General features: G+C 35.1%; 3 protein-coding genes across 6 annotated transcripts; 2 read left to right on the top strand and 1 right to left on the bottom strand.

The window, feature by feature from the left end:
- Positions 1 to 17,328: 17,328 nt before the first annotated feature.
- Positions 17,329 to 18,075, bottom strand: LOC116173545 (dexamethasone-induced Ras-related protein 1-like). Its single transcript, XM_031491066.1, has 2 exons — positions 17,609 to 18,075; positions 17,329 to 17,558 (listed from the first exon to the last, which is right to left on the bottom strand). The coding sequence occupies exons 1-2, from the start codon at positions 17,790 to 17,792 to the stop codon at positions 17,329 to 17,331; spliced, it is 414 nt and encodes a 137-aa protein (XP_031346926.1). The 5' UTR covers positions 17,793 to 18,075.
- A 22,135-nt stretch (positions 18,076 to 40,210) lies between these two features.
- Positions 40,211 to 47,138, top strand: LOC116172989 (3-phosphoinositide-dependent protein kinase 1). The gene is made up of 4 exons (XM_031490273.1): positions 40,211 to 40,534; positions 40,609 to 40,762; positions 43,120 to 44,318; positions 46,861 to 47,138. Exons 2-4 carry the CDS (start codon positions 40,624 to 40,626, stop codon positions 46,966 to 46,968), a joined length of 1,446 nt encoding a protein of 481 aa, XP_031346133.1. The 5' UTR covers positions 40,211 to 40,534; positions 40,609 to 40,623; the 3' UTR covers positions 46,969 to 47,138.
- Positions 47,139 to 47,180: 42 nt separating this feature from the next.
- On the top strand, positions 47,181 to 102,863 carry LOC116172987 (myocardin-related transcription factor B). Of its 4 annotated transcripts, none has more exons than XM_031490270.1 (5): positions 47,181 to 47,323; positions 59,713 to 59,842; positions 99,469 to 99,678; positions 99,830 to 99,895; positions 99,946 to 102,863. In XM_031490270.1, the coding sequence occupies exons 2-5, from the start codon at positions 59,788 to 59,790 to the stop codon at positions 102,396 to 102,398; spliced, it is 2,784 nt and encodes a 927-aa protein (XP_031346130.1). In that variant the 5' UTR covers positions 47,181 to 47,323; positions 59,713 to 59,787; the 3' UTR covers positions 102,399 to 102,863. The 4 variants fall into 4 exon arrangements, with proteins under 4 accessions (XP_031346130.1, XP_031346132.1, XP_031346129.1 ...); XM_031490271.1 differs by lacking the exon at positions 47,181 to 47,323 and adding an exon at positions 53,566 to 53,696; XM_031490272.1 differs by lacking the exon at positions 59,713 to 59,842 and having other exon boundaries at positions 47,196 to 47,323.
- Positions 102,864 to 144,179: the final 41,316 nt, after the last annotated feature.

The raw sequence follows: 144,179 nt of genomic DNA, 5'->3' as shown, positions 1-144,179 counted from the left end.
CTTGTGTTTTTCCAATAACGCTTTCCCTTTTGTTTTGGATTAGGTGTAACGGGTTTTTCCGCCGATACGCTCATTGACTATAAATAAATCAAATATTGAGGTTAACGGTCTTTCAATTTTTAACTGTTTATGTAGATAATAAATTACAGGATCTGAGTAGCCCTTCGGTATCTATAACGATGATTTATATTACCTATATTTCCAATGTTATATATCCGCCATTCATTTTCAGCGACTGTACACTTTCCTGATTCGTCACAAATAGAATTACTGTATACAGGGCCGTCAAACTTCAATCGGCCCTTTTTTTATGCTGATTACAATAGTGAAAACAGAAAAGCAATAAATTATTGACAGTCTCATTCTCAAATATCGACAAAAACGTACTTTTCGCCATTGCAATCAGGTTAAAAAACACACTATAGTTCTCCAATAATAATAACGAAGTTAGTAATGGAGGTCTATGGCATATTGGACAGTGAACGAACGTCTTCAACCCGAATTGGCGTTGCCTTAAAATAAAAAAAATAATTAAATTGGAAATGTAATACAATATAACACCAATTTACAAAACAATTCAATCTATCATCCCCGTCTGCGACCTTTTCATGGTCACAAATCCCACAAGATTTATGTACGGGATTAGAATTCTATGTCTGTGAAGTGTACGTACTCTACATTTAGTTTCTAAAAGCGTCGCGTTTTAATGCTCTTTACTGCTACCGTCAAGTTAAATCGTGTTCGAATTTGTAATTAACGTTTTTCATAGTCAAATATCAAAAATATCGAATTACAATATTGTGCTGCAGATAACTCGTTATATATAATAATTCATTACCTAAAGCAATTTATAATTGCCGGTTGCAGCAGAATTGAGAGTTAATAGTTTTTGCGCAAAGCACAACGTTATCGCACCTGCTTTAATTAGCAATTAGGTTCTATGTTCGTATCTCCTTTCTAGTCCTAGATCTTTTGTAATGTAAATGGAAATAAATGTGCAAAATTTTCACGAATCAAATTCTTTATTTGCTATTTCTGTCAATCTCGTAAGTCGTAGTGCCAACACTTTTGAAGGAAGCCATAAGTGAGTTTGCGTTCCAAGTATAGATACTGTTTTAATGAAGACTTGGAACTTTAGTAAATTCTTTTATTTCATAATCGAATATTACATTAAGTGGTTTCCCAACAAGAAAGTCTTTCGAATAGTTTAATAGAAATTTTGCGTTGCTATTTGAAAAATAAAGTTCGTGGCTATTACGTCGCTCCAAAAATTTTTTTTCAAAATCCGGTACGTTGCTTTGCGTTTCCGTATGCACAGATCCAAAATTTGAACAAATCCGTCGAACCGTTATCTCAAAACAAAAATTTTGTTCTTTAAAATTTGCTTAAAATGAACGTCGACATTTGATAAAATTTTGACATGTCCTAAAAATGGTAATCGTAATAGCCACCCAACTAAAGCTAGGAAGCTCACCCTGTATAAATAAAGAAAACGCGAGTTTCCAAAAATTATCAAAAATGTCAATATTTTGGTACTGTACTGCAGTATACACGTCTGTATATGAAAAATTGCGCGATCCGATATTATTATATTGTTAGAATTAATGTAAATAAAATTTCGAACTAGGGTACCGAATTTCAGTCAGTCAGTAGGGGTGGAAAAATGGAATAGCCTACTGGCGAAAAATTTGCAAATCCGCCACTGATTTTAAGGAAAATTTGAAGTTTCTAGCTATTTCTTTTTCATAAATGCGCTAATAATAAAGTTGTTATACTAGCAGCGCTATCTAACGGTAAAGCCAGCCATCCAGCCATAACGAATATAATAACTTATTTTTTTCAAAAATGCCCTAAAAATGTGAAAACTTAATCCAAAAATAAATTAGCCCCTCCCCCCTAATTCTGGTCCAAAAATTATGAATACTAGCACAAATCTACCACAATTCTTACATTACAAGGATTTCACCCTGTTATGGGAATCTTAAATCAAATCAGCAGTTTTTATTGTTATATTTTGACAAACACATTAAGCTGTTGGAAATTCGACTTTTTCCAAGGACGAACACAACAGTCATCAGGTACCTATGGTGTAGTACAACACATCACAGCAATTGAGCAAAATATTATCCAGCAAATACTGTCACGAATATTAAATCACGACAGCCAAAGGGAATAATAAATGCATCTTACTTTAACCCTTTAACTTAAGTTCTCAAATTAACAAAATTAAGTTAAATAGATTTTCCGTCAAGCATTTCCCAAGAAAAGCGATTAAATCGCAACAATTATCGCGGTAACTTAATTTACTTTATGCCTAAATAATTAAATTCTCGCATTAATTGAAATTCAACCCCTAAATAGGTAATAGAAATAATAGCTGAGGCAGTGACGAAAACCATCAACAAGATGTCAATTTAAAGTCCGTGTTTAGATAAATTCTCTAGCAGGGATCTACGTGTATTAGTTACTTCTAAAGCCCCTAAGCTACTCCAGATTATATTGACTAATCTAACTGATGAAATTACATGTAAATTTGTGCATAACCAATTTCGGGTCGTCATCTCGCGCTTCATCTTTTCTAGAAGAATTTTTGCAGCGCAAACGATAGTGTCCCAGATTTAAACTAATTTAAATTAATGACCCCGTTTGGTTTAGCACGAATAGTGGAGTAAAATATGAATGGCGCGCTTTAATTAAGAGTAACCGCAGTTCGTCCTTTCGCAATTAAAACTTTCTGAATAAATATAAATTTCGCGTAAATTTTGTATTCAATTTTAACCTTAGTTTTGTATGCCATGGGGGATTTAAGCTGTTTGTCCGAGCGTTCGTTGAAATTCCTTGCGCAAACTGTGTCAGTTTTGGCGTGAAACTTCGATGAGAGGGTCCTTCACTATTCAGCACAAATTAAACATTACTCGTACGGCAGTTTCAGCGGAAAAAACGTTTCGTACTTTAGTCATCTAACGGTACTCTATATTTATTATTTTATTGCTTTCATCACCTACTTGCAGGAATGGGATGGGATTAAATTATTAAAACTAGGTATACGAATTTACAATTAAATGAACCCAAAGATAACAGGAAAAAAGCTTGCTTGCTGAGTCTAAAGTTAAGAGCACATTTTAGTTAAAGCTCATATTTCACCTCAGCTACCTTAGGGGTTGTAACATTTCCAGGCCTCTAACCCGTTGTACGCTATCGTAAACGCCTGCCGGGAAAAAGTCCTAAGTTTTTCCACATTCAGTTGCTCCATTTTTCACAAAAGTTTTTCCAGAACAAGTCTCGCGAACACAAGTCTTGTCACGGTCGCCAAATGTCATGCTCCTTTAAGCTCGTTTGTTTGTTTGTACCGGTTACACACACGTTTTAAATTAGTGGAAATAAAGCCAATTTTCTCACATGAGCACATCTGTCTTTTAAACAATGTACAATTGCTATATAATATAATAATGTATAGTGCGATATGAAAGATACCTATCACAACTAAAAATATACTATCAAAACCTTAATGAACAATTAAGGTGATCGTTTTTATATTTAAATAGCTGTAATGTTTATAAAACCCCCCAAACGCCACATTCCAATTCCAAATATGAAACTTGTGCATACCGTCAAAGTAAATTTAGAAATAAGCAATACGGTTTATATTCACATCAAAAGCCACCTTTCCCAAATGAAAGCTGACGCAGTATTGAATTAGTAATGAACTTTTAACTGCCACCAACCACACAAAGATCAATTTGCTTTAAAATCGTAGCCACCACCGTCTGAAAGATTAAAGAAACCCAGATTCAGCAAAACGGAGATTTGATAAAGTAATCAAGTTTAAAGTTAATGCTATTTCGCAATTACCGATTTATTGGTTACTACTTCCGGATCAATACTCTGTAAGCTTCTCATTAATAAATTTCCAGCAAGATTCCCTATATCCCAATTGATTATGAAAGTGTACCACGTCAAATTTCCCTATTTTTATCATTCGTGCGTGGGAAGAGTTAAATAGTCAATCTTATTTATAATTTCATGCTGTATGCTATCGGTGTATTCGATTGGAATTGTGGAATGTTACTGATTATGGAAAATAAAAGTTAACAATTCAAGTATATAGACTGATAAAAGTGTAAGAATATTGAATTTTTTAAATATCGGGCGACACGAATCAAATTTCTTACTACCCGCAATACATCGAACTATTCTTTTTTGTACAAGAAAAACATTTTTTGCCGCGCTTGACGAACCCCAAACAATTATTCCATACGACAATCTGGATTGAATTTGAGTATAGTAATAATTTAAAATATGGAAAAAATTCTGTATCTGGTAGCAATAAGCCTGGCAATAAGTGTTTAGTCTTTTAATAAGATTTTCGCAGTGACATTTCCAATTTAAGTTTTGATCTAAATAGATCCCCAGAAACTTCCCAGTGCCTAGAATATTAATATTTTTGTTGCTTGAGTCAGAAAAATAGTTATTTCCAAAAGTTGTAAACGGTAGGAAAAACGTTTTATCGTGATTTAAGAATAATTTGTTAAAATTAAACCAATTACTTAGCTTATTTAGAATTTCGATAGCTTTTGGATATATATTTTCTTGCTTTTTTCCGGATATTAATGCCGTCGTACCATCCGCATATAAAACCAAGCAATTTAAAAACGTAACAATATCATTAATAAATAATAAAAAAAATAAAATAGGTCCTAAAACAGATCCTTGTGGAACCCCCATATTAACAGGCAAAGCTGTGGATAACAATTTTGCAATAGTGGAACCGGTTTTAAATTTCATTTCTACTTGTTGACACCTTCCAGAGAGATATGAGTAAAACCAATTGGCAACAACGCCTCTGATACCGTAAGTATTTAATTTGTGCAACAGTAACAAGTGATCAACAGTATCAAAAGCCCTGCTGAGGTCACAAAATATAGCAAGGACAATCTGTTTTTTATCAAGAAGTGAAATGATGTCGTTAACAAATGAGTTAATGGCAGTAATTGTCGATTTCCCATTGCAGAACCCGTGTTGTTTATTACTTACAATGTTATATTTAACAAGGTGACTATTTACCCTCTCTAACATGGCGTATTCAAAGACTTTTGACAGCGCCGAGCTAACAGAAATTGGTCTGTAATTCGAGCAATCTCGAGAGCAACCTTTTTTGTGAGCGGGATGCACGGTTGACAGCTTCAGTTCTTTCGGGAAGACACCGTTTGAAAAAGACATTGACTAAATGTGTGACAGGTTTTATTATAATATGCAAACTTGACCTTAGCAAAGAATTAGGTATATCATCGGGGCCCGAGGAATGTTTATTTTTTATACTTTTTTTTAAACAATTTAATAATTCCGTTTCACTAAAAGGCAGTGCACACATACTTTCGTGAATAGTCATATTAGACTCAAAGTTGCTAGTCGAATAAATGTTTCTTTTTATAGAACGTTGAATATTTTGAGGGCCATTAATAAAATTCTCATTAAAAGTATTTGCAATTGTTTGAGAATCGTCAATGATTGTTTCTGAATTTTTAAGAGTAATATTTTTGTGCGACTTTTCATTATTGTTAAGTATAGATATAAGGCTCCATACTGTTTTATTTTTATTATCGGAGGATTTTATTAAGTCACCATAAAAGGATTTCTTACAATTCATAATGTATTGCCAGTATTTACATTTGTGTATTATATAAAGTTTTTTAAGGGTGGGATACATTTTTTGGAGGTGGTAATAGTATATTAAGATACAAGTGTATAATCAAGTCTTTAAAGCACGCGCAACGAGTTTAAGGGCACGACGCAAAGCGGAGTGCCTTTAACGTTGCAAGTGCTTTAAAGACCAATTATACACGTGTATCTTATAGTATTTTTTATTATACCTGCAGTATAATTTAAAAATAGGAAATACAATGAAATCATATTGACGTTATACTCGAATACATGTCTAATTAAGTGGGCTGGTGTTCGTAATTTCACGATTGCCATGGAAATGTCACTTGACGTTTGCTTATAAAAATCATCGTCTTTGTGAATTAAACGATTTCCGTTGAAAAAGATAATACACCGTCCATTAAATCGATTGTTGTAAAATCTAAACATCTGGTAGGTGTAAAATCCAAATCCAGTAAAGCCAATTATAAAGAATATGAAAAGTTTTTTCCATGGATGGAATAGGAAGTTACGTCTTACGAATAAAGTCTTAAATGCATCCATAATGCTGGCATATATGAAGGAAATGTCAAAGGTATTTAAATCTTCTATATTTTGGTGCATTCATTCAAAACTTTAAAGCAATGCTGCGATTAAAAGTGGAACAGATTTGGAAGCATACCCTAAATTACGCGCGTTTGTGAAAGCTTCAACCAAAGGATAGGTACAAAAGCCAAAGAAATGTTCTGCACTTACAGAAAGCGACCTAAGAGGATTTTTTATTTCATCCAGTTGACAGTTTCAGAAGTCATACTTGAAGTATCGTTACTTAGCAACTTTAAAGCACGTGTGTTTTAAAGGCCCTTTTTCGCACGCATTTGAGTGTTTAAAACGGAGATTGTGATTCAGGTATAATAAAAAAGTTTTTAAGATCTTGGCTAAGCTTTTTAACGGTGCTGTTTACCCATTCTTTTTTACATATGAGGTATTACGTTTTAAAATTTTGGTCTCTGGGAACGATTAATTGAAATGGGAGACAAAAGTATTGTAAAATACAGTAAACGCATCATCGAATGTAGTAGCAGAATTTAAAGTTAACCAGTTCTGATTCTCCAATAACTCATGAAAACGAGAGATAGAAGCTGGCGTAAATTGTCTTAAGTACAACGTATTTATCCTTCATGGTACTCTAATGAATAGACTCAATGAAGGGAATTACCTTTTACCTATCATATAGTCTTCCTCCTCGACCCATTATCGTAATCGCTTATATACTTATATCTCAAGAGCGGATTGCATGGAAAGGGTACTCACAAAAGGCGATTGAGACGTCTGAAAGAAATATATCTTTTGCCAATATGGCGGCTCGAACGCAACAGATTTTGACGGAGACTTTTAGTATGTCCAATGGGAAACACCAATAAACGTGTAGATATACAAAAATTCAGATCTTTATTTTTTCTTATTTGACTGGACTGCTTATAATTATTTTCGCCTGTTATCCTCTCCGTTACTGAGGTATCCTGACGCGTTGCTTCTTTTGTTCTGTTCGTTATTGGTATAAGAGGGAGGAGCAGTATACTTTTAATTGGGGCAGTACACAAGCACCTAATTATACACCATTGTCAATAGTAATTGTTCTGCTAGCACCAGGGATATATTTATTTGTATCAATATTTTAACTCGGTACAGCAAACAGAACGAAACGAAAGCAGTTTGTATTTCTACACAATTTTAAAATTCATGATACAATCACAAACAATGCCACGCACGTCATGTTCTTGTCAAAATTTGAAATGCGATCAGGTACATTTTACACGCGATCTTAACACAGTGTTGTGAAAATGTATTTTATACATAAAGTTTTTAAGTCTCTAATTCAATTCCGCTCCACCTGATCCTTTGTAACCCCCTTGCTTAACATTTGTTTTACTTCTTCCCAAATTTTACAACATCAATTTGCCTCACCAAAGTTTTAGGTAGGTATATGGAAATAAAGCATTTTTATGAAGGGATTCTTTGAATTTTTCAAGTAGGCTTGAAAAGATTTATACATTCCAAAACTTTATATTGGTGGGATTGAAATACAAGAATGTGTCACTTTTACTCATGAAAATCTTAATTTAAAGATCAACTTGAACGGCAACGACGCCGGAAAAAATAAAGTAGCACAAATGACGACGCAGCGATTCATAGTGAAGAGGTTATTGTAAGTTAATTCGAGAACAACGCTTTGTCCGATAAAATCCAAGAGTTACTAATGTGCTTTGCAATTCTACTGTGCTCTTGCCCCAATGAAATTGTTTCGCTCGGAATTTTACTTAATAATATGATGAAGCCTTCTCACTACATACGGTAATCATTCGGTCGGCGATAATTTATGTGGAAATACAAAAGTTACATCCTATTCCCATTGCATATGAAAATAAACCAGCTACCAATAAGACCGAATTTTAGAAGCAATTTCATTTCAAAACAGCAAAGGTCGACAGTATTATGTGCAGTTGGAGGGTCTACAAAAGACAAAATCAATCAATTAAACAGAAATATTTGCTGCGCTACACACACAAAAGCATATCTTCTTCACAAGAATTGTTAAGCTGATCTTAACATTCCACTTCCCGCCTAGTCCATGGGCCAATCCCAATGAAAACAAAAAATACATTGGAAAATTGTACGTCAAAATCAAAGAGATGCTATTGCGGAAGGCCGTGTGCGGACAATTCGCGCCCGGACAATTCGCACCCGGACATTTCTCTCCCAGGATATTTCGCACCCTGGACATTTCGCACCCGGATAATTCGCCACCGGACATTTCGCTCCCAGGATATTTCGCACCCTGAACGCGGACCATTCGCACTCGAAAAATTCGATCATTTAATATTTTTAAGAGGCTACTAGACCATTGCCTTTACAGAATGTATGTAGTAGTGCATCATCTTGGTAAACATCTACTTCATGGAAACATGTTTCAAATAATAGTTATTTGGTCTTTCATTTTCGACACATCGCGATTCTTTAAGTATTTCCATTTCTTAAATATAATCACGCTGGTTTTTTTTTGGAGTTGTATGTAGAGTCTGATATAGTTAAATCCTGTAATTTAAGAACACATAATTTTTATCTATACTTTGTTTCAAGGGTGCTGAACCTTTCGTCACACTATCTGACGTCATAGCAAAATTAAGGCAGGTCGTAAATTAGTAGTTGGTTTACATATTGTCACATTGACGTTTCAACTTATTTATTAAGGTGTCACTATCGTTCATCATTATTAGACCGCCCAAGTTGACAATCACTTGTAAGGCATCTGGTTCTGATAGGTTTTTTCCTGTTCTTAGGTTTTATAATGGCTAAATGGTCATGTATTTTATGTAGAGGAAGTCCGTTGGTATGAATTAAACCTTTTCAACCGTTTGTAATCACCTCATGTAACCGATTCTTTGCACATCCAAATGGATACTGCCAGAGCATCCGAAACTCTTTGAGATGAAGTGTATGATGGTTACAGAAAACGCATAGGAACATTTGTAACTTAAAGTTTGTTTAGGCAGTTCGTAAATTAATATTTTGTTTACATAATGTTGATGTGAAATTAAGTATGCTACCAATGTGAAGAATACGCGTTAAGTTGCGCGAATTTTAATGACCCTTAACTAGCCATTGCAGCATTTGCAGAAGTAGAATAGGCCATGGTAAGCCCTTCGCATTTATACATCTTACAAATTTGAGATAAAGCGTAGTCATTATACCACTGGCTCATTGAAATAACAACGCATACATACAGTTTCTGTTCTTTTGCCACACAGTCGAGATATTCGCATAAGGATCTTGAATATCTTCTGATCCGATTTATTTAAAAAAAAACGCAATTGTGAAAGAAAACAGGTAGTGAAGAAAAAACTCTCAAATGTTCATATTCAAATCGTATGTACAAAAGACAAAAAGCGACACTACACCACAAATCCATCTTCTGATCCTGCATGGAGTATTAGGTATATACCGGACCCCTTCACTACTTCTTTTTCTAACTGTTTTGAGAGTACCATCTTGCCAGCTTCTTCTAAAAGACCCTTTACTGTATATCCAGGTTTCGTCTAAAACCACAGGTCGTAATGGAAAGAGTGAAGTTTCGTTGTGTTTAAAGTCTCTCAAAAATTGTAGTCTTCTTTGAACTGCATAGGGCTGTTCCATTAAAAATAATCTATTGGAGACGGTCCATCTCCGCCACGTGAATTTCAGTTTCTTCAAACTGCGGGACAAAGAGGTACCAGATATTTCTACGCCATCAAGTCGTTGAAGATTACTGTGTAAGGAACGGAGTGTAACATTCTCACCTATAAAATCAATTCAATACCTAAGTGTTCTGGCGAACATCTTCATTCTGTGTATCGGTTCGTCATATTTACCTAATGGTAACGGGAATGACCTAAATTCATGATATGAGCGAATCGAACCATTATGTGGTAAAATTTTTAAAATACTTGTCTATTAACGGCGTTGCTGCACTGTCGACTTGCCTAAGCGTTTTTAACTTTGATGATATTTACTTCACTTTTAACACAAACTACCTAATCAACACTGGAAATCTGTCTATAACGAAACGTTTGACGGATTGATATTATGACAGATCAATTGGTTTATTTGTCACGACTTACGTTAATGACGTAATTTTTTTGTCTCAATCGATTTAAATGTAATGAAGAGAGAATCACATTTATGACGTCAGGTTCAGCACCAGTGAAACAAAGTATACTGCGCTTTCGTTTTGAGAAAATAAGAATAGGTAACTGAAACGTCTTTTGTGGAGTAATTAAATGCCAAATAGTTATACCTAGTTATAGTATATCTACAATATTATGTGTAATATTCGCTACTTTTGAGACGCTCTTAATATTAAACAGAATCAACATACAGGGTGAATCAGAGCACCCGTCCCAGGCTTTTATCTTGGAATAGAGACGCCTTAGAGTTTTAGGAAAAAAATTTTCATTACCAAAGCCTACCTGAAGAATTTAATGGTAGTAGTCTCTATTTCCGGAATTAACCGGAAGTAGGCGTAACAGCACTCAACTTCAGAATTTCAAATGGAACCCTAGGTCTTGTGTGGTATCGTTGGATAGGTATTTTGAAAACAAACAACTTTTGTAGGAAACATTTTTTTTTGTAAAAAGTGTTATTTACGAAATAAAATTAATAAATATGTTATTTACGAAATAAAAATAAATAAATAAAAAAGCTGACTTAAAACCAAATGATTCCTGCTGTTCCCGGCTACTGCGATTTAATTCAAGTGTTTTTGTTTGAAAAGGTAAGACAGATATTGTTTTGTGTAAATAGCAACGTAGTTTTTTGTCATTATTACGACAGGTAATAGTAACTTTACACCTGCATTTTAATGTTAAATTTACATTATTTGTTTAAATTTTTCTTCCATACACACATGTGCAAAGGGTTTTTTATTGTAACAACATGGTATTTTCAAACCGCGAAGGTTTCGATATGCTGATGGTGTTGGGTGAGTGTCGTCAAAATTATAGAGCAGCTGAGAGATTATACGCTGAGCGATACCCTCAGCGACCCGTTCAGTCGAGGAAAGTGTTTCAACGCCTCGCTGATCGAGTTAAGATGACTGGTGAGGTACAACCGAAACACAATAAGAATCGGCGCATCGGACGGTATGTACAGGATGAAAGAGCGCCTGATATCCTTGCCGCTGTTGCTCTGGACCCACACGTTTCAACCAGGAGACTTGCAATCGACGCTGGGATGAGTCAAATGACAGCTTGGAGGATTTTAAATGGCAACAAATTATATCCATATCATGTTAATTTACATCAGGCACTTGGAGGACAAGATTTTCAGAGACGGTTAGATTTTTGCGAATGGTTATTGAACCAAAACCAAAACTTCCATCACAAAATTCTCTGGACCGATGAAGCAACGTTTAAAAGCAGTGGCGATGTTAATATTCACAACGCTCACTATTGGTCTCGTGAAAACCCGCATTGGCTACGTGAAGTGGATAACCAGAATGTTTGGAGTCTTAATACCTGGTGCGGCATTTTAGGAGGCCGAATTATTGGTCCGCATTTCTTTGACGGCCATTTAAACGGGGCCGTGTACAACGATTTTCTGGAGAACATCCTCTATGACCTTCTAGACAACGTCCCAATTGCAATACGTGCAGAGATGTGGCTGCAACAAGACGGTTGCCCAGCACATTTTTCGAGAGTATCTCGCCAAACTGCCAATCGTCTCTTTCCTAATCGCTGGATGGGAAGAGGAGGTCCGTTTCCTTGGCCAGCTCGTTCCCCTGACCTGACACCACTTGACTTCTTCCTCTGGGGACGAGTCAAAGATATTGTTTATCAACAGCGCCCAACCACGAGGGAGAATATGAAGGAAAGAATTCGAAACGCATGCCGTTTGCTCAATGAAAATGAGGTGCTTAGGGCAGTCGACAACGTCCGACTTCGGCTACAAAACTGCATCAATCAAAATGGAAGACATTTTGAACATATTAATTAATATTTATTTCGTAAATAACACGTTTTACAAAAAAAAAATGTTTCCTACAAAAGTTGTTTGTTTTCAAAATACCTATCCAACGATACCACACAAGACCTAGGGTTCCATTTGAAATTCTGAAGTTGAGTGCTGTTACGCCTACTTCCGGTTAATTCCGGAAATAGAGACTACTACCATTAAATTCTTCAGGTAGGCTTTGGTAATGAAAATTTTTTTCCTAAAACTCTAAGGCGTCTCTATTCCAAGATAAAAGCCTGGGACGGGTGCTCTGATTCACCCTGTATAATACCGTACACAAACAAAGTGATAAGTCTAAAGTTAAAAATATTTACATTATAAGATCAAGATGAAAATAGAAAAAGGAAGTAATTTTAACGCTCCCTTACATAAAGATTTCTTAATGAAGACACATAAAAAATTGTTCTTTATTTCTTTAGTTGAAAAGGGTGACAAAGGAAATGAATTAAATTTATTTTAGACAAAACGAGTATGTATAAATGACAATAGAACAATGCATTTCATAGATGGCACTAAATTTGGATAAGTAATTAAGATAATATTATAATTAAAGGTAAATTTGAAAAGACCCCGATAACAAAAATTGCACAGAGTGGTATTTTAAAATTTATCTGAGCACGGGTTTTGATTTTGTGTAGGTATACTTTTTTTTTAATATTAAAAAATTTTATTTCTGGTGGTAGTGTTGTGGTGGTGTTCAGAAAAGGTAAGTTTCCAGTTTTCTTAGAACTAGTTTTACGTTTCTTTGACCACATATGGCTATATGTTGATTATTGGTGACTGAGTAAAATTACACTAACTGCTTATTTTTTTGGGTTATCTTTGCTACAACTATGGTAGTGAATGACTTTTAAAGTTTCTTTTTGATTTTCTTACTGTTATTTATTTTATAGTTTGAAGAGATACATGGAAAAATTCTGGCATTTTTTAAGAGATTGTTAATAATCAAAACAGTAAGGGTTTTGAAAATCTTGAAACGTTTTAGGAACAGGTCGATATTGATGATTTTTTCTGTTAAATGTTTGTAATTTTTAAGTACCTATATACTTCCTTTTTAATTTTTGTATGGCATACCATAGTACTAAAGCAAAACCCTTAGCATTGGTAATTGCGCAACAAGGAAGATAGGACATCATTGGAAAGGCTTTCCTTCTCTGAATTTGGTGAGACTATAATTTTTAGATTTGATATTTTCGAAATATTTTAAAAGTAAGTTGAGGGCGCGCTGTTGTTTATGTCATTGGAAGGATGTCGGGCCGATCACTATGTAATAGAAGCTAATGCGATCGTGCGTCAAAATTATGCAGTTGCAAGTGGTATAGAAAAGAGAAAACTTGTACCTGCAACGTCGAATGCGCTGGAAATGAAACAACTAAACCAAAAAAATTACATATCCGAATTCAGAGATGGGCAACCTTACCAACGATGCATCAACTAAGATTTTAAGGGTTGCACTGTCAGCGATGCGAGACAAAGACATTAGTGAGCAAGTTTTATTTTACTGTTTCCTTCCATGATCAATTTGACGTTCCAAAGCGTTTTTTGAAAATTATTTTAATTTACAGAAATAGCTATGTATGGTTTCTAATGCACCACCGTATATTATTTAGCTTCGGAGAAATAACACCAAAATCTCCCCATAAAAATTGTTATATTAATAAATGGGTAGATTTTGGTGTTATTTCTCCGAAGCTTCTTAAGCACCCCATTGAAAGTCATGAATCTTCACAATTTCAGTATATTATTTAAATAATAGCCATATAATTTATAGCAAGATCAATTTTTTTTCACGATATTTATCAACATTTTTTGCTTTTTTCGTTACTTTACAGTTCATATCTCTTTAATTTTACGGAAACTCTCAAGAATCTATTTGTTTTACGTTCAACTATGATTATAATTTACTTGAGACTCTTTTAAGACAATACATACGTATTTCGTTATGTGTCCTTTAAATGGACGACATCGAAGGTTAGAGAACTAGGAAACTTAACTTGCAGCTATTAACAAATAATAATTGTTAAAATTTTATTTAGACTTTTATATTCCTATTGCAATATTATTTGTACGTGCTTAAAAGGTTTCCAAATGAAAAAAACCTTGATTGTGAATTGGTACAATAAAACTGGGTAAATAGGTTTAAGAAATGTCAGGTGACAGTTTTGCTGATAGACCGATAGCAGCGTTTACCAGCATCCCTCTACTTGTGAACATGAGTGCATGGACAATTTACATCACGGATGAGTGTCTTTTTATCTTTTTTTTTGTTTTTTTTTAAAATAAATTTTCATTCATGGCACCTTTAGCAAGTGTTCTCATGTTTAATACGGAGATTACAATAAAATAAGTACTAAATTCCAGATTTTGAGTGATATGGATACTATTAAAGTGACCTAAAACCTCTACTGCTTTGATATGGTCCGTTCCATTTAAAAAGGTACATAGGATTGTACGTATGAATTCTTGCCTCATAAATACTATTAAAAAAAATTATTCCTCTACAAATTGTATGGCTATTGTTTAACCAACATAAATATTTAAGTGCCACATTAAAATGCCAAAATCAAGGAAAATATCATCAAAAATGGACTTGTCCCTGAGGTTAAAAGTTGAAATTTGATTTGTTACAAAAAGTTGATAATGGATATGAGATTTAGGCGGTGCAAACTATACGGGCGCGTAACAATGGAGTTCGGTACAACGAAAAGGGGAAAGAGATACATAATCTAAAAAGGATACATGTACCTCTTTGCTAAGAACCTTAAACTCCAAAACTGCTCATCATGGCTGTGTCGAGCGTGAAGAGCAAAGAAGGATCCATCGGCTCTTAGTTTAACATGCAATGCCAGGATCTGGGTTAACGATGACAAGGTAAGATTACCTAAACCAAGCTCTGATTTTGGAAGTGCAGATGGTTTCCAGTTTCAAAGCCCTTAATTGGGTATTTTATTAGTTAGGATATCGTCTTTTGACCTTTTGACTTTTTTATACGTAAGTCTAATGTTAGTTTTTAGGTTCGGCTCTCCCTTGCAAAAAATTTAGTTTATCAACCTCCTTAAATTTCAATTTTACTCTGGAACCAACCACGGATATGGTCGTTGGCCTTTCCAGTTTTACTGCCCTTTTGGGTTTTTAATTGTTTTCCATCTATTGTAAGTTTTATAGCTATAGTCTCTTCTCAATGATCTCTACCATCTTGTAGATCACCTGAAGATGACCGTTGGTCGAAACATGTAGTGTATCACTTCGTTTTATTAAATTATATGGGAACGGTTTAGAGAACTTTTATTCAATATTAATAAATTATCCCATTTAGAGTTTGAACACAAAATGGACGTCACGATTCCAAATTATACCTTAATATTGAAAGTATCCAAATTTTAAATGTAGATATACGTCTATTACATGCACAAAGTAATAAAACGTGATATTGGTGAGTAATATTGGAGATTTCAAGCTCTGAGTTAATTTAATACTTCACAGCCGACTTTCTATGTTAAAAGTCAACCGTACACAAAATACCCTCTCAGGGGAGCGAAATTCTGGTGCGAATTATTCCGGTGCGAATTATCCGGGTGCGAATTGTCCGGTAGCGAAACGTCCGGGTGCGAAATATCTTTGCCGCGAATTTTCCTTGGGGCGAAATGTCCGGGTGCGAATTGTCCGGGTGCGAAATGTCCGAGAGCGAATTGTCCTACAACCATCGATTGGTTACTTTCTCTAAAAAACATAAAATGTCAAGTCATACAATACCAGTTTCATATTCATATTCCTTAGAATAAGTAGGCAAGTAGTTCTACAATGGTTCAATTAAGAACCAACGCGGGACCAAACCCCGGAAGAATATAAACTATACATTCAACATCCGCGGATGCTTGAAAATCAATATTCCTTAGTATATGCCAAATTCTTCTGCATTTTGTGGCAGTAGGATTGAATTGATGGTGCAGAAGATTTTGTTTGTTAAATTCCCGAACGTCAAAAGAATAGTTACGCGTTTAGGAATTTTGTCTGAATAAATTCCAGTGTACATTATGGTATTAGGTATACCTCTATTGTGTTTAAAACCAGCTTGCTTGCTCATGTAGCATTGTTGCTTTTATTTGAAATTTACAAGCTGAAGCTTCGTAAAACATCCGAATACCTTTCACATTTTTTTATAGAAAAGTAATAACCTTGAATAGCCTCATAATAACAAAGATAAAGCTCACAGACTATGGGTGGAAGATAATGAAATATCAGATATAAAAGTTAATTTTGGATTGGTTGTAAATTTTGAAGTTATGGCACTATAACTACGATGACATTTTTAATTATGTGCCTTTTCAACTATATAAAATTAATAATAAACAGCATAAAATAGAATTCTTTATTCTTTATTATAAGTAAATGTTGTCCGTTTAAAAACAAAAGAATATTTGGTTGGCATGTCAGTACGTTCAGCAACACAATTAATTAGAAAGGAAGCACATTTCAAAATAAATTAGGAGATTACACGCAATAACCGCGCGTTGTGAGTTAGCTCGAGACTAATTCCGCTATGAAAATAAAAGAGCTTTAGGGTCGGCTAATAAAATTAAAAATAGGCGAGCATGTACGCACTGTTATTATGTAAATAACAATAAAAGCAAGCCGGCAATAAAATAAAATAGGTATACGATGCTCAATAAAAGAAGAAAATCCTTGCAAAATGTGTAGATACCTACATGAGAAGGAAAAATCGAAGGGAAAATGTATAAAGCAATAAAACTTTAATAAAACATGTACAGCTTGTAGAAATGTATAAGCTGGAATTGATATTGATTATTGATTTTAGTTTTTTTTATTATTAAATATTGTCTCAAAGCACTACGGTATATAGCATACTTGAAATTTCTGCTTAATTTATTCGGAAAACTTCCCGCATTAATATTGCGCGCGGAAACGCGGTACATCTCCAAACCGCCGAATTTATTTGCTTTGATATGCAAAACTGCATCTAAATGTAAACAAGTAAGGTTTCTTTAACGGTATCGTAAAGCATAATTTCATATAATTTTCAGCAAAGCTGTTGCTGATTTAATCACAGCGTCCGTTAATTAAAAGTTATCTTGTTAAGTTAATTGTACGCAAATGACAATGGCAACTTTTAATTGGGGCTTAAACTAATTTTTCCTGTACAACAATCAACTCACCGGTCAGAAATGACAGCCTTCTCATAGCGGGAAAGGGATGGTTTCCTGAAGTGTCCAGTATGTCTAGTTGAAATATCTCCCCGCGTATTCTATACAATTTTCTGTGAAAGTCCTCGATTGTAGGGGTGTAGTTATCTTGAAACTTCCCACCCAGAAATCTTTGGACAAGGCAAGTCTTGCCCACCTTAGCCGATCCTACAAGTAAGGGATGTTAACCGAACCAAAGCGAGCGTCTTTTAGTATACCTAGCATGACTAATCTGAAACAATTTTTCGACGGCGGCAAAACATCATCACAAGAACTTGAACTTCCAGGACTCGGACCTGGCCCCGTTGTTAGAACCGGAGGCGAAAAGTCTGTTGGTGGACTTGCGACTTCTTTGGAATTGTTTTTCATACACAGCCAATTTGTACAAGAGCTTAAATTCATTGCCGCGCTTTTTCATCGGTATATTCTTCATCATCAAATTTACGCAGCTTGTTCATTAGTTAAGTGGTAAAATATAAAAGTTATACCTACCATTTAAACTAATACACGAAAACTATCCCCGATTAAAAAATTAATAAAAGTTAATTGGAAAAGGCCTCGTTCATTGTTTATTTATTTCCCTACTGTAAAACGAACAACTACTGTCCCTAACAACTATTTTATATATCGCGATTTCACCTACATTTATCCAATGATTTACCCAACCAACGTACAATTCCGACGCCAAGCGTCAACTCAAATGCTTCTCGCGAATGCATCGTTCGCAGGCGCTGTATTTACCTACAGTGTTACCAAATGTAAGGAGGTCAATACACATGATGCGTACTTATACGTTCAACAACTGGGCTTGTTGCATATCGAGGATTAGATAAATAGTTTTTTTAATAGAATTGAAAAAATTTGGAAAACGCTGTGGAAATTTAGATCGGAACTGATTAGCCGCTTGGTGGAAAATTAATTATACCACGAGACAAAAGCCTGACTTATTATTGGCGTTGTGTCGAAGTGATAAGGGGCAAAGCCCTACAAGTTTGGTGGTCGAAATGTAGGTAGTAATGCATTTTTTATTTGGGGTGTTTTAGATATAACCGCATCGGACACGCAAACGCAACATGTCGTTGGGTCTATTAAATTAGCTTTGCGCTAATAAATTGGGCTTGTCCGTTGAGTTGTTTGAGTGTGTCAGTTTTTGTGCGTGCGCTATAATTATAGATTCAATTTGTCTATGTACCTACCCCCCAAATAGTTACGGATTTAATTGTAGAATTTTTTTTTTCATCTGTACGTAAAGAACAACCCACAACTTAAAAATGCTTAAAAGGAAATTCATTTCACAGAACTTTTTGCTCTACTGTGTTGCGAATTTAGTCACGTGTTTACGAGCTTGAGCTACAGTTTTACATCCACAAGTGTATAGTGTATTTTCCAGCGCAAATACAAACGAGTGCAATCAACCACTATTAGATGCTTGGGTCCAAAGCAAAAACTTCCTGAAACAAAATAACGATAACAAAAGAATCGCATACGATTTTCAGTAGGGGAATTTTTTGCCACTCAGGTCGCATTCGGAAACCAGACTTTTAATCCGGCTCATATTTAATAGCACACTGATCTTGAACTCGTAGAAGTCGATTGGCGAAAGTTTAACATCGCTATCTCTTTTCGTTCTCGAGTTAGACGAGGAACAAGCGGACGGACAAGACAGACGGACAAATCGCATACAGGAAATTTTTTTTCATTCGAAAAATTCCCCTAAAAATCCATTTTTCGTGCACTCATTAACGACTTACCACGGTTTTCGGATGCGCCCTTCCTCGTTCTGTCAAAAAACTCATGATCCCAGGAATCAAATTCTTGACGGAACAGCTTGCATTGCTATTTGAAAACAAAAAATTCGATGCCGTTGCGGCGCTCCAAATTTTTTTCAAAAATCCGGCCCGTTATTTCCGTGTCTTTATGCCTAATATAATATATTGCTATGTCCAATGGCGACCGGAGTAATTCGCAGGGGAGTACTTGTGGGAAAATTAAAAATTGTTATTTAAAGCAAAAAACATAAGTAACTCAAAAATATTGTTTAAATACCTATTTTTCCTTAGCTCAATGAGTGCCTCAACTTTGCTACCGCAAGATAAGCAATTTCAGCATCAGCACCCCTTGCCTAATTTTATTTGTACATGGTCCAATATTGACTTCCCCAATCGTCTTTGAAATGTTAAAAAAAATTTCTAATTTTTTAAATTTTGGGTTATTTGCGTTATGCCCCTAATAAAGGCACTTCGTTCCAAATTGCTTGTTTTCGACGTTTTTGAGAAATCTTTTGAACACACTTTGGTGCTGTATCTTAAAAACAAAGCAGGCTATGGAAAATTCAAATCTCAAATTTCTATAATTTTCTCTCATTAAATTTTGTGTTCATCTATTTACTTGTCTTTGCACTTCTCGTGTCTTTGTCGGTCTCCTGTTTTCTAAAGATGAAGCCTTTCTTTTCTCTTCTGGAACTTAATTTAAATTTTCTCCTCGGGGTATGATATTGATTTCTCTGCCTTTTTTGTTTTAACAATAAGTGTACGTGAGACTATATTTTGTCTATGTGACTCTTCCTTACTATAATGATTGTTATATTATAACATTTTAACCAAAGTTCATCAAATGTGTTGTAAAATTGTCTGCGTTTTGTTAACATTATTTTATTTTGACTTGGGGGGTTGATAATATGGTTTTAACCAATTTCTATGAATTCCTAATTCTTCTGTTTTATTTACTAGTTTGGCTCCAATTTACATCGCTTAAAACTTCCATAACTCTATAATATGGTCCTGTTCAAAGTAATTTCACATTCGTATTAGTTTCCGTATAACACTATACTCAAGGTTCCGGATAAAATGATCTTCGGAACCTTGGTTGCACTTACCAAGGTTTAGCGCTACTCAATTTCTAGCTTACCTCTCCCCGTATGAAATTGACGAGTGCAAGCCAATTTAACTACCTAAATATATACTGGTTTATTTACGTAGTTCAAATCAAACTACACAAAAATATTCAAATAAGTATCAAACTTCTTAATCAAAAGTTACGGACTAGAAACCAATTTCGAAAGAAAATTCAACTTTTGAAGTATTAGCCCAACCTTGGAACTGTTTGAAATTATGGATTCTACAGGCCACATTCTAAAAGAAAATTTTTTTTCCGGGTCGATTTGAGACAATTTTTCTTCGGGCCTCAAAAAAAGGCAGTGTATAACCTTCCTTTTTTGCGACTACACAAAAATTTCTCGGGAAAACACTTTTTCTTATTAATTTTGGTGCGTAGAATCCAAAACAATTCGTACTTTTTCGATCAGACTTCTCAATCAAAAGTTATAGACTAGAAAACCAATTTCGAAAAAAAATTCAAAGGGCTGTAACTTTTGAACTAGTAGCCCAATCTTGGAACTGTTTGAAATTATGGATTCTACAGGCCACATTCTATAAGAAAAATTCTTTTCCGGGTCGATCGGATACAATTTTTTCTTCGGGCCTCAAAAAAAGGCAGTGTACAACCTTCCTTTTTTACCAAAAATCGACTGCACCAAAATTTCTCGGGAAAACACTTTTTCTTATTAATTTTGGTGCGTAGGATCCAAAACAATTCGTACTTTTTCGATCGGACTTCTCAATCAAAAGTTATGGACTAGAAACCAATTTCGAAAGAAAATTCAAAGGGCTGTAACTTTTGAACTAGTAGCCCAATCTTGGAACTGATTGAAATTATGGATTCTACAGGCCACATTCTATAAGAAAATTTTTTTTCCGGGTCGATCTGAGACAATTTTTTTTCGGGACTCAAAAAAAGGCAGAGTATAACCTTCCTTTTTTACCAAAAATCGACTGCACCAAAATTTCTCGGGAAAACACTTTTTCTTATTAATTTTGGTGCGTAGAATCCAAAACAATCCGTACTTTTTCGATCAGACCTCTCAATCAAAAGTTACAGACTAGAAACCAATTTCGAAAGAAAATTCAAAGGGCTGTAACTTTTGAACTAGTAGCCCAATCTTGGAACTGTTTAAAATTATGGATTCTACAGGCCACATTCTAAAAGAAAATTTTTTTTCCGGGTCGATCTGGGACAATTTTTTTTTCGGACCTCAAAAAAAGGCAGTGTATAACCTTCCTTTTTTACCAAAAAACGACTACACCAAAATTTCTCGGGAAAACACTTTTTCTTATTAATTTTGGTGCGTATTTGAGTGACAAGTACTTGAATACTTTTTACTGTATTCGAATACTTTTCAAAGTATTCAAATACTTTTTATAGCATTGGAATACCTTTGATAGTATTAGAATACTTGCATAAGTATTCGAATACATTCTAAAGTATTTGAATAATTATTTTTTAAAGTATTTGAATACTTTTCAATGTATCTGTATCTAGTATTCGCTTGTGCTGGACGTAAAAGTATTTAGTATTCAAATACCTTTGATTTGTGTAAAGTATTTACTATTTAGTATTCAAATACTTTTTGAAAGTATTCTGCCCAGCTCTGAATGCAAATAACTGAATAATGCCTGAAAGGCCTCTCCTTACTCGTAGTAAGCTTCTATAAGATACGGTTACTTAGCCAACGCTTCGGGAGGAATTGGCAGTCTACAATAACATGAGAAAACTCGATCATAAGTTTACAGAGGTCGCAAGATAATAAATACAAATACCGAAGGTAACAAGTTAATTAAAAGTGAGAGGGGAAAAAATAGTTGTTCTTGTTGTTATCAAATCTGGTGCATTATCCAGTTTCAGCAAATGGCAGCTACCTTATTAAAATAAATGGAAAGGCTTCAACATTCCTTCCTTCAACACAGCATCGAACAATTTTTTGTTCTTACCTGCTGCAAATAAATAAATAAAATAACGAGGCCTAGAACGGCAGATTTCTGAACAATTTTCAAAATGCTCTAAGTCCTTCAAGAAATGAACAATTAGTTTCACTCACCGATTTTATGGTATTAAGCGAATGACCGATTGGAAAACATTATCATTGATCGCCTTTCCCTTGGATGTACTTATAAGTGAATATAATTTACACTTACCTTTACGCCATTACCCAGTTCAAACATCGTTTACATGCCATGGGTTTCTTTGTCTAATTCATGAGGTCACACTAATAATTGATGAGACCATTCATCATACCTGCTTCAAAATTATACAGAGAAAAATTAGAATTATTGACATGAAAGGGCGGCTGGAAATTTTGTATATATCCACTAACGCCCCTTACTGTTTTACCCTTTAATTTGTATAAAAAATGAGGGAATTTGGGATACGATAAAATAGTCACTAATTTACGTCTTGCATTATCCGATTGCTTTATTATTCCGTACGAAATCCGTTAGTGACCGCGTATTTCCAAATGGTAAACTGATTCTCCCTTCAAACTTTCAAAATAGTGAGGCAGAGTAATTTTGGTTCATCATTAAGACTTCCCAGCTACATTATTCTCTCATGAAATTTTGAATACTTGAGAACTACCAAACAAAACAGGTAAAAAATATAAAATTCAACAGCGCAGCATTAATTATTCGACTACAAAAAGCCTTCTGATTGGACTTATAAATAAGGGATGAAAAGTTCTTCTCAACTTTCTACGTCGCTGTATATTTTATACTAACCTCATTATGTTGGGTAAACATTAATAGTACTGTAAATTCAGTTTAGTTTAGTTAGGTGGGTGGGCTTTCGCGTAAATACGGTTTTGGGTTAGTATATTCCTTTCGCTTTCTTTTCACATTTCACGAGACCCCGACGATTCTTAAATGCCTGGAAAGGATTTCCTTTGAACCCATTTTCTGCAGGTGCCGCAGAACCCCACAGTTTTACATTTCAATGAAAAATTCAACTACTCCAGAAGAGGAACTAACGCATTTCCGCCATTACAATAATCGCCAGCAATAAATTAACAATAAATTTCATTAGACAGAAGCAATTTACGGGAATACGACACTACATCCTTTTCACCCAACAAAGTTCGTTTGTACGTCAAATATTAATATTTACCAGATGTTTCCTAGAGAACCAGTCAATGGCGGCTCGAAGCCAATGCCAGTAAGCACCCATCAAATTTAAGGGATTTAACGCTGCATGGGCCAAGGTAACATCCCAGGGTGACGTTGGGCTTTTGATTTATTGTAGCATTCCCCGAAAATAGGAGCGCCCAAAAAAAATGTATGTAAATGAATAAAAATGACTACCTACCTAACTATTCCTGTTTTTATTTTTCAGATTTTTCAGATAACTTCAGATAAATTCCACCAGGGGCGGACTGGCCAGGGGGGGGGGGGGGGGTGGCGATTGCCACCTGGCCTGTAGGTTATAATGGCGCGTTGGAAATTTATAAGTAGGGGTAGAATTTTGATGATTTTGTATCTTTTTTTCTGAAAGTCTGAGACATTGCTCTGTTATATATAAACGTGTTTCAGGATAAATTGAATCAAATTACAGCAACTTGTTTGTGCATTTTTTTGCATTCTTTGCCATTTTTGAGCAATGGGTCATTTTTTGCTAATTTTTACGGTAGCATTTTTGTGTGTTTACTTCGAATTTTTTGCATTTTTCAGGAATAGCGCTCATTTTTATTTTACGGTATTTCTCTTGGCGAACTTATAAACCTTTGTTAAAGTTTTATTTTTCATGCAGTCTTATATTTATAATCATCAATACATTTATTTGTTATTTAAAATGTCATCTCTTTACATTTTTATGCCATTTTTGCGAAATTATTAAGTTATTATTATAATTGCATTATTTATTTTGCATTTTCGCTGATTTTTAACGTCATTAAAATCCTAGCCCTATTATAAGTATGTGCTGTATTTAGTTTCTTGCACTATTAATAAATTATTAACACGTTTCTCTTATCAGCTGCAATTAAAAAAACTATATTCTAATTGATTTTCGAGAAAGGAATACTTTAAAATGAAGCAAAAAAATTGGCCCGTAACCTATGCAATTCCACCTGGCCCGTAAATACCCAGTCCGCCCCTGAATTCCACCATTTAATAAGCCTTGTAGTTGTTCTCATAACATTACATGACATCCGTAAACGTTTTCCAATTTGTCAGCTTTAGAATAAAGAAAATTGAAAATAATGATGAACATATTTTCTTTAAATGAAATGAGGGCTGTCCCTTTTCTCCTTTGCCCTAATTTACAATCCGAATTGAGACATTGGTTTCAAAATCAGCTTCATTTTCGTGTACGCTTTTATAGCACCAGAAATACTAAAAGGATTAGAAAACTTCTGATGCAGCTGCACCTTTACAAATCGATATATAGTTGACTGATTCCCATATGTATCGCTGCCTACAGGTGCCTACTTAACGGAAATAGAACTGAAAACCTTTCAGCTGTATATGTTCACTAAGGCGACCATTTCAGCATACACGGAATTCAAATCTACAAAGAGGGCGAGAACTGAAATAACATTATCCCTACCTTACGACATACGCTGTCGCCACGACATATTTTTCTTTGCGCTTTCATTTCAATTTTTGAATTTCAATTTGAATCGTAAACTACTTTCGGCTTGAATTAGGGCAGAAGAATGAGACAAGGCGTATTTACGCGTTTGGTAGGTTTTTCTAATGTTTCGTCTGTCATCGCACAGGGCAAAGAATAGGATATTGTCATCGCAACCTTAGTCGCATTTTCTTTACTTTGTTGTTGTACTTCCGTACAAACCCGTGATCGTTGTATACTTGTAAGATTGTTTAGCATTAGCTTCTTGTGTCTTGTTCTGCCAGCACATAATCTAAATTCTACGGCACGCCTTTCTCTTCTGGTTTCTGCTTCGTGCGAATATTTTCATATCTAAATGACAATTTTCCGTACAAAGGCCAACTTTTTCAGTATTGCGTTGCTTCTTGATCTTTTGATTAGTAGTAGTAGGTATCCTTCTTCAGCCGATTTGTTTAATTCTGCCCCTTTCGAGGATATTTGGGTCGTATACATTCGTGTGCGGACAATTCGCACTCGGACAATTCGCACTCGAAAAATTCGCTCCCGAATAATTCACACCCGGATAATTCTGTAAATCTTTGGTTGCCTTTACAGAATGTGTGGAGTAGTGCACATCTTGGTAAACATCTACTTCATGGAAAAATGTTTCATATAATAGTTATTTGGTCTTTTATTTTCAACACATCGGGATTCTTAAGTATTTCCATTTCTTAAATATAACAAGCTGGTTTTGTTGTTGTTGTTGTATGTTGTATGAAGAGTCTGATATAGTTAAATCCTGTAATTTAAGAAGACATAATTTTTATCAACTGCGCTTTCGTTTTGAGAAAATAAGAATAGGTAACTGAAACGTCTTTTGTGGAGTAATTAAATACCAAATAGTTATACCTAGTTATAGTATATCTACAATATTATGTGTAATATTCGCTACTTTTGAGACGCTCTTAATATTAAAACAGAATCAACATATAAATCAGTACACAAACAAAGTGATAAGTCTAAAGTTAAAAATATTTACATTATAAGATCAAGATGAAAATAGAAAAAGGAAGTAATTTTAACGCTCCCTTACATAAAGATTTCTTAATGAAGACACATAAAAAATTGTTCTTTATTTCTTTAGTTGAAAATGGTGACAAAGGAAATGACTTAGATTTATTTTAGACAAAACGAGTATGTATAAATGACAATAGAACAATGCATTTCATAGATGGCACTAAATTTGGATAAGTAATTAAGATAATATTATAATTAAAGGTAAATTTGAAAAGACCCCGATAACACAAATTGCACTTCATAAAGAAACAATAAGAGAAATATCGTAATGACATCCTTTCTATTATTTGTAATGTAATTCTCCATTTTTGGGGTTCGTTGAGATTTGCTTTAATATATAAAAAAAGGAACCACAATTGTTTATTGTTTCTAAAGCGATCGATTTCGGGTTTAACCACCCATCATCAGGCTATGCTAAAAAATATATGACATGAATTTGAAGTTGAACACAGAATTAAAATTATTACCGTCAATTTAAATTATATAAATGCAGCGACATTGAGTTGAGTTGAGCTTTAGAAACAATAAACAATTGTGGTTCCTTTTTTTATATATTAAAGCAAATCCTTTCTATTATTTCTGGAGGATGAATGGCGTTTATTACAAGGTAAAAGAATTAGGTCCAAAAAATCAGGTTTAAGTATTTATGACCACAACTAATTAGAACTTTAACGCCTGTATAGTATCTTCATTCTTGAACGTTTGACAGAGTGGTATTTTAAAATTTATCAGAGCACGTGTTTTGATTTTGTGTATACTTTTTTTTAATTTTAAAAAATTTTATTTCTGGTGGTAGTGTTGTGGTGGTGTTCAGAAAATGTAAGTTTCCAGTTTTCTTAGAACCAGTTTTACGTTTCTTTGACCACATATGGCTATATGTTGATTATTGGTGACTGAGTAAAATTACACTAACTGCTTATTTTTTTGCGTTATCTTTGCTACAACTATGATAGTGAATGAACTTAAAAGTTTCTTTTTGATTTTCTTACTGTTATTTATTTTATAGTTTGAAGAGATACATTGAAAAATTCTGGCAATTTTTTAAGATATTGTTAATAATCAAAACAGTAAAGCTTTTAAAAATCTTGAAACGTTTTAGGAACAGGTCGATATTGATGATTTTTTCTTTTAAATGTTTGTAATTATTAAGTACCTATATACTTCCTTTTTAATTTTTGTATGGCATACCTAGTACTAAAGCAAAACCCTTAGCATTGGTAATTGCGCAACAAGGAAGATAGGACATCATTGGAAAGGCTTTCCTTCTCTGAATTTGGTGAGACTATAATTTTTTAGATTTGATATTTTCGAAGTATTTTAAAAGTAAGTTGAGGGCGCGCTGTTGTTTATGTCATTGGAAGGATGTCGGGCCGATCACTATGTAAAAGAAGCTAATGCGATCGTGAGTCAAAATTATGCAGTTGCACCTGGTATAAAAAAGAGAAAACTTGTACCTGCAACGTCGAATGCGCTGGAAATGAAACAACTAAACCAAAAAAATTGCATATCCGAATTCAGAGATGGGCGACCTTACCAACGATGCATCATTTAAGATTTTAAGGATTGCACTGTCAGCGATGCGAGACAAAGACATTAGTGAGCAAGTTTTATTTTAGACACTGTTTCCTTCCATGATCAATTTGACGTGCCCAAGCGTTTTTTGAAAATTATTTTAATTTACAGAAATAACAATGTATCGTTTCTAATGCACCACCGTATATTATTTAGCTTCGGAGAAATAACACCAAAATCTCCCCATAAAAATTGTTATAATAATAAATGGGTAGATTTTGGTGTTATTTCTCCGAAGTTTCTTAAGCACCCCATTGAGAGTCATGGATCTTCACAATTTCAGTATATTATTTAAATAATAACCATATAATTATTATAAATAATTTAATTATAATAAAAGCAAGATTTTTTCACGATATTTATCAACATTTTTTGCTTTTTTCGTTACGTTACAGTTCATATCTCTTTAATTTTACGGAAACTCTCAAGAATCTATTTGTTTTACGTTCAAATATGATTATAATTTACTTGAGATTCTTTTAAGACAATACATATGTATTTCGTTATGTGTCCTTTAAATGGCCGACATCGAAGGTTAGAGAACTAGGAAACTTAACTTGCAGCTATTAACAAATAATAATTGTTAAAATTTTATTTAGACTTTTATATTCCTATTGCAATATTATTTGTACGTGCTAAAATGTTTCCAAATGAAAAACTTGATTGTGAATTGGTACCATAAAACTGGGTAAACAGGTTTAAGAAATGTCACGTGACAGTTTTGCTGATAGACCGATACCAGCGTTTAGCAGCATCCGTCTAGGTACTTGTGAACATGAGTGCATGGACAATGTACATCACGAATGAGTGTCTTTTTACCTTTTTTTTTGTTTTTTTTTTAAATAAATTTTCATTCATGGTACCTTTAGCAAGTGTTCTCATGTTTAATACGGAGATTACAATAAAATAAGTATACTAAATTCCAGATTTTGAGTGATATGGATGCTATTAAAGTGACCTAAAATCTCTACTGGTTTGATATGGTCCATTCCATTTAAAAAGGTACATAGGATTGTACGTATGAATTCTTGCCTCATAAACACTATTAAAAAAATTATTCCTCTACAAATTGTATGGCTATTGTTTAACCAACACAGATATTTAAGTGCCACTTTAAAATGCCAAAATCAAGGAAAATATCATCGAAAATGGACTTGTCCCTGAGGCTAAAAGTTGAAATTTGACTTATTACAAAAAGTTGATAATGGATATGAGATTTAGGCGGTGCAAACTATACGGGGCGCGTAACAGTGGAGTTCGGTACAACGAAAAGCGGAGAGAGATACATAATCTATGAAGGATACATTTACCTCATTGCTAAGAACCTTCAACTCCAAAACTGCTCATCATGGCTGTGTCGAGCGAGAAGAGCAAAGAAGGATCCATCGGCTCTTAGTTTAACATGCAATGCCGGGATCTGGGTCAACGATGACAAGGTAAGATTAGCTAAACCGAGCACTGATTTTGGAAGTGCAGATGGTTTCCAGTTTCAAAGTCCTTAATTGGGTATTTTATTAGTTAGGATATCGTCTTTTGACCTTTTGACTTTTTTATACGTAAGTTTCATCTTTGCTTATACTTTCGTCTAATGTTAGTTTTTAGGTTCGGCCCTCCCTTGCAAAAAATTTAGTTTATCAACCTTTTCAAATTTCAATTTTACTCTGGAATCAACCACGGATATGGTCGTTGGCCTTTCCAGTTTTACTGCCCTTTTGGGTTTTTAATTGTTTTCCATCTATATATAGCTATAGTCTCTCCTCAATTATCTCTACCATCTTGTAGATCACCGGAAGATGCTCGTTGGTCGAAACATGTAGTGTATCACTTCGTTTTATTAAATTATATGGGAACGGTTTAGAGAACTTTTATTCAATATTAATAAATTATCCCATTTAGAGTTTGAACACAAAATGGACGTCACGATTCCAAATTATACCTTAATGTTGAAAGTATCCAAATTTTAAATGTAGGTATACGTCTATTACAAGCACAAATAATAAAACGTGATATTGGTGAGTAATATTGGAAATTTCAAACTCTGAGTTAATTTAATACTTCACAGCCGACTTTCTATGTTAAAAGTCAACCATACACAAACTACCCTCTCAGGGGAGCGAAATTCTGGTGCGAATTATTCGGGTGCGATTTGTCCTACAACCGTATACATTACATCGCTTTGTTTTCTCTCCGTTATACTACTAATTTTAAGTTTTTTTCAGAATTGACTATGTACCTATATTTTACTCCTTTCGCTACGGTTTCTTTCCTTGTATAAAAGCACTTTTGTACCAAACTTTCACTTTTTTATTCGATTAATTATTTATTCCTTGTCTACTCTTTTCGTTATCTTGTTTCTTACCTAATCTCTTCCTTTCCCTGTTAGCTAGACCGTTTCTTCAGTTTTACAAAATTCCAGCTGGTATCATTGCCAGGAAGGATTTGCCGTAGTCTAGGGGCCTACGATACATGTATGACATTGTTATTTTTCATTAGTCGCAAGTGAAGTTTGCAAAGAGACTAGTAAATCGCAAGTACAAAGGAAGCTATTAGCTGGCTTAATTATTTGTGCGGTATAAATAGCGTGGCAAGTTCTAACTAAGCAATAATTACCTACATATTTCATTCCGTTTATGAATACGACAAGCAAGTATTAAGTAAATTTAAACGCTAGGTCGTCCTACCCCTAAAACTATCCACCCATGTTTACGTTTAATCAAACTTTTATACGCTTAGCAGTCACCTATACGACATACGTACACATCCTTTAAATATGGGTTACATCGCTGAAACTTTTACCGCAACCACTTTCAAAGTATCTTGCTCGCGATGGAAAAGTTTTTTGGCCCTTAACTTTTTCATTTACCAGGACTTTACAAACTTTCACAAAATGGCTTGCATTCATTACCATCATAATGCTGAAAAATTAATCAATAGCGACGGATGTTGGCAACTCGATTTGAGTATTGCGATATTTCAACCGGCATTCTGTATTGTAGAACAAAGTAATAACTAATATATTGTAGCGAATTTTATAGAGCGACATCAAGGCGCCGTCTGGTCGATAAACAATGAAAGCGGATGTGACGAATTCATTCTACCGTATATCCCCGGATCGACTTTACAAGAGGAAACACTTCTTCATAAAAGTTTTTGCTTATTCTAAATGGTTATTCCTGTTTATACCTTTCAAAATTTCCCTACCGTTACGGAGAAAAAGTTAAAACGCGTCTCGAAGATAACTATAGTATTGCCTTTTAGCATTAAACCAACTTTAACATTTTAAAACAGCACAAAAATATGTCGTTAGTTAAAAGTTAATAATAATCATCGGTCAAAGCGAATAAAAAGTTAATAATAAAGAAGTTTCCAGAACAAATCGTCTCTGTGCGAATTTTCCTAAAGGAAGGTTGGAACACATAGAAGGGGAGTCAATCCCTTGAGGCCGAGGTCGAGCATTCCATAACATGAATTGTGTAAAGCAAATTTCTGACCCTCTAAGTACCAAAAACATGAAAAGGAACTTCATAAAACCCACTACCATTATTTTTACCTTACGTAAAGGAAATTGTAACCTTAATAAGATTTTTTAATCTTAAGCAGACTTCGTGAGCCTAAAAAATCCAAAAATTGCATCTGAGATCAGTTTAAACTTAAACATGGTGTATAAATAACGATTTTGACGTCTTTTGGGTAAAAATATTTTCGTCGCCAAAAATAAAAATACACATAGATAGTAAAATAATCGAGTTTAACCTTTTTCCCAAGAAAATGGTTTCATAAATATCGATGTTGACATCTTTTGAGTCGCCAAAAATACACAAGTATCATTTCTTAGGCATCGAAGGAATAGAGTTGTCTTTTTACCAACAAAATTGATGCATAAATAACGATTTCGAGCAACAAGTAATGAATTAATTCTTGATAGTTGCACATCTGGAGCGCTTTCATCTAAGGCAAGCCCGAAGTGGATACGAGATCAAGGGACACGGAACGACGGAGTGACGGACGAAACGGTGAGAGAAATCCCGACTTTTCAAAAATGTATACATGAAATCCTTTTCCACGACTTGTCCTTTACCTAATTTCGTGTCGTTGGGTTGAATGAAAAGTTTTCCATTTTACGTCCCGAAAATGGATTTTATGAATTGCTTTTCTAACTTGCTTGCTAGCAAAATTAAAACCAAAATTACCATAAATTTTTGAATATATTAACGAAAAATCAAATAATGAAATAGTTCCAATTTAAAAATGAATAACTAAAATGTCCAAAGTCAATGAGTTCAGCAATGATAAAATACATGAAATACAAATTGCTGCAATATTGCTATCTTTAAGAACATTAAAATCCAAAGGTTTTACTAGAATTCAATATAATTTACGACGATTCTTTCTCAAAGATATAAAATCCTTAATTTACCATAAAAAATGTCCTTTGGTAGAACGGTGTTGATACAAACACTGAATTTTAACAATAGTCATTTATGACGTAAAATACTACACCGGTCCTCGACAGATAAAAGGTGCCTTTGCTGTTTCGCCCTTTTTAATTGGAGGAACTTCCTAATTTCTGTTGAACTAATTATCGCCTTTTTCAGAATGGCGACTAACAATTGAACGAACCATTTTTTTTCTAGATTCAATCGGAATCCCTAGGGCCCAGAGTGTGGGAAAGCTAGGCTCTTCCTTAAGAAACCTGCGCACTGAAATTCGGTTTAATTGCAACTTTACAATATGAACGATGATCTAATCCTTACTGTGCGATTTAAGATATAAAAATTTAGTTCTTGATATCTGGAAATGAGGACACCGAGACTTTCGCAACTCATTTAGCCCTGTGATGTACCAAAAACGTCAAACTTAACGTGCAGGTTATATATGGAAAACGTTAAATTGCCCATAACGCAAAATAACGTTTTTTGACAGATAACCAGCACGTTAAGTTTGACGTTTCTGGTACATCACAGGGCTGATTATGAGATCAACAAGCTATAGAATTTAAATACGCAGAAAAAACAAAACTCCGACTTCTACCCAGATCTCAATTTACTCAAAAATGTTGAAATTCCCAACTCTACACGTCAATCACTCTGTATAATCTCTACTTTCAACCCACTACAATGCGCACCCCTAAAAAGTTGCGAAAAAAGAAAGACACAAAGTTTACTCAGAATGAATCAATAGTTGGAAAACGTAAAAAAAACAGGAGGGACGGGTGACTTATCGACAGAACTTTCTACTACATTTTTAACGTTGTTTTTATTATATAAGTACAGGGTGTGGTATCCAACACAGTCCCATGAGTATAATCGCGTACTTTTCATTAAATCAAATATACAACGTTGTATAATAATTTATAAATTCTACCGAGGCGACATAACCGGTGGTAATCTGCATCCTGAGTATTATACATTTCAAATAATGTCTCCTCAAGAGTCCTACACGTCTATTTGAACTACGATTAATTATCAGTGGCGTAGGTCAAGCGCTATATTTTAATTGAAATCGTTAAGGGTGGATAAATCATAGTGAATTGTATAATTATGGCGTTTGTAAGTGCATTCTAGTTAAAAAAAATTATTTAAATAATCATAAAGCTGGGAAAAATAGGTCACCGAGTATCGACAGTAAACGTGCCAACGGCGGATGGGGGTATGCAGTTTGTTTGAAAAACCTTTGAATAAATAAGCAATTGGTAATGTTCTACTTGCCCACAAAAAGTGCATTGCAAGCGATTCGCAAATCTGTCGATTTATCTTACAAGGCCTTTACAGAAAACGTTTCACTTTATTTGCCGTATAAATGTAATGACTTTCAGTTGCATGCAACCCTTATACAGATGATACGGTATTGTTACAGTAAAGAGTATTGTGCTGATGTTTACATGGAAATTTTATACAAAATAATTTCGCGCAAACATTACAATTTTTTCTGCGCCCCCATGATAATATTTTCCGCTTTAGAAGAGAAAGGGAACGTTATTATCCATCAGGGGTTGCATTCCTGGTGGAAGACTTGTACAAAGTCTAATTGAAATTTAAATTTATCTTGTGCAAGAGTATTTGCAATTATTCGCATACCTACGCATTTGGTAAATTAAACATTAATTGCTGGCGGAAATAATTCTTTTGGCGGAAGACTATGCCGTTGAAAGGTCAAATAGAAACTACGATTCTTGGATAACGTATCCTTTACCTCTAAACAACAATAGGTTAATTAACCACACACAGATTGAGATTGATTAATGATTGATTGGATTAATTTACAACAGTAATTATGTATCACTCACTATTTATAACATAGCACGAGAGGGAGCTGAATACTAGCAAACAACAATCTTTCTAGAATGTTCTCGAATGTTCTCGAAGAAACACGTCATATTTCCCGGAAAGAATGAGTAACACCCGCTTTCGTTTCTTATCACCCATGACAAATCCTTTGAAGATGGCGCCTCAATGTTTATCGAAATTTCTAGAATATTCCCTACAATATTGAAGTGGAAAATTAAATGGGAAAATCTTTTTATTTCGAAATTTCTTTTAACCTAGCTCGTGCACGAAATGTCACGATGGAAAGATTCTTTACAACAACACACACAGATACCAAGACTTATTTCTCGGATGGTAAATTTTCCAAATGTTAAAAATCTCTTTATTACCCTCTCGAGTCTTCTATTTACCACTCATAATAATTATTTCGCTGCATGTCCAACCAGGCTGATTGTTCTTTGTTTCTTTCTATGTAGCCTATATTAAAATGGATAACAAGTACAAGAAAAGGAAATAAACTTCTGTAACGTTAGAAACGGAATAATCTACTACAACGTATCGACTGAAAGAGGCTTCATCACGTTATAAGTGAATATGTATTTACCTCGTTAGCAGGTGACATGCAATAAAACTTTTAATTAGTTTAGCGATACCCAATATATGTCATTAATCGATTCTGGCTTCATTTAACAAATAGAACGTATCGAATCAGAATGATTTCCAAAGTAATTGCATAAAGTTATTACACGACGAGGATTTTTTTCCTTCGCAGGTAGTATAACGAGCCCGGCGAAGTTTCCACATACAAAATGTAATTACTTCATGAGATTTAATTATAAGTTTCCATGCGGATCTCAAAGTCTATGAGCTCGGTTTTATATTTTAAGGACAAAGATACATAGCATCGACTCTAATACCCATGCGAGGGTATGGCCATAAATAATAAATGATAAATTCGGCTACGATGTATTAAACTTTGCATAATTTAGACGCTTTCAATATGCATTGCTTAAATCGAAATTCAAAGTGGCTATATTACGATTCAAACGGTAACTACGAGTATAATGATACAAATTCGGCTGATTTGCATGCTCGAATTAACTAACCCTCAATTTATACCGATTAAATTTGCATATGGTACAGTGGTTCGCACTATAATGTTCCTCAATATTGTTATAATAAATAGCAACTGATTTTATCTAGCAAGACCTGCAGAATCATAGCAAATTTACTTAGTTTGCGTTTGATTAAATTCCAAATCTTATGAAAATGGAAACCACCAGAATTATGGAGGAGTCTGCCATTACGACATAAAAATGTAAGGTCCCTTACCTCGTCCCTTACTGTTGAGAGGTCTTTATATCTAAATACTAAAAAAAGGAAAATTGGAGTGTGGTGAAGTAGATTGTTGTAGATAGATACAACGTTCGATAGGTCCAAAGAATTTGAAAGTTTATGCAAGTGGCTATCTATACGGAAAATATACTGCAAAAATCCATCAGAAGTTCTCTTAGTACTCAATTCCATCAATAGTTTCCGATTTAGATAACTTCGTTGGCTTAAATTTTCCAAATTTCAAGGTACCTTGCAGAATAATTCATTGGTAGTAATGTTTAAACGTTTCTACTTCCGCATGCCCTCTCTATCTTCACCGTTCTGTTGGATTTGTGCATCCAGATTCCTTTTTACCACTTCATAGTTCATTCTCTTCCTTTCAAATATCGTCCTCTTTGTAATTCCTTTTGCGTTGATCATCGTTGTCAAGCATTCTTTCAACAATAAGTTTAAATCGAGGGTGAAATGTACTTCTAGAGGGCAGTTTCGGGGTTCCTTATAGATCATTTAACCATAATCGACTAAAAAAACAAAAATTTTCGGACCACTACAAAGGTTACAACCCCTGCAATCGAGGATTTCTATGCATCTAACTGTGAATTTTCTAAAAAAAACTACATAAGTTTCAAACGAGGATGAAATTTAATTTTAGAGGGCAGTTTGGGGGTTGCTTATAGATCATTTAAACATTAACGATTAAAGAAACAAAAAAATTCGGACCACTACAAAAGTTGCAACCCCTGCAGTCGAGGATTGCTATGCATTTAAGTATGAAATTGCTAGAAAATTAATTAAGTTTAAAACGGGGATGAAATTTAATTCTAGAGGGCAGTTTCGGGGTTTCTTATACATCATTTAAACATAATCGATCAAAGAACCAAAAACATTTGGACCACTACAAAAGTTAGAACCCCTGCAGTCGAGGATAGCTATGCATTTAAGTATGAAATTTCTAAAAAAACTACGTAAGTTTCAAACTGGGATGAAATTTAATTTTAGAGGGCAGTTTCGGGGTTGCTTATAGATCATTTAAACATAATCGATCAAAGAAACAAAAACATTCGGACCACTACAAAGGTTACAACCTCTACTATTGCTATGCATTTAAGTATGAAATTTCTAGAAAATTACGTAAGTTTAAAACGGGGATGAAATTTAATTTTAGAGGGCAGTTTCGGGGTTGCTTATACATCATTTAAACATAATCGATCAAAGAAACAAAAACTTTTGAACCACTGCAAAAGTTACAACCCCTGCAGTCGAGGATTGCTATGCTTCTAAGTGTGAATTTTCTAAAAAACTACGTAAGTTTAAAACGGGGATGAAATTTAATTTTAGAGGGAAGTTTCGGGGTTGCTTATACATCATTTAAACATAATCGATCAAAGAACCAAAAACATTTGGACCACTACAAAAGTTAGAACCCCTGCAGTCGAGGATAGCTATGCATTTAAGTATGAAATTTCTAAAAAATTACGTAAGTTTCAAACGGGGATGAAATTTAATTTTAGAGGGCAGTTTCGGGGTTGCTTATAGATCATTTAAACATAATCGATCAAAGAAACAAAAACATTCGGACCACTACAAAGGTTACAACCTCTACTATTGCTATGCATTTAAGTATGAAATTTCTAAAAAATTACGTAAGTTTCAAACGGGGATGAAATTTAATTTTAGAGGGCAGTTTCGGGGTTGCTTATAGATCATTTAAACATAATCGATCAAAGAAACAAAAACATTCGGACCACTACAAAGGTTACAACCTCTACTATTGCTATGCATTTAAGTATGAAATTTCTAGAAAATTACGTAAGTTTAAAACGGGGATGAAATTTAATTTTAGAGGGCAGTTTCGGGGTTGCTTATACATCATTTAAACATAATCGATCAAAGAAACAAAAACTTTTGAACCACTGCAAAAGTTACAACCCCTGCAGTCGAGGATTGCTATGCTTCTAAGTGTGAATTTTCTAAAAAACTACGTAAGTTTAAAACGGGGATGAAATTTAATTTTAGAGGGAAGTTTCGGGGTTGCTTATACATCATTTAAACATAATCGATCAAAGAACCAAAAACATTTGGACCACTACAAAAGTTAGAACCCCTGCAGTCGAGGATAGCTATGCATTTAAGTATGAAATTTCTAAAAAATTACGTAAGTTTCAAACGGGGATGAAATTTAATTTTAGAGGGCAGTTTCGGGGTTGCTTATAGATCATTTAAACATAATCGATCAAAGAAACAAAAACATTCGGACCACTACAAAGGTTACAACCTCTACTATTGCTATGCATTTAAGTATGAAATTTCTAAAAAATTACGTAAGTTTCAAACGGGGATGAAATTTAATTTTAGAGGGCAGTTTCGGGGTTGCTTATAGATCATTTAAACATAATCGATCAAAGAAACAAAAATATTCGGACCACTACAAAAGTTGCAACCCCTGCAGTCGAGGATTGCTATCCATTTAAGTATGAAATTTGTAGAAAATTACGTAAGTTTCAAACGGGGATGATATTTAATTTTAGAGGGCAGTTTCGGGTTACTTATACATCATTTAAACATAATCGATCAAAGAAACAAAATCTTTCGGGCCGCTACAAAAGTTGCAACCCCTGCAGTCGAGGATTGCTATGCATTTAAGTATGAAATTTGTAGTAAATTACGTAAGTTTAAAACGGGGATGATATTTAATTTTAGAGGGCAGTTTCGGGGTTGCTTATACATCATTTAAACATAATCGATCAAAGAAACAAAGACTTTTGGACCACTACAAAGGTTACAACCCCTGCGAGTGCGATCGAGGATTGCTATATAGTTATGTATCAAATTTCTAAAAAATTACGTAAGTTTAAAACGGGGATGAAATTTAATTGTAGAGGGCAGTTTCGGGGTTGCTTATACATCATTTAAACATAATAGATGAAAGAAACAAAAACATTCGGACCACTACAAAAATTGCAACCCCTGCAGTCGAGGATTGCTATGCATTTAAGTATGAAATTGCTAGAAAATTAATTAAGTTTAAAACGGGGATGAAATTTAATTCTAGAGGGCAGTTTCGGGGTTTCTTATACATCATTTAAACATAATCGATCAAAGAACCAAAAACATTTGGACCACTACAAAAGTTAGAACCCCTGCAGTCGAGGATAGCTATGCATTTAAGTATGAAATTTCTAAAAAATTACGTAAGTTTCAAACGGGGATGAAATTTAATTTTAGAGGGCAGTTTCGGGGTTGCTTATAGATCATTTAAACATAATCGATCAAAGAAACAAAAATATTCGGACCACTACAAAAGTTGCAACCCCTGCAGTCGAGGATTGCTATCCATTTAAGTATGAAATTTGTAGAAAATTACGTAAGTTTCAAACGGGGATGATATTTAATTTTAGAGGGCAGTTTCGGGTTACTTATACATCATTTAAACATAATCGATCAAAGAAACAAAATCTTTCGGACCGCTACAAAAGTTGCAACCCCTGCAGTCGAGGATTGCTATGCATCTAAGTGTGAATTTTCTAAAAAAAACTACGTAAGTTTCAAACGGGGATGAAATTTAATTTGAGAGGGGAGTTTCGGGGTTGCTTATAGATCATTTAAACATAATCGATCAAAGGATCAAAAACATTCGGACCACTACGAAAGTTACAACCCCTGCAGTCGAGAACTGAATTACGTACGTTTAAAACGAGAATGAAATGCATTTCATGAGGGCAGTTTAAAACGAAAATGAAAGCGGAAACAATGAAACAAATGCCTGTGGACGTTTATTGGAAGAATATATGGCATTACCCCAGTGAAACTCTTGAATATGGGAGTACCTACCCATTTCAGTAAATAAAATAAAATGTATCCAGGAAAGCAGGAGAAAGAGGAGGATATAGAAGTGGTAGGTAGAGAAATTTGGAGAAGTTGAGATCACAAGAAAGGAGATCGAGCAGCAATTCGAAAGACTAAAGAAAAGATCCCATACTATGGAGATGGAGAAGCTGACCACGGAGCAGTTCAATCTCGCAAAAGCCGTGGAGAGGTCCTTATCTAACCGGAAGAAAGAAGCTGGGAGGATCCGACGGGCATCTGCGGAAGCTAGGGACGATGTCATCAAAAGAAAAAGGAGTGAGTTAGAAGCGCAGTGGGCTACTTTCAGTCAACGCCACTTACTTATCATGGCCCTGCCACAAGAGCTGGGACATGATTACTACGCCAAGGAGTTCTATAAGCGCTCGTACTTCGTCCTGCCAAAGGGAGCTTCGGTGGATCCGAACGGGACCACATGTTAAATGGAGACCAGCCAAGGGGAAACGTCCAATGGGGGAGCGATGTGAACAAATGGACGCCTAATCGCCACGATACGTGAAAGGCGAGGTTTCCAAGAAATACCTTCCCTGCCCAACCTGGGTGACAGGCACCTAGACTTCCGTAGACAGAAAATTAGATTTGATCCAGTTATAAAACTTATACCTACCTACAGAACACACGAGCCGAACTGGGTGAGGAACGTACCAACAAATGTTGGAATGTTAAAAAGACTGGGCTTCACCTGCTCTGGGACGACATCCAAGAAGCACAAGACGAGATTATGGTAAGCAGCGGATTAACTGGTATTTTAGAGATCCATTACGAAACTGCGAAGGACCAGATCATGATACCGAAAAAGAATCACTAGAGGAAAATTGCTGTTTCGATGCACTTTCGTATATCTACGAGGCAAAAAAGGAACTAGAAGTGAGTTGGATGGGTTTATGGCAAATAAAGAACGCCAGAAATGAAGATGAACCCCTACAATGCGTAGTTGTACCAAAAACTTTTTGGTTGCCAAAAAATGGCGAGACATATGTATGTAGTTGTGCAGACAAAATAAGTCATAAGGTCATAACGCCATCGCCAAAGAAATTTAAAAAAACGTTTCGTAGAATAATGAATTAGCAACATACTACAGTTATGAGTAATATTGGTGTATTTGTTTAATAGATAGTAATTGGAAAATATGAAAACTTGAACAAATATTGTTGTATTCCGATGACGTAGAGTAAAAAAGTAAACATAGGCAACGTCGTATTTCCCCGTAACGTCATGCAGAAATTTAATCAATGGAGAACGTTGAAAATTAGAAACGTTAACGGTTATCCGTCTCTTTTTCGCACGTCACAGTCGGTTAACCCGTTTTCTATTTACTACTTTCATGTGAAAACGAAAAAAAATGTCTGTCAATAATAAATATTTCATTCATTAAACTGTTGTTTGTAATGATAGTGAGTCGACTTGACATGTAAATATTAGATAAGCTGTACCTCTCTCTACGTGTAAAGTAAATGTAATTGTTGAAAGTTCAGTAATCTCAGTCTGTTAAATTAGTGCACGTCATTAGGGCATCATAGTTTTGAAATTTAAACATATTATCGATGACGTCCATCTAGTGACGTCCGCTGACGGATATTGTGCTGTGCATCCCAGGTACCTTATAAAACAAATCTCGTCAAATTCGTCAGTTGTTTCAATGACTCCATGTGAAACTGTAAATTTTCTAGATTACTGAGAACAGGATGACACCTCCACCGCCGTCCGATGAGACTGCCAGGAAGCGATCCGCTTCGGACTTCGTCTTTGGGAAAGTAATCGGCGAGGGCAGCTTTAGCACCGTTTATCTGGCGAAAGATATACACACGAATAAGGAATTTGCAAGTGAGTATTGTGATTGACGTAATTTCGATTTAAGGCTAGTGAGGTAGCGTTAACCCCCAATTGTAAACAAAACAGAAATCAAGTGCCCGTAGAACGTTCCACCGCGGTAGGATTTGAATGTGACCTACCAACAAGAAGGGATAATTTACGTGTCGGCCGTAGATTCACTGAAATCCTAAGCAGTAAGAGGTGTTCGAAGGTGTTCGAAACGTTTGAAAGTATAACGTCTCAAGTCCCTTCAGGAATAATAAATTACAAGGACTTATCGAGATTTTAGGGTATTGTTGATGTTGATTTATGTAAGATTTTAGTGTCCATCCCAGATAATTAGACAATTTTAAGAGACTGAGTATTTTTACTTTTTCTTAGTGTTTTGTTCGTTGACCCGTACTGAGATCTCAGCACTAGAGCTATACAAAGCTTATTGATGTTTCATTTGTTTATGTGACAAAAGCCAATTTGGAATGGTATTCAAAGTTCAACAATTCACCAATTTTGTTGGGGAAACAGTAAAACACATGGCATTGAAATTGGTCCACGAGGACCGAATTTTGTTTTTTTCTCGTCCTGGTACCCTTTTAGTGTCGGTTTGCATTTGCAATGAAACTGCCTAAAACAGGACCCAGACAGGAAATATATTTAGTTGCTGTTCCTGAAGGCAATGTGTGTGTGTCACTTTTTCCCTAACAAAATCGGTGATTAAATGCACTTTTTACGTTCTGACTTACCCGAGATGCAATTTCGGTGTGAAGTCGTTTTGATTTGAAATTTTGCTTGTGTGCCTTAGTAGTAACATTGGTAGTTAGTGATATTTATTTTATTGGCATATTATTCCGTGTATGCAGGCCTAGAAATATAAATAAACATTAAAGTGATATCTCATATTATCAAAGTAGTGATTATTTAAATAATTGTGGCAATAGATAAAGATGAAAATCGAATGCGTACCAAAAATACAGCACTTGGGCCTCGTAGAAGGCTGTGGTTTTTTAAGGACGGGCTCAAAACAAAAATCACGCTTTTGGAAGTGTCTTCAAAAAATGGTAAGTCTAGAGAAAAAACGTTCCAATGAAAGTTTATTATTTTCCGATGCAAAATAACAATATTCAATAAAACGTGTAGGTTTCTATTTGAAAAAAGCATCATTAAATGGGCTGTCCGCTAGTTTCCGCAATAATTAAGTGACATTCAAATATAAGATTACAAAACTGATAGTCGCGCAGTTTACCGCAACTCACAAAGCAAATGACCGCTACATACCAATTTGACTTGCTTATGTAGCTGCAGTTAAACCCCAATAAATCATCCCCTGAAACTGATATCTTTTCTAGATAAAAATGCTTGCTTCAAAACTATCGTATACTTATAACCCGCTATTTATTTTAGTTCTGTTACGTATTCCATGTTTCTTATACTCGACCAAAAATAAATAATTCTAATTATTTTGGGATTGTCGATAATTTTTTTATGATACATTCTCTCGTAAATACCTCGGGCCGGATCCCACGTTGTTTCGATTTGGGCATTTTTCTAACCGATCGTCAAGTAATTTTCGTATGGCCGGAATCACACTTGGCGTTTTTGTCCAATCGAATTTTTTACCGTCACCCCCTATATGGTCTAAGTGTAAGGTCCTCGACCTTTTTAACTCGTCGCCCCCGAGAATATAAATATCACTATTATGCCCTTAATACATAAATAACTAATATTAATTAAAATATCATAAGTACAAATACCTTCGTTTTTTTTATAATTTACGCCGCCGCTATTAAATTAAAGTACACGATCATTGCCGACCGCGTGACGTCACCTGCGCAACCCGAAACGTTCTTTCTCCGTGACAGCTGTACGTTTGCTAAAGTCACTAAATATAGAAAGTACCGCAATCCATTGGGCTCGTGTGTTAGAGAGAGAACGCATGATTTTTGCCCAAAAATGGCGGAAGTTACCAGAGTCTAGTAACTTTAATGTTAGGGAATGTTCCACCTGTTTGGAGATATCTGTATATATTTTTATAAAACATGACAGTACTATGAAGTTAGGTTATAAAAAATTACAGCTATTCAGATTTTATTTGTCAATTTTTTTAAGTTGGCTACAAATTTCCCAAAAATGGCGGATGATTGCGGTACTTTCTATATCTAGTGACTTTAACGTTTGCATTTTTACAGAGCCATCTTTTGCAGAATAGCTACATTATAAGAAGTACCGTAAAATTTACGACGAAAATTGACATAAAATTGAGTGTAGGTGCTGCCACCTACTCAACTAAAAATTTTAATCGCCGCCCTTCGATTGTTTTTTAAAAACCTTAGCACGCGAGATTTTTAGTACTAAACATGATTTTTTTGTTCTAGTAAAAGTACTAGAGAAGCGCCACATGATAAGAGAGAAAAAGATGGAATACGTCCTTCGCGAAAAGAAAATGTTGCAGATACTTTCGGGCTGCCCGAACTACTTCGTCAAACTATACTGCACGTTCCAAGACGTCGAGCGACTCTACTTCGTGTTAACCTACGCTAAAAACGGAGAGCTATTACCTCACATAACTAAAAACGGCTCCTGGAACTTAGAATGTACCAAATACTACGCCGCCGAACTCGTACTCGCCTTAGAACAATTGAACGCCAAAGGTATCGTTCACAGGGACCTGAAGCCGGAAAATATCCTGTTCGACGAAAACTGGCACATTCTCCTAATAGACTTTGGTAGTGCGAAAATAATGACCGCCGAAGATAAGAAGGAGAACGAGGAGGACGGGAAGAAACGTAAAAATAGTTTCGTAGGGACCGCTCAATATGTAAGCCCGGAAATTTTAAGAAATTTAGAGACTAGTTACGCTTCCGACCTTTGGGCGCTCGGTTGTATTATCTATCAAATGGTTTCTCGCCTGCATCCGTTTCACGCCGGTAGCGAGTACCTAATTTTCCAGAAGATTCTCAAGCTCGAGTACGAGTTTACAGAAGAATTCGACGAGACCACAAAGGACTTAGTAAAAAAATTGCTAGTATTAAATCCGACCAAGCGTCTAGGGGCAACCGATATTAAACCTTACTCGAGCATTCGCCAGCACGAATTTTTCAGCGATATCGATTGGGACAACATCGGTCCGCCCCCTAAGATACTGCCGTGTTCACCTAGTAAATCGTTAGATAAGGATAATAAAATACCCGATCATTTAGAGCCCGGTTTGGACGGCGAGAAAGCGTCACGTCTACAGCTCGACATGCTATGCCAGACCTCGGATACGCCGACAAGGAAAAAGTCGGAGGGTAATCGAAATTTAGCGAATTTAGACTCGTCGGAGATAGAGAGACGGTTAGAATTACAAAAATTAGACAAATGGCACAATTTAGTCGAAGGTAACTTAATTTTAAAGCAAGGTTTAGTTGATAAGCGTAAAGGTTTGTTCGCTCGAAGACGGATGTTGTTGTTGACTGTTGGACCAAATTTATACTACGTCGATCCCGCCACAATGGTACTTAAGGGAAGAATTCCATGGAGTGCTGAATTACATACTGAGCCAAAAAATTTCAAGATATTCTTCGTTCATACAGTAAGTATCGAGATCCATTGTTGTACAGTTTATAAAAGCCCCTTTCATTATTTTTCACTATTTTTGTAATTTTCAAATTTTCATTGGAGGTTTCCAAAATATTTCTGAATTACTTCATTACCAAAGTGATAGGTTACACACACCACATTCCCAGCATTTCAAAAACTCATCCAAAAAAACTTTTACGCATTAGAATTTTCAAACACGCTTTTCTATATTGTCTGCACATTTCCAAAATTCTCAACCAGTCAACCAGTTCGGTATAATACGTTAGATACTGACTACAACTAAGGGGGTTCCCAGTTCAAAGTTTAAACATGCAAATTTTGTAAGTATACAATGAGTCTCGTTCGTAGAGGAGCATTTCTGAAAGTGTCTCCTTCACCTTCTCAAGGTAGCATACCCCGTCACACCACATTTATGACAATTTAAAAAATATTCGACATTTTGAAAACCATTCCCGCGTTCCTGAAAAATTGTTCAATATTTTCGAAACACCTTCTAAAACATGTTTTTTAAATTGTCCTCCACTTTCGACCCACTTCCAAAATTCTGTAGGCATTTTCCTGCAGAAATTTTATAAACATTTGCAACCTTTTCAAATTTGTATAAACAATTCTATCATTTTCTGTATATTTTCAAAAGGTTTTGTACATTTTCAGAATGTTATCATGTGTCTGAAAGTCGTTGTTCTGCATCATTTTTGGAACGTTTGCAAAATCTCAAAAATTTTCAACATTTTCAAAATTCTATACACATTTCAAAATATTTCTAAAGAACCTGAAAGTTCGCTGTTCATTTCCAAAATCTCTCAAATATCCTACACATTTCTCTCGTATTTGCAAAATTTCATAAATATATACCAGGTGGTTTAAATTCGTAGTGCACTATTGGAATCTTTGTAACGATGAGAAATGCAGTGCCAAAGTTGCCCCTTTTAGTGACTAAAAAAAGCTTTTGTTATTTTTGAAAAACAAATTTAGGAACATTTTTAAAACTTTATAAAAAATTCCAATATATTCAAAATTCATTAAGACACATTTCTAAAATTATGTCATCATTGCCTAAAATTTCATGTGTGCCTGAAGGTTTGCCGTTCATTTCTGGAACATTTGCAAAGTTAAGTTTTTGTCAAAATATTCTATACTTATATGCACATTTCCAAAATTTTCTATTCATTTTTAAAATTTCTTATACAATTCCAAAATTGTTTATACATTTTTAAAGTTTTTGCACATTTTCAAAATTACCGCTTTCCCAAATCGTTTAATGTTTCAAAAACATTGCATGTTAAAAATTCTATGCACATTTCCTAGTTTCTTCATATTTTTAAAATTTCATAAAAATATCCATTTTTAAAATTGTAGTTTTCGAAATCATGTCTTTTTCGAATTTTCTACACATTTCTCAAAATGTCTTTCAAATTTCCTACACAATTATATCTCACATTTTTAAAATTTGACATAAATTTCCAACATTTTCAAATTTATAGAATGTGTATTTGCAAATATTTCTGACGTACCTGGAAGTTGGCTATGATTCGTGGAACATTTCCAAAATCTCTCCAATTTCTTACACACTTTGTCGCATTTTCGCATTACTTTTGATTTTGTAATCTTTTGGAGTATTGTTTGACCAATAAATATTATTATATTATTATTATTTTTAAAATTTCATAAAAATGTACAATATTTTCTGATGTGTGTTTGAAGTTCATTTTCATAATTTTAGGAACATTTTCAAAATCATATCTCCCAAGTGTGCAATATTTCCAAAACTCTATACTTTTCCGTCATTTTAAAAACTGTCTGATGTGTGGAAATTGGCTGTTCATTTACTATTTCCCTCGCTATTTCCTAAAGTTTCTTCGCATTTTCAAAATTTTATTAAAATTTCCAACATATTAAAAATTTTATACTTTCCTATAGTTTCAAAAGTTCTTGCATATTTCTGAAATTTTTTCTTATGTGAAACTCGGCGTTCAGTTTCATAAATTCTGGAACATTTTAAAAAATTTGTCGCTTGCCTGAAAGTTTATTTCCATCATTTCTGAATAATCATAAATTTTTTTAATTCATTTTCCTTTTTTAAGTGTCGCTACATATTTTAAAATGTCATAGAGATGCCCAATGTGTTCAAAATACTGTGGCCATTTTCAAAAATTTCTTATATGCCTGAAATTTTGCATTTCATTTTCATTTCTGGAACATTTCATAAATTATGACTTTTTCAAACTTGAGCAAACTAGGAAATTTGAGAAAGCCATAATTTAGAAAATGTTCCAGAAATGATTTTTAAAAATCATGTCTTTATATTTTGTACACATTTCTCAAAGTTCAACCTACAATTCTGGAGCTTGTGTTCAAAACTTAGTTAGATCTAGAAGGCGTTTTTGGCATGAGTGCAACTGGTTCTGTTTCCTTCCTCCGCTTCTCTAATGACAAGATTGTCTTCTGTTCTTCCTATGTACCACAGTTCAAATACTCCCCACACACATTTGATTATCAGTAGGGAAGAATTAACAAATTTGCTTTCATTGCAGCCAAACCGAACATACTACTTAGAAGATCCAGAAGGATACGCGTTAGAATGGTGTAAATCGATAGACGAAGTGCATGCCTACTACTTTCCGCAATCCGTTCTACCTTAACGATTAAATAAATTGTCATTTTGGGCAACTTAGTTCGCATTGTATTTATTTATATTAAATTATTTATACCTATATGTACTTTATATTTAACGAATTATTTTCATTTCCGTTTATTAATTTATTAGTTGTAAACGTTTTATGTAATTTCATTCAATAAAATTTGAACTTGGTGGTTTTAGTTATTTCAATGTTGGCAGTTAGGTTACTAGGAGAATTCTAATATGGCGCTAATCGAACAGCTTTAATAACATTTCTGGTGTTTGTATTAGTGATTTAATTACAGAAATTAGTGAAATCGGTGCTAAATTTAGTCGAGGAGCACAAAGCAGTTCGCTTTGGTCTTTCGAGAGATGCTGTAAGTATCAAACTTGAATAGTTTATAGTCCCTACCCGCCCACTCAGGTAGGATAAGGGACCAGATGATAATTAATTTCTGTTATTTTTGGATAATCTGTCTTCTTCGGCGTCTATTCTTAGACGTAGTGCTCAGGAAAACCTTAAATAATCGATCGCAATTGCCTGGACGCAACGTAACGACCGGCTTTTTGCTTCTTGGCGTAACTGTTATTGTTGTTGACATTGCTTAGCCTATTAAATTTATCAGAAAATTTTAGAATTGGAAAAACGGTTGTTTGCTAAATGAGCACACGTTCACATTTACTTTTCAGTTAATTATCCAGGCAGGCTGTGTAATAATTACTTTATTGCTAGCGGCAGGTTTTGTTTTTACTGCATATTCGCAGATTATTCTGAAGTCCTTGACACTTGGAATATTGTCACATTTACAGATGATCGAAACGATTTTAATGTAAGTAGATACATACATTTCTCGTTAGAGAAATATTATTAGCCTCAGAATTTACTTAGCTCTAATTTTATCGGAGCATTGCACGAGATGCTATAATCCGTTCGAAAATTCCAGATCTAGAAGTAGCAAAATGCTAAAAATAGACTCATAGTGGCGCCCGTTAGGTTGATTTTTACTTTTCAAATATTTTAAAGACTGGAGACTGGAGAGAAAATAAATACTTGCGTTGAATACTTTTGGTTTTACTCGATCAAGGCATAAAAAATCCAAGTACATTTTCGTCACATCAGATTTGAATGAATGACAAATGAAGTTAGCAGTAGCTATCCAGCGATAAGATTGCATATTATTAAATTTAGTGTGAAATTAGTAATAGCTATTGTAAATACCTCTGTAAATACGCAGAAATCCGCTAACCGTTTTCATGATATAATATGCTGTTGGCGTCCGTCTGTGTGTCTGAAGCCGAAACTCAGAAGATATTATGGTCCCTATTGAAGAAAAAGCTTAAAAAACGAAAAAAAAAACACCAAAAACGACTTCAGTAAAACTGAATTTTCCAGTACATTATTTGGTTAAATTTTGGAAATTTGTCAAAAACTATTACAGCATTAGAATCTACGGAAACAAATTGGTTTTTACATAATTTTATGTACGACTGCTTGATAATTCGGTGATTACAGTCGCAAGTAGTGGCCATAATTTGCAATAGTCCATAATGATAAAGTAAAACGACCGCCTGTCAATGTGACAGTCGTACTTAGGTGTCAATCCAAGGTAAATTCAAGTATTTTAGAAATACTTGACAAATGCTTGACATCTGTTGTCAAGGATATATAGATTTTATCGTTTATTGAATTCCATGATATTTTCATTTTTAAGGGTTGTTGCAGTCGTACATAAAGCTTTGTATATATCGCGCCCATAAATAGGCTTTATGGGGACTCGCCTTGTTTATTTGTTCTCAATAAACGGCTCGTCCTATTTATACGAAATAATAAAAATAATTGGAAGATATTGTTATTTTTCATATTCAATTCACCAGACCCAATCACAAAGATTCTTTAACTTTCACGTATTCAAATGTATCACGTAAAAAATTAAAAAACTAAAGGAAATCCAGGAATCCTTAAAAGATATCTACCTAATTTTTAAGTGAAGGCTTTCGAGAATTACAGCGATATTTATTATTAATATGTCCATTTTGATTTATATAAATAAAAATGGATCGCCGAAATCTATATACGCGTGTCATATCAGAGGGACTGCACCAAATTAGATAATTGATTTTGATTTTTTTGTTGTGCTAACGCGCAAAAACATGAAAATCTCGATGAAAATATAGTATATAGTATATAGTATATATACTTTTTAGTGCACTTTCACCTTCAAACGAGCCTTCAAAAAATAAAAAGTGCACTTTTGCGCTCTTGATGTCTGTCTGTCTGTACGTCTGTCTGGGTCAGCTCCGGAACTACACCACTTACAGACTTGCTATTGGTGTCATTCGATCAGAAATTAAAAATTATTTCATGTTTCTGTTCTCGTTAAGGCATGAAATGTCCATAAGGGCTATTAAAATCGAAAAAATAAATTTTAAAGCGCACTCTATGCTTCTTGCTCGCACAAGCGGCTTAACGAATTTTTTATTGAATTGATTTTTTTTTTCGAAATTGGTTTCTAGTCTATAACTTTTGATTGAGAAGTCTGATCGAAAAAGTACGAATTGTTTTGGATTCTACGCACCAAAATTAATAAGAAAAAGTGTTTTCCCGAGAAATTTTGGTGCAGTCGATTTTTGGTAAAAAAGGAAGGTTATACACTGCCTTTTTTTGAGGCCCGAAAAAAAAATTGCTCAGATCGACCCGGAAAAAAATTGTCTAATAAAATGTGGCCTGTCAATTGAATTTCAAAAATTTAAACATTTAAAATTCATTAGAAAATTCAATCTTACTAAAGTCGTCATTGGGGTTTTTTAATTTCAAACAGTTCCAAGATTGGGCTACTAGTTCAAAAGTTACAGCCCTTTGAATTTTTTTTCGAAATTGGTTTCTAGTCTATAACTTTTGATTGAGAAGTCTGATCGAAAAATTACGAATTGTTTTGGATTCTACGCACCAAAATTAATAAGAAAAAGTGTTTTCCCGAGAAATTTTGGTGCAGTAGATTTTTGGTAAAAAAGGAAGGTTATACACTGCCTTTTTTTGAGGCTCGAAAAAAAAAATGTCTCAGATCGACCCGGAAAAAAAATTGTCTTATAGAATGTGGCCTGTCAATTGAATTTCAAAAATTTAAACATTTAAAATTCATTAGAAAATTCAATCTTACTACAGTCGTCATGGATCTTTTTCAATAGGGACTGCTTGTTTATTTCATCAAAAAGTGCAGATAAAGACAAAAAAAAACAGAACTCGACGATAAATCTCTGAAGGTCAATTTTTATTTGAAAAAGGTTTTTTTGCTGAAAAAATTCTCGAAAACCTCTCAATTTTTTATATTGAAAAAACCGAAATTTTGAAAGTGACTGGAACATAATCTTGGGCCCTAATTCGGACTCATTAAACACAAAGCTAATTAAGTAATTACGAGGCTAATCATTTACATACCACAAATTTATTTGACAAAATCAATCAATAAAGCTGAAATAAAAATAGGCACTCAGCGCCAGTGTACAAATACAACGCACATGCGTTCGATTCTAACTCGAAAGACACACACTTAACCTCGCACTTAACTTTGTAAACGTGAACAATGCTGGAGCTTAACTCGAATTATACTTAACGTTCCCTTTATAATATATATCAAAAAATTTCACACCAACTTTCTTCTATAACAGACTTTTATAATCACAAAAACTGACTGTCTTTGAAAAACAAACTCAATTACGGCTGAATGTCGTACACTAAAAATGCGCCCACCAAACAAAAAGCTACGTTTGCTTCCCTTCTATACCTTGGGCCTCCACTTCTTTATCAAAATTAATGTGTCGTCCATAAAAATAATAACAATCTTTAGGTATTTGTCATTCCACCAATCCTTGGCTTCGACACGTCATTGACACATAGCATCTAATTAACAAATATGCACATATACATAAAATAAAATAAACAAAGACAGTGATGCATGCAAGTAATAACACAACAATAGGGTGTGTTTAGGTGTTCGCTTACAGAGTAAAAGCAGTGGTTCAGAAGATGGTTTTTAATAGTATTTTTAAACTGTTTTGACATTTAACAGGATCTGGAAGATAGTTGTAGGTACGATTCAACTCTTGGACTATATTTTTGGATTTGCTTTGATGACAATCATAATGGTACAGAAATCATTATTCAATTTCTAATTAATTAAAATCTGTCCGGCAAATCCACAATAAAAACCGCGAAATAGATTAATTGATCGAATCAAGAGTCCACATCCCAAAGAATTTATTCAACATTCTCAGAGATAATCAGAATTAGTTCCCGAAAACATCATCAACCAAACTCGCCAGTATTTCGCAACGTGATTAAATTACAGCATCCGTGAAAGGAACAGGAGAAATTCACAATGGTCTATCCAAGATACAAACCACGCGCGACATTACCTAAGATAAGTATCCATTTTACTTTAACCAACCAAGATACAAACCACACGAAGCTAGAATATGAACCCATTTAACCTTAGCCAAGAGCCTTACGCACAAACATCCAAAAAATCAACACAAAACAAGATCGCCCATTAGTTACGTTACCGGGGGGGGGGGGGGGGGATCCCCTTCACCACGGGCACGACCTCGCACCACAAAAAGTTTATCAATGAAACAATGAATACCGTACTTGCAATACTTATATTAATCTCGTATTTAATGTTGTAATTGATTTACCCACACCATCCCTTAAATAACTACAAAAAACTAATACGCGCGCCCTTCATGGAGATATTTGAAACTTAGTCGCTCGTCTTTGGTTAACGTAATGGGGTCTGACAGATCCAATTACTCTGTAACTAGTTTTTGAATATTCAAAAAAAATTCAACTGAAAGTATTTTCAAAAAAGCTTATTTATGTACCTACATTTTTTATAGGTTTATTGATTGATATGTACATAAATTTAATGTAAATCGCAACATTTCAAATAATTAGTGTCCTAACACTCCTAAGTTGGACTGGTCTATTGTAACGGACAATATTTATAAATCATCCCTGCTAACGATTATTGAATTTAAAATTAAAAACCAAAAATGTCTAAATCTCGGTCTAAATAGTTCCGATTATTAAGTAACAATTCGTAATCTTAAAAACAGAAAATTTCGAACCCAAGCCTTTCAAGGCGGTTTAGTTTTTTCTTGGAAATATCGGAAAAATTTGCACAATTTACGTAATCCGTCGGAAGACGAATTTGGCATTGAAAATGAATGAAATGAAATGCGACACCGGCTTGCGTTATGTGGGTTATCGTCCACCTCGTCGTCCACGAATCTTTTTGACGGGAGGGGGGAGGGCGAGGATGGCGTCTTCCAGTGGCTTGATTGCTGTTCGGTTTCCGAGTCGTTCTGGATCGGTTTCGGAGTGTTCTTTCATGGGGCACGACGCTTCTGTTGATCAGTCAAGAGCCGGCACAAACTCTGCAGCGACTCGTGACTTGCCCAAATTGCGCTGAACGGAGCTCCAACTTCCTCCAGACATCTGTTCGAGTTCTTGAATGGTTCGTCTTCGGTTTTCACGCACGAGCTCGTTGATTTTGTTGAACATCAGGGCCGGAAAAAAAAAAAAAGAAGTTGGTGATGGTTCCGCAAAAAACGAAACGTCACATTAAACAATTAACAACGCCACCTTACAGAGCATTAAAAGTTGAAGTGGAGAAGTTTCATTGGTTTTGCGCTTGGCCAATTATGCCAGAAAAAATAGTTCGAAAAATCCGTTCAAAATATTTCAAAAATAGTCTTCTTAGACCTCTCGCTTATCCTTTCTAATATCCTCCTAACTCGAACACAGTGAAATGATGCTTATCTTTACGCAAATACATGATTTTGTTATATATCGTGTTTTATTCACAGGGGAGGAAAAGGCTGTTGGGGGCGTCCTTCAGACCCACCAAAACTCTCTGTATTTTTATTGCAGATACATCACTGTATTTTTCGCGTCGATTCATAAGAATCAAAACCGAGCCAAACTAGTTCACTTTTCCATTTTGGCAATCGGTCCAAATTCAGTTCTAATGAGTGTGTCCAAAAAAACAAGCAAGTTTTCCACATACCGAACGCCAATTTTAAAATGACTCATCGTTCAAAGTTCACGTCGTGGAAAAACAATCGTTGGAGAGAAAAACATCAAGGGGCGGAACGCAAAGGTGATTTTTTCGTTGAAGAATTGCGGCCGTGTCTTGTTTTTGTAAGAAACGTAATTTTCGGCCCACGTCCCGATGACGTGTTTTAAATACATTATTAATATGGGAGAATGTGGATACACCTTCGCACTGCAATTACACTCGTATATTTAGCAAAGCCCAAAATTGATCGGTTGTGTAACTGCAGTAAGCCCCATTCTCGAAATTTCCTCGCGAAAGCTCTGGTTTTCGTTTTCGAAATGTTTACATCTGATAATCGGCAATCGTCATTAGAGCATGCAAGGCCGCCAACGTAACTTCTTGAATAATCGACCTTCTGCTTCCAACCTTGGAAAACGCACTCAGTAGAGGAATGACGAAATTATAGCATCGGTAACGGTCGCCACTTCTGATGCGAGTCGCGCGCCCGACAAGCAGTAATCTGGTGAACACCGACGCCGAGCGTCTTTCCGCGTCGTGTAGGATGTATTCTAGGCACGAAAAGACGGCCCACAACAGCATGCAGCACGGTGGCGTGTAAGTTGCAGCTAGAACATGCCCGTAAGCACGGCACCACTCGGAGAACCACGCGCAAAGCGCTGCAAACACTGCGACGGTAAAATAAGCAACCCCCAACCCCTAAAAAAAAAAAGATATGAACAAACATAACCTTACTAGTTTAGTTCCCTCGATGTTGTGTGGTTTAACCTAGTAACATGCTATGCTAACATAACGGCAACGCCCTTTTGCCAGTTCTCTTTTGGCCTAAGTTTTGTCAGCCACAGTTTGGGAATGTGTGCCGTGTATTAATAGCTTTCCTAAGATAGCGTTAGCGACGCCAACATTACAGTCAATACACGATTGCGCCGTCGACGTCGCTGCCTTTCCGTTGTGTTCGTTATAGTTCTTTTTTTTCATAACGTTCTTCTCTAATACCAGTAAAAATAGCTCCAATAACGTACATATTTGTGAATAATCCCCGCTATAACGTTACTGACGATCAGGTGGATTACCAGTAAACAAGTTGACATTAACGCGTCTGGAATTTTAAATTTTTTTAACATGCATACATTGTGTAAGAAACGTGATCGAGATTGATCATGCACCCTTAAATCCCACTTTTCATATCTTGAGATCAAGGATTGTATGCGAATGAACTAAAATGGCATTCATTTCTAGAACAAGTTTCTCCTTTTTGGAGAAATTCGTCTGATCACTAATTAGACATTTAAACTGTGAAGCAATGTAGAATAGGTATACTCTGTGAAGTTTTCCACGGTTAGCAGCCATTTTTTAGGGGGAAAATCAACAAATTTTAAATTTCAGAATGACGCTATATTTTCTAAGTTAAAAGAAGTATTAAAAAAGGTTCTTAATCATGATTGTTGAAAGTTATAGGTCCGGATCGGGAAACCCTGTATACAGGGTCTAGCATCTAAGACCCCTCGCATCAGAATTCGTTCATTTATTTATTTAAACGCGAAACGGACGAATTCGAGCGCCACCAAGGATACGGTCTTACCCGTGATCAAGGTCGGCGGTAGCAGCGGTTTGGCGGATCGGTCTCGAAAGCTTCGGGTAAATTAATCGGAGTAAACTGCGGCTCTAGGAATTCCAAAGGGTAAGCGGCGTCCGGCTACTGGTGAATGCTAAAACAAAATTAAAGCGCACAGCAATTTCCCTAAGCGAGAACAGTAAATAATCGGATTCGGTAGCGGTTTCCACGAGAAACTAAATGCAGGAAAGCGAAACAATATAAATATAAATTTGCAGTGCCGCCATAGTTGTTTTGTTTACATATTACAGCGTGTTGGTAAATGGAGCAGACGTCTTTCACAAAAAAAATTTCCAAAACGTGACTTTTCTATCGATTTTGACGATGCGTCGCCTCGGATAGATAATCTTTCGAGCTAAATTTTCTCCATTAAACGTAGGTACCTGTCCGGGAAGTGTCCTCAAAAAACGGTAATGAAAAAAACGCAAAGGCGAAATTCGCTTTTGAGATTTTTAAGCTAAAAGCTTCAATTTTCAACTTATCACAAAACCGCACGTCGATTCGTATAAATTAAGCCTTCCCTAGTATCTTTTACATTGTGACATTATAACTATCGTCCATCCTTCTAATTTAAAACAATGAATACACAAAATTTAATGAGCGGTACCAAAAAAAGCGCTCACGTTGGAATCGAACACGCAATTTACTTGAACTCATTTTATTCGCCTGGTCATTCAAAACGCTTTCAATGTCTATAAGTCAATTTCAAAGACTTACCGACGATTCTAATAAGTTAATAGTTCGTCCAAATGTGCTTTTAAAAACTTAGCAAATTAGACAGAAGATCAAATGGCGAAACATTTCACTAAATTCGAGCACACATTTGGAAAAGGACCCTACACTTTTAGGTAGGCCTTGGAAAATTAAACAAATGAAACACGATGCATTATAAAATAATAACAGCCGTAATTTGTAAATTATTCTGCTGTGTTTACATTCATAAAGTGCAGTTTTTTGAATTTGTAATCTATTCTAAAATGCCGATTTCTAACCAAGAAGCATTTACCTAATATGTCATATCATTCCATTTGATTTTTTTAGGATTTTGGATCATCATAGTGTAAAAACTAGCTCCCTGGCGAAGAATGATTCAACTATATTAACTATAATTTGTTACAATCGGTCAAACGGTTAAGAAGTTAAAGCAGGTTATTGCAAAAACAATTGAACGCCCCACGCCATCTTTGTTTTTGAAATAACTGAGTTTTTGTTTTTACGAAAATGATAGATAAACTGGTTCTCTTTAAAGATGTGAAAAAATAATGTTTAGTTTATTATGCGAAATTTAAAGAAAATGCATTTTTAAAATTTAAGGTGGCAGTGACGCCCTCTGGTGGTCATTTTTAGAACTAGAAAATATTTCCCAGCGATTCTTCATAACCGATTTACACAATAATTTTTGTACCCCTAAGTCATATGACGAACGGTTCCCGAGATATGGCCGAGGAACAGTCTTATTGGGTCACCCGGTACAATCAGGAACAAAAAACCACTTGTTCACAAACACTGTCAACGTTCCCAAAATGCATCCAAACATGTTGAACACAAATAACGGCCAAATGAACGAATTATTACGCAGATACAATGCAAGTAACATGCAACCATAACAGATCGTAAAAGGAGTGACGTCACACCTCATTGCGAGCCGTTTCTGGCGGGAACTTTGTTCGTTTGAACTTTAACACCAAATGTTTGAAGTAATGCCTAAGATTTTTTGATTTTTTTGTTTATCAAGTGACTTCTAGCGGCGTGTCCTTCGCTTCTGTACAGTTAAAAAAACATGCAAATACCCTATTAAACGGAGTGGCAGAAATTACTGCGCAAGAAAAAGCAAAAGCTATAAATACGGTGCAGTAAACTTAATGTAAAAGCAAAACTTAAACGGTATGAATGCAAAATAAATTTACCGAAAAAGCTAAAAATTATGGTACTTACAAAACGTTGCTTGCGGAAGTGTTTGCTTTACATTTTGGGCGGTACGGTTTCGCAAAAATTAGCGCGATCAATTAACGTACTTACGGCAAGCAAAATGGCTCCTGGCCCCTGTTTTATCCTACCTTTAATAAAATTCGGCTATGCCATGGAGGGTCGTCGGTTTTCCCAGCGGACACAGCGTGTCCTTGCGATAACGCTCGAAAATTCTTTAATTGATTACGTCCTTCCCAGACTGGATCTATGTCAAAATTCAAGTTTTTTAAGGGCGAATCTAACAGGTGTAATCTCGACTTCATGGGAGACTTTTAGTGTAGCTAACCCATTCAACTAATTACGGTTAATTGTACTTATTCAAATAGTCGGAATGAACACTCCAAATTAGGCAGTCAAGCAATGCCTCGAGCAATGATTTGTTCCTTGGAATGTAAGATCAAGCGGCCTAATCTGTAATCAGTCTAATCACGTTGATATTTTCCTTAAACTGCAAAACTTTGCCGGTGAGAAATTAAAATCGATTACTGGGTAATTAACGGACCTAAAACTGAACAAGATTGATTCTCTCTCTTCTTCCCGGGCAGGAGAGCTTTCGGCAAACTGCAAATTAAATACGGCCTCTTATTTTCCTTAACGGGCGACTGTACAAATTAACCCGCTAATTTCTACCTTATACTTTCAATTCTTATACATATCTTCGGAAGCGCCCAACGCTTCTAGATACCGGGTGTTCGAGAGTGATCACTAAAACTGGCTTGGTTTAAACCTTCGGTTGTCGGCGGAGTCTGTGTCAGTACATCGACCGCCACCATGAGAATTTCAAATCTGGCTCCTGGTTCGGTTGCGGAAATTGGGAAGCCGCAGGGGTCGGTCACTGGAGAATAATCTGAAACAGAATTACGACACACGGCAAAGCAAGAATTTCCCAACATGGGATCGGAAGCAAACAGTTCATATTGAAAAGAGAAATCAAGGAAAAAGGCTCCCTTTTAACAACGATAGTGTAAAGTGTCAAACACGGAACCTACTTTGAAATTATACGGTACGGTTAGATATATTAAAAAAAAAACTCGATAAAGCGTAAATGCACGCGTTACCATGAAACAAACGGAAAAAGATTCTTTCTAAATCACGTTCTTTCCTTGAAAATTTGACAATAACGTTCAAAAATTAAAAACTAATAATTGCCCGGCTTAAAATTCGTGTTAATTAAGCGCGTTTCATTTGACACCAAACACTGTCAATCACGCCGGGGCCGAGCGCTTTAATTTGTGTCAAGTAATGCCATTTTACTGACGAGTTTTGTATTAAATTTTACTCGAAATCGTATTTTAATATAAAATTTCAATTTTCATATGGACTGTTGATTAATGTCAATTTGTCAGTGATGACAGGAGTCATTGTAGGCATTTAGCAATGTGACCGGTGCGGTCGTTAAAGTGGCATCAGGAGAAATAGTCTGGTCTGCCGCTGTCATGGAAACTAAAATTTCCTGAAATAAAGTCACAAGAAGGCTTACGAATTAGGGCTTGTAAAATACAATTCCTTTTTGAATTGTGAATTAATTCCTTTTTTGGTAGGGCTTGCACAGCTCTGCGGCACACACAAACAACGGGAGTCGGAAACTGTTACTTTCAACAGGATGGCGCACTCGCTCACAACACACTAACCGTGCGAGAATACATATCGTACAAATTTCCTGTAAAATGGAAATGTTTAGGCGAGACCATTCCTTATTCGATGTATACTATTGAAAGTAGTTTCCAGTTTGACGTAACTGATGTGTGGGTAATTTGTGAAATTCTGCAAAATTAAAAACGAAATTTAATTTGTAAAGAAGAACAAACAAGGAAAAGGTGAATACCTACTGTTAATCCGTACAAACACTACTTACAGCCATTCCAAACCTGGATTCTGGGCATTTTGGTTGCCCGGCAGTTGGAATTATTTTTGCAAATTTTTAAAAACTAATTTGGATTCGTTGAGAAATACCCAATTTTGTTTTGATCGGAATTTCTTCTGTACCCTCACGTGGAGATGAGAAGGGGTTTTGAACCTTTTTATAAAGTCATAAAGGACCCCAAAAAACTGTAAAGTTTCATTTTTGTATCTGTTATGGTTCCTTCGAAAAGAATTAAATAGGTAAGAGAAATGCAAAATTTAGCAAAAAAAAAGTATTGTTTTCACTCATCACCAGCTCTCGCTTTCAATGGCTGTAGGGTTGAGCGAGTCCGTAGTTTGATCGTGTGAAGGATTTTTTGTAGCATTTGCTAAAGGCTCAAATTTCTTTAAAAATCAATTTTTCTTGAGCAGCTGGCGATGCATTATTTTCGACGTGAAAAGATTTACGTCCCATGCAATAGATAAATGCGGCCAAAAAAAGCGACTCGTCGCTGACAACACCACGGTGCAATTTGTTCTAATGAACGTGAAATTAACGCTTTAGCAACTTCATGTACATACGTTATTATGAAAATAGCTGATTATTACCACGTGGTTTGCAGTATGAAATATTAACACGACACGTGAAATAACACTTAAGTGAAAAATGTAAATGCACCTGTTTGATATTTAAAGTTGCCGCTGTTTTTACTATTTTATTATTATTCTGTAACAGAAGGCCACCGACGTTTTTAGATGTACCTAATCGTTTAGTTCTGTGTAAATTATCTGTGATTGTGTATTTACGATCTGTCCTGATGTTTTTGAGCCGCACCTGTCGAAATTTGTCAAAAAACCTCCTCCTCCTCCTCCTCCATCACTATCTACTTACTCGAACGAAAACAATTTGCCATCATGATATAATTAGTAATTGTGTCAATAGCTGTATATTGAGAAAGGCTGATTTTTCTCTCACGCTCACCTTTCAATTGAAATCGGACGTCATAAATTGCGCGTAATGATGCGTGTAAAAGGGCGCGTATCCACGCATCGCATCCGAACTATTTCTGATAGTTTGTGCGAAGGCTTATGAACTCCGTTTCAATGGTAAACAACCTGCTGTGACACAATTTTTGCGACATTTATAATTAATGTTTTTCTGTGCCAATACGACGATACCAATATTGCTCAATTAGTAAATGTTTTATACTAACAATATGCTAATATTAGCGACGCATTATTAATGCATTTATTTTTTTTGTTTTAGTTAAAACCATCTAACTTCTTTGTCGCCCTCACTAACATTTTTGTACACCCTACCTTCAGTGTGTAGGCGTTTGCGATGTTATCCTGTGGAAGCATTAGACAGGCGCCTTGTTTAGAAGCTCTTTTTGCAAGTAAGTGCATGTTTTTTTATTTACATTTTTATTTTCGATTGTATTTTTGCCAATGGTATTTATTATTTGTATTAAAGCTTTTTTGTGCGTGAATCCAAACAAAAATTTGTTTTTGGAGACCTTCAAGCTACAATGTTCGGTGAACTATATACCAATCTTATGTTTTTATGTCATCGTGTGGCAAGTTCCCAGCAAAACGAAAACAACATGGGAAATGTTTCCTGTGCTCATTTTTGCTTCAATGTGGTTTCCAATTTTGACCACGTTATAGTACACTACTTATTTTTCTTATGGCGGCCAAATGCAAAATGCGGTTGTGAACATTCATTCGACATTGACGTTCGATTTCTTTTTAAGGATTCGAAAGCCTTTTTTTAAAGGAAAACTGTAACGTATCTATTATTTCCGTAGACATTGGATAAGAGATAAACAACCCAATGATTTTTTACGAGATCAGTAAGGGTGCAGACTAACGTAATATACTATCTACTGGCACTTTCTTTTATTCTATGTAAAATTAAGAGATCTGGCAACCTTGCGCTTTTTTTGAATGGTAAACTTTGCTTGCGACGTTGGCAGCAATGTTGTAATGAACCCGCGCACATTTTTCTTGTATATTTAAGTGGCGAATAGCGAAAAAGTTAAGGTAAGTTTATTTAAAAACATGTAATTTTTTTATTGTTTATATCAGGAAAACCAAACAATAATTCATTTGCTTCAGAAAGTCTTACGTAACAAAAAACAAGTAAGAAATATTAACAAAAGATTTAGGGACCTGATGATTCCACCTGTATTAATAGGTAATTGGTTTCGACCAAACATGTCAATAATTTGTTTTTTAAACAAAGGAAGAACAGTCCTTTAAAAATGATAACAGACCTAGCGATAAGTGATTTAGGCTATGTTTAAAAGGCATCCCAATTATCTCAATGGTTCACACCAGCTAGGGAAAATATCACTGAAAGTCAGAAGGTAAATCACAACCTATTAAGGGTAGATCAAATGGTCAGTTGTTCAAAAATCCATAATTCCAATGGTTTTGTTGTAATTTTGATTGTGTGTGTCCAATTTAAGGGGACAAATGTTGTGTAAACGTCATGCTGACGTTATTTCGGTCTAAAACCAAAATTTTTGACCAGACATCCTGTATATGAGAATTATTTACATTGATTAAGTAACTCTGGGGGATTATTTACGAATTAAGCGCAGAGTGGGTTCGTTTTATTTGAATTAGTATTTCGATGTTGTTTTTGCGTTTACTTTTAGAAACTTCGTAATTTAGTAGTTTTCGTTTATTGTTTAAACTTTATCGCTTTTGTAAATTTTTCAATTTAGATAAGGCACTAGAACTAAGACACATCTTTTCAAGTTGGCGTACGTTATAAAACTCTATTACTTTCCCAACTTTTCTAAAATATGTCTGTAGTTTCTTACATATTTTCAAAGGTAGGTCTTAATTGTAGCGACAATCGTTTGCTGTACAGAAGTTTTACTTCAATTTGACTATGTCTTCATCACGCCAATTCTGGTCTGTCTAGTCCCCTCACCCTAACTATCCGATGAGAGACTTGGAGATCGTCCGTTAGCAAAGCAATGCAATATACAGGGTGTTCCTAAATATGACGTAAATACTTTGGCTTATTTTATGACTAAAAGTTCTTAATAGCTCCGCAAACGTTTCATTACTAATCTACAAGGTGTTAAAATTAAGTTTTTTTAATCTTCTGCAGTTTTTGAGATATTTTGCTCAAATTTGAAAAGTTACGCTGAAGGACTTACATCATAGGCCATCTCAATAGTAGTGAGAATCTACAGGGTGTCATTGTGTCATTTTTCTAGACCTGGATTTTTTTGGTTTGGTTTTTTGGTTTGATTTGTTTTGGAACCTTTTTGGTCTCTTGTAATTTTTTCTTACTTACGACAAAAATAAAAATCAATTTTTGATAATCAGCTAAATGAAAGTGAAATTTTTAAAATGGTTTGGTAGGCTCTGGCTTTATTTTGATAATCTCTTGTTTTTATTTGACAGTTCGCATTGAAATTTGTATCTTAAAGGTTTAAATTATAAAGTGTACTGTGTTACACAACACCCTGTAGATCGATCATGAAGCATTTGTGTTTATAAATTAATCCAAAGAATTAGTTCCTTCCGTATTTACATCATATTTAGGAACACTCTGTATAGTAGCTATAATGATAACAGAAACGTAGCTTACAAAATATAAAAATGTAAACACATCGGCACGGTTTGCGCATGTATCGATCGGTACGCGAAAAAGCAGAGTGAGACATAAACTAAAAAAGAAGTTTTTAAAAATTAGGAGTTGTGACACACAAAGACACAAAAAATTCATCAAAATCCGTCCAACCGTTTGGGAGGGGTTCAGAAGACTTTTATACCGTGTGTCCTAGGTTGAACGCACCATAGCCAAACAGAATTAATGCATTTTTTCGCGGCCTTTGATTATGTACTTGAACGTACGTTATTGCGTTTTTCTGATGCTAGAAAGAGATAAGAGTAGTACGTTGAACGCTAATTTCAAAGGCCTCGTGGATCCTTCGCAAAGAAATAGTTTACCGTTTCTTTATGGTTAATTAGAATTAACGTGAATTAATTTGAATTAGCGTGAATTAATTAGCATTAACGAGAATTAAAGTGAATTAATTAAATTAACGATAAATAACGTCAATTAACGTGGATTAATTTGAATGAATCTGAATTAATTTGTACGTGAATTAACTTTTAACTTGAATTGACATGAATTTACGTGAATTATTTTGAATTAACGTGAATTAATTTGAATTTGGGGGGGGGGGGGGCTTTGTGATCTGAACGTCCGTTCGAGGAGGCCCATGGCTTCGTTCCGAGGTGACATAGTCTTTTTAGCGCATTTTCCTTTTCAACTATTGTCCCCACTTTGTCCGTCTGTTCGTTCTCCAGTTTAAGCTTTTTCGTTATGGATTCTTTCTTTTACTGTGTAAAAGATCAGAACCACAAATGTTTATTTGGATTCGTCGCAAGTGACCACGTTTTTAACTTGTTTACCCTGACCACCAGGATGCGACGTTAAGGCTTTCTCTTTGTGGATGTGGTGGTCGTAGCGATGAATGCTTGGGCATCTTCCGTACCGTTAAAGCGGGCGGTAAATTTTGCAAACGACCCTCCGGTGGCGGTCTTCTGGGCGGTGAGAGTTCGAAGGGGTCCGTGCGAGGGTCCGTGTAGCATGTCCATCGTGAATGTGGGTTTCCTTCGGGCATCTTGGATTTTGCCCTTGCGATTGGCATCTTTTTGTTCGTTATAAATCATGCCGCGTCAAGCAAGTCAACCCCCAACTAATTCTCCTTGTGACTATAGCGGGGACGTTCCATTTTGCGACAACCCCAATAAAAATAAATTATAGGACCCTTATGGGAGACACTTCTCTTTTCTAGCCAGATTTTGGCAAACGTTCGGCTAAATTTCTAAATTCATCCAAATGTTAACTTGTGAAAATTTCGAAAATTCCACCATAGTTTTGCAATTGAAGCCGTTGTGTTCGAGATTGTCTTGACGTTAGCTTTTATTTCTCCAATTACAGACTAAATTTTAAAGATGCCCCCACAAAAAGAGACTATACGATCTGGAAGAAACCTCGGCGGTTACGTTATACTGGAAACCTCCCAAATGGATCAAACACCGACAGACAGACGGGTTTCAACACAGGAACCCGCCCCTTCGCCTCATTCGCGTTAAACTTGACATAATTCATAATGCCACCAAAAAAATTAGCACGACAAATCAGTTCTTAAATCAAGAACGTGTTGGCAACCACTCACCTGTTTATAAATATAGAAAAATAAAATACAAAATGGCGTCATTGTTTTCCCTTCATAAATTTTGTTATGCAGATTGACGTCGCCATTTTTCTTAACGCTCGACATCCTGAATGGCTGATTGGAATTAATTGCAGCAGGATAGTGGTAAACGCCGGTATACCGTAGTGGTTCACGCTTCCAAGGATAAAGATAATATGTATCACAAAAAAAGTAATTTTTCATGTTCTCATGGTCGGTTAGATACCGTTAAAAATAATTTTTGGCTTAGAAAGACGTTTTTTAAAAAATATTTACGGAAAAAAAGAATTATTGGATACCTACTTATAGTGTGCGCGAAATGTATAGGTACTTAGTGCCATGAGATACGAAACTGCTAAGTTTAGTAAGTAAATCACAATGTTGTCTATGACCATTTCGTCTCGCTCCACCATCTCGTTTCTCGCTTATATACTCCCTGAAATATATATGTCATATAACGCGCTGGTGAAAACTAAAATAGAAGTAGACAGGACATCGTCCAGGTATAGTTTTATAACACAATTTACTTACAGTTACACCGACTGGATCTTCTGAAAATTTTAAAAGCGTCTTAAGACAGTTCTATATATAGATATATAGAGCAAAAATCCTTGTCCGTCGTTGTACGAAAAAACGTAAATGTGGAACGATTTTTATCGTTTTAAGTGGCGGAACTTAGAGCAATCGCATTTAGAAGTCGATTTTGAAATTGATTGTAATGGTAAAATATAGGACAGAAAGACACTTTCTTATGGAAACACCCTTTATATTAAGAGATAGAAAAAATGGACATAAGTGTATCTAGTTTGAAAGAGAAAATCTTTGGCGCAAACAGAGTTCAGTTATCTCTAATCGTTTGACCGTTAGGGTCGAGGGGGCGGTGGCTCGAATTTAGTCGATTTCTTTAATGCCCCATAACGTTCTTACTAATAAAGACAATTGAGGTTGGCAAAATCTTTCTTAGGGCACTTTTTTTTATCTAGAATTTATCGCGATTGACAGTTTGTATACAGGGTGTTTAGTTTATCATATACGATCCTAAACACATTTTTTGATATAGACCACCCTATATATTTTGGAGTTTTTGAAAAGACGTAAAATTTCCTAAATTTTGATGTACCACTTGATATATTTATATTAAATATCGAGTTAAATATTATAGTGTTCAACTTGAACCACCCTGTACAATCATTGCAAGCAGAGATCTTGAAACTAATTTCAGAACTGAAACTAATCACAGCTTTAAATTTTAATTTGAAAGCCAACGTTTTCAAATTTAGGGATAATTGTAATTGGAATAATTGTATTCTGTATGGTATCTGGCTAAACAAATAAATAAATAAATAAATTTTAGACCTATAGGCTGAATCTTGATGGATCACGTATCAAACTTCGAAGGTGCATACAGGATATTTTCAAATCGATTCTAAAACTATTTTTTTTTAGGCTTTTCCATTTTTTAATGGAATATTCTTTTCTTCGAATTCAATGTGGTATCTCAATATACAGTGTGTCCCCTGCTTGTTTGGTCGTCTTTTTTAAAAGACAAAAAAAAGTTCTAATTGAATATTCAGTTTCTTGGGATCAACCCTGCTTGGTTGGAAACTAGTTTGTGACATAATTTTAGTTTCCAAAAATCAAGACTGCCTTTGACATTTCCAAAAACGTCTTTGGGAACTACATACGCACAAATGTTATTAACAAAAGTTATTCAGAATAAAAAATTTCAAAATCCTAGGCCTACTTTGATTGTGTGTTTTTACTTTTTTACTGGTTTTTTTACGAAATCTAAATAAATGTTACTATCGGCTTAAAATTTGCATTACATTCTATTTTGAACAGTTTTTAGGTAGCTTTTTCGGATTTCCTCAAAAAATAAAAACAAAAAAATGAATAGGTTTAAGATTTTGAAATTTTGCAAGTTTACTCAGTTTTTCATTTTGAACAACTTTTCTTAATAACATATGTGCGTATCTCGTCTCTGCAGAAACGTTAAAGAAACTTTTGAAAATGTCAAAATCACCCTTGATTTTTCGAAATTAAAATTATGTCACAAATTAGTTTCCAACCAATCCTCAGAATCGAAAATTTTTTGTCGTTTACAAGAGACGACCAAACAATCGGGGGACACGCTGTATGTATAATCAAGCGATTTTTAAATTACTTGTTTTTTTTTCGTTTGAGAAATAAACTGACTTTTTATAATGCAATCAACATAGACCAATTACTTTTATGATTGAGCCACATAAGACCTATATCTTATGTAATTTCAAAAATCTTACACCGAGTGCTGAAAAATTATCAGTTTTTTGTCTCTTCTTCTGGTCCCTCAACAGGCTTTCGCCCAATTACAGAGTGACCCGCACAATGCTTTTTAGAGGTGCCCCTGCAGAAGGTATTAAGTTATTTAACTACTCCAGTATTTACCTTAAGAATTAGGAAAACCTAATTCGGGGTAGCCGGCAGAATGCTCGAAATATGGTTTAAGGAAATTCCCATCTCTGCCACAGCTAAAAAATTCACCTCAACCCAGGTACGAACACTCGACCTCCAGGCTATGTAGCCCAACGCTCTACCACTGAGCCACACAAACGGTCATAATTAATAATTAATGGAAGAAAGATAGCAAATGCTTACCTTTAAAATTAACGGAACGGCGAAAATAGATTCTCAATGCACGCGAGCGGCAAAGGTTCCAAACGGCTAAAAGATCGATGATTTAAATACGGTACGGTTGTCAAATTGAATTTACGGAAAGCTCAAAAATTACAATACTTACGAACGTAACTTACGAAGATGCAAAAGGGAAAAGGGTCCCCTCTAAACAACGGTGTTACCTTTTATAAAATTCGACCGCCTCATGGAGGGATCGAGGGTTCTTCCAGCCGACACAGCGTAACGATTGTTTACATCCAAAAATTAAAACTTTTATTCAATTGGGATAAACATACAAATCTGTAATGTATCTTCAAATTCAAATTAAGAGCGATTAATCGAATGCTGTTTACTGCAACTCATTTAGTTAGAAACGGTTATTTCTAAATTACTACTTTCTAATTAGTCCCCATTGTCCCGTGCAAAAAACTAAGCAGCATAATTACTTAACGGAGCTGAAATTCTAAAATATTAATTTGGCTTTGTCTTTTACATCACAAAAGCTTTGGAACCTTATAAAAATAATGTAATTTTTTCCATGGGAACAGCTACAAACGAAACAATTAAAAACGGCCTCTTGTTTTCCTTATTGTGCGAGGCTCTACAAATTTAACAAGTACTTTCTACTATTTCTAACTCCTACAACAGAAATAAATATTTTTGGAGCGACAGTCTTCGTAACGAAGCACTTCCAACCGCATCCAGATACCGGGCGTTCAGTAAAGCTGGTAAACTCCACAAATATACGATGGGGTCTTGAGTTGGGTATGAAACTAAGTGCTTCGATACATCAGCTCGTTTCCAACCACTTTTCTACATTTTTCACGTCTTTCGTGTGATTAATACAAATATTTTTGCCCCCTCTCGACATTCTTTATCCTCTCCAAATTTCCTGCATAGGTGCCGTTATTTCATAACCACCTTATATGTATTTGTTGTCGATTTAAGGTGGCAACGTAACATGCATTTTTTTCAGAACGACGAGCTCTTTCAAAATAAAATAATAAAAATGCAGGTCCGTATTTACAAAATTATTTAATTAAGGTGATGATAACCGCAAAAAAAGAAACCTCGGAATTTAATCATGCCACCTGGTAGGGAAAAAAGTTGCAATGGGAAAAATCCAAATAAGGTCGTAAAAAAATAAAAAAGAAATTAGCTAATTTCGCGTTTTTCCGATGTTCTCCGAAAGTAATCTTTCTTAAGTACGGTTAGATTGGGCCTCAAAATGTGTAACTTGGCCTCCATTTAACCTTCACCTCACCCTCTCTCTTGAATTTGGCACACCTTGTACCGTGTGTCCTATTTTGGTTGAGACTGCCGGTAACTCAGCTGACTTGCGGTTTTCGCGACCCTATTCCATTTTTTTGTGAAACTTAATGCCATAAACAGATTCAATCTAACTACGCTTGTTTCTAAGATACATGGTCAAAATGAAAACTTTGACTTTTTGGGATGTTATCTTACTACCCATGTAACAAAGAAAAAAAGTAAAAACTGCCTATTTTAAATATCTTTAAGTAGAATCCAGTGGCGTAGTCAAAAAAATGTGTGGACCATTTTTCCTGAGATTTGACTGAAAGTTGGTATTTTTTAAATGCACCATATCTCAACGTCAATTTTTGCACTCTATTTCCTGATTACAGTAATGCATTTACAACGTATATCTTTTTATATAATCATATATTATTATATCATGTTTTTCAAAATTTTGAAAAGACATTTTTATTGATTGTTATCGGCTGCCTTAGTTACCATGGATACAATAAACAAAACAAAATATCCATCAATCCATGGACTACTATTTAAAGACCGTAAAATATAAGGTTTTTATTTTTGGTCATTGGCTAAAATTTAAAAAAGAAATGGTGGTCCAAAACATGTTTTGTTTACCTTTTTTCTATCGTACATTTTTCATTTTCACCCTGTATCTCAGAAGCAAATGTAGCTAGATTGATTATGTTTATGGTATTAAAAGTTTCACAAAAAAGTGGCACAGAATCGCGAAAAACTCAACTCTCTATCTTTAAATAGAGCTAAGATACACTACAGCAAAATAGGACACACGGTACAAGTAACAAGATCTGAGTAGATTGAGCCTCTTAACAAATAGCAAGTCCCCAATCCCACCCTTTAAAATTTAGAGGAAGGACGCACAAGATACCCGCGATTTCCAAAGGAAATGCGGTTTGGACGACAATGGACCTATAAATTTCATCTTTTAGTAGTTGTAACATCAAGTTCGTGTACAAGGAAAACAAAGATAGCGAAGAGAAATTTCAATCCATTCGCGACTTTAAATTTGTCATTTTCGCCACTTGTGTCTCCGTAATTGTTGGTGCTATAAAAAAAGTAACATAGGCGTCATATGCTCTTTTTGGGTCAAACTTAAAATGGTAAAATCAACAAATTTTCAATTTCAGAATATCTCTATTTTTTCGTAATTAAAAGAGATAGACAAATTTTCATTACAAAAGTCTTTAGTATAGTGATTGGTGAAAAATCTGATGTTATCAAATTAAGTATACGTGGTCAGGTAAAAAAGTGTATGGTACTCATTTTTTTGTAATGGAGGACCCTTTGTATTTCAATCTAATAAGTTAAGCATAGATACTAAATTCTTTTTTCAAAAAGGGATGACATTGAAAAAAGATTCAAAAGTGATTCAAAAAACATAAACATTTAAAAAAGATTGTTGATATTTTGAATTTTTCTTCTTTTCTCTTTGAATTAATTTTGACTTTTTAAAAAAGAATTTAATCTTTTTAGATTATAAGATACAGGGTGTTCCATTAAAGAAAAGGTTGGGCCCTATAACTCGTTGACCTTACCTCGTCCTTTCTTTGAAAACGGCAAATTATTGAACAATCATTATAAGGAAATTTTTGTAATAAACATTTTTCTGTGTCTCTTTCAACTTCTTCAGGACCACTCTGAAATTGACAATTTTCTTAATTTCGCCTGTGATCTCTTAAGCTTATATCAAGCTCTAGAGTTAACTTTTTAAAGAACCAACCGCACACTTCCATCTTCACAGTTCAAGCTTAATGATAAGCTATGTTGTAGGTTCCAAACACTAGAAAATATTAAGCGTTCGAGTTGTGGATTAAAAAATCATAAGTATACTTCAAGTGTGCCAAATATATTAATTTTTAGTTTCAAGGCGACACTACAAGGTTTATAAGCTAATTTTTAGTGATAGTGGTAGTAGTTCCTCCTTCATCTTTGTTGCAACTTTGGACTGTATTAGATTCTGTATTTTGCATCTATCGAGAACTTTCTTAATTAATGGCAAAGATGTCAGGAGCGACGAAAAATGCACTATCGTCATTCGTCCGAATACTTGTTTACGCTAGACAGACTTCGAAAATTATCATTATGTCAATGTTAAATGTTGACAGGTATTTTTTCAAAGCGTAATTTACTCCATATATTATTTTTTTGCAATTTTGGCAGCGTCCCGGATTGTAAAAAATTTGCCTGCGAATGCAGGAATTATTATTTTGACTTTGACAGCACGATTCGACGTGTTAGAAAACTTAAAAAAATAGCTAGGGCATGACGTGCATGATTACAGCCATTAATTTTTAAATCCAAACTTCGCAGCCAACTCACGAAAAATCTTTTTATGGATTATAAATAGCCTACGTAATCTTCTACAGGAGTATTACACGAGGTATTACATTAACGCCAACTTTTATATGGAAGGGATTATAGACGACCGTTATACTATTATTTTTGGAGGAATTCTCGTTAGGCAAATTTACAATATTATCAATACATTTATACCGAGTGTTGTTTATTTTTTCTTTTAACTTGGTTTTTGAGATTGATCATAGGTCGATATTTTTAACTTCAGTTGGTAGGAAGAAGAATTTTTTCCTTTTCATTCTTAATTTATGAGCTATTCTGTATTAAATTAGATGTACCACAAATCCTACTTCTACTACTGAAATAGATTTTTCAACTATACATGCTTGAGGGTAACCTATTATTTTATACGAGTACTATCAGGATATAGATTTTAGGTAGGTACCCAAGGAAGGATGCTAAAATTTTGAGCTAAAATAACAATTATTATTTTGTTTTTGACCAATTTGGAAAAGGAAATTAATTGACTTCGAGATCTCGTGCCATATAATCGCGAGCAGCAGTAGTAGAAGAGACGTCGACTTCAAGGCATATTGCCGAATTTCACATTCAGTTAAAAAATTGATTTAGATTAGTGACTAACCTTTTTACGAGCCTTTTTACGTTATAAATTGTTCCTACCCAAAATAGCCTACGTAGGAATACGCCACCTGTATAAATATTATTGCGTTAAAAGATGAACATTTAGGACGGATATAATTGCTTCTCTGCAATAACTGTTTTATTATCTTATACATTTGAGAGCTAAATGCAACAACAGTTAAACACAAAAATACTAATTCGTTATCATTCGGTCACCTTGAGTCTTTCCTCGGTACTTTTGCTAAATCGTGTATGGAAAGACGATCGAGTTCTTTAGGAAATATATTTTGAACGCCCCCGGAGAGTTGCTTAATCCAAACGGCATTCCTATCAAATACTTACGCATTGATAGGATTATCTAACGTATTTAGCATATTGTTTCCAGGTGTTCTACTTGATAAGAGATATTTATTTTTTCTAGCAAGAGGGTTGGATGTTCCTCTAATCATGATCTTTAGTAAAATCGCAGGGATTTTTATTTCTTGATAATCTGTCAATTATGTTTACGGTATGTTCCGGCTTAAGTATATTTTGTTGTTTTTTTTTCTTAAGAACTTAATCATGTTCTTTATTTCACATGTTTGGCAAGATTTCAGATATGTCGCTGGTAATGTTCGGTCTAGATCACTTCAATGCTACCAACATACTACCGGCAATTCATTTCCAGGTCAACTCTTTGTCGGTTCGTCTCATTTCGCTATTTTCGTCATTTTTAGCATAACCCGCAAAAGTAGGAAAAAGTATCGGTTATTTTAATTTTTTTTAAACACTTTTGCTTAATAGTTGACGTATTTAACAAGTAGCGAATTCTATTAGTTTATAAATTGTGCACAACTGTTGTGCAGATAAAGCGCATTTTGTAAACCGAAATAGCTTAGTAAATTAGGTCCCACAAGCCAGCAGAGCCATTTTAGAAAAATGAAGGACGAAATACATCAGAATTATAGGCTGATTATAGGCCCTTTTTGGACACTTGAACAAATTTTCAGGCGGCATCCTTTAAAGAAAAAAACTATGGCTCTGCTGGCTAAAGACGAAGCTAGCTGACCACATTTGCGATTTGCTGCGAAGACAAAAAATTCAGATCAAAAAATTATAGGCTATTTATAGGCTTTTTTTAGACACTACAACAAATTTTCAGGCGGCATCCTTTAAACAAAAAAAACTATGATTTTGCTGGCTAAAGAAGAAGCTAGCTGATCACATGTGCGATACGTTATGCGCATGCCCAAAATTTTTGCCTTGTAATTAATATCGATCCATTAACTTTATAAAGACAGTGTGATCATATGCTCTATATCCGCCATGTTTTTCCCATATTCTTCATTGAGCTGATCGGTTTAATTGAATTGGTAGATTTTGGCATTTTTCTATGGTTACAATATTATTGCCACAACTGTTTGTGACTTGATCACCTTGGATTCCAAGTTAATTTCCGCCAACCCGATTTATTTGATTAAAATATGGCGGATATCCCACATACCATATAAAAAAACAACACCAAAGTATGACCAAACTGCCTCTATACAGTAGGTATACAGTCACTGTAGATCCATTATAAGTCACTAAATATAGAAAGTACCGCAATCCATTGAGCCCGTGTGTTAGAGAGAGAACGCATGTTTTTTGCCCAAAAATTGCGGAAGTTACCAGATTCTAGTAACTTTAATGTTAGGAATTGTTCCACCTGTTTGGAGACATCTGTCAAGTAGGTATTTGAAATTTGAATTTTCTTTTACTAATAAATCAAATATATAGCAAGTTGTTGTGTTTCAGGTTTTAAAAAAAGTAATGTTAAAAGTGTCTTAGTTGTCTATGCATCTTCTCTTATATTATAGGAGAAGAAAAATTGAAACGATATTCCTGAATTGGAAAGAAGTACAAAAAAAAATTAAAATTATTGGTGTCATTATATTATTAACGAACCTCGAGATCGTTTATAATTTTGTATTGCTGCCTGTATGTGCGTCTGTCTGTCCGTCTGTCTGTCAGTGTGTACGATAACTTTGTGTAGAAATGTCCGATCGCCTTAAAAAAATGATATACGTTACATGTTCTTCAGGCTATAACAAAGTTCGCAATTGTTTTTCGGCTACGTAGACCAACGGGCCAAAAAGTTACAGACCAAAAACTGCGCAAACCTCCAAAAAGGGTTTCCAACTCTTGTTACAAAGAACATATGAATGTCCGGTTTTCTGTGTTAGTAAATATTCCTTAAACTTCAGGCAACTATGCAGATGCAAACAAATACTGCGCATGCGCATAACAACTTTTGTATTTGCGCAATCCTAATTTTTTATTTGTTAATATATTTAGATGAAATTCTGTATCTAGGCACCTTGAATAAAAGTGAAACTAATGCCAAATCAAAAAAATTGTTTTGCGCATGCGCAGTCGGTTTTCGTTTATTCGTTAAGGTATTTCAATGAAATGTTATATTCAGGCACCTCAAATAAAAGTAAAACTAATTCCTTTTCAAAAAATTTGTGTTTCAAGCTATGCTGATCAAGTGGGACAGAATCAACCCCTTAGTGTGTATTGTAAAAATGAAGTGTGAAGATCTCGAGGATCGTTTGGTATTCAGTTGTATCGGATTTTTGAAATATAAGTTAGAGTTTAAATAAATATATTAATTGTGCGAAAGCCCGTTGAGAGCCCAGAACAAGAGAGGGACAATAAATAGACAATAAATAAATAATTTTTATTTATCCACTACATCTCCGAGAGGGGCAAAATCAAACTGATCTGGATAAAATTTTTTTTTGTTTAAAGGATGCCGCCTGAAAATTTGTTGTAGTGTCTAAAAAAAGCATATAAATAGCCTATAATTTTGTGATCTGAATTTTTCGCCTTCGAAGCAAATCTCACAAGTGGTCAGCTAGCTTCGTCTTTAGCCAGCAGAGCCATAGTTTTTTTTTTTAAGAATTCCGCCTGAAAATTTGTTAAAGTGTCCAAAAAGGGCCTATAATCAGCCTATAATTCTGATGTATTTCGTCCTTCATTTTTCTAAAATGACTCTGCTGGCTTGTGGGACCTTAGTAAATTATTGGGTTATAAGGTAGTAGCATGCTATCGATGTTTACTTTCTTGGTAGATGAATAATGGGGAGGGAGCGAGCCACCCTGTAGTAAAAAATTTACGTGTTGTGAACGTAATATCCGGTTTATTTATTTATTATTATTGTTGCCTAACAGACAAGACATCAATTTACAGGACGAAGATTTTAAACATACGTTGAAACTAATTAGGTAAATTATAAAACAAAATAAGATAATAAAAAGATAGCATATCATAACATATCAGGCATATAATGTAACAGTGCAACGTACAGAAATCTCAAATAAAAAATTGTTAATAATTATTAATAAAGAACTTTATTTATATCTACATGTTCTGAAATTTTGTTAAAGGTTAGAAGTGCTGTTTTACAATAAAATGTTCTATGGCTACGAGAACAACGTTGTGGTATATAAAAACATAACATTGATAATAATGCACTACAATTTATTTTGTTATTACCCCAAGTTCTACGAAAACTTTATATGAAATATTTGAAAGACATTCCGTATATAAAATATTTCAATTTGATACCATACGCGTACATAAAGGAATATTAATCGTAATATCGACGTAAGTTAAAAGTCTTATCTGACGTTATCGGACATATAAATTGACTTTATTTACTAACAAAGCCATGTGCGAGATAATGCAGCAGTTAAAAAGGCCAGAGTCAGTGTCCCGTTTTTGATAGTGATGTTAATTAAAAAAATCTTGTAACCCGAGCAGCCATCGTCATTGGTCCTGTCAAGTCATTAGATTGCCCACTTTACGTGTGAAACGAAAGTGAATTATTTATGTACTTACTATACTATGTATGTATTTACTCTCCTCCGACCGTTTTTCGGATATTCGCCATCACCAATGGACATATTTCTTCCAGACGTTTCAATGTGAGTACCCTCTTTCGACATTCCGCTTTTGAGACATGAGGAATACCTAATCACTTATCACGATAAGGGGTCGAGGAACGGGACTGTGGTTGGTAGAAAACAATTCCTTTCATCCAGACTTTTAATTAAAATGCCGGGAAAGATAAAACTAACTATAATTTGTTTAAGGGGTGTCATTTGAAATATTTACACTCCTTTTCTCGAATCTTACTGCCCTGTGTCCCGACGCTATCCTTATCTTGTCCATTTTTGATTCCTCCTCTAATAGGTAATTTGGTGTCCTTCCGTTTTAAACCACAACCTACGTGCAATACCTTCTAGTTCACCATTGTATCAAAAAGGTATTTTCTTATTCTAAAGTAACTTTTGAACACCTGTCACATCGCCTTTTTTCTTAGTTTCCTTATTTGAGCATTTGTCCCATTATTTCGTTGCATTTGGATCCGTAAGTATTTAACTTCTCTTACTTCCTCTACAATTTCATCCCTCCATTTCCATTCTGCCTTTCCCTTAACTAATTTTCCAACATTTTCCATTTCCATTCCCTCTCTGTTCAATACCTCTATCCTTCATCTGTTCCATCTATGTTGCCTAATGGGAACACAGTAATAATTTAGTCGTCTCTGTAAGCCAGGTACCATATCTTCCTTTTTCTCACTACGATCCATCCACTTTGGTCCTACCTTAATGTTTTTTACTGGACATCCCGGTCTCAGACCTTTACAAGTCCTGAATAAGTAGGTACTGTACGTAACTGGCCCATTAGGATGGATTTGATTTTTTATCGATTTTTCGCACAAATAAGTACGATGACAGTTTTCATTGTTGCGATAAACAAAATGTGCTCCCAGACAAATATTTACCTATCTTGGTGAAATGGAAAAATTGGTTTAGTTAATTGGAAGCAAGACACGAGCAACTGTTTCTGCGTATGTTCTTTCAATGGATTTTTGTTCAATTGAACTGCTCCACGCCACGTCTTACCGGATTACATCCGTTTTAGTGAGGGTCTAGTATTACATTTCTTACGTTGATTGGTTGAGAAAAGGGCATTAACCAATAAAAATTTATTAATGGCCGCCTTAACAATCCGCTATTTGGGGCGGGTTTAATTACTTAGAGTGGGAATTAAGAGGCTAAATAGAGATTTTCGATTTGGTTCGGGGAGCGGACAGTATTATGCCTAATAAATGTGGCTACTGTTAGCTATTCTATAGTAATTTTAGTCACATACATTTGTAAAATATCCTATAAAAACTGGAAACCAATTGATAATTGATTCCAATATACAGGGTGTCCATTATGAAAGGAATATAGTATATATCTCGGTAAACAACAGCTGTATACAACATTTTAGTAATAAGGCAGCATTCAGTTGTTTTTGTTTCAGAAAACAAATGAGTAACGAAAAACAATGGAATTTTTTTAAATAGCAATGTACCCTTTTATTAGGAACATTTGATAGAGATGTTTTTCTCTTTTCGATTATTTAACATATTAGTACCCTTATGTATGCAAGAATTTTTTCCAAAAAATGTAAAAACTCTTCATTAGTAATTACATCAATAACACCAATCTAGATATCCTACATCAAAATAAAAGAAAAACATGTTTTGGGAGAGAGAAGAATTGGACTTCGATGATTCCATGTGTTCTCCCATTCTGAATCCAAAGCAAATGAAAATCTTGGACAGATAATTGATATCCTAGCCTTTAAGGTCCTGGCCCGGCCTGGTCCCTTCTTCAACCAATAGTCGAACAGAGTTACATCGCAAAATTATTAGGTATCGTGGGTTCGAGTTGTTTATAAGGGAAGCCGACTCTTCGATATGCTGGGAATACTTTTAACCCCAATAATAAAAATACACAGTTCACCTGTATTATTAAAGTTCTATGGTGCGTTTGGTCTCTTTCAAAGGAAACTCCCTTGAACATCCGATTTACTTAGGAACGTATCTCCGATTTGTCTACAAGATGCAACAACAAATCTGTAACTTTCCCAATAACCTACTTAAGCGACAATCAACATACGCTTAAAATAATGGCATTAAAGAAAATTGGCAATTGAAATAAGTAGAACGTTTCCAGGAAGTGATTTAAACGCGCCAATTACAATTCGCATAAAACCGAAAGAGCTCTAGGCCATCAGGGAAAAAATACCAGAAGCCGGAAGAAATCTTAGGCGGAATGCGGTAATTACGATTGTTCCGTTTTAGTGAATATACGCAAGCTCGATGTGAATGTGTTGTAAGCGTACAGTATATGGCCATTTCCAGGGGCCGCTGTTACTATTTTTACTATGGATGAGAGTGCGAGGGAGTCTACAGACCTGCCAACTGAATATATACTTCATTTCATAGACATAATGCAATGCTGAGAAGCCCATGTGTCCCAATTTCGCGCCTGCAGCTCAATTTCGACAAATCATTTAACATAATTGTTACGCAAACACTTACGTTGGCAACGGATTTAATTACCGCGGGCGGTATTTAGTTTAAGATCTTCACATGTAATAAAAGTATGGTGGTACAATAAAGATAAGAGGCACTCGAATCCGGTGCCAATTATTTGGAGGCATATGTCAGGAAATACCTTAACCTTGACCGAACTAATTTTGCGTAAAAGTTGTATTGACATACGCTAATATAAATATTAGGAAGTGCTTTAAACTATATACCAATCGTTTGTGTTTGTTATTATAAAAACCCACTGCTATTTATCGGTTTTTGACGTCCGCATCTGGTGCCAAATCTACGAGTATCTTCCAGAGTGTTGCAGTTTACCTACTCTCCTCGCCATTCTGCAGTTTCTCTCCTCCTCAAAAAGCTGGCGTGACACGAGCTTTCAATAAAATAAGATTTTATTTGTACGCGTAATGTGCGTCTTGCGTGAAAGTAAACATTTAAAAAAAGATTCGGAATTGGAAAACGCGAGACGGGAGGATTATTGTTTAGACTACTAATGTAATAAAAATGGTGGAACAATATCGAGTGTTCTTAAAACATTTTTAGATTTAAGACATGAAGGAAAAAATGAACAAAAAAGATATTTATGTGAACGCAAACTTACGCCTTCCGGGCGGTTTTCGAATGAGATATATCTGGCTTGTAAACAAATTGGTAAAATAAAAATGTTGGTGACAGGTCCTCAAAATCACTATACTCAAAGTGTTATTAGGTCTGCTAAGAGCCTAAGAGGTGTTGAACTTGGTGAAGAACCAGGCTGAACAAAGCTAAATACAGCAGGATTTTCCTAAGTTTGCATGCACGTCATCGGTGTATTACAATTGAACTAGGTATGTTTACATAGTATCTGCAATCGATAGAACAGGATAAGAAAAGAATGTAGGAAACCATACAGCATTAACTATATCCACCACTCGCCACTAGGGAATCTGAGTATTACTAATATTTATACCCTCTTTTCTGTAGGACAGCTAAGAGGTGTGTCTCAAGATTGGAAATTTTTTTGGATGGGTCGGAGCCCATTCAACTTTGGGAACCACTGCTCTACACTATACCAACCACAACGTGGCACTATTCGTATGGTTTCCTACATACTTATTCTGTTCTATTGATTGCAGATACTATGTAAACGTACCTAATTCAGATGTAATAGATCAATGACGTGCGTGCAAACCTAGAAAAATCCTACTATGCAGTGTGATTAATTTTGCGTGTCTAACCGTATATTTCTTTTATTATTGGAGATAGCAAAAAGGTGAAGAAGCAAAAATACTCTGCTTTTAATTTTTTTAAAAGTTAGATATTCCTTTTTTTTTAAATAGAACGGTTACTTTTTTTCTGCGAGTTCTGTAATAAAACTTAAAATTCTCTTTACAATGGTATCAAATATGTTATAAATACCTTAGAAAGTAAAGCTACACTAAGATGTTTAGAACCAATCGCAGTAGCTGTGGAAATTTAAACAAAAACATAAAATTTACAACAGGAAGCGAAGAAAACAAATGAAAAGTAGTTACAGGAACAATTATTATAACTTAAGACAAATTTAAACTGCACTTGCCTCTTATATATTATCATTACATTATACCTTTTATCATTTTTAGCGCATTTTTGAAAAAAATACGCTATTATATTCGTTATTGCTGGCAGGCCGGCTGTCCGCGTGAGTTCTCCACAACTACAATAGCTAGAGAATTCAAATTTTCACTAAAAGCTTTCTGCTATAGTGTAGATGTGCAGGCACTAGTCTATTTTGAGTTACATTACTTGTGAGATCGATAATTGATGAAAATAAATTCGATATGGGTTTCGGAGGTGCTATAATTTTACCGTTAGATAGCGCTACCAGTATAAAAACTTATTATTTACTTTGTGATTTGTTTTACAAAATGAAGACGTACCGTCAATTGAAATTAAATAAAATTAATTATTTAACACAGCCAAAATTACTCGTGAGATCGATAATGTTAAACTTCGCTAATAAAATACTGACCTGCATTACCAAAAATGCGCTTTAATCATGCATATGCTGATTTACAACTTGTTTTAATTATTTGTGTAATTATTATTTTGTGACATTGTGGTTCTTATGTTATATTGTTCACTAAAATGATTTTGTGACAGACATGACAAGTGAAAAACTCTCTTTTGTTTTTGTTTAAATTTCCACAGTTACCGCGATTGATTTAAAAAACATTACTGCAGCTTTAATTTCTAATGTAATTATAACATACTTATTTGATATCATTGTAAAAAGAATTTCGAACTCTTTAAGAATATTACAGAAAAAAGTAACCGTTCTATTACAAAAAAATTAATTGGTTTTCTGATCCTCTTTTGTTTTTATATCACTTGTTTTTTTGAATAGGTATGTAGCCGTATCAGAAATTGAAAGTAGAGTATTTTTTCTTCTTACACTATTTTCCTATCTCCAATAATAAAAGAAATGGATACGCAAAATCAATGACACTGTATACTACAAGAGTGAAGTCCTTTTTAGAGATGTAGGTTTCATTTTTCAGAAATAATTTCCAAAATAATTTCTGTGTCTACCGCTTTAAAATGATGTCACTCGGGTTAAGAAACGCACCATCCAGATTTCAACGCCGACTAAAAAGCCAACCTGAATATATCATCTTATCCCGAGACTTCTAAGCTCATTTAAGGGACCTACCCCCAACGTTCGACCCACTGCGCCAGTTTAAATTAACGGTGCGCAGGCCCAAGTGCCACTTCGCCTGCGAACAAATCAAATACCTAGAGCACCTCATCCCACGCAACGGACTTAACACACCTCACGTCCTTTGTACAGATATGCTCATGGTACCGGAGCTTTGTCCCGCATCTTGCTCAAATCACCAACCTATTAAAAGTCGCATCGTGGATTTGGTCGACGAACCATGGCGCCGCTTTCGAAAAATTAAAAACTCTTCACCACCGCCCCTATATTACGACAAGCTGATCGCACAGGTCCCTTCATCGTAAGGAGCGATGTTTTTCGACGAAGTTTGGTATCTGGAAGTTTTTGAACATGAAAATCACGATTCTGAAATCAGTTTTTTAAAATTCAAAAAAAATTCCACTACAATTCTTGGTCGGATAACGAAAATGTAGAGAATTCCACGAAATTTGTTGGGGACATACCGAGATGAGTTAAGAAACAAAATTGTCGAACAGTTTTTTAAAATCACTTTTCAAACAAAAGTTATATTCATTTGAAGATTGGTCCTTCGGGCCAGAAAGTACCCCCCGCCTACTAGTGAGTCATGTAATTTCGCATGTAGTTACAAATGTGGCAAATAACAAAAAATTAACGATTTAAGTAAATTTCACCACTTTTTGAGGGTGGCTCCCAAACGAAACACGTAAAAGTGCTTGATTTGATCCCCTCTGCCACACCATTTTTTTCACATACACCCTGTATATTCATTAATAGTACAATAGTAAATCGTGCAATAAATAACACTGAAAATCAACAATACGATCTATAACAATTTATGATTATAATTTAAGTAGGTATATTAATTCATAGAAATCTAGATTGTAATATATCTATGTCACTGTATCTATTATTAAACTGATACCGGCGTAAACCTGCATGACTTTGCAGCGTTAATGCTCGTTTTAAATTAACCTAGTAAACCAAAGGATTGAAATTCAAAAATATTAATTTGCCTCGTCTTAATAATAATAACAACTTTTATTGAGTTTCAATTAATGTACATAAAAAAACTTGCCAAATAAAAATAAACAAACCCTTCAAGAAACTCAATAGGATGAAGTTTGAATTTGAATATCTTGACGAGAACGGTTGCAAACGGCGAATTTTTACAGATTTTTTATTTACGATAATAGCGACTGAAATTAAACAAATTTATCTTCTATCTTCAACTCCTAGAACAAACAAAAGTACTTTCGGCACGACACTTTTCGTAACTAAGCGCCTCCAAATACCGGGTGTTCGTGAAAATATGTAAACTTTAAGGCTTTAAGTTAATTGTCATCTAATTTATCACCAATGATCATTATTTTGTGCCCTTGGGAAAACCGCCGGGAAGACAGAACTAAAAATAATTTTTCTTAATATTTATTAATACCCGATTGAACTTTTTGACAATCGACTGTTTTTATCAATGCTGCCAAAAAGAGTGCCAAATTTTGAACCAAAGTACAGCAAGATCAATCCGAGAATCAATCGGCCGATACTAGAGGTAAAATTTAGCACTGTTTACGCGTTTCTGAAGCGCGTGCCGGTATACAATTTACTCGAGATTACATGTTCCATTAGCAAAAGAAATGTTGCGAAAAGTTCCATTTTGTCTATTTTTAGAAGTGTTATTTATCGATATGGACAAATTTTTGTCTCTTACTAATATGAGAACGAAATGGAAATGTAGTCGCGAACGGAGCCAGACACACGAAATTCATTTATGCTAAGGAAAAGACTTTGCCAAAAACGTTTTGGGCAACTTTATTGAAAAGTTGTGATTTAAATATTTGGCCCAAAGTATTTTTATAATAAAATATGTTATAAAAGTGCGAATCCAAAATTCCACGTTTAGTTGCTGTGACTACAAAATAAGAGTAGGCAGGTACTTCCGATGCCCTCGCGATTAATTCTAAAAGTGGAACAATGGCAAATGTCGGCCCTAAAAAAATGCAAATAAAACGAAAATGTGTATTGTAATTTTATTTTTACTTTATTTTGGATAAATTCCAAGAGTAAAAATATTAGATGTATGTATGCATTAGAGGGGTCCGACAACGATATTACCTGACTACTATATTTTGTATAAGAAATGATTAACTTCGAACTTTAACCGATGAAATGGCTTTCGAGCGAGTTACTCATGGGCACAAACATATTATTTATAGTAGGTATAATAGTTATTTTTAAACAATTGAGCGATGTGTTTTGGGATTTAATTAAAAATAGGTACCCTATTTTCTACCACACATTTGGCAACTTTCTTATCTCCACGTTAACAATTGCCGGGTAATTAGGGTAAGAAGAGATGGAACATTCCGGAATCGTATAGGCAATGCTGTATACAATTTCGCAACGGCGAAACCTACACGAATTGAGTATTTATAAGGTTTGGCCCACGCAAAATGCAAGTAATTAGTTGCAATAATACCTACGGTAAGAATGCAGGTTACTCATCGAGTGCCGAAAAACAAAATCATGGCATGAAGTGATTTCTCAATTCATACATCTAAGAATAAGTCATAATATTCATTAGAGCGCAACGTCAGAAGGTGACGGGTGAATACTTTTGTTAGAAAGGACAATATGGTGCATCAAGGGAATTTAAAGAAAGTGCTCTGGAACCTCGTCTTTAACTATAGCACATAGACCCCGGTAGAACGTTCAACAATATCAACTTCAAAATGGTTCGTACCTACTCGGGTGAGGAGCTATAATAATAATAATAATATTGCCTTTAATTATTCCCAAAAACAAACCAGACATAAAATATCACACTTCTACAAGGCGAAACTCAGTTCGGCGGAGACTACCGCCCTCTGTTCTTGCACTTAACCTTGAATAATAGATATTCAAATCAGATAGCAATATTTTGAGAGAGGCAAAAATGAATTCAACGCTGTTAAGTACCCTACAGTATTATTTATTTATTTATAAATCAACATTCGATTCCGATGACAAGTTATACAGTCCAGGCCTCCAGGAAACGAATAAAATAGTCTAGAAATTTGGCTACGAGACCATTTTTCGGGATCTCCTTGCGATTAAAACATGCAATCCGCTGCCCTAGTTACGAGAGAGGACTCATTTTAAAATCTTTATCAGCAACTGTTGATTCATTCATGGCGTTACGGTAATCGCGAGTAGGGCTAAGGTAGGGTTTGGCCATTGGACCATGGACAGAAGCTTTTTCCCCTTGATGATTTTCTGCTGTTCCTCGTCTAACTCGAGTACGAAAACATGCAGCTATATCAAACCTTCGCAATCGATTTCTACGAGTTCAAGGATCAGTGCTATTGAGTGTGAGCCGCGTGAAAAGTCGTGTTTCCGAATGCGAGCTGACTGTCAAAAAAATACGATTCTTCGTATCTTGTTAGTTACAAAGCGGAAATGACTACGGGCAACGAATCAAGAAAAGTTTACCTGTAAGCCTTGGTGTTGGTGCATCTAGTAAAGAAGCACACTTAATCAAAACTGTATGGAGACTCTCGTTATCTTTTTTTGAAACTCAAGCGAATCTCCAGATTAAATTGTATACGGATATGAGCGACGTAATTTGGGAAGGAATTTAAAGCATTATTTTGCTAGTTAGCGTTAAACAATGTGAGAGCAATTTAGTAATAGAATTTAAGTAACAAACGCTTACGTAAACAAATGCCAAAATATTCGCCAAATGAAACATGTTAGTTTATTTTAATAAAAATAGGTCTAATTTTAACTAAAATAAACTGAGAAAAAAGTTTTAACGTTTTTCGCGTGAAAATAATTGTGCGTCTGATGGATTATCAAATGGTTACAATTTTCGCTCGTGTGAAAAGCATATTTTTTATTATAGATAAATAATTTTAATGACTTGTCACCCTAATTAAAAAAAGATGAATGTATTATTACACACGTTGAACCCCGCGCAAATTAAAATTCCATTTTCTGAGCACATCCCCTTTCATTCTTTGGAAAGATTCAAGATGAGGTTATGCCCATATTTTCTACATTACGCTATAGTCCATAATTTTCGTAGTAAACCCATAAATTCCCATCATGCCTTCTTTCTTTTGGGTCGCATTTAAATCCAGATCTTCGCTTCAATCCCTTTCTTATACATTTTCCGTGCTACGAATTATCAAAGAAACGGTTTTGTTGTAATTTAAAGCTATTGTTTGTACCCTTTATCCCTCAGACTTTCAAAGAGGACTTAAAATCTTTTGTGCAACTCTGTGAAATATTGTCATTTAAGTTCGGCTTGAAATTATGTTTTGTACAGCTTTCCACCCTACAATTTTGACTTTCATTATTTCAGCTGGTAATAAATTGTTTCTTGTACAAGGTGTTCCAAAAAATTGTTAATTTAGTTAACAGTAGTACCGGGGGGTCTGTGGGGTACGGGGTAATGTCAAAAAGTGTTCGGACATTTTTTATGTGGAACCCTGTATATAATCTAAAAAGATTTTTTCTTCAAGAATTTAAAAAAATCTGTTTGGTATTTTTTAAAATCTTTTTAAATGTTTTTGAATCATTTGAGTCTTTTTTTAATAACAGAGAGAGAGAGAGAGAGCGAGCGTTTATTTCAACCACGAATGTGCTGTAACTGTCACACAATAACAACATAAATAAAAAACACAATAAAGTACAATAAATAATATTGAATATATATCTATAAAAAAGAAATGTAAATAGGTGTATATATTAAAATTTATTTATTTTTTTTTAATATGACATCATCCCTTGTGTTAAATTTTTCATGCAACATACACAGCGTAAGTATTTGGAGTTAATAGTTGACTGTATTTTTATAATGTACGTTTAATTAATTTGTTAGGAAGCATCTTCCCTTAATCTTTAAAAAAAAAATCCGTTCATAAATAAGAATAATATTTTTTACGCTTATAAGATATCTCAGTAATTTTTAGTCTATTTTAGTCAAACTTAAAATGGTAAAAGGTAGAAAAGTTATCGTACCTAACCTAATTTTTTAATGGAACACTCTAGTATGGACGATGTCTGATTTTTGTTTAAATAGCCATACCAGTTTGTTTGTTTTGTGTATTTAATTGTTCAGAGTTCACGTTTTTAAGATATGGAAAATTGTGTCATCTTTGAAAAGTGTATCTTATGATTTTCATCACTTATCGTTGCGATAAGAGTTGCGTTATCGCTTAAAATTAATTAATTTTGTAAACAGATGTTTCTCGCAGGTGCGCGTTAAGATAAGAGAATTGTGCATATTTTTATAATAGAATTAGGAAGTGGAATCTAAAGAACGAACATGTGTGATGTCGGATTTGGAGAGGTAATTCCTTGGTCTTATTCTAAGCATATTTTATCTTTGATCATTTTTGAAAAATTGCTTTGTTGCGATATAATAACAATTTATGACTAAAAATTACGATTTCTTATTCTAGATTAATTGCTCAAAATGGCCAGCTCGAATGCAACTCTTCTCCTTGTCGATTCCCGGACTCTTACACAACAAACAAAATAGCAGCTCATACATTTCCGCCCTTAAATCATTTTTTGTAAATTTTTCATGCTACGAATCCAAAAAATTAGTCAGTTCAAAATTTTTTGGAACTTTTTGAGCGCTAAATCTCAATGCTGCTTATCCAAGCAAATTGCGATTGTTTTTAAAGTTCAAATTTGAAATCTTCTATCAAGTTCTTCCATTTTCATGCTTTGTTATACTTCCTACTAGATTTTAGCTCTCGTCCAAAATTTGTTTTCAAGAATTTTTTTCAAAAATTAAGGATTTGAAGTTGAAATTTAAAGTTTTTTCCAGTTTAAACTTTAAATAGTTTAAACGCCCTGATCGTGCAAAAGTATCTGTCGGACAAAATTTCCTGGAAAATGGATAATATGTCCGATAGGTATTCTGGCGCGGGTGCACCGTTCTGTTGAAACCAACAACAACAGTTCCCATTTAACCCCTTTTTTGTACCGTACATCGTCCTATTCGTAATAAAAAATGCTACTCAATGAAGACCATATAAAAAATAAAATTGGCATCAGTAACTTTTTCATTGCGCAACTTTTTCCTAAAACCAACGTCATATCTTCTATGGTTTCCGAGATCCCCATAGTAGACATCCCTATCTTGGACTATCTTAAATTTTGCGATTCATTTCTTTTTAATAATTTCAACTAATATAATATAATAAATTGATCATATAAATAATAAATTTCTTCCATTGGGATCGTATTTGAAAGTGTCCCCATTACACTGGCCGCGTTGTCACGTTGTGTGGCAATACTTATTTTTTACCGTACCTAAGCAAGTTCCCTAGTAATGCTCATTATGTGTTTTGCCAGGCATTCCTCAAAATTACGGACTACGGTTAGTAAGGGAGGTAATTTCATTGGGAGAAAAATTCCACCTCCCCCGACTTATTTTGACGGAAATACATGTTTTGAAGCACCAGGAATCCGAATCAAACAAAATCGCGATGATGTCGGTCCGCCTATACTCTCATTTCCGGCTAAACGGCTGAACCGATTGGAACCAAATTTGGTACACATATTCTACACACAAAAGGGCAGAATCGCGCATGAGCATGTGTTAGGCACAGCAATTTTTGGTATATTTGCCTCAGATCAGCTAGTGCACCACTCATTTTACTTGACAAATTAACACTGAATGGTGCTAGGGTGTCGGTGAAGGAGGCATTTCAAACTAGCAGTGTTTGGGAACTAAATGTAGGGTCGCTGATAAGTCTAGCAACGGTGGATTATCGGGGAAATTATGCAAGCTGTCGAAAAACATGTTATGTTTTTATGTTTCATTAAATCTCTACTAGGGGGCGGTAATTTTAAATATACTGGTCTCGTCTCGTCTCGAATTTTCGAGACGAAACCGGGGTTTAGCGGCGAGACGAGACAACCACGACTCTCCGACTCGCGGAGACTCTCGTTTGGTCTCGAAGTCTTTTTTTGTATTTATTTGTACTATTTTTTTAAATTTGTAATTAAGGAAATCAATTGAAGTAGCACGAATTCCAATTGTTTACTTACATAAACCGTTCTTGATCTTACTGATGGAAGATGGAACCAAGGCGCTGGTGTGAAAGCGGTTGGAGATATCGGTTTGAAAGTTTTATGTGTTTGTGCATGAAAAGAAATTTTTTGTCCCGTATGCTTTTTTGACACGGGTGTCATTTTGGTTTTTTTTTAAATGGCAACATAGGTCTTGGAACACATCGTTGGAAAGCTTAGTTTACCTTCATTACGAATGTGCAATAGCAAAAATGCGGTTACACAAAAATTATTAAACTAAATAATTCGAAAACTCGTAGGTACATTGTTCATCAATTAAAAATTCCAGAAAGAGGATGTAATACAATTTGTAGTAAACTAAAATGGATAAAAATGTAGTGGAACTCAAAAAAAGATAACAATTCTTGTATTATTCCAAGTATTATTCACTATTTCCCTCTAATAAATTAGTTAGTTTTGTGTAACCGTATTTTTCCTATTGTATATTCGTAATGAAGGTAAAATAAGCTTTCCAACGATGTGTGTTGCAAGACCTATGTTGCCATATAAAAAAAACAAAATGGCAGCCGTGTCAAAAAACCATACGAGACAAAAATTTTCTTTTCATGCTAGAATGTGCACAAACACATTTAAGCCATACAACTTTCAAACCGATATCTTCAACCGTTTTCACACCAGCGCTTTGGTTCCATCTTTATTAGCCACTCTGTATAATAACTTAAATCCAGGAAGCCTTCGACAGCTTTATTTTATTTTATTGGCGGAAAATTGATTTATTAAACCTGTACCCTCATCGATAGCAGTGTACCTGCTTACTCAAATAATGGTAATTGTTTATGCTGGTAAAACAAGATTTCATCTCGCGGATTTCTTTATATTAAAAGGACATAATGTTCTCATTGTATTTTCCCAAGTTTATGGCATTGAGTCCAATCGTTTCTAGGTATAGGTACAGTGACTCAATTTAAAACAGTGGCTACAACCGAGTATCTCATTTTTGATTGGTCGTTCGTTGCGGTCGCCATATTGGGGCTAAAATGCTATACTATGAATTTACACTTTTGTTTGTGTTCTTGCGAAATTCTGTGAATAAAGGCGATGTGTAAGGTAAAATGTATGTTGTGGACATATGACATATCCTAATACAGTTACTGTATCGGTACTTTCATATTTACCGCGTCGTTAAGACCATAGTAAGATTTTACAAAATAAATTGGACAGATTATCCTTAAGTATTTAAGTGAGGATTTCCTACTTTGGTCATGCCTTTGTGGTGCCTTTTATATGCTCTACATCGATAAAGAGGCCCACCTTCACTTTTAACCAGGTTAGCTCCAAGGGCTCGTTGCAACACATCCTGTGTAAGTTTTGGTATAAGGTCTTGGCTCGCAGCTTCCACTGTTACTATTGGTGTTTTGTTTTGGCATCTTATTCCACATGATGATAAGCAACTTCTGTCGGTCTTTCTGCATGAGCATTACGATGGATTGCTGCATAAATCGAGGCATAGACAGCAGTTCTTTTCCACGCCTTTTAATGTTTTCATGGATTCCATTTTGAATGTCTGATAGTGAACTGTGCAAACGCAACTTTCTTATTTGTGAATTGTAACTTAGCAAATTAAGTCGGACCTTCATTTAACAACCCTCGCTTTAAGGGCTGCCAGAATGCTGAAACTAGCGCTTCAAATTGCTGGATTTCAAAATCTAAATTCGGATTTGGAGAAAATAAGTTTACTGAACAATCTGTAAGGAATTATTTGTATATGGTTGCGTCAAACTGAATAATCGTCATTAACCATTGTCGTTTCTGCCAATAAAATTTAATTGGCGTTTATCCAAAATACAATTTTTGAGTGTTTAACAAAAATCCGTTGGTCAATCGCTAAATAGAAAAGGAATTTTCTCTACAAATGAGAAAACTTTCTTGAGACATCGAATGATTCACCCGAAATGAATGGTCCCTAAATCCGTAATGAAAACAAATGGTGATTTTTGGCCAGGCTTAAGTATGAATAATGCGAAAACTAATAAAAATAGACCTAGACGAGCGGCAGTATAAAGTTTTTACTACCTCAACCTAAATAAACTTGGGCTAATAAGTAAAAACACAGCAGAAGATACTAGCGTCATGGGGAAATGCTTAAGTATGTCGTTAAACTGCGTGAACTTTTGTGAAATATGCGTAACGCATTTAGGCTTCATCAAACCCATTAATATTCAGATTTTAGGTTGAAATAATTAGAATAAATTATCATTCCTGGAAGAATATACGTACTACTAAAATTAAATTTCGTTTCGACATTTCACAGCGGCTTTGATATAATTAAGTGAAGACATTTTTCTTGTGTATAAGTCGCTGGAAGGGAGGAGCACCATAAGTCATAGATGAACAAATCGTTGACGCCGGGCCATTTATCGGCTGTCACATAGTCAGTGTGAGGAGGAGGGAAAATCTGGCGGCAACCCTAAAAGTGTAAAAGTTCCATAATAAAGGTAGTTAACTTCATTTAATTATACCATCGATTAGTATCACTATGTAACTTGGCACATCATCTGCGAGTACGTGCCAAAAGTAAGACCTCACTATTCAATTATACGGACAATATGATTATTTATAACATTATCGCGCCCATTGATTAAAGCATTAAGAGTATTTGACCTACGCCGACTCCAACTTGCCATTTTCAAACATTGTATGCGTTTGTTACAATTTTTGATTTAGGTCAGTTACTAATTATGTCAGGTATCCATTTAATCTTTCAGGCAAGGATATCCTCAAGGATTAGCGTACTTTAAAAGTATTTTTGGGAGGGCTCTACCAATATTGGGGTCCTTCGTTACGGGTATAGGTAGTATAAGCTCGGCTCGGGGATTAAAAAAAAGCTTAAATTTTATTTCTACTAAAATTTTCGGCACATGCTTCTAATTATTTTTATTTTTAACGTAAAGCTTATTTCTGCAATACTTACTGACATCGTTATTCTACTATTCCCATTTTATGTGTATCAAGAAATTGCCTCGCTTTGCATGTATTTATAAATCAACGCGTTCATTCGGGTAGCAAGAATGTGTACCGCATGAAAATAGTTGCAAATAAATGTAAACATAATAATTATTTACATACAGTGTGTCCTAGTATTTCCTGCTATTTTTTATGCTGAGGTTTAATTTGGATCGTTATTTTAAAGAACCCCAGATTGTGTTCAGGGTGTACAATCTTGAAGTAGTAATTTTAAAGAAATTCTTTACAACAAGAACCTCATTCTAAGAGCTAGTTTTTCTTGGCTCAGCTAAACTTAATTTTTTCTGCTGGTATACCTCAAAAACTGTACCCTTTAATAATATGTAATGAAAAATCGTAGTTGCCATTTAGAAAATATGCCCCTCTTCACCATGCCGAAGTACGCCACTGAGCACAAATTTAAAGTACGTAGTACTTTTTTATAAATTTGGATACCATAAAAGGTTTCTTTAAAAAAAATGTTGTTTTGAAGATATATTCTACGTCTGGATGGTATTGATTTTCTTAACTTCTAGACACAGCTGGATAGTAATAATACCGATGTTATTAGTTATTTCTTTCAAGAAAAGTGCAAGTGTAAATCCGCCGATATTGAATTCTTCTGGTAATGGGGTAGTAAATCCGTGCACAAATTGCATGAAAACTAAATCATCATTACGACAATAATAATTACAATTTTAATTTTAAAAAAAAATTAAAAAAATTACAAGTTATAGTAAGTAAATCATGTGTGGCCGAAAGTAGCGGCAGTCGGCGGCAACCTGGGTGTTCTGTCGGCGGAACGAACGGGCGGACTCCAAGAGTACGGCCTCGGGTAAACTCAGTCGGCTCTAGGAATTCTAAAGGGTAAGCGGCGACCGGCTGCTGGTGAATTAAAGCGCACAGCAATTTCTATAAGCGAGAATAATAACTAAGCGGATTCGATGCGTATCTACGGAAAAGCAAATGCAGGAAAGCGAAACAATATCCCCCTCTTATAATGAATGAAACAGAGAGTAACAAAAAGTTTACCTTGTAACTAAACGCAGCGGTAGAAATTACTGCGCAAGAAAAAGCAAAAGGCATAGATACGGTACGGTTGCCAAAGTAAATACGGATTCAATATATGTTGTAGTGTACTTAACCCCCAGGTTCTACGCTAACTTCACACTACAAGAACACGGAAATAAAATAAACCCAGCAACGTTTTAAAAAATGGCCACCCGAATGACTATTCCCTCTAAAACTAAACAAGTACCCGCTTAAATTTGAAAAGTGGCACGTGATAAAACATCTAAGGCAGGGCCTCCTTACGTTAGTTGTAGACAACGCTTTGACCTGAAGCACAGTAGGGAAGGAATTTTAAATAAAACACTGAAATTGTGAGAAGTTTGTTTAATAATGATCGTAATTATCATGATTGTGAAAACCCGGAAATTTAGTTGATGTACATTAATATAAACAAAACAAACAAAGCCAAAAGGTGTCGTACTCTCGCAAAAGTCACTGCCAAGGATAAAAAGAGTACGACGTAAGAAAAACCTTGCAGTTTGATTAAAACAGTCCAAAAGTTAATTAACAAAATATTTTGTAAAAGTTTAAGCAGTAGTTAACAAAGATAGTAAATGCATATACACAAGGATGGTTACACTCAAGGTTAAAAGCAAGTTTTTGGGGACAATGGGTCAGGTAGAAGCAGGTACCAAGATTCTGAGAAAGGGTTAAAAGTACAGGATGTGACTCATCTTTGGTGCAATAAAGTCCTTTTGTTGAAAGCAAGATGGAAAACTACATGGCCTTGTAGGCAAATTTGACTAAAAACAAAATATGTGGAAATTATTGAATCGCCACTCATTTATCACACATAGATTCTAAACTGAAGAGCTTTGATTAGCGTAATCTCGCTCCTGCAAGATGGGTAGTCCGCCCCTGGTTTCGGGGTTTCGAACCTACAGTTGGATGTCGAAGACAGTGCACGGAATTAGGTGCCCTAACACATAAATATAGACTACAGTTTCTTTTTCCACCTTCCCGAGACTGCTTCATTCACGGAGAAAATTGTTAGTAACATACAACAAGTCGGTACATACATTAAACGAATCGGTAATTTCCACATATTAAAATAAAATGAAAACTTACATGAATGTAACTTCAAGGACAAGACCAAGTAATCAACATCAATAAACATAAATTAAGCAAACATTACACCAAAAATGTAAACAATTAAAAACAATAGCATAACGGTATCACACATATGATTGCATTGCGGTTAAACAAAGTAAATTTCAAAAACAGAGATTCAAACACACAACAAATATAAAATGCGGCATACAAAACACAAATACGATATAAAGAAATGCAAAAATTACTACCTGCATTAAATAACACAAAATAACAACAAACATTTATGGAGCGAAACGTTCACTACCTCCATTCAAGACCAGATGCCAAACGTAACTCCTGTTCGTGCTTTCTAGGTGGCGCAGGCAACTTTTTTTCCCACCTAGAAATTGCATGGTTGCCAACTCTCAAAAATGTATGTATCGTCGTAAGCTGTATATACAGGGTGGAACCTTTCAATGTGATTAATCTTTTTTCTAGTTGAAGGCGCCTCGATGGCGGCTGCTGGCGCCCCGATGTCTGTCTGAATTTCTAGAACTACAATAAAGTAGCGTAATTTTTCTCACTTCACTTCAACGTTTGGAATGATATAATATGGTAACCACAATAGCTGAACAGTCAATGAGTTTAGGGCAAATTGAGGGAAAAACTTCGAACGGAAATTTATTTGAATAATACACTTTGGCAAGAGCACGAATTCGCTTATTTTGACATAATGCAATGGGGGTGTCCCGCGAAGTTATAAATACGAACTTAATCTGGCTGTAGCAAGCGAGAGAATTTTATTATTTTATAAATACGCTTATTTTTCGTTGCCAGGCCGTAAAACACGTTTATGCAAATTTCGTAAACATCTGTTGGTTTTTTCCCGATCGTCCCCGCTGGAAACTATTCCTTCGTTAAGTGCTGTTGTTAAAAACAAGGGGGCCGAACCACTTACTACAAGCATATCTGCTATCAATAATAGGGAAAGTATAAATAGATCAAGTACTTGATATATAGGTTAAGCTCGTTTGGGGCAACGACTTTCCGATGCGAATCTATTGAACTGTATATGAGATGGTAAAGGTGCAAATGTAACTTATTTTCGCACAAATGCCATGTGATTGCAATTACATGCTATGCCAACTATGATTAGCGTTCCAACTGATTTATCTGTCCTAAAAACTAATACACAACTCGAGACATAACTAATGTTTACTATGCTAGTAATATTTAGAAACTGTCTGTAGTAGTAGTGATTGTTGGCGTGGCCTTATTTTTACGATGTTAACATCGTTTTGAAAGGTTCAAGATCTGGGTGATCCATTCAATGACCTACGCATAATTTCAATGTATTTCGCATGTATTTACAGACGTTGAAGTCTACTGTACCAACACAATGAATGGTAAAACGTAAACTAAACAACAAATCGGATTTTGAAACACGTTTAATTGTGTCCAATTAAATGTTTATGAAAATAATTTTTTTCTCGGTATATTGTCAAATTTTCAAAAAAACTTGTATATAGATGATATACAGGGTGTTTTTTGGGAGCTTCAGTTTTCAAAATGGTTCTTTTGATACACACATGTTCATATCTACAATCTATGGTTATTATAACTTATTTGGACTTAAAAAATGGCGGATGGAGACGGTACTTTCAAAAATGATTACTTGAAAACGGTCATAGTTATGGCAACCCATTTGTACCAGTGTATAAAGAAAGGATATGGCTTTCTTTTAGTGTACTTAAAAAAAGTTGCGTACTTACAAGCGCACCTATGATGGAGATCCAAATTTAAGAAATTTCAAAGACTAACACTTCATGTTTCTTAACAAAAAGGAAAGGATTCTTTAATACCATTGATTCTAATCTAAATAATTAATTAATAAACAAAGGCAACCAATCAGCTAATTGGAAAACACACTTGAAAATAAGGGGAAAATATTTTAAACCCCTCCAGCACTCTTGGAAGTGTACTTACCGATTCAAAAAATCGATTAATAATATTAACCTCATTTTCAACAATTGGTTTTGCCGAGGGTTTTGCTCTAGATAATTGTTTTGGGGGGTACAATTTCGTTCTGATAAAAGTTTATTCCGAAACAAAATCATTTCAAGAAAGAAAAGCAATACAAATCTTGTTTGGGCATATTACCCCGCACTCAGGCGGTCGACAGTAAAATATCTAATAAAAATCTTAATTTACTTACAATTTTTTTGTTAAAAATTCAATTAGTCTGGTGTGGCGATAATCTGACGCACTTAACTCACAAAAATACTTGCTGACAGCTTCAGGAAACTTGTTTTTGATAACGAAATTGATTACCAAATCTAGCTTGTTGAATTTTCGCTGGCTGTTCGGATGCCAGAAACTTTAAACTTTTAATAAGAAAAGAACCTTAACAAATATGCCTCGCTATGCACTGCTACTGCTTACTTTTTCAACTTGACAAAACTTTTTCCGAAATCTGACAAAACACGTTAAACTTCTTACACCACTTTGATTAACTTGCGTCTTTAACAAAACAAATACAGCTGACTACCCGAAAATTAGCGTAAACAAATTTACACGCTCTTTAACCGTCACGAAATTCAACCGCTTCCACCAACATGGAATAATCTCCTTCCTTATGAAATTTCAAATAAACTCGCCGACATGAAACTCGCACTTAACAACGTGCGTTAATTAATTTTCGCCTGATCAAACTCCTTATAGCAATAGCCTGATGAAGAAACCTTTCCTCAAACTTGATCATATGCGTCTCAATTAAAGCATTTTATCTAAATTAAACAATTTAAAAGTGATAAAAGTTAAAGCACCTTATCTAAATTCAATAAATTATAAATTCTCATATACAGGATGTCTCGTCATTATTTTTAATTCGATTGATATGACATTGTTCTATTCCTAAAATCGGTAGTTTTCAAATTATTTACATTTTTCTTAATTAAAGTAATTTTTAATAGAAATAAAATAACAGGCGGTCGCTTTAGTGTGGTGTCACACTATGCGTTTTTACCGCTCCTGCTAAAATGGATGCTGTTTGACAGCATATGATGCGGTTGCGGGAGCGGTAAAAACGCATAGTGTGACGCCACACTTAGGCTTAGAAAGATTCTGTTTCGTATTTTCAAATTTGCCAGTATAGGAAATTTTATACGTGTACCGCTTGATAGTGAACAGAACTAAAATGCAATAGAATGGAGCGCTTTTAGATAAAAAGCGAGTGTGCAAGCAAAACACCACACTGTTGCTGAAATCGTTCTTACGGTCCATGAGGAACGAACTTTCTGTTATACCCTTACATGTATAAAAGGTCACCGTAGCTTGGTTTCCGTTTCGTTTTTTTTACTCGGCGAATACATTAAAAAATTATGTGGGAGGGAGAAATTTTTCGATGAACCTTCAAGGCGAACCTATGGAAGTCGAGCGCGGCTTGATACCGCGTAACGTGTATTTTCGACTGAAAGTTTAGATGTTTGTATTACGAAAGTTAATTGCCGAGTTACAAGGGAAAACTGTGCCGCCAATTCCACTAAATTATTGTCGTGTGTCCTTTTAAATTTTTTTTGAGTTGCCATTACGAGTAAAACTTTAAAGTCGCGAGGGAACTTCGTTGTGTGACGGACTCGATCAGTTGACTTATTTATTTTCGACCGTGAATAAAATGACGTAAGTGGTCAAAAGTACAGAAGTTTTCATTGCGCTTATAGTTAGGATAAGAAACATGTTTATTAACAAAATTTGTGCGCCGTTCTTGTTTATACGAGGCGGTAATAAAATCCTGGATTAAACGGCAACCGGCAAAAAAGTAGTGGTAGGGCAAAGAGTGTACAAAAGAGAAAAATAGATGAATTAGAGAAAGAAACAAGAGGAGGAATTCAGGAAACAGACGTGATAGAATCGACAAAAGTACAAAAGAAAATGTAAAGAAAAATAGATCGAGAATCAGATACATTTATTTTATACAAATATACTGTTAGCGAATTTTTGGAAAGAAATACGCTATTATATTCGTTATGGTTGGCTGGCTGGCTGTCCGGCTGAGATCTCAGCAATTATAATAGCTAGAGACTTCAAATTTTCACTAAAAGCTTTCTGATGTAGTGTATATGTGCAGGCTCTAGTCTATTTTGAGTTAGATTACTTGTGAGATCGATAATTTAAGAAAATAATTAATAAAAATGTAGGGGTTTTGTGTAACTCTAACGTTTAGCTTTAGAGATGAAGGTATTAGTGAATGAGAATGTGTTATAGTAGCTAAAGGTTACTAATTTGACCCCAAAATTGTTATGTCTGAGCGTTTTTTGAAAATTTATTTTTAATAATTCATACATACCGCCTTTTCATTTTTTTCATGGGTCTTTCTGTGTACATATTTTGCAAATTGAACTTTCCATGATATGTGATGTGACATGAGTCACTATAGTCAGATGGAGATTAGCGTAACTGGGCAATTTTACAGCTTTTTGTGTGCTGAGTCAAATTTCGTTTGGGAAAATTTAAATTTCGGGTCCGATACAATCTCAGAAATGACGTCAAAATGCCAATGTTTCTTCAATAGGAATTTGTCTTGGTTGCCTTGGTTGTTTCAGTGGTTAATTTACTCTGCTCATCGAAAAATAGTTTATAGAATGTTGTTTTTTTCGGGAGAAATTTTCCACTAAGCAAACTACACCATATAGTTTTATGTAATTCCCATCACTATCGCTCGATGAGAGCAGTGTTTGTTTATTTAGGCTTGCAATTCTCCACTTAAGGAATTTTTAAACTTCCTGGTCGTTTGAATGCCAAAATCCGAATCTCTCGCAAAAACTAACCCCTTCTACTTTGAATTAATTAGTTCCCACCTATACAATGGCGTATCGTTAAACCATGTCTAATTGTGTATTGGTTAATGTCTTTTGCTACTACCAATCCCGAATGATTTTAAAGTCGATCAATCTTACGCAACCCAAATCTGCAGGCTACAGTCCCGAAACTGGTTATGGTTTTTGTCGTCGAATAAATCCGAAAGTTTTTTTTGTCTCTTTTATCTAAAAATTTAAGCGTAAAGGTAAAGGTGTGTGGAAAATTAAAAATTTTTTAGGAACTTTATGGACTAGCTCTGTTTATTTGTGCTCGTATGTAAAGACGCGGTTATACAGGTTGTATCCAATTTCGTGTTAAGTACATAGACCTCGTTTATTAGCATAGATAGAGAGTTGGTTAAATGGACAAAAATGTGGATCCGTTAACTTGGCCCCCCCACTGAGAGATTTGATAGTCGTATTATTTTGAAATGAATGCGCTCGTTATGCGCTCATATGCGCCACCGATAATAACTCTTGCGCCATTATCGTTTTTTAGAAAAATCGAAAAAACATTTGGGGGGGGCAAGTGAACGTAGCCCCCCCCCTCCCCAGTACGTATTTTGTTCCTTGTAACTAGGTCACCTGATACATTTGGTTATGCGCTCAATTGCGCCACTTGAATTAAAGCTAGCGCCATTACGGTTAAGCCATAAAAAATTTTTAAAAAGTAGAGGGTCTAACTTAGCGTTTTCAAAAGTTATTTCCGGAAGTGCGTCCATTTTGAACATATTTTACATCGATTCGGCCTTCGGGAGTAACTCCTAAATACAAATGTTTAAAAACCTACCTATTTTACTTTCCTAGAATCGTTTAACTAAAGCTCCCAAAAAACACCCTGTATAGTGTTTCTGAAACACTATAATGGCGCCAAGATTTTTGTTTACGGCGCATTTTAGCGCACGATGAAAGGTACGATGTAGTAGAAAAAACATGTTAAAAAACGTAACTTTTGAAAACGTTAAGTTAGCCCCCCCCCACTTTTTAAAAATTTTTTATGGCTTAACCGTAATGGCGCTAGCTTTAATTCAAGTGGCGCAATTGAGCGCATAACCAGATGTATCGAGTGGCACAAATACCGGTAGCAAAATGCGTTATGGGGGATTCCGTTCACTTGGCCCCTCCCAAATATATTTAAGGATAACCAAAAAACAAGAATGGCGCAAAGATATCTTTTTACGGCGCATTTCAGCGCATACCTGAGAGTACAATTTCGTATGAAAAGATGTTAAAAAAAAGTAACTTTTAAAAACGTTAAGTTGGCCCCCCCCACTTTTTGAAAATTTGTCACGGCTTAACCGTAATGGCGCTAGCTTTAATTCAAGTGGCGCAATTGAGCGCATAACCAAATGTATCAGGTGACCTAGTTACAAGGGACAAAATACGTACTGGGGGGGGCTACGTTCACTTGGCCCCCCCAAATGTTTTTTCGGATTTCTAAAAAACGATAATGGCGCAAGAGTTATTATCGGTGGCGCATATGAGCGCATTCATTTCAAAATAATACGACTATCAAATCTCTCAGTGGGGGGGCCAAGTTAACGGACCCCAAAAATGTTATCCCTAAATAAGGTGTTTATGGATGGCGATGATGCTCCTTTGATAGCCAAATTAAATCACAATTTGTACGCGTTTCTCAATGAACGTTTTACGTTTATAATAACACTTGATGGGCACCCTCTCAGTGCACATTGACAAATTTGTATTTAATTTTGGCTAGTAAACAATTACGTATGTAAAACCTTTGTACGTCACTCATTGCTCGGGAACTCGATTTCGGAACGTCCCAGAATTAAAAAAAAAAAAGGTAGATTTGGCAATGTGCCGTACATATCTGCCTGTTTATCCGGTAATTGTATTGTAAAATGACATTTCGCTTTTCCGTTGAATTGGAGCGATATTTGGCGAGGTTTTCCGTATTTAAAAATAGGGAAATAATTAATGAAAAACAGTCGGATTGCGTCAGCTCGAAAAAAAAATTTATACGTTTATTTGGTCTATCTAAACGCGTTTTGGCGTGGGTGGTTGAGTGATTTAAAGATGGGCGTTTAGTTTATTCTCCCCTGTTTTATTAATTACAAACTGCGTATTTAATGTGAATTTATGCGTTGTTGACACCAATCTATTTTTACGTATTAATTAAAAATCATTGGCGGATTTTATGATTTTCGACATTGTCGTTTACGTAAAGTTGGGCGCCAACACGGTCAGTAATGTTTTTTTTGAAAACCTATTTGTATGACTGTCAAATCGGTATTTATTCCCTGTAATTTAGGGCAATCTTAGCCATGGATGTTGTCTTGTAAAAGTGCCGCAATTTATTTTACGGAGGCAACGTCTTGTTAACATGGTTACCTACGCCTACATTTTAGAAAATATATGCTACGTCAGAATGTAAACAAACAATTCCCAGCCCATCGCACAAAAAGACTTTGGGTCACTTTTTTTGTTCAAAAAATCACTTTCTTCTTTGTGTTTTTATGTACGTAAAAGAGACAGGTATAAAAATATCGCAACAGGTATTTAATATTCAATGTCATAACAACGGCACAAAGACGCCCGCGTGACTACGTACAATTAACGGTTTTTTTTCTTCACCTGCAGATTACGTTATGGAAATTGTAAAAATAAATTGTTTGTTGATCTTTTTTCTTCGCCCCACGCGTGATTTGTATCACACACTTTTAATTATTATTTCAATAATAAATTAACGCGAAGAAAATCCGGTTGAGGTGCCCGCCCATTTCTCCTACGCGATGATCTTTGTTCGGGGAGAGCTGAAGAATAATTTTTCAATGAAACGTCATTTTTTTAATTAAGAAATGTTTCTTTTCAGAATCCAGTCATCAGAGTGATTCTGGCTCCGGGTATTGGCAGCTCGAGTTGGATCGTGATTTAGTTGATACCATCGCTGCTATCTACCCGGAGTGGTTCAAAAACAACACTATGGCCGAGGGTGGGTCGGGGGCCACTTCCAGGGATTCACCTCCAAAAGCGATCGTCGACACGACCCCGCTTCTTAATACTCTCGAGCAAAATAAAGAATGTAAGTATAGAGGGAAAATGTGAGGATCTGTGTGTTGACCCCGTCTAGGTCAGTATCGGATATCGTATGTACGTTCTTCCGGGGACGTGTATCGCTTATTTGCACGCAGCATTATATTGTGTCATGGTAACATTTCGTTTGTTTATTACAGCCCTGAAGGTGAAGTTGATGCTCAGGCGACCGTTCGATCAGCTGGTGGCCCAAGGGATTATGCCTCGTAAGTTCCAAATTTATCGAAATCCTCTTTTGTGATTATAATTTTTGTAGCTCATAAAACACCGGCAGCGTACCATGGTCAACGTCGACAGTTGGAACGTGCCAAAACTGGCGATATTTTAAAAGCGAAAATTCAACAACGGCCATCTCGCCAAGAACTCGAAAGGCGACATATACTGGACGAAGACCCCGGGCATGTGGATCCTAGCTTAGCGGAACGCCAGCGGATGCTGAAGAAGGCCAGACTAGCCGATCAACTAAACGATCAGCTGTCTCACAGACCCGGGCCTTTGGAGCTTATCCAGAAGAATATCTTGCATACTGAAGAGCCTATAGAAAGTGCAGTTAAATCGGGACGCATTCCATACAAAGCAACCTGCGAAGGACAGCTTAACCGACCACAACATCCTCACAGCTACGTCTGCTTGGAGGATGATTCCCAAAGTTCTGAGGGAGACGCTTTGGTAAGTCCGGGACCATCAGATGTCATCGAAACTGCAGCGAAATCCGCTGGAATCGTTGTGTCACTTATTCCTGCTAGTGAAAGTGCCGTAGTTGTTACGACAGCCACTCCCGTGTTTAGCAAAGACAATAGTGAGATAGTCTTCGCGGACTTAACCAGATCAGTGGGTGCTCCAATTCTTTCGCTCGGTTCGGCGTCTAGTCCCGCTTCTCTTGTGTCTTCCACCTCAACTCTTAGCCCGCTCTCCTCCATTGCCAGCCCAATACCACAACCTCCAACACCTGCCCCACCCCCAATGCCAGTTTGCCTTACCCCCCGCCCTATACCATCACCGACAAAGACGGACGCTCCGGGCAAAGATAAGAATAGGAAAAAATCCAAGTCCAAGTCGGCTCCAAAAGCTCGCACGATAAAATTCCACGAATATAAGGGTCCACCAAGCGCTCAAAAAAATTCCTCGGCCAACAGTAACGCCCCAGGAGAATCCTCCTACGATTTATTGCTGCAGCAACAAACTTTACTTTTACAATTCCAACTTCAACTACAACACAAATACCCGCAAATCATACTACCTGCCTCGCAAAAGAACACTAACGATTCGTCACCCCCACCCGTTAATCCCCAACCCCCCAATACCGTCGCAATTCCTTCCGAATCGCCAGTGCAATCCAAACTCGTCGGTAGATTAGAAGACATGAAAGTGAGTGACTTAAAAGCAGAACTAAAACGTCGTAGTTTACCCGTTTCCGGTTCGAAACCCCAACTTATAGAAAGACTAAAACCTTTTACCGGCGCGAGTGAAAGTGTAAGTCAGACCAGTAATTCTAGTTTAGATAGTGTTCCACCGAATACCAACAACGAATTTTTCCCAAAAGAAGAGGCCGGCTCTCCTAGTTCGTGTTTAGATGAATCGCTCCAAGACAGAATGGACGTGATGGAACCGGTGAGTCCGATGTCGCCTCAGTCTATGCTCTGCAACAAAGATGATCTCGTTCGCGAACAGCAGAGGCAAATTGAAGAGCTGCAGCGAGAGCTTACCATTTCGCAATTGAAACTGCAGGCGGCTACTCGAGCCGAGCCGAAAGCCCAACTGCTCGCCTTGCAAAAACATCTGCAAGCGCGCCAGCAAAATCAGCAACTCGCGGTGCACATGCAGCAGCTTCAAGCGTTACACGCGCAGCAAGCGCAGGAGCAGCAGCGAATACAGCAGCAACAGCACGTCGCGTTCCAAAATCAGAAAAACCTAACCGGCGGTTTACTCCTGAACGGAAACGACGCGGCGACCGTACTTAATCACTTAGTTCAAGGAAAAGCTAAATTAGTGAACGGACACAGTCGTGCCAATTCTTTGCCTAATTTTATAAATACAATCGTAACCCCGATCATTAACCAACCAGAAATGAAAATGGATTGCGCTAGTGATAACCCGAAACCCCCTCCGCCGCAATACGAGGAGGCAACCAAACAAATTAAGAAGGAGAAAAATTACGTTAAAAGCCAAATCGTCGACGACGTTTTAGAGATACTAATCAAAAATGGGGAGCTGCCGCCGAGCGCCGCTCAAGATCCCTCGACTCCGGGATCGGCGGGAACGAAGGCGGCCGAACCCGTTTTTCCTAGCAATGTTCAGCCTGTCGAATCGAATCTGCCAATCGACCCCAGCAGTCCAGAGGCGGCTTTAGGCTTGGATGCTTCTGATCTGTTGGACACACTGGATACATTGGAGAGTATGGATTTTAGCCAGCTAGTAATGGAGCTCGGTGGGAATCAGCATGGGAACGACAACTGTAATCAGAGCAACGATGTTGACGCAATGTCGGTGCCTATGGACACAGATGACTGGTTAGAGTCGTTATTACCCCACGAAAATCAGAACGGCAACACTGTCAGTAGTATTCCTTCTCACGAACCCGATCTCGGGTACGATCCACTGCTGACGACGGTGCAAGATCCCTTCGATCCATTTTCACTAGAGGAATTTCGTTCATCCAACGATCTGACCGCTGCTCTGTCCTGGGACAAAGTAGACTTTGCCGCGTAGCAAAGTGCGCACGTCGTATATTCCAGTGATGTGAAATTCCACTTGGTAACGCATAGACATTCCACGTGTGGCCGCCAAGATCGCTTTCGGGCGCGGGACCAGGGCGGCCCTTTAGGCCAGGGAACACATCAACCTTGTAAATAGCGTAGAATAGCTTGTACAGATTGTTTTGTGACAAAGTCGCCTTTAATTGTTAAGTTATTGAAATGTTGGACATATATTTTGTTGAGTCTTTATATTAAGCGACATTTTTCCGATGTCGCAGTGAGGAATGTGACGATACGCTGGTAGGATTATTTATATTTATGAAATGTATAATCGAAATGCCTTAAAAGAATACCTACATTATGTAAATGGCTCGTGTTTGCATATTCAACCAATACTGTTTGTTATACATTATTTTACTAATTGCTCTGTTTACTTTTAAACAGTATGTGGATGAATAAAGCTTCAGATATACAATTATCGGTTTGTTTATTTCTGAAAACAAGCTTGCATCACAAGTAAGGGTTAGTACGGATTACAGAAAAGGTAGGTGCACCCAATGAAACTTGCCAAAACGGTCCAAGCAAAACCTCCAATCTTTCAACACTGCTAAAAAATATTTTTCACCCCTCCGAAATGCAGTCCTACCCTTTCCTCGAGAAGGAAAATGAGAAATATCTCGCTGTGCGTGTGTGGCAAAACACCAAGAGCCCACTTTGGTTGCAAAATTTTCAATTGTTCCACTACTTCAAGAACAGTGCCTTATCACAAAATGCTCTTTTCATTGAATTTTTCTCAGGTAAGTGTGCAGTCTACTTTGAAGGTACAATTTGTTAGAACTTCTTATAATTTTCTCACTGTTAAATCGCCCATCCATCCACTAGTTTTGAAAGTACCCCTATTCTCGGTAATGCACGTTGACGCTAAAGCAGGAAGGGCATAAAGGTTTACTTCTTCATGTCACGACTATTTACCATTTCCCCAAAACGAATTTCTACAAAAATCATTTATTTTAGTTGGTGCAGTTTTCAAAACCGGAAACATTGACATGAATTCCTGAGCACCCTGTATAATTTTTTTGAACAAATTTTTCGGTCGGCTAAGTGGTCTAGAGGTCCAGATCTAAAGGTACCTTTACACTATCATACTTCTCATGTGGTTTGTCATATGATAAGTAACAAGCATTTAGATTTGTGTTTACACTATACTATTTTTGGTATTATGGCTGTCATAAGACAAATCATAAGGAAATAATACGTAAATCGTGGAATAGAGATGTTTCTATTTCTGCATGACAAATGACATGACTTATTTTAAATATCCAAGTGATCCCGCCCTTTTATGGTTACTTTTCGCATTTTGCTGTTGTACTTATCTGAAAAAGCTGAATACTTGAGTAAACCAGTAAACTTTTGATTATATCATTGATTATAGGTGTGTATAATCAATGATTATAGGTATATTAGTTACTAATGAAAGAATAAATTACATAAACAATAAATCGAGCAATAAATATTTACGAGTATATTGGTATTTGGTTGTCTGGTTGTAGTGGTGTTTTCAGACACACATCGTCAAATAGTGTCTTGATTGGTAATTAACCCTTCAAATGTTTGGGGTAATCTTTCAAATAAGGGTACACTCATCCTTAATGTCGACCAAGGGGACGACTCTGTTTGCTTTGTTAATGAAACGCATAACGGAGAAATTATTTTTAAAATAATTGTTAAACTTTTTTCGTTAAAAATGTACTATGATTTTTGAGGCACTTTAGAAGTTCACCTATTTGTGCTTTACAGGTGATTTTTTTTGAGTTCTAAGTTAGCCTGAAGGTACTTTTTTGGTGAATACTTATTGTGATAATTAGCGATTTATTTTAATACAGAAGTTAACCGCACAAAATGCTTATTTGCCAATTTATTTAAAATTTTGCGGGATCCCGCAAATACCGGGTTCCCGCGGGATTAACATCTAACGATCCCGCAAATACCGGGATTGAGATTTTGCTGCGGGATTGCATTCCCTAGCTGTAACTTTTGAACTAGTAGCCCAATCTTGGAAGTGTTGGAAATTATGGATTCTACAGGCCACATTCTATAAGACAATTTTTTTTCCGGGTCGATCTAAGACAATTTTTTTTCGGGGCAAAAAAAAGGCAGTGTATAACCTTCCTTTTTTCCAAAAATCGACTGCACCAAAATTTCTCGGTAAAACACTTTTTCTTACTAATTTTGGTGAATAGAATCCAAAACAAGTCGTACTTTTTCGATCAGACTGCTCAATCACAAGTTATAGACTAGAAACCAATTTCGAAAGAAAATTCAAAGGGCTGTAACTTTTGAACTAGTAGCCCAATCTTGGAACTTGGAACATTTTAATTTAGAGAAGTTATATAGGTTGTTATTTTCAAACTAGTTAAGCATTTTTTAACTCTAAATTCTGATTTGCACACATCGAGAAGGTATCATTACAACAATGGAGTCGGTAATAAATACTTTAATTGCGGTTTTTTATATGTTTTCAGGGGATTGGCGTCTGAAGTATATGTATATCACAGTTAGCGCGAAAGGCTGCATGAAGCTAAATACGTTTCGTATAAATACTACATGGGTTTAATTTTGAAAATGGTGAACGAAGAAATGCGAAAATTTGAATATAAATTCAAAGGTCTTACTGAGGACATTTTTGTTTCGTTGAAATCAAAATGGTTGATTTTGAGAAATAAACAGGATTATCTCAGAAACATGTGGCATAGTTAGTCAACAGATGTTTTTATTCGAAAAGATTTGCGTTTTCGGATATTTAATAGAAATAATGACGTCGGGGAGAAACCACTTGTCTAATCTACACCTGTTATCGCGTCGATGCAGGTACAATATCATGCGATGCCAGTTCGGCAGTTACAAAGAAATAATGAAGTGCAGTGCGTCGTCCCGCTTTTGTTTAATGGTTTTTCCTGTGCAAAATCGAATGAAAAAGACTAAAAGGTAATTTTCATTATTTTTTTAATACCTTTAATGCGTATCCCTACGAACTAACCACGTTAAAGAAATCGAAATGTAACAAAAAAACAGAATTCAAAAATTCTTTTACAAGATCTCTAGAAATTGCATTTTGATTTCAATGACATGGCGTATACGTATTTATTGATCAGTAGATTAAACTAAATACATTCTGATTTCATAATCAATGCCAAATATTCGAAAGTGTTTTGATTCTGTATTGTGACCACATGTGCTAGCCATGAATCATAACACCTGCGCGTAATTATATTGCGAATGAATGTAAGTATAAAAATTGATTTAATTGGAAAAGAATTGTCTTTTTTCGCGATAAATAAATAAATAAATGATCGACAAGTGTCCTATGTATATATATATATATATGATGTTTCAAAAATGATTGATTGAAAATCTCCGTACAAACTTCGTATGTCTTGTGTACTAAAAAACTCTTTCTCTCAATATTGAAACCGACTAGGTATAATTTATTTGCTAGTGGACATTGATTAAAGTGGTAAAATGAAAATAAATTATGTATACGTATGTGGTAGGTTTTGCATTTGACCGATTAGTTTTTTGCATCATTCTTGCCTTGGAATTACAAAATTGACTATGAGCACCTCCATTTATTGGACTCAATCCCAAGTAGGTAATCGAAATTTTACAAAAAATAAAGTTTTCTTGGTTACAATGATTAATTTTTGACTGCTGTGCCGGGCTTGTTTGCATTTACAATTTCATGGCAACGTTGGTTTTCCGATTTTCCAGCCACGAAATTTTAGGTTGGCGCTTATAACTCGGAAACGGAGCATCTCACATAAAAGTTTATTCTAATTAAAGTTAAAGAGCATCAAATTTCGCGTTTAGATGATCTGTTAAAAGTTAAAATCGGGTCAGCGATTTAGCCACAATCGATCGTCAAAGATCAGCAATGCAATTTGGCATGTTTTCTTCCCACCGAAGCCGGCACTCGCCACACCTCACTTCAGGTTTAGATCTGGAGGTAGAATCAGCTGAATCCACTGAAATGGAAAATGAAAATCTGCACAAGAGTAGTGCAAAATTGTTTCATTTTTAAAATTTTAAATTTAGTTCCATAAAATTAATATAAAACGTGTATCATTTGGAGCGATGATACATTTTCTGTCAAACAAGGTAGGTGTACCCTAAAACAGTTTGTACATCACTCTAAAAGGTATTGTCAAAATAAACTGTATATATGAGGAACTATGTAAATATTTTCAGTTTCAAGGATCTTTTGCTTATATCGGAAGGTGACTCACATTTCGTTATTTCAAATAGGATAGCCTATATAGTTTTTTAATCTATGCAAAATTTGAAGTAAACGTGGTATTACTCGTACGACCATAAGACAACAGTTTTTGAATTATTTTGATTTCTTCGACATTCTTGGAAAGAACCTATACTCCTGGTCCTATGAGGCAAGAGAAACTAGTTATTATCAGAGTGTACTTAAAAAAGCATAGGTTTTATCAGATGTGTAAATTACACAGTGTAGAAAAGGCAAAAAATTTTTTAAATTTCGAGTGTAAAAATATTCTATAAACCCATTTTTTAAAGTATCGTTTTCACTTCATGGACATAGAGGATGGGTATAGGTACACGCTTGTTGTTTTTAATTCGTGATTTTAATTTGTTTAAAGGCGTATTTATGCTCACTGATATAAGTAATAAGAATAAGTAATAAATAATAAGTAGGTAATAAGAATTAAGTAATAGTATCTTTTTCCACCATTTATAAGTACTAGCATTGTTTAAATTAGTCTTGAGTTAAAACTTCCCAAGTTATTATTATTACTTATTACTTATTCTAATTATTTTTTACTAGTGAGCATAAATACGCCTTTATACAGCCTGATGTTTTACACAAACCATTACGTAAAAGTATTCAGACTCTCATTGATAATTTAAGTTTGAAAATTTGCATACCATAGTTGTTCATGATTTATTGAAAGAAAATATTATCCTGTTGTTTCACTTCCCGTTTTACCGGATGTGGATGGCAATTTTCTATTTTAAATAGAACACCCTTGCATCTATACATAAAAATCTACGTCCTCTGACATTTCCCTACTCTATACCCAGGTTTTTCAAAATTTTTAACGTTTGACTGCTTTTCTTTAAGGCTGACTTGATGCTACATGAGAATGCTTTAAATTTTGATCGTCCTTCTACAGGGTTTCAAAATCTATGATCCATTTTAACTTCAAACCTTAATCTTCATTTTTTCAAAAAGAACGTGTTATTTTTTTGCACTTTCGAATGTCGAAAAAAATTCTACATCGACCAGTTATTGCATTCCCGATAATTATCTGTTATTCTTTCCGTTTTATTTTAGATTTTCTAAAATTGTGACTGTTATACCGAAGCCATCGTATCTATATTACGGTGGCAAATTGTGTATAACCGTCACAACTTTAGAAAATCTACAATAAAACGGAAAGTATAACAGATAGGTATAAGGAATGTAATAATTGATTGATGTTGATAGGCAAAAAAATAAAGCATCTTCTTTTGAAAAAATCAACTTTTTAAGGTTTCCATTGGTTTTGAAACACCCTGTGGGAGGGCGAACAAAATTTAAAGCATTCTCATGTAAGATCAAGTCAGTATTGTCGATTTTGGAAAACTTTTGAAAATTCAAGGCAATGAAGGTACAGTTCTCAAAATAAAAGCAGTCAAACGTCAAAAATCGCGAAGAACTTGAAAACTGTTGATGCTGGGTATAGGGAAATGTGGTATCAAACGACATAGATTTCCATGTAGATTTCGAAAATGCAATAAAATACAGGGTGTTCTGATTAAAATAAGAAAGTTGCTATCCACATCCGGTAAAACCGGAAGTGAAACGATCGTCATTTGAGATTTACATGGGATTTCCTATGTCCCACCTGTCGAATCAACACGCCGTATATCGCATTTATGCTGATTTGGGTCCGGTTTTTCATCGTAGGAATCGGAGATATCCATGGTGTGATGAGACTCAAAATGGGGTTGTATATATTAGATACCAACAAATCTCAAAACCTTCCCCACACTAATTTTAATAAACAAATTAAGGAAGCAGCGACTAGTTTCGACCAACGGCCATCTTCTGGCTTAAGGAGATTACAGAATAAAACTTTATTCACTTTAGCCAGAAGATGAGCGTTGGTCGAAACTAGTCGCTGCTTCCTTAATTTATTTATTAAAATTAGTATGGGGAAGGTTTTAAGATTTGTTGGTATCTAATTTTCATCTTACCTTGTTGTGGTAATTTACATAGAAACAAATGTAATTACATAAGGGATTATGGGATTCATACACCTATCAGCGGTTCCTAAACATTCGCTTTATAGTGATACATAAATTAACGTAGTACATCACAGAGCGCAAGTTATGTATGTAGGTACCTACCTATCGATGGAAATCTGGTAGAATTAATTGAGCCCAAGTTACTAAATTTCGCTAAATTTACTCAATCGTATTTTTGGGCTTCTCAATAGAAAATGTTTTCTAATTAAAGCGACGTACCACGCACCGTGCTTAATATTACATTTTGACCTAATTGTATTTTGCAGAGAGTGATTTGAAATTTTCTTGCAAGCGCAATTCTCAACTTTATATAAAAATAACTTATTCTTGTGAAAAATGTGAATTTAGGTTTTCCAGAAAATGAAATGTCAATATAATGAATTCATAATAAGGAACTCCGTGGACTTCGGACGGTAACCTGTAATAACTGCAAATAATTGGTTTGAGTGATTTTCTTTGTTAACGTAACGCGAATAAGAATAAAATGTATATACCGCCTTAAAATCAATCTCCAGGAAGCGTAGATGACATAAGTAGTGCTAATGAACGTGGCAAATGGGGTGTCTGCAGAAATGTCCTTTTTTGTTCCCTGCACCTAATGTAGTTACCACACAAACAACACTGTAATCGGATTACCCTTCTTTTGCGACCGAAAATACTAAAAGTTGTGGCTAACGCTAGTATGTGGGAGTGATTTAGTTAGTTTCGGTGTCATTTCTCCTGTCATAAATTTTAATCAAAGCGGGGGTTGTTTGCTACAACTGATACAGGATAAGTAGTGTATACACAATTCGTTCTGATTAAGTCACTGAAATTGTTGATTTACTTGTGCCGAAATAAAGTAGACAAGTAAATAGATGACGAGCTTCGCATGGAAGAAATCAGATACAATTTCTACAATTTAATATTGCCACAATAATAATTTTTATTAAATTAATTTAGTTTTCCGCCTATAGGATTTTTATACTTGTTTGGATAGTCTTAGAAGACGTGGGTACCTACACACTGCCATCAGTCTCTCATATTTTCTTTCAATTGAAATACGTTTTCCTATTTCACGGGGTGAAATTGTTAGTTCGTTTATTGACCTCCCCCAATTTCCACTTTCTTATCTGAATTCTATCAATAGCATTTTTCGAAACAGTTCCTGACTGTCAAGAAATGAAAGCAAAATCAATTGCCGCAAGAAAGCGTATGGAGAAACAGCACCTTTCCCTTTTACTTGAGTCGTTTAGTTGCAACTTTCTGGTTAGTAAATAATAGCCATTCCTATGTGATATTTACGAAAATATATTGATAAAAATCTAGCCCCACTCCTTACAAATTTTCTCCTTAAGATTAACTCAATTAAATCTCTCCAAATTTAACTCCTGTTCCCAAATTTTTAAATACGTGATGACGTTTCCTAACCCTTTCTGATTTCTCATCCTTCTTTACTTTCCCACAATGAAATAAACATTCAAAATACCCTTAATTTTCTCTATTACAAATAACCTTTGGCTTTTACCGTTAATAATCTCAGCTCAGACCTTTTTACAAGGAAAATTTTCGTCGGACCCGTGAAAGCTCAGGTTTAATGTACAATGGAAAACTTAGTAGGATGATCAGACGGCTGGATTGAATGTTGCGAGCAGTTGCCGTTTTAAAATCTCCTTGAAATTTGTAGACTCCGGGTAAAATTTTGCAGATAACGAAGCGTTGGGGGTTATTATCGTGTTGTCAATGCCCAAGAACTTTCTTTACTAGATGCAACTTTTTAACTAGCACAAAACTTAGTAAATACAATCGAAACCACACACTTAATTTCACTGATTTTTTTACAGAGAAGGTACACGTTACTTGATACGCCATAACTGCGTTAAGATTTTTTATTCGAACGCGGTACTCGAAATCTGATTTTTCTTTGATTGCAATTAATACGAGTATGTCCTCGTAATTTCTTAATTAAGACACGAATTTAACCAAACTGTATTACGCACTTTTAACATCAAAGGTGAAACTTTTGTTTAGACATCCAAAGGTAATATTTTGCACGCCTCCACCAAATAACACACTAACTTTCCCCACGAGCTTTGAAACGTCCGTAACTTCTAAAAATTACGATTCCCGCTCAAAACGGTTTAACGGGATCTTAACGTTACTACTCTGCGTTAACCCCAACAACCAAAAACGTGTGCCAAAACCAGATAGTGACTTTTAGTGCCGAAACGTGAACCGTCAAAACCAATCCCCTCTATAATCATTTCACTCAAAATGGCGATGTCTAAATTTTTATTGGTTAATGTCTTTCTTGACCACAATCATTCATGTAAATTCTTTACCGACCACAATTTGTTTGGACTGAAGAACTTTTACATTTTTTACAGCTTTAAGAATTCTAAATTAATTATTTCTCCAATCCCAAACGCTCTAACTTATTCACAATTAGTGCTTTTTAGTCAAAAGCCCTGCCACTTTAAATTAATAATAAAAACAAGCATCTATCAAATCAACAACAAATAAACAAAGGCACTCTACTTATTTAATGGTACAATCAAAAAAAGGATTACGTTCTTAAATATCATAATCATAGTGTTTTCTGATATTTAGCAGATTAGGAATAGCTATCTAAATATTTCCAAAAGTTTTATAAACGTTTCCACGAACACTCATTTGCTTTTCAAAGCAATACAAAATACCATGACCTTTCTAGGTCAATTCTAGAACCCTGTATCAGAACAACACAACATACAACGACTTTTCCAAAACTTTTCAGACCCTTTCCAGACTTTTAAAAATTTTAACGTGTCTCCAAATAGGAACTCGCAACAATTAGGATTAATATTAACTACCCGAATCTTCAACTTACCTAGAGCTCTACGAAAGCGATGTTGATTTCATATTCCTAAAAACACATATTAACTTGGAAATAGACTAGGGTAATAGTACTCTAATCCACAATACAATCACGTTAGGACAAATAAATCTCTTAAACGAAGATCTCAAACGGCAAATGAAATTAGATAAGCAAAATAAATTGATTTCGAGTAATTAATACTCGATCACAAATACAAAGTAACTTTTGAGTTAAATTGGTCATTTCCTTTAATGTCTTATTATTTATTATTATTATTATTCCTCTTGTGTTCTGCGCCCAATTACAGAGTGACCCGCATAATGCTTTTTAGAAATGCCGTTTTATATAAAAGTTACTGTTTTTGATACGCCTAATTCAGAATTGATGTAAAAAAATTCAAGATGGCTACCTTTGAGGAACATTTACCAACTTCCTAAAGTTAAATAGGCGCTATATTGGATTTTTAGATTAATTGATAGATTTTTTCATTCTTTTTTCAATGGGCTATCATAGGATAAGTTTGAAAATAAGATATCAGTTATATCAACGGTTTTTATATTTTAATCAAGTAGTCCGTGATTAAAAAAAACAAAACAAAATCTATTCGATCCAACAAAACAATGAAAATAATTACATCAGATGTTTAAAATATCAGGGGCGCACTCATGGGAGGGGGCCTAGAAAAATTTTAACTTTTATGACGTCACTTATTGACTATCCTATTATCCATACCTACAGAATGGTTGTATAACTAAAAACTATCCCCCCGAAAAAATGTCATGCCATTATCCAGTTTCACATTTCAAGACACTTCGCTTTACTTTACACAATGTATTACCATTGATGCATTGTCCTAGGTCACATTTTGTAGGTGATTTATCCGTTAGAAAATCGAAACTAACTGCAATTTTACCAGTCCGAGTATATATGGACAGATGAGTCTTATTTTTGTAACTGCGGAGTGAATTTTTTAACATCAATTCTAGATGAAGCGTATCAAAGACAGTAAATTTTATGTAAAACTTTTTATTATATCTCTTATACTTTTGATGATAAAAGACATTAAAAGAAATGACCAATTTTATTTTTTTTGTATTTACGTCGAACCTATGCGACATTTTCAATTTCCACAATCAAATTTTCAATAATCATCTAAAACTGCAAAACATTGTCCATTTAACCAATTCTCACACACCGTATATCTCGGTAAATATCGACTGTATACAAATTTTTTTTATAAGTATGTAAGTTGTCTTTTTATTTTCCATAATAAGGCGGCATTGCATTATTTATATTTCAGAAAACAAACGAATAACTAAAAACAATTGAATTTTTTAAATAGCAATGCACACATCCATTAGGCTCATTTGATAGTTTTTTTTTCTCTTTTCAATAATGTAACACGTTAGCACCAGTGTAGAAGAAATTAATTTTTATTTCAAGCTTTTTTACCATTAAACAAAATTAGTTTTTCGTTACACCTGTGCTTTCTCACATAAAGACAATTGCCTTATTATGGCAAATCAAATGTTAAACAACTTTCATATAGAAAAACTTTGTATACATTCGATATTTACCGATATATATACTAGATATATACACCCTGTATAGGGATTGACCGAAAAGTAAACTTTTTTAAAATAAAAATACATTGAACTGATGAAGGGGCCTCGTACATTTACTCAAAGATCAAGTATGATCTTTGATTTGCTATTTGTCAAGGCACTTACTTACCACTAAATTCGTTATACGCCCCCGTTCTCAGCTTTCGGTTATAATGGTTTCTTATGGTACTAGGAGAGGCATTAATAGAAGAAAGTGTGCTGTTTTAAGATGTTTCGAGGAATGTCTGTATACTTCCTTTTATATTTATGATATTGCATCTGAGAAATTAATTTTTTAGATGGTGGATACCTTGAGCCTTATTGGGATTAGTCATTACAAATTACACTTTACATCATTTTAAGCTTGCAGTTATTAAATTCCACGGATTTACCCACAGTCTACTTTATTGACTGCCATAATTACTTTTGTATTGTATTAAAGGGTTACACAACGCGTAATTGGGTACTGCATCAAAATACAATTCTGTTGATTGGAATTCCCAGTTTTAATTACAATTTTAAAGCCCTATTTTGAACAAATATAATGTAAAAGTAATTTTTTTTCCTAAAAAACATTTTTCTCCACAAGCCACCTAAACGCACTTTGCTAGAAAAGTAAATATTTAAATCGAGCAAGACGCCCAAACTACTTGCAAGGTGGTATACAATTTGATTATTTTCAATCAGGCCCTTATTGGGTTTTAGATTATCGGTTTCATTAGCAAATATGGCTAAATTGCCGTAAGCAGTTAATCTCTGCAATAGGATATCGGACGTTCTGCTAAAATCATCATAACTTGCTTGCAAAAGCTCAGCTTTCACTGTTCGCCACTTAGCGCATAATGCATGCAAAGTGTAGAAAATACCAATTATAATAAACGACAATTTATCGGTTTCTTTATAATCCCTTTTGCCTACTAATTTTAAGCTCGGTCTAATGCTGAACGAAACTTAATTAGTATTAACTTGGATAAATACAGGGCCATTACGTTTATCGCCTTTTATGTAGGGCGGCTTTTAATGCCCATTAACAGTTTTTGTGGAACGTAAAGTTAAGTTAAAGATTTATCTTGAGATCTTTATTAAAATTAACTGGCGCTATCTCGATATTCAAGTCAAACAATACCGTCGTTTATGCTACTTGGCCAGCGAGCTGTCAGATAAAACAAAGTCTCGTTAGGCTGAAAGCATCTGGAAATTATTGCGATTTCAGCTCGATTTGCCTATACGCGGCCCCCGTTTGCCTTGCATTTAAATTACCATTTACTAAAGTTTTCGGAATCATTCCTTACGAAATTATTTCCTACATCTCTAAGACAAAGCGATAAAGTTTTTTTTTATTGAGCGACTTTCCTAAAAAACAAGCTCGGTTAAATGAAAGTTACTGTAGCAAACCAAATTTAGCTTGAAAGCGGTTGCTTTGCGGGTATTGTTTTAAGTTAAAAGCCGTACCGTTATTATAAACTTTTCTTATTTTGCCCCGATCTTCAACTTCGACTACAAAGTTTATCAGATTTCTGTATTTTCACTTAACATTTGCTTAGGGTTTGTCGATTCCGATATAACGCTCTACAAGTTCTATTAGGAAGGGTTAGTTAAATGTCTAACTAGTTTGCAGCAGATGGCTAAAAGGTAAACTTTCCTGAATTAAACACACACATGAATTGTTTAAGGAGTTTAATTAGCACACGTTATAGCTCCATAATAAAATTTTGTTTAGTCACTGTCACTGCATTATTAATTTGCTAGTTAGGGTGATAGTACTTCACTAAAATTGAATGGCTGAATAGGGGTGGGTCTTGAAACTATAAGGATCTTAAAACTGTATGCGTAATTTATTGCACATAATTATCAATTTATTCTACATTCAAGACAACTTTAATCAGGTTTTGACACTTGCAAATTGTGTTCAAGTCATTTTCAACAGTAGATCTTGGGAAGATTTTTGTATGTCATCTTAATTAGTAGTTAGTTAGTAGTTATTCGTAACAGGTTGTTTATGTTGCGACCTTTTACTAACAAGGTGGATATTATTATTTAGACGTAAAGGAAAATTAAAAAAAAAAGATAGGTTAGCAGCAGAACTCGAGAAGCGACTGCAATCTTGACGTACCCACCCCGTCAAAACGACGGACGTTTTGCGGCACTTTCGAATCTGGATAGCCGTCGCTCTTTTTATACACAAGTGGGAGAGGAAATTGAATAAAAACTCAGATTTGTCCGTAATAAAAGACGAGAACATATAAACTTGTCAGGGAAACCTTCTTCGGGACAAAAACATTGGCATAACGAACTAAATTAACAAAAGCAAAAGAAAATCCACAGTGTACAACACGTCTTGAAAGTGCCAATTTCGCATAAAGCTCTGATCTCACCTATATCGTAAATAACACTTTTCAAGAAAATAGTTAAATAATTAAATGTAGCAAATTATCAAAATTCGCAAGTGAAAAATAAAATTAGGGTTTCCACTTGACAAGTTAAATGTTTATTAAGCTCATTATCTGTGCGTTAATAATCGCATTCCTCCCTCTAATGAAATTTCGTTAACATACATGCAAAATTATTGCGATGTGGGTGTACAGGAACGCATGGACGATGTATAATCTAAACAGATTAAGCTTGGCACAATGGCTAACTGAATTAAGCGAGTATGTAAAACGCCTATCGATTATCTTCTTCATTGTGCTGCATCAATTTCGGCCGGGAATTTCTATTGTATACTTCCGACATCGATTTTAATAGACTTGTTACTCTTGTGTGGCACTTGCCGTAGTTTACTAATAGCATTGAATATTCAATGCTAATAGGTCACACTGTGATTGGAATGTACCATTGACATGAAAGGTTTAATTTTAATAAAATATCTCTGTTGCAAATTAGTTAGAACAATGAATTTATCTATATGATATTGTAAAATCAAACTTATCACTTATAACTTTATGTTCCATAGTATGTACAAAAAAAATAGGTATAACATTTGCATTTACGAAATTCAATTTACTGTAAAAAATCGCCAAAATAGAGACGTGTTGGCATTGCCTCAATGGGACCCTTTTCAAATTAAATCAGACATAAAATAAATTTACCTGGTGAAGCTCATATATTTTTACTAAAAGTTACCAATATCCCGAAGTCACAAAACAGAAGTGAAATCTCAAATTCAAAAAATGCTCGATCAATGCATTTCGCGGTATTCCACCCCAATCTGGATAGTACCCAAAAAAGTGGCGTTTAGTAATAGATTTTATCGGAAGTTAAATGAAAAGACAATCGAAGACAAATACCCACTTTCCAACATTAACGATATTTTAGACTAACTTGGTAAAAGTTTATATTTTAGTACACACCTGAAGAGTTTAATACATATTTTAAAGAAATTCCAGCGAAAATCACCAACAGAATTAATTCTACTTCTTCTGCAACATTAAGCACAAGCTCATTTAGTTGGATTAATAATCCGGCTCCCCACTTAAAATTTTTTTTGCACGAAGTAAGGATCATTGAGGTAAGAGACGCCATTACGTCTTTATCTAATAGTAAATGTCGAGACATATATGATTTTTCTGCAGAAATTGTAAAATGTCTAAGGGATTTAATTATTGTATTACCACTAACAGTGTTATAATTAATGAGTGTTTTAGGGATGGGACGTTCCCAAAGGCATTGAAACGGTCTATAATTTTACCTTTGTTTAAAAAGGGTGACAAAGAGGATGTTTCAAATTATAGGCCGATATCAATACTTTCCATTTTTTCAAAAATTTTTGAAAAGATCTTAAAAAATCGCATACTGAATTATTTTTTGGTCAATAATATTTTTAATAATGCACAATACGGTTTTAGATCAAAAAAGTCAACAACGGACGCCCTTGTAAATCTATCTAGTACAATCTTAAATACATTTTCTAGATTTAAGCAAAGCTTTTGATTGTGTAAATCATCAGATCTTGTTAAATAAGTTGAAAGCATATAATTTTGATGAAATTTCCATTAAACTCATGCAATCATATCTCTAAGAACGTTATCAAACTGTTAGATATAACGGTTTATTCTCAAAAGAAATATGTGTACAGTCTGGTGTTCTACAAGGTTCCATTTTAGGGCCTGTGCTTTTCTTAATTTATATAAATGACTTGCCTCCTACAGTTAATTGTCATTTCATATTATATGCCGATGACACTACAATACTAAGCTCTGGTTCTAGTCTAGAAATAACAAATATAAGAAGTATAGATCTTCAAGGGCAGTCCAAGTCTTGGTTCCACTTGAACAAGTTGTCTCTAAATGAAGACAAAACAGAAGTTTTAACTTTAACAATGAGAAGATGTAATTAACCAAAAGCCGGTGAAATGTCTAGGCGTCTATCTGGACTCCACACTTCCATGGACAATCCATATTGACGAGCTCTCCTCAAAACTGAACAGAACTGTGTTCTTACTCCGTAATTTAACAAACCATGTTTTCCGGAAGTTACGCGCACTGCGTACTTCGGATTATTCCATGCCATAATGAATTATGGTATTTTAATATGGGGTCACTGCTCCTCTGTCTCTAGAATCTTTATAATACAAAGAAGAGTGGTTAGAATATTGGCTAACCTAGACTATCAATCTGATTGCAGGCATGCCTTCACAGATTTGGAAATATTAACCTTACCCTCACTTTACATATATACCTGTATGATTTATATGAAAAGTAATTGCCAAAAATTTAAATGCCACTCGGACTTTCACAATTACGATACGCGAAATATGCACAATTACGTACCTACTTATTTACGTCTTAAAAAAAGTCAGTACGGCCCTAATTTTTTAGCCATAAAATTTTTTAATATGTTGCCCACCGCTCTCAAACATTGCAATGAAATGGAGTTTAAATCTAAAATTAAATCATATCTAATAAAAAAGGCTTTCTATTCACTAGAAGAATTTTTGACGAATAAATGTTGTGATATAATGGAACAGTTTGTATAATTATCATGTTTGTTTGTAATTTATTATATTCGTTTGTCTCTTACATTGCATACTTAAAATGACTTGTGTAAACATCATGTGTGAAACATAAACATTATTATTATTATTATTATTATTATTATTACTCTTGACCTGGCAAATGTATTTCATAAAATCGAGATGAAGCCGACAGACAAAAAACAGCCTTTTCTACAGAAAATGGACATTACGAATTTAAAAGAATGCCCTTTGGTTTAAAAAATGCTCCTAGCACATTTCAACAGTTTTTCGGCGGAGATTCATGTGGGATGGGCCGCACAACGTCGCGCATTGTCGGCTTTGCTTAGTCACTGCCTTGATATAAACGCTACAGCAGGTATAATTACAAAAATGGGTAAAACCGGATTTTATGCATTATATTCTGGACAAATTTAAGAGACATTGGTATCTGTGTAACGAGTGGTTTTATTTCGCGCCAAATTTCATTAAAAAATTCGACATTTCTTGTCATGATAGTGAAGGTCACCCTGTATATTTCATTATTTGTTTCGGTTAGAAATTTTGTGTTTGGGTATTTCGGTTCGCTCAAGACTATGGTCCGATAGATTTAATTTCGCTCAGATTTAATTTCGTCGTGGGAAGAGTGCAAAGTTGATTGACGTCATCATGAGTAATGCGAGTTTTTGTCGTTCGTTTATCACCCAAGGCGCCGTCTAGACCGAGAATAGGAGCGGATATAGCACCGAGCCATCAAGAGATAAGGGGTTTTAAATTCGTCAGCAGAAAACCGTGAGATCAGTTTATTCAGCAGTTCCTGGAGGTTGACGACGAAGTTAGAGTGGGTTAAGTCTTCTTTATCTAAACCAATGGGAGAATTTCTAGCGGGAGCCATTTTTGTTTTATGGTAATTTGGGTGTGGTTTTCTCATTTCAATTCTGAAGAAGGGGATCGTTTTTGAAAAGACTCGCGGTTAGTACGTCAAGCGGTCAACACGTACCTTGAGCGATCGTTTTGGTACACTTAGCGTTTTGAGCCACCGGTTTATTTCGGTTGCTCGCAGTTGCGTGCTTTTTGCACCCGTTTCGAAGTGTCATTTTCTTTTCGCGTTGATTTTTTGTCGACGAAGACCCAGGTTCCGATCAAGTGATATTTTGGCGAACCCTTGAGCTTCACCCCAGTTTACTTTGGATGCAGTGAATCGCGTTAGGATACGTTGTGATTTCTCGAGGATATATAATTCAAAGTGCTGCCCTATTCCTCAAGGCGCAGAATTTCGGGATCCGCCCCAGGTGGAATTTCCTACTAGTGCCGTACGGTCATTTGTCGAAGGAGCGCTGCGTTTTGGAGAGATATTTGCCCCAAGAAGAGCTGGTGAAATAATACGTCGAACCACCCAAGAACAAATCGCGGTTTACCGTCGGATAGTAATCATAAAAATTTGTGTTCTGCCGTGCCGCTAACTCAAAAATCCGTCTCCCGCAGGCGATCAAAGTTAATAAACTCTAAGAGCCGGTGGAAGGAAATAGTAGGGGTCACTGTTTAAATTAAATACACTGCTGTGTAGAAACTTTGGCAACTAGCCGTCTCCCACTCGCCACGCGAAGGATTTCCTGGACTAAGTTTCAGTTCAAACACTAAACTTTGCTTTCGTTCCGAGGAAGGATAGGCACCGTGGATTTTTGTTTCCGTGTGTTAATTTCAAGCCACCCCCTAGGAAGTCACAGAGACCTAAGTGTCAGGTTTCATCACATCCACCCTGTACCAGAGGAAAGAGCAGTTCACAAGATCGGCTGTACAAATGTTGTAAAGGTTAGTCTAATTAAATTTGTAACGTTCTGTAAAATTCCACTTTTTGGTAATGAAGCTATAGAAAAAAATTTTGATTTGATTGTTCATTAAAGTCCAATGAACGATTACCAAAGAGTAGGACAAATTGTTGTGTTTATTTAAATAAGTCTCAGCCCACGCTGGAGTAAAAACCGATGACCTGTTGTTGAAATTTTCAAACTGTAGAGGATGGCCACCCCTTGAGTAAATTAGTCTCACCTGGTAGGATTTTTTAGTTAGTTTAGTTGTCATTGTTAAGCTATTGTTTTTACAAGGAGGAGAGAAGAACTGCTAGATCCCTGTAATTTGTTTGTATCTCTAATATCATTTCAATATATTATCTATTTGGTTCAATGTGCCTATGTCTTTAACGAAGAACGAGGGGAAGGAAAGAGAGGAGTAGGAGTTGAGGCAGGAGACTGGTAGGCGGCAGGTTAAGGTTTGTTACGCAGTTTCAAAAGAGTTAAAAGCCCACCGATTTGAGTTAGCCGTAGCATTTATTTTTATCGATTGAGCAGCCTGAGAAGAAGACGGTTTGCCTTGCCGGGCGGAACCGATGGTAATTTTCAAGTCCAGAAGGAACCCCCGTAGCATCTGCTATCTCGGTTTTCTCTCCATTGAAACAAAAACCGACTTTTAAGGTTAATTTTGCAAGATTATTTATTTTTTTAAACAAATACTCTCTTAAGTTTTAGGGATTTTTTTCAAAATGCGATAATTTTTTTTAAGTTAACAAATGGAATAATTTCCGAAAAATAACAAGGAATGTAACCCAATAATGCGAATGGAAAACTCTCGGAAAGACGCACATTGAAGAAAAATACTTCGAAACTTATGCCATTTGTTAACTGACAAAATTGTTCAACTTTTGAAAAAAAAACAGTCCGCAGATTTGCAAAAATCATCAGGACAATTATTGCAAATGGTTGCTTTATGGTTCCACTATGTGTTGAGAAACGCTCTGAGAGCTAGTTTGAAAGACAAAGCGTCGCTTTTTTAACTTATGCAATGACTATAAAAGGTAATCGGATTTGGCATAGTGTTTTGTTATGACAATTCAACTCATGTATAAAAAATCGCATAAGCCGCAGTGAAATTGTCACTTTGACAGCGGCAAAAGTTACCTGCAACTTTTCCAGCGACAAATGCACTAGTGGTTTTTTCACTTATTCATTTTCGAACCAATTATCGCATTATCCTTTCCCATATGACTAGTTTGACGTCTGTCAGTAATTGATTAGTTATGCGAATTTCTTGTTCGTTAAATTGTCCTGCCGAATTACACTCGAGGTTTGTATTTAAACCGAGTAAATTTGTGTTGTTGCAATTCAAATCTGTTGCCTTTTAGCAATTGAACTCGAAAAACTGTCAACCTAAAAATGCTCCACCTGCGGTGTCGCATTTTTATTAGTTGATAGTTTTTCTCGTCTAATTGCTAGGCAACAGATTTTCATTACCTAAACAACCCAAATTTACTCGGTAAAATACAAACCTCTTGTGCAATTATAAGTGAAAAAAATTTACCAAATACGGATTTTCAAATGAATTTTACGTAGTAATAACAAATTATTAATTTTCGGGAATACATTTTTTTATATTTTTCCATGCAATAGCATTTAAAAATGAAAATTCCGGAGCAATTGATGTTATCTTATAGAAAATTCGATTGTAAACAAATTCATTTCTATTCATTTTCCATACATTTTCCCCTTTTTTTCGTTTATAAAAGGAAAAGACCATAATGAAATTTCTTTCACTTCGAGTTTGGCTGAAAATAACCCCACATTTTGTTAAAAACACAACATCCTGTGTAATCTATATAACAGTAAGGCCGAAATGTGTTTGTAATCTTATATCTGAAGAACGGCTTAACCGATTTTAGTGCTTTTTGGTTTGTTGCATCAGTCTTCCCTGAGAATAGGACACAGGACATGCGAAAATTTGACCGGAAAATGGGAAAATTCACGATTATACGGGGTGTCAATTTTAAAACTTTCAGTCGGCCGTATTTTCCAGACTAAAGAAGATATTGAAAATCGCGCAAAACCGTTTCGGGGGTATCGAGGGGAACCAGAATGACGTTAAGAGTTACTACCCCCCACCCTCTTAACACCCCAGCCCTCCTCTTCAAAAATCCTAAATGGCAACCCCATACTTGTGACACATCGTTGGAAAGCTCAAGTCAATATTCACTAGACAATTTAACAAAAAATTAATATTTAAAAAAAAACTAAATGTTGACATTGAGGGATTTAGCTGCCTGAGCTGCTTCATTAGGCAATCTTGGTTGCTTTCCTTTTTTTTATTGATAACAGATCCCATTTCTTCGAATTTAGCGACCAAATCTTGAACATAGGCATAGCTTAATTTTTGTTGTTAATTATAAAATGTTTGTTAATTTGTCTTAATGAATATTGACTTAAATGGTACCAATAAAAGAAAGCTACTGAAAAATGGTACCAATATTCAGTAGCTTTCTTCAACGATGTGTCACAAGTATGGGGTTGCCATTTAAGATTTTTGAAGAGGGGGGCGCTGGGGGTTAATAGGGGGTGGGGGATTGTCACTATTACGTCATTCTGGTTCCCCCTCAATATCCCCGAAATGGTTTTGCGCGATTTTCAATGGTCGACTGCAAGTTTTAAAATTGACACCCTGAATATAAACCAGAAAGATCTAAATGTGTTAATGACGTCCTAACTAAAGAACGGCTGTACCGATTTTAATGACTTTTGGTTTGTTGGATTTGTTTTCGCTGGGAATAGCACGTAGAATATTAACACATACGAACAATGTAGGAAAGAAATAAATTATACGAGTATGATGCTTTGCTACCACGTGAATTTTCATTCAAAATAAAAAAGTTAATATACCTACCTCCGCTAATTTATGAACACACCATTTATCCTAGAGATCGTTTATAATGTTGTATTGCTGGCTGTCTGTCCGTCTGTCTGTCTGTCTGTCTGTCCGTCTGTCTGCCCATCTGTCTGTCCGTCTGTCTGCCCATCTGTCTGTCCGTCTGCACGATAACTTTGTGTAGAAACGTCCGATCGCGATTGGTACGCATGTTCTCAAGGATATAAGAACGGTCGCTATTGTTTTTCGACTACGTAGACTAACGGGCCAAAAAGTTTTACACCCCAAAAACTGCCCAAACCTCCAAAAAAGGGTTTCTTTTATAATTTTATAATTCTGTTAGTCAATATTCCTTAAACCTCAGGTAACTTATCAGATGAACAAAAAAAAATTGCGCATGTGCAACCCAACTGTTGTGCAATCCCAATTTTTTTATTTGTTAAGATATTTAAATGAAATGTTGCATGTAGGCACCTCAAATAAAAGCAAAACAAGCTATGCTGATCTGGTGAGCAGAATCAATCCCTTAAGGTGTGTTGTAAAAATGATGTATGTGCGAAGATCCTGGATCGTTTGGTATTCAGTTGTATGGGATTTTTAATTCTAAGGCGGTACCAAGTTCGCCGGGTCAGCTAGTTATGTATAGAATACACAATAAAAAAAAACAAAAATACTAGTAACAATATCGAGAGAAAATCTAAATCGAAGATACCAATGTGTCTCTTAAATTTGTCCAGAGTATAATGCATAAAATCCGGTTTTGCCAATTCTTGTAATTATACTTATATACATGCTGTAGGCTGTAGCGTTTATATCAAGGCAGTGACGAAGCAAAGACGGCAGCGCGCGACACCGTGCGGGTCATCCCACACGACTCCCCGCCGAAAAACTCACACTTCAAAGTTGCCATTTATATAATGTATGGTTGGTTACCTAAGTGGCAGTAAGTTTCCAATTATCATTATTTTAGTCGGTGATCGTACTTTTTTTTAATAATAATAGTTATTTATTTTTAATAGTTATTTACATAAAAGTCGGCTAGCTAGGAAATATTGAAGTACGAGGGGGCCGAGTATTTTAATTTCCGAGTTAAGTAATGTCATTTTACTGACGAGTTTTGTATTAAATTTTACCCGAAATCGTATTTTATTATAAAATTTCAATTTTCATATAGAACATTTGATTAATGTCCATCTGTCAGTTATGACAGGAGTCATTACAAACATTTAGCAAGTGCCAGGTGCGACCGGAAAAGTGACAGGCGGAAGGAAACGTAGACTGGTCTTCCTGTCATGGAAACTAAACTTTCCTGACATAAAGTAGGCATTAAAATGAAGGTTGCATGAAGATTTTGGGTAAAAATCGTTTTCCATAATAGAACCACATAATTCTCCTATCATAATCGCATACATTAATACTTGTTTTAATGTACTATTAAAGAGCGCCAAATTTGTATGACACGGTCTAAAATAGCGTAAAAGTAATGAAAATTAAAGTGCAATAAAACTTCAATTTTTAGAACACCGAGACATGCATGAAGTTGGATTCCCATTCTAAAAAATGTAATATCTCAAGAATCGTAAGAGCACAAACATAGCACAAAAATGATTTTACAAATGTGAAGGTGGAATTTCATTCGAAAAATTTTAATAATTTGGAAACCATAACCTCATATTATATTTTTATTAATTCTAGTGGAATCTTTGAAATTGCAGAAATATTGTTTGCATAAAACAATTAAAGTTGTCTTCGGCAGAAATGTTGTCCACCAGAAGTGGATATGTAACTTTTGCAGGAAATCATGTCAGTTTTAGTTTTCATAAGACCTTCCTTTGCAGAGTATCAGCACCGTCCCTCTTTTCCGCTCACATTCTGGACCGAGGACTTTCGGTATGGTCATCTCCAGGTCGTCCATGTCCAGGATAGTCTTGGCGACATCAGCAACCCACCGGCTTCTATCTGCAAGTTAAACAGTAAGCTTACACTTTTATACTGTAAATAATTTTCAACTTGGGAATTGCTTTGCGGGAGACCAAGTGGAAAGCTCTTTGATAAATCTAGAAAAGAAACGACGGTTTGTTATGGCACTCTAAAATCTTGTGGGTGAGTTCAATACTGGCAATAATAAGGGAGTTTGCATAACTAAATGGATAAAATTGCGAATTTCATGGTTAGTCAATATTCTATATTATTATGTCGTAAAATTGTTTATCGCCCAACCATAATAATCAGGCTAACTACCCCGACTATTTTAAGTTATTAAGTTGGGGAATGTGCTCGCCTACCCTCTTTGATTTCTGTACAACCCTAATTACACCACTAATGGTACAGGGGGTATATTTAATTAGCTATGTTGTAAACATCCAGCTCGTAGTTCTTCGTGGTCAGATAAGATCGTGAGTTTTTCAGTGTGGTTTTCAATATTGAGTTTTCGAAAATGAATGTGCAATAAGAAAATATGGTAAAACGCACAACGTATGGCCATAGCGTCAATCGATGATGATAAGGTGAATGCGCTGGCGCGGCGCACCTGACGTCGGCCGCTACGAGTCCGATTCATCTCACGCTCGGCGCCTCGACGCCTTGTCATAAATCCGTACGCAATTATGTGAGACTGTTGCCCATTCGTAAAAGTCCATTAGCGCCAGAAAACTTAAACTAGTGGTTCTTGATAATAATGGTCGTTCAGGTGAGTGTGCATTTTTGAACTTTTTTCCCTGCCCATTCGCGCGTCTTTCCCGCGTTTATAGAAATTGAAGTTGTACTGGCGGGATTTACGCGCGATCGGACCAATAAATCCTTCCTCCCTGTTTTATGGCAATAACAAAGCGGAAAAGTAACTAATCGAAGGTTTTCGTGAAAAGTTTTGTATCAAAGTTTGCTGATTGTTATTGATAGTTGAACACAATCTAGATGCTAATTATCTTGGAAAATAGAAAACTTTTCGTTAGGAAGGGACCGCTGTTTCTTTTATTGCGCCTATTTCACTATGTGTTTCCAATTCCGAATCCGTGATATTTCACGAAATGTTGTTGTGCATTACAAGTAAACCCACAATGTGGGTATACATTTCGCCTCATCCGATGCCGACGCGCTCTTGTCAGCGACTGTCTTGTTAATTACTGTTGAAAGATTAAATAATTAATAATTCAGGTTCGCGGAAGTAATTTGATTAGTTTAATTACTAAAGTGCACAGGTGGTGTAAATTAGCTTACATTCAGTAACAATAAAATTCCCTTGGGGCTAATTTTATAAATTGACTGAAGTTGTAGTTCTGTTTTTTTATCGAATCAATGAAAGGGCATCTCATATTTTTCAGGCACTCATTTGGAGAAGTGCTGTTGTTCAAACTGAGCAGCTTTAGATGCTATCAGTTATAAGTGGCTGTCTGTGTGGTAGATCATTAATTTTTAGCACGCCTTCATGATCCCCAATTCACAGCTTCCATCCAAGCAATCTATTAGCATTACGCAATTTAGTCGACACAGAATTGAGCTGGTGAACTTTTTATGGGCAGTTCGTGGATATTGATGCCAAACATATAGAGACTGAAATACACTCATATAGGTATCAAGTTATCAAATTGTTTGTTAATATCTGTATTCAGCGTTCAGTTTCTTAATTACTTAATAATAATCATAGTCTCTCGCACTAAACACTCATACGGGATCAAAATGTTCCGAAAGGATTAACTTTTAATTCAATTCCTTGGAATTAGAAAATACCTAATACAGTTACGCATTTTTCATGAAGACTTCATCTATATTATTTATTAAACGAACGATTAAACGGTTAACTTCCCTTTTTTTTAATTTTCAAAATGATATAATCGAAGGTCCAATAGCAGCGTCATCAAACCCAACATTTTTTTCTGCAATTTCCTTTTTATTGCATTTTCCACGTATCCTGAAGCTACAGTCGATGAATGTGTCATATAACAATTGTCTGTCAACAATATCGGAAGTCAAACATGATGTGCCACAAGGATCAGTCTTGGGGCCAATTTTATTTCTTATATATATTAACGATCTTTCAAATTGTGATCCAAATACACGTCATATTATCTTTGCTGACGATACAACCCTGATTAATCTATATGACAATGTACAAAATATTTAACCCGGTACGAACTCAGCTGTAAGTAAGGTAGAAGAATGGCTCAAGTCAAATAAATTGCTAATGAATAAAGTTAAAACTCAACATTTGGTATTAACCCTTAAACGAACCAAAGTATTAAGCGAACGCAGAGAGCTTGGATTATTGGGCGTAACACTTGATTCGGAGTTGAAGTGGGACCAACATGTTAACGTTCAGCGTGTTAAATTAGCTAGAGCCCTATTTTTGATTCGCTATTTAATAAAGGTGACTACGAAGGAAACTGTTATGGCAGCATACTATGGCATATTTCATTCGGTATTATAAGGCCGTATTAGACGATGCAATTTTTATTGCAATTTTTGCAGCAATTCATTGCCGCAAGAAATTGCACGAAAAATTGCTCCGTGTATGTTAAAATTGCACGTGCAATTTCTTGCACCAAATATTGCAGCAAGACATTCTGCAATTTTCTGGTTATAGAACTTGTGCTATTTTTCTTGCAATTTTTCTTGCAATTTAGTAACTATTTTAGTAACATTTAATTTATAAAAAAAATAAAGTGGTATGCACTGGAGAACATTACCTCCTTATGCTATATACAGGTTTGTTATTTAAAGTTAAAACTGAAATAACCTATTTACGAGGAATTCAAAAATGGATATTGCTGCCGCATCTTTAGTTATTGCTCTTTGTTTGTTTGTTTGTTAGTGTTGCTCTTTTAAAAAAAAATAAACAAAGAAGACGACGACATTTTTGGACCAGGCAGTGGCTTGCCAATAACGATTTCACAAAGGGAAACTTAAACCTACTCAATGAATTTAACGAACCTGATGGCCGTTTGCACCGACATATTTAAGCCGAGCTTAGCTTAAGCGTAGCTTAAAATCCATGGCAACCATTGTCTCAATAATCGTTGCCATGGATTATTTAAGCTACGCTTAAGCTAAGCTCCACTTAAATTTGTCGGTGCAAACGGCCATGAGTGTGAATAAGTGCGTGCAAATATAAATAATAAATTGCACGGCCTTCAACAAAGGAAACGTCACAAAACACACGTTTCCTGGTCTACAACAGACGTGAAGTTGCTTTCAAGTATTTCCCAGTGATGCCAATTCCACTTTCATTGGCACCAATACATGATTAGAATTGGGTATAAAAAAATTGCCAAATAAATTGCATAGTGTAATCATTGCATCTTTTTGCAATAATTGCTGCAATAATAGCAGCAATAGTTGCTGCAAGGATTGCAATAAAAATGGCATCGTCTAATACGGCCTTTACGCAATTCTTGCATGGGGCCATTCTGCCCACTCTCGAGTATTATTTGGTTTGCAGCGCAAATGTATACGATTATAAAAAAAAACCTTAAATACAGAGATTGTTGTCGTCAGGGTTTTATCGAATTAAATATATTGACATTACCTTGCATTTGCATACAGCAATGTTTAATATACAGAGTGGCCCAACGAGAAGTATACAGGGAGGGTATTAAACTTAGAAATTTCGAAAAATCCTCGAACACAATTTTGTATTCGAGGGTGACAACTTTTGGAATACAAATCACGAACCCAAGTCTTCACCCCTCTACGTAGGGAGCTAAACCCCTAAAATTTTAAATGGAATCCTATGGCAAATGGCACATTATTTGAAAGATAATTTAATCGTGATTACTAATCTGCTTTGCTTTTTAAATTCTATTGATTCGTTTCGGAGATATTCGCAATTGAAATGGTTAAGATTAAGATTAAGAGGGTCACTTAGTCAGAAGATCAAGTAGTTGATGGTCGGCGTTATCAAATGCTTTGGAAAAGTCTGTACAGATTGTGTCAATCTGTCCGCGTGCATCAATAACGGGTGCAACAATTTCCAAAAAAGAAGCTCAGTTGGATACATTGGAGCGTTTTTTTAAATATAAATCCATGTTGCATTGTTGAAATTTTGGGGGTAAGGCAAGATACAACCGCTCATATAGTGCCATTTCAAAAACGTTGGCAAAATTGTACAAAATAGATATGGGGCACATCATATGGATTACCGTTTTTAAAAACTTGACAAATCTTGGAAACAAAAAATACAAGTTTTTAGAATAAGATTAAAGATTGGGTTAGCAAAAATTGATGCATATGTTTAATTAAAAAATCTAGGGAGACTGTCAAGGCCAGTGCTTTATTGTAATAATCCTATCTTGCGGACACTCGTGGCTACGCTTCGCGTGCTAAACAAACCAGTATGAAGGGGCACTTACGAGTAATTACTTTGAATTTTGCAAGTATAAGTAATTGCTCACTTTTATTCATACGGGCCAATAAGTCAGGTTGAAACTGTGAATGAGTTTTTTGAATTTCAAATCATTCCAAACATAACACAGGTCAACAAAAAAATAAACTTTTTTTGCGCATGGGATTTACATAATATACAATAATAAACAAAAATAAATAAAAAGTGCGATTGGACATCGAAAATATTTGCTTTTACAAAAGTTATAGCGGTTTGATCGAAAGCTTTCAGGGGCGAAAATTAAAGCTGGAATCTTTGTTTTCCCTCAAATAAAAAGAAATATGAAGTGTGATATTTTCCCGCGGTTACTGAACAAAGAGGAGAAAACATTCTGGAACAGTTTTAAGGCAATAGTCCACGGTTTCCCGTTCAATGTTTCCTGGGAAACCATAGAACTGAAAATTATGACGAGCTGACAAGATTTGGTTTTGTATCATCGGGTATAGAATGCCTCAAAGATGCACAGGTTACATTCTCATTTAGATCCATTTAAGGATAATGTGGGAGCTTATTCGAAAGAACAAGGGGAACACTTTCATCAAGACAAAATTGAATTTGGGCACGTTACCAAGGCCAGTACGCTGGAAGCATGATGGAAGATCATATTTGGGGGGTTAATAAGAAAAACTTCTGTTGAACATGACAGAAAAAGCGAAACTGTTCCATTTTTAAACATTTAAACTCTACGACAAACAAAATATAAATGTAGGAAAGTTACCTTTTAATAAATCATTCCTATGTAAGTACATATTTTAGGTGTTTTTATTTATTTGGTTTTTTTGCATTTTTTCACACAAAGCAAATGCAGAATCTTTTTTGTTCTGACCCTTATTTGTGGCTATACAAGCAATAAAAATAAGGTATACATGTTCCATGCGCAAAAATGCTGTAGACCGGTGATAATTTTTTATAAAAATTATAATTTTTTATAAAAATTCACTCTAATCTTTGTTCTTTAACTTTTCCTTAGGTTTTTCTAATATTTTTCTTTCTTGTCACGTCCTCCGCATGTTGCTTTTATGTTCTTCATCTTCTCTCAATTTGAAACTAATTATGCCTACCCAATTTCTGATAAAAATTACGGCCTCCAGTATTCTTAAATTTCCAATTTATTTTCCTTTCAAATCCTTCAAATTTCTCCCATATTTTCCTCTATCTTTTTTCGATTTCCTCATAAGTCGCTTTTAAGATTCTAAAGTGGTTATCATCAAATTCCTTTTCCCCATTTTACTACATTTTTCACAAGATTTGTCAAGTTCGTTCATAAAATTTGCAATGCATTCCCCTTTTTTTTAAAGTAGTGGTTGCTTTGAATTTCTACTATTTAAGAAAAATTGCTATCAGTGGAAATTACCCCAGATATGTTATTCCTTATAAATTGCAATCCAAATGATTGTACTTATACCAAAGAGTACCTAACTACTTCTTTGCTTATACCATTCAATGCTTATACGTAGTACATCTCGTACATTAGGTATTTCATCATCTAGAATCCCCAAACCCTTTGAACCCACTAATGTAATTCGCGACTGTAATTAACTACACAGGGTTATTCAAAACAGAGGAAGATTTCAAACATATTTCTAACGTCAACAGATCTGAGCCTCGCGCGACTTGAATAATATTATTTGTTTCCTTTCAAATTCAGGCGACAACCAAAGACTGAAAGTATACTATTACAAAGTGATAAATGTGTTATTGATAAATTTCCATTATAGGTAAAAGAAGCCGCTTCCTATTTATGGATATTGTAATTCAAAGTAAGGCAGTTCAGCATTATTTGAAAACTTAGATGATATACTTTTTTTTCGCAAAAACTGTATAAAGATGGTATCTGTTTTCATCTTTGATTCTACCATATCGAATTTCATCTACATTGACATCAAAAGAAATATTGCCAAGAAGTCTCGGTATAGAGCGATTTACGTATCCGCCATTATGTTAATCAAAAGGTATCCGCCGTATCGTATTGCAGTAATCATGACGCTTTTCTTTTACTAGAAATTTCCAACATAATCCCAGTTATAAATAGCTTTTCAGAAATTGTGTTTTTCCCTCATATCAATCAACTTCATTCGACTGCAGTAACAAGTTGGATACATAGATTATAATTTAGAACGTGACCCTTTAGTTGATCGAATCACGTTTACGAAAACGTGAATTTTCTTTTCAGGTTTATTTTACGAATTACGCGTTGCTATTAAATTGCACGCCCCGAGCATAAAAAATCAATCTTTGAGATGGATTAAACGTGATGTACGTTGTATTTCCGCAGTATTTCAAAGAATTTCCGACGTATATGGCGATATTGTCATGCAAACGAGTGTCGATTTCGTGACCAAGGTTTGCGGAGCAACTTAGTGGGTCTTCCAAGTCGAGCACGTTTCTGAAAAATAATCATCACCCAAACGCATCCATAACATTGTACAAAATAAGTTTTTCGATCACAATTCTTGGTAGATATTGTTTTTCTAGGTCGTGTATAATTGTCCTCAGTAAAAATATACAGGGCGTTCTATTTAAAAATAACTTGTTTATTGACACCGTAAAAATGGAACACCCTGTATATTTAAAAATAATTTCTGTAGATGCGCAACCATGTATAGTTGACATTTGCACAAAAGGTTTTTTAAATATTTTTTACCAGGTATGAGCTAGAATAGACCCATGTACTAGTTGCAGGACCCTATACATCAAACAGGGTACCTATCTTAAGATTATTTAAATCTGATAGGTTAAAGTTAAAATGTACTAACATACTGATTGTACTAACATACGCCGAACGGCTAAAGTTAGACTTTTTTTGTGTTGAAAGGAATCATTCCGCCAATTTTCAAAATTCCAGTGAATGTTAACTTGATTTTTTTAATGGAACTACCAAGATTTTTATTGCATGGAATGTAGGATTTTATTACCATTCTAACGATATAAGTAATTCGGTATGTATTTGTTACCTATTTTTTGTAATTCGACAATTTCTAATAATTCATTGTTTTTCGATTTTCAAAGGCGCTCAGTAATCAGTAGGCCGTTAAAAATTATAAATACCAATTCAAATGATAAAACGTTTACCCCCAACACAACAAAACAAAAACTCTTGTTTTTCATAGCTCATTTTAAAAGATAAAATAATGAAATGGAATTTAAATAAAATATTTTAAACGATGCTCTTTACTATGAATTTTTTGCTCTTCTACAAAATGTTCTGGAGCATATTGTAGAAGAAATGTGGTTTCAGCACGATGGTGCCCTACCTCATTTTGCTGTAAACTTTAAAGAAAGACTGAATCAACAATTGGCTGGGAGCTGGATAAGTCGACGAGTGCAAAAGAAGTCCCAGTAACAAAAGAAAATATGAAAATGCGCATTCGTAATGCTTTCGCATCCATAACGCCAGCAGCGCTTCGTCGTGTCAAAGAATGATTTTGTAAATCCATCGACAAATGTTTGGTCCTGAAGATTTATTGAAATAATTGATATTTTTCTCTTATTTTTATTTAAACGTTTTATTTTGATTCTTATGATTTTTGAGTTTTTGTTTTTCTTTATTTAGGGTAAATTTTTTATAATTTCAATTGTTTATAATTTTTAACTGTCTACTAATTACTGAGAGGCTTTGAAAATCGAAAAACACTGTGAATTATTACAAATTCTTGAATTACAAAAAATATGTTAAAGATAAATATCGACATGCTTATTGCTTATATCGTTAAAAAGGTAATAATGAAATGCTACATTTGATGCAATAAAAAAATTTGATAGTTCCATTTAAAATCAAGTTACCTTTAATTGAAATTTTGAAAATTGACGGAGTGATTTCTAACACAAAAAAAGTTTTACTTAGGCCGTATGTAACGTACAATTCATGATTAGTAATACTGCCGAGTCACAGCCTTCTCAGTTTTATGATAACTGCGATATTCAATTTTTACTAGACATCTGCTTTTTGAAAAAACTACGAATTGTGGAATTGCGGCTAAACGACACATTTTAGATATAATGTGAAATACATAAAGTCACACTAAAATTGACCAGAAAATATGTAAAAATATACAAGTTTCACTTAAAAAATGCAACTTCGATATAAACCACCCTGTATAAAATATTTTTAGGTTGTCAACATGCCCCGACAACGAATTTTAAATAATAATAATATTTATTTTTCAATCAGCTACAGAGATGTAGGTTGAAACCAGTGGCGGATCCAGGGGGGGGGGGGGCATGGGGGTCATGACCCCCTCTTAAACATTAACCTTTCTTTATTGTGGAATTAAATTATAAGAAATTAATGGAAAATATTGCCCATCTAAAAATCTAATGACCGTTTGCACCAACAAATTTAAGTTGAACCATTGGGTTGAACTTAGCTTAAGTATAGCTTAAAATCCATGGCAACAATTGTCTCCAATAATCCTGCCATGGATTTTAAGTGATGCTTAAGCTAACTAAGCTCTGCTTAAATTTGTTGGTGCAAACGGCCATAAGACTCTAAGATGATTATCGATTAAAAACTATTGTTTGATTTATTTATTCTCGAAATTTCTGATTTTTATTAAAATTATGTATAATTAAACAGCCGATAACAAATATTTTGTGGGGCGATGTGTGTAATCCACGCAGGCGGCCGACTTAAAGCCTAAAGGGCGGCGACAACTTAAGGAAGATTTTTCTGCTGAATTTGTAATATAAATATATTGTTCTTATATGCAGTAAAAATGTCTTTTTAATATTCTGATGTGCACACCACTCCCCACCCAGTCACAAAAATCACTCCATGACCCCCCCCAAAATCGAAGTCTGGATCCGCCTCTGATTCAAACCTATTCACTTTTTACTTTGTGTCAANAGAAATTAATGGAAAATATTGCCCATCTAAAAATCTAATGACCGTTTGCACCAACAAATTTAAGTTGAACTTAGCTTAAGTATAGCTTAAAAACCATGGCAACAATTGTCTCCAATAATCCTGCCATGGATTTTAAGTGATGCTTAAGCTAACTAAGCTCTGCTTAAATTTGTTGGTGCAAAAAATGAGCAACTTTTGTATCTCCACTATTTTCACATAACCTCCAATTTTCCTAGAAAACCGAAATTATCGTTCTTATTTTTGCAAAAAAAGTCGTAGGGGTTTAAAATTTGGATTAAACATAGCTTGTTTTATGATAAAAAAGGAGACAATTCCGAGATCTTCCGGTTTCTGAAAAAACACCTCTTTTTCAAGGGGATGAAAAATCTATTTTTCATCGTACAGAGGTGCGCGGAGTAGCTAAATTTTCGGGAAGACTTATATTTCAATAAACAAAAATAAAAAATAGTATTCCAGTTTTAAGATATACACGGTTTTTAACATGATAAATCAACGTGTTGGATGTTGATAAAGATTTTTTCGAAATCTATAGATTTTTCATCCCCTTGAAAAAAAGGTGGTTTTTTCAGAAATCGTGAGATTTCGGAAACGATTCAACTGAACGAGCCCAAAAAAATTGTCTCATAAGACAAGCTATGTTTACTCCAAATTTGAAAAAAACCCTCCGACTTTTTTTCGCAAAAATAAGAATAAAAAACGAAAAAAACAGTTTCCGGTTTTCTAGGAAAATTGGAGGTTATGTTAAAATAGTGGAGATACAAAAGTTGCTCATTTTTTTAATCTCTACTCGTATAACCTTTTACATTGAACATTTTCGTATAAAATTAATAGTTTTACCACAATTTGCAAAACACAACTTTCCACACCTTTCAACCCCCGGGATTTCACCCGCGGAAAAATTCAGCTGTTTTAATTATTTTTTCCCAATTTCCAATCATTTCGCCTGCATGAAAACCCCGTTTTCGCCCGGTAACAAATTTTTTTTGAAAATAAATTATTTTAGAGCTATTTAGCCTGGACTAAGGCCCGGTTGTACAATGTCAGGTTAAACTTCAGTTTGATTTAACCGACAGATTTAAAAAATACGATTGGCCAACTTGTAAAATATTAGCCAATCAAATCCTTTAACCCACAATTCAACTATAAACTGAAGTTTTAACTGACATTATACAACCGGGCCTAATAGACGTACCAAAGATCATACTACACTTTTACTTACAATCACGTGTACAATTAAAACGTTGACACAACACGAACATTAACATTCTTCTTAAAACTGTTATAATTTTCTAATGCCTTAATGCTTTGTGGTGTTAAATTAAAAAATTTTAAGCAAGCATATATGGGGCTTTTCTGAAATAAACTTAGTCTATGTGCCGGATAGTTGTAGTTATTACGTTGCCTAATGTTGTATAGATAATTACAATACAATACAATTAAAATATAATACAATAATACAATGTAAATTCTGATTTATGTTTATAATTATACATAATACATTCGTATGTATATAATCCTACCACAGTTAAAACCCATGCCTTTTAAATTGTCCCCGACATGATTCCTTAAAGTCCATTCCACACATTATCGGTAAACCTTGTTTTTGAATTACTAGAACTTTCTTTATATTAGTTTGGCTGGTACTACCCCATATCAATATGCCAAACCGTACCCTTGACTTCAAATGTTGTGTGATAAATAGTTCGAATTACAGAACTGCTTAGCACCCGCTTAACCCCTCTTATACTATAAAGCACACGTTGTTTAATTTCTTTGCTAACTCGTCAAATTGATACGACCAATTCATGTATTCGTCCGCTATGATTCTCAAAAATTTTGTTTTTACTGATAATACTATTTCTAGATGCGCGGTAGAATAAGTTGATAGATGATTACTTTTAAATATCACATACTGAGATTTTTTAACATTAAGCGCCAATTGATTTTTATGCATCCAGTTTTCAACGCCAGAAACAACTTGCTGTGTTTCATTTCGTATATTAACACAATTTTTAACTCTAATAATTAATGAAATATCATCTGCATAATTGATTAAGGCATATTAACCTGCTGAGTTCGTTTTGTTAAATACGATTTCATTAAATTTAGTGGATGCCTCGTATTCCATATTTTTCTAACCCTCGCGGTTTTCGAACAAAGTACGTTTAAAGGTTTTGGGGGGGATGGGGGGTTAACGGAGTGGTGCCGGGGTACGTAATGGACTTCGAAGAGAAAACTCCGATCGAAGACTTGCCAAAAACTTACCTCCTCCGAACGAAAATTGACATTTTTATATATTAATTATGATTTACGCAATCATAAGCCTTAGATAAGTCTAAAAAGGTACTACTGTGGCTAGTTTTAATTTTTCTGGAAATACACCGTGCTTAATTATTGACCTGTTAATTACCACCCTTAAAAGCTCGGTCAAAATAGTAACATTATATATCAAGGTAGAGAAGTACAGTATTATTACTGTTATTATAACAATAATAGACTTCTCTACCGTGGTATATATACTATTTTTTTCACTACTAGCACTTGAAGTCCTCTAAATTAACATATGATATTGATAAGAAAGTGAACTCGGAAATTAAAGTACTCGGCCCCAAAGGGGCCTTGTACTTCAATATTTCCTCGCCATGTAATGTGTTATTTTCCTGACGTATGTAATGAATATTACTAACCTCGAGAATCTACTTTCCTTCCTCCTGGAAAAGTAAGTGTTGTGAACTTCCTTCAAAATCACAATTATGAGACTGATTACAATATGATCGTGAATAAATAACTAAGTATTACATTATGTATCCTGCCCTTTTCCGCAAAGTCCCAGTGTCTTACCCCTAATTTTACTCCGAGAAAGTGTAAGTATACAAGAGGTAGTTAATTCACATTATTGTCGCGTACTAGAATTCACCTCATTTTGCAGACATTACAATTTACTAGCCCCCGACGTCCCTGTAATCCCAGTTTTGTAATAAATGAGCGTTTGCGTTGTAGACATCGACAATTATGCCACTTCTGCAATAATTATTACACTTATGAGGTGTAGCGAGGGAATGAATAAATTTTATTTATGAGACAGCGCGCAACAACTTTACTCCCGGAACGGAGAAATACAAAATTGATATTAACTGTGTACGACTGAAATATCTCTGAATGTCATACTCTTCCTTCGACAGGAACTTCTCTTTCATTTCCGTTTTATAAATTTGTTGACATTTCTCGTACACCCGAAGTATTACATTTGCTATATACGTGGTGCAGGGTAAATAAGTAATGGGTGTCGTTTTACGCCACACTTTATCCATGTTGCTCCATTTGCTTCTTGTTAGTGGGACTTTTGTCGCCATGATCGAAATCGATACGTGTCTGCGGTAAAGGCAGCGAATGGTATTTACTGGTCTAAACGTACATACAAAGTAGCGCTGCTTTGAAATGAAATGAAAATTATCTTTCGTATTTCCGAAATGCGAAAAGAAATCGTATCAATGATCTTTGATGTCCAAATATCTCTGCGACATTTTTTCTTTATCTGAGAATAACCTTACGAAGAGACTGAAGGAGAATGACGATTTATGCATCTTTATACCCGTAGGTGCTTTAGAACTGAATTGAAGGAGAGTTTTATGAAATAGACTGAAAGACAATGAGGATCGTATGAATTTTGAGCACAAGGCTCTAGTCTTTGCAGAAGGTATTGAATTCTTAGTTTTTTTCTGCTATTTAGACATTAGATCCGCCGTTAATTCCATCCATTAAGGCGTGAAATTCTTTTTTGTTCAAATAACAACAATCGCTCCAGTTTGTTCTTTGACGTTGCTACTCCTGTTCGCCATTGAGATGAATTTGAATCCAATTTGCGTGCAATTATGCAAAAATCACGTTGTAAACAGAATTCTGTATAAAAACTCAAATTGAATTAATCTGGAAAATTCTGTAAAGAAAGAAAATTTGTGATTGGTCGCCCTAGTATGTATAAGGAAATCCATGTAGAAACTGATAAAAATCGGAATAGTTGTCGATAACTTACTAAAATTAAATGACGGCTTTTTACATGGCATCCGTTCATAAATTGCATAGTGCGCATTGGAATCACCATGCAAACCCAAAGTCTCACTTTAGAGGCGTCGGTTTCTAATTCAGGTCATGTTTCGAGTAAGATGGCAATCTACAATTAAGTAGTTGTTTTTGTACGTCGCAATTCCACGAACTAACTCCAAAAACACCACACCCCCGACAATAATTAATGATCACCCCGCCGTTATTTTGCATACAAAATTCATTATAACGATTATTGAAACGTTCAGGAAGGAAGTGAATAATATTTGGTAATGAAAGCGATCAGTTATGAAATTGAAAGCCTATAAAACTGAATGTGGGCGAAACTATTATGCTCATCTCATCTGCAATTTATCTGTAAATAACAAAGCGACGATTCAGTTGGAATTGCAATCATGAAATTCCTGTCTGCGAGTTAATTTTCGTATAGGTACCCCCAAGTACACTGTCAAAATATTAAATTGTGCGATACATCATCAAAACGCGTTACAACAAGGTGTTTAGTTGAAAATTGTCTCGTCTATGTTGCTCAGTGGTATAGAGTTGGGTTACATGCCCGGAGGCCGGGTGTTCGAACCTGGGTGGAGGTAAGAATTTTTCATCTGTGACAAAGATGGGAATTTCCTTAAATCAGTTTCGAGCATTCTGCCGGCTACTCCGAATTAGGTTTTTCTGCAGTTTTCCTAATTCGTAAGGTAAATACCAGGGTGGTGTAGACCAATTAAAAGAATTAATCAATTTATGATGCACAGCTTGAAATTAAATTAATTGCCGAGCAAAATGTTACTTTACAAAAGCAGATCGAACTTAACTTAATATTTATAACCTAAAGCAAAAGTTGCATCACATAGTCAATAGTTGATTATCAGTTTCTGTAGCGGTAATAGACGATTAGTAATAATTATTTGAAAAATAATAATTTCCATTGCGCGTTCGCGCGTTCCGTAAGTCGCGTTATTTGCTAAAACTGCTGGAAAAAGGAAACAATAGACCATTTCTAAAAAACCGCAATTCATCTGTGGTACAATAATTGTACCAACAACAAAGAAGTTTCTCGCGTAGTAGTGTTCCTAAAAATTAACAAACACCATAATTTAACTGCATGTACCATTGACCAACTCTCATTGAAATTTTGTGGCTCTATGTTAAATGGATCCGTAGTAAACAAATAAATAGTGGAGCCGTGCACGGACTTATCCATAAGCCGTAATGTACGAGGTGTGTAAATTAAGTAATGAGACTGGCAACGTTGCGTTTGATCTGGCAACACTGGAAGCGCGGGGCTTGGTGGGGCGGCAGAGGCGCACGTGATCCACCTTCAGTACTAGTTTGACCTCGCTCGAGTCATTTGGTTGTGCGTAGCGATTGTTTTTGTGAAACAGGTTTTTCTATTGTGTTCTAAAAACGAATGACATCAATTTCGAACAACGGTGTGCTATCAGGTTTTGCTTCAGACTTGGACACAGTGCAACGGAAACTCAGCAGACCTACGGAGATAGTGTTTTGTCAAGAGCTCAGGTTTTTCGGTGGTTTAAGGCATTTTTAGAAGGAAGAGAGTCGATTGAAGATGAACCACGAAGCGGAAGGCCTTCATCTTCAAGAACCGATGAAAATGTCGACAAAATCCGGGATCTTGTGCGTTCAGATGGTCGGTTGACGGTCAGAATGATCGGGGAAGAGTTAAAGTTGACTCACACCAACGTTCATCAAATTTTGACCAATGAAGTGGGGATGAGAAAATTCTGCGCTAAAAAGGTTCCGAAAAACCTTTCGCAAGACCAGAAGAACATCAGGAAGAAAAGGTGCCTTGGATTTAATTGAAAATGACCCCCATTTTCTGGAACGTGTCATTACTGGTAACGAGTTTTGGGTGTTTGAGTACGACCCAGAAACCAAGCGCCAGAGCATGGAGTGGTACACTCTTGAAAATGCCTTAAACCACCGAAAAACCTGGGCTCTTGACAAAACACTATCTCCGTAGGCCTGCTGAAGTTTAAGAAGAGTTTCCGTTGCACTGTGCCCAAGTCTGAAGCAAAACCTGATAGCACACCGTTGCTCCAAATTGATGTCATTCATTTTTAGAACACAATAGAAAAAACTGTTTCACAAAAACAATCGCTACGCACAACCAAATGACTCGAGCGAGGTCAAACTAGTACTGAAGGTGGATCCCATGTTCCTCTGCCGCCCCACCAAGCCCCGCGCATCCAGTGTTGCAAGATCAAACGCAACGTTGCCAGTTTCATTACTTAATTTACATACCTCGTATTTAATCAGTCCAGTTCTGTAACTTGAAATGCCCTTAGTAACTTGCTAATAGTAAAGGTAATTGCTAGATGAACAATATTTGATAAAAGTGGTATTCTATACTGACAAACGTAGCAATGTTGTCTAAAATTGTAACAATTCACTTGCTTGACGAAGTTGGGTGTGTTACTGCAGCCCCTTTCTCCGTCGGTCTGTCCGAGGCCTTTAACTACTCCTACAGTTTTCAAGATATTTAGTTCGTCCTTTTTGCATTCATACACCTGAGCCAAGGAAAATCTTGACGACTAAACTGCACAATGTCAACTTTCCTATTTATAGAGATATTTTTTGAAAGTTAACCATAGATGTCTCTAGTAAAGATAAACATATCGTACATTGTAAACATCAGATGTGCTCATGCGCAAACTCCACAACTGTCAAATTTCTTATTTATAGAGATAATTTTTTTTGAAATTTTAATAACAGACGCTTCTAGGAAAGATAACCGTGTCGGGTACGTGAACCAAGAAAAATCTTGACAATTAGACTGCGCATGCGTATTATGTCCATTCTGTGACCTTTTCGGAACTACTGATCAATACATGGAAAATGCGCTAAAGTTACTAGTCTTATGGTGGGTTTATGCAAGACTATTTAATTTAACTTAATTTAACTTAATTTAATTTATGAGTTGCAACATAAGGATTTTACCAAGATGTTTATGCAAGCATTTAATTTAACTTAAGAATTTAAGTTAATTTAAGAGATAACCAACTTTTATCTCTTAAAATAAATTTTTACGTGAATATCGAAGCGCGTTGCATCGTTGCATATCGTTGCATAAACCCACCATTAGGGCGAAAGCCTTAGAAATGGAAACTGATTGAGAATCAGAATCCTTATATATTTTTTTTGTTCTTTTCGGTTCTTTGCGGTTCTTAACAGGTTATTGGAAGTTGAAGGACGCGCCGGTAAACACGTTCTGAATATTGATAAAATATTACTCTATGATTGCCATCTGTGGATTATAAATTTTTAATAAGGGGCGAGGTTTTAGAAAATAAAAATACATGATTTTTTAAATAAGTTTTTGTGTATTTTTTCTGTTTTTTTTATTAATAAATTAAGTTTAAATACATATTTTCCTCTTCCACCTTTATTCCCCTTGTCGTTGTAAAATAGTTACACTGACGGTACGTCACATTTTGGTGCTCGTGACTTGTTACTTTTTTTTCACACATATTAATTAACATAACACGTTGTCATAATGAACTATTTGAATGCAATAGGTACTTTCTAAAAGACTAGCACCGAAAAGAACCGTTATGGACCGAAAATAATGATCAGAACCGAACCGTTTTTTTTAGAACCGAAAGCGAACCGGAATCATTATACATAGTTTCGCTTAAACATAAACAGAACCACAACCGGTACTTCATTTGAGTCCGGGTCCCTGGGCCTAATGCGTTTAATTTCAGATCCAGTGACAATACCCTGTTACTAAGTTGGTAGCAATTTGGTGAAGTGTAGGAATATTAGCAATATTGCTCAAGTTGGTAGTTAGAGAATGACAAATTTGTTATGATTGCTCATAATATTGCTAGAATTTTGTGTGAACAATCTTGCTATAGTTAGTAATATTTGCAAACTTGTTAGTTACAGAATTCGACTGAATGTGTCTCGAACTGACTCCTAAGGTCATGTGACTTTTTCGAGCGCTCTGGCCTGTAAGTATCGTAGGCCTCGCTCCAAGACATTTGATCATAAGATAACTGAAATTTTGTGGCGTAAGAGGCCCAGTCCTTGCCATTTACAATCATATCTTTCTAACAGGCCCCAAATGGTAGAGGTTACCAATTATGATAGCACTAATACAACTATAAAAAAACAGATCTACATTAAGAAATATTATTCTTGGTGTCCACAAGGTTCTATCCTTGGGCCGTTGCTTTTTATAATTTGTATAAACGATCTTCCACCTTGTATATCATTCTTCGTCCCGATTTATGCTGAATATATATAATGTGTTGTGTGCGACTAACTTAGTTAGCGACATTTGTGTAAGGGACAACTAGGCATCAAGTTAGTTCGCTTTTAGACAGTAAGATAAAATGTAATAAATACACGGGTACAACAAAATTCAATTTTATTAGTTTTTTTTGTAAAGACAAACACTTAAAAACGCGTAAGTATTCAACATAGGGAGTAAATGCCATTTAAAAATTTCAAGGGGTAGTTTATGATGCACAAGAGGTGAGAGTACATATGCTATTTTCGAACCCTCAATCTCTCCTCGAAACTGTTTTGGACATTTCTTGTTATTATTTACGTTTCCGACATATTCCCAATTTTGAAACTGGCACATTGTATTGAAATTTAGATACATATGAAGCGAATCCTCCCCGAGTTTTACCAAGAGATGAATGACAATTGAGATGAATGGATGTGTTGACACTGTCAATTACTTAACCACCTTTGAAATGATCAAAACAAGTCCAAGAGGGCCGCATGTTACGCGAACGTCACAAGCTAGAATTTACTGGTCTAACTTGCTATACCAACTCTGAAACATGACAACTGAGGTGATTAATTAATATTGGGAAATTTTGCCTTTTTGTTTTAAGCCGTAAGGCACGTTTCATCCTCGACACATTCACGTATTAATTATGAACCTCGCTCATAACGACATGGGAGTTGAACGTTTTAATCAATTTCTGTAATTAATTCCCAAATTGCTTTGATAGGTATACGCGCGTAAAATTTTCCGGTCTAATAATTATTATTGCCGTACTCATCCATATATTGCAGATATATTATGACTACATAATGAGCAAAGTTTATGGCACTTCACAAAATATTAGTAAACACAATAAACGCTGCTGTTTTGATTTCATAGACACTTATAAAATTAGCATACAGGGATGTCAATAAGTAATCTTTCCAAATGTATCCTTTTGTACTGAAACAAATTCTACAAAGAAACCGTAATACATGGAACAATCTCAATTTGACATTCAAACTGATATTATCAGCAAACAACTGGTAAGTGACACCTTGTCACTGATGATGACAACGTTGCTATCGAAACCCGTTATAGACAATTTTGCGCGAACATTACAATTTTCTCCATTGTGCAACTTTTGATTTTATTTAACAACGTTTCACTACTACAAATCCCGCACCTACGATTATTACCTTAAGAATGGCAGCTGAAACTCTATGTCATACTTTTGCTTTATATTCATAGGCCAATACTTAGTTGTTTGTAATTAGACATCATTTATGTCGCAATAATCAAATTTCCTCCTTAGCGCAGTAAGAGGCAACGTTCTCGAAATACTTAGATTGATACCACTATGACGACAATAGCTAGAAGAACGAACCCTCAGTTATTAAATTAATATTGAATAAATATTTCTTAACCTCATGTATATCAACTGGTTCTTCATTGCGAATGATGGTTCATTAGGGAGGAGTGTATTATTCCCCTGCAAGGGATCAGTAAGTTACATTTCAATAAACTTCCTACAGTGAGACCACTCAGTTCACGTCCATTACAAGTTTCATCAACGAGGAGATTAAAACGATTTTCATCGTGAACGACAAGCAATCCTTCGTTTAGAAGTGTACTTCAAAACCACTTTAAAATCTCAATAAAGATCTCTCAGTAATTCTCAGACGTTAATTGAATATGAAACACATAATCGATAATCGTCGCTTCTTTCTTTACCGCATAAAGGATTTTTTAAATGATGTTTAAAATTGGAAAATCTTGTACGGAGATACAAAAAAATTATTGATTTAATAGCAAACAATGCAAAGAATTCATACGCTTTATAGAGGGTCG

The sequence above is a fragment of the Photinus pyralis genome, unplaced genomic scaffold (assembly GCF_008802855.1).
Source record: "Photinus pyralis isolate 1611_PpyrPB1 unplaced genomic scaffold, Ppyr1.3 Ppyr1.4_LG6, whole genome shotgun sequence".
NCBI lineage: Eukaryota > Metazoa > Arthropoda > Insecta > Coleoptera > Lampyridae > Photinus > Photinus pyralis.
This window is presented reverse-complemented; position numbering and strand designations above follow the sequence as displayed.

Bases quoted from the DNA above. Each gene is read 5' to 3' on its own strand.
- LOC116172987 (XM_031490269.1), top strand. From the start codon at position 53,636: ATGCCCGTAAGCACGGCACCACTCGGAGAACCACGCGCAAAGCGCTGC. The intron at 53,697-99,468 runs GTAAAATAAGCA...GTTTCTTTTCAG, and splicing joins GCGCTGCAAACACTGCGACG to AATCCAGTCATCAGAGTGAT. The intron at 99,679-99,829 runs GTAAGTATAGAG...TGTTTATTACAG, and splicing joins TCTCGAGCAAAATAAAGAAT to CCCTGAAGGTGAAGTTGATG.
- LOC116172989 (XM_031490273.1), top strand. From the start codon at position 40,624: ATGACACCTCCACCGCCGTCCGATGAGACTGCCAGGAAGCGATCCGCT. The intron at 40,763-43,119 runs GTGAGTATTGTG...TTTTTGTTCTAG, and splicing joins CACGAATAAGGAATTTGCAA to TAAAAGTACTAGAGAAGCGC. The intron at 44,319-46,860 runs GTAAGTATCGAG...CTTTCATTGCAG, and splicing joins AGATATTCTTCGTTCATACA to CCAAACCGAACATACTACTT.
- LOC116173545 (XM_031491066.1), bottom strand. From the start codon at position 17,792: ATGAATTTAAGCTCTTGTACAAATTGGCTGTGTATGAAAAACAATTCC. The intron at 17,559-17,608 runs GTATACTAAAAG...CCTTACTTGTAG, and splicing joins TTTCAGATTAGTCATGCTAG to GATCGGCTAAGGTGGGCAAG.